The 144179-nt window shown below is 48.3% G+C and overlaps 3 protein-coding genes across 4 annotated transcripts; all 3 read left to right on the top strand.

Annotated features, from left to right (window-relative positions):
* Positions 1-36001: 36001 nt before the first annotated feature.
* On the top strand, positions 36002-69826 carry LOC147097288 (uncharacterized). The gene is made up of 10 exons (XM_085972114.1): positions 36002-36104; positions 41963-42083; positions 48215-48622; positions 49059-49541; positions 61487-61612; positions 61723-61744; positions 61842-61876; positions 61971-62157; positions 67668-67702; positions 67863-69826. Exons 2-10 carry the CDS (start codon positions 42029-42031, stop codon positions 68111-68113), a joined length of 1602 nt encoding a protein of 533 aa, XP_085828240.1. The 5' UTR covers positions 36002-36104; positions 41963-42028; the 3' UTR covers positions 68114-69826.
* Positions 69827-85239: 15413 nt separating this feature from the next.
* On the top strand, positions 85240-115621 carry LOC147097287 (uncharacterized). 2 transcript variants are annotated; one of them, XM_085972113.1, is made up of 11 exons: positions 85240-85403; positions 90910-91314; positions 91751-92218; positions 92384-92488; positions 97090-97215; positions 97326-97347; positions 97445-97479; positions 97574-97760; positions 99550-99584; positions 99745-100028; positions 115548-115621. In XM_085972113.1, the coding sequence occupies exons 1-10, from the start codon at positions 85349-85351 to the stop codon at positions 99993-99995; spliced, it is 1689 nt and encodes a 562-aa protein (XP_085828239.1). In that variant the 5' UTR covers positions 85240-85348; the 3' UTR covers positions 99996-100028; positions 115548-115621. The 2 variants fall into 2 exon arrangements, with proteins under 2 accessions (XP_085828239.1, XP_085828238.1); XM_085972112.1 differs by lacking the exon at positions 115548-115621 and having other exon boundaries at positions 85241-85403; positions 99745-101823.
* On the top strand, positions 112139-120020 carry LOC147097286 (uncharacterized). The gene is made up of 6 exons (XM_085971991.1): positions 112139-112148; positions 115548-115955; positions 116392-116874; positions 117119-117235; positions 119384-119418; positions 119579-120020. Exons 1-5 carry the CDS (start codon positions 112139-112141, stop codon positions 119413-119415), a joined length of 1050 nt encoding a protein of 349 aa, XP_085828117.1. The 3' UTR covers positions 119416-119418; positions 119579-120020.
* Positions 120021-144179: the final 24159 nt, after the last annotated feature.

Below are 144179 nucleotides of genomic sequence, written 5' to 3'. Positions count from 1 at the left end.
GGGTGAAGCGCACAGGGCGTGGCCGGGGGTTGAAAACCGAGCGGTGTCAAGGAAAAACAAACAGAGAGAGAGAGAGGGTAAAGCAGCAGCCGGGTTCAGGACCGAGCGACGGCAACGGGAAAGGCGCACAGGAGAACGCGCAGAGCACAGCCAGGGCTCAAGGGCTGAACCACATCTGCGGGGAGAAGAAGGGAGAGCGCGGGAGACGCCATTGAGCCGCGGAGAAGAAGGGAGAGCGTGGGAGACGCCATTTTTAGAAGCCGCAGCGGAGAAGAAGGGCGAGCGCGGGAAGGAAGGAAAGCACGGGAGACGCCATTTTGTGCCAGCGGAGAAGAAGGGAGAGCGTGGGAGACGCCATTTTAGACAGTTAAATCACACCCAGGGATGGCGAAGAGTGGCAGTATCACGGCGTTCGACAATGAAGTCGAAGATTGGAACGCATTGAGGTGTACTGCAGGGCAAATGAAGTGCCAGATGCTAGGAAAGCACTGGTTTTGTTAAATTCCATGGGTGCAATAACTTATGGCTTACTGCAAAACCTGATAACCCCAGAGAAGCCCGTGGATAAGAATTTCGAAAGCATAGTAGAAATCCTACAGGACCACTTAAGCCCCACACCGCTGCTGATAGCAGAAAGATTTAAGTTCCACAAAAGGAACCAGCATAAAGACGAAAGTAATGCTGAGTACTTAACGGAACTGTGTAAGCTATCGAAACACTGCCAGTTTGGAGCGGGACTATCAGATACGTTAAGGGACAAGTTTGTGTGTGGGCTTCAAAGTGAAGGAACCCAGAAACGGCTTCTATCAGAAAAGGATCTTACGCTGGACAAGGCTTTCAGCATGGCAGCATCACATGAAGCAGCCGCACGGGGTGCTGCAGAGATACAATGGAGACCGCAAGAATATGGCACCAATGAAATGTCATATGGAGCAGGGAAGTGTTATCGCTGCGGCAGAACAACACACGACCAGAAGGATTGTTGGTTCAAGGACCAAGTGTGCAGACAGTGCGGAAAAACAGGACACATAGCAAGAGTCTGCAGGTCAGGGAAGAAAACCAACAGCAAGAAATCTCCACAGGAGAAGTACAAAAAGGTACATAAGGTGATGGACAGTAGTTCAGACGAACAGGGAAGTGATACAGACTCCGGAAGCAAGGAGCTGGGTTGTCTGAAACTACATAAGGTAACCAAAATGGAGGATCACCAGACTATCTGGGTCACACTCAAGATAGACGGAGTCCAAGTGAAAATGGAATTGGACACTGGATCAGCCCTAAGAGTCATAAACCAAAGGGACTACAAGCAGCTATTTTCACATATACCCTTGGAAGCTACAGAGATTGTCTTGAAGACGTACACGGGGCAAAAAGTCTACCCCAAAGGAAAAATAAGGGTGAAAGTGATATACAAAGGCCAGGAAATACCTAAAATGGACCTATATGTATTGCCAGATGGAGGACCACCACTACTAGGACGTGAATGGATCCGGAAGATACAATTAGATTGGCATTCCAAACAGGCACTGAAGGTTGAGGCCAAAAAGGATGACGACATCACACCTGGACGACTGTCAAAAATGCTAACTGTTCCAGGAGGGACTCGGAACACTAAAAGGCATAACAGCAACGATTAAAATAGAGGAAAATGCAAGTCCAAAGTTTTTTAAGGCCAGACCGGTGCCTTATGCGATCCGACCAGCAGTCGAAGCAGAGCTGGAAGGGTTGAAACGTTCAGGGGTACTGTCCAAAGTAGACTGGAGCGAGTGGGCTACACCCATCGTCCCTGTAATGAAGAGGTTGTTGAGTAATACGCCTGGGGAACCAAAGAAGGTCCGCATCTGTGGGGATTTTAAGGTGACAGTGAACCCAGTCCTTCACACGGTACAATATCCGCTTCCACGGATTGAGGATATTTTCGCCTCGCTATCTGAAGGTAAACGCTTCACCAAAATTGATCTGGCCCAGGCGTACTTGCAAATGGAGGTAGAAGAAGCCTCGAAACAATACCTCACGATCAACACTCATAAAGGTCTCTATCAATACAACTGACTGGTGTTCGGGGTAGCATCGGCTCCGGCTATTTGGCAAAGGGCAATGGATCAAGTCCTGCAAGGGATTCCAGGGACCCAGTGTTATTTGGACGACATCCTGGTCACGGGCGAAAATGACAGTGATCACCTCGCCAACCTGGAGAAGGTGCTCACTAGATTAAAGGAATATGGGCTATGAGCTAATCGCCACAAGTGCGAGTTTTTCCAGAAGCAGATCTCGTATTGTGGCCACATTATTGATGAAGAGGGGTTACATAAGTCCCCTGAAAAGATTGAGGCAGTCGTCAAGGCTCCAGCACCGGAAAATGTGTCACAACTGAGGTCGTTCCTTGGGCTGGTAAACTACTACCATAAGTTCTTACCAAATTTGTCTACAGTAGTACACCCACTGAATACCCTACTGCAAACGGGGGTACTATGGAAGTGGAATGACGAATGTAAACGAGCTTTCCAGAAGTGCAAAGATTTGATCACATCAAAAGAGGTGTTGGCCCATTTCAACCCAGCACTACCAATCCGGTTGGCATGTGATGCATCACCCTATGGTATTGGAGCGGTGTTGTCGCACAAATTCCCAGACGGGTTGGAGAGGCCAGTAGCCTTTGCGTCTCGGTCACTAACCTCAGCCGAGCGCAACTACGCCCAGATCGACAGGGAGGCCCTCAGCATAGTATGGGGAGTAAAAAAATTCAACCACTATCTGCATGGGCAGAAGTTCACCTTGCTGACTGACCACCAACCACTTGTCTCCATCTTTAATCCAAAGAAGGGCGTTCCGGTGATGACTGCACAACGGTTACAAAGATGGTCCCTTTTTCTAGGGGCGAACCAATATGAAATAGAACATAAAGGCACGAAACAGCATGGAAACGCTGATGGGCTATCACGCTTGCCCCTGCCTACTGTGGAGGAAGCACCAGCAGTGGACCCTATCAAGATATTTTATCCGTCAATAATTGAACGATTGCCAGTAACTAACGCGGATATAGAGAAGGAGACCCTCAATGATCCGACACTGTCTCCGGTATATGATTTGACGGTGAGGGGATGGCCAACACATGGCGACTCACTGTTGCCAGCATTCTCATCCAGAAGAGAACAGCTGTCAGTATGCCAGGGGACAGTGATGTGTGGATCCCGAGTGGTAATTCCACCCAAGTTAAGGGAGAGAGTGCTAAATGAGCTTCACGAAGGTCATCTGGGAGGGGTGAAAATGAAAAGCCTTGCTAGGGCTTATGTGTGGTGGCCGGGGATTGATCAACAAATCGAGGACCTAACTAAGAGCTGCTCAGGATGCCAGAAGGTTCAAAATGCACCACCACATGCCCCTCTACACCCATGGGAGTGGCCCTCCTCTCCATGGCAATGGGTGCATATTGATTTTGCTGGTCCATTCATGGACTCAATGTTCTTAATAGCAGTGTATGCGCACTCGAAATGGCCGGAGGTGATAAAAAATGTCCTCAACCACTACAGAGAAAACGATTGCAGTCCTACGGACCATATTTGCCAGGAACGGCTTGCCAGAGCAGATTTGCTCTGATAATGGACCACAGTTTGTGTCCGAAGAGTTTCGGAAATTTATGAGAAGGAATGGGGTAAGGCATTACACATCCGCCCCGTATCATCCAGCCACAAATGGATTGGCTGAGAGGTTCGTACAAACCTTTAAAAAGGCGATAAAGGCCATGTGCGATGATGAAATTCCACTACAGCATAAGGTGGACAATTTCCTGTTAGCCTACAGAAATGCGACACATGCAGTTACCAACCAGACCCCGGCCATGATGTTCTTTAACCGAAGGTTGAGATCTCGTCTGGATTTGCTCAGACCAAATGTGCAAAGGCATGTTGAGGATAAACAATTCCAGCACATCAATGAGAAGCCGACAAGGAGCTTCAATGTAGGACAACCAGTCTTGGCCCGTGACTACCGAACAGAGAAATGGCAACCCGGAAGGATATGCACACGGCAGGGGCCATTAATGTACACAGTGGATGTCGGGGAGAACATTGTGAGACGCCACGTCGACCAGATCTTAGCGTCACAGGAACGAGTCAACCCCATGTCTCGCGTACCTGGGGATGAACCCGACATACCGGTAGCATCTACCTCAGAAACAGTAGCAGTGGAAACCGATGAAAGGGGGCCAGAATCACCTCCGCACCAAGAACAAGAACCTCAGGAAAGGCGCTATCCAGAAAGTGTAAAGTCTGTGGGTTATATGGTGAATTAATACACAGACTACAAGAGTAACTTTAACAGGACTTTACTATTCGAAGGTCAGGGCGAATCTGCCCAATAAATCCTTACACAGCACTTATATACCGGTGTGGTCACTCCCGGTATTACAGTATACAGCAGCCAAGATAAAGTAGTGCAACACCTAAAATAGTTCTCTTAAAGGTGGACGGTTACATACAATAGTTCTCTTAAAGGTAGAACGGTTACATACACTACAATCCTCCCTTTTTAGCTTACAACATACTTATTCCCCATTAAACATAACATATATCCAACTTCATGTAAAAACAGTTCACAGATGTAGTCTCTGTGGAAACAGTTCACAGATTCAGTCTCTGCGGGAAACAGTTCACAGATTCAGTCTCTGCGGGAAACAGTTCACAGATTCAGTCTCGGTGTAGTCGGTTCACGTTGCTGGAGTGACTCATCCAATAGTCCTTCACTGGACTTAACAGCTTGAACTTCCGTCACTTCTGAACCAGCATTGTTGACTTCTAAAAGCTTGAGTACCTTGGGAAGTTTTTCTACTTCCAAACTGATTTGGCTCCGTACGGAGAGACCACGTGCGTGACCTGGTAGAGGTGATAATGGTTCCGATGGTCATCATCTTCTGCTTCGTCTTTTCCTTTTCTGCTTCTTGGAGACTCTCTGGGCTCCACTGTCAGCTGCCAGCTGCATGCACCGTTCCTCCTTCTCGTCCTCCTTTTTCCATAGTAGCGCCACCATCTCCCGATGTTCCTTAGACTTTAGGTGATTCTTCATGGTTTCTGCACTTTGGGAGTTTTCATCACAAGCTGGGCAGAGCAGGTCATCGTAATATTCGGTGTCGTCCAACAGGTCATGGTAATATTCGGTGTCGTCCTGAGCTAGGCCAGCGAGAGGGTCTTCTATTTCCTCCATACCCAGCTGGACGTTAGCCAGCTTTTGTTCCAAATCCAGACATCTTTCCTGAAGAGACTTCTTCATGCGTTCAGTTTCATCGAGCTTTTTCTGGGCTTCCTGCAAGTCTTTTACTACTGACCTCATTCGTGATTTCAATACTTCAACTTCATTGGGAGATTGATTGATTGTATTATTCAATCCCTCTACTGGAGCAGCTGTTTCAGCATTCTGTTGTTCAACATTGACGTGAATCAGCGTACTTTTGGCATCCAAGGTTTGCTCTGCTGCCATCTTCTCAGTCTGTGTTGCAACCTCAGCTATTCCAATAACTTTTGGGAGCTCCAAACCCCTCTCCTTTGAAGATTTAGACTCATGTCCAAATTGTTCCCATTTCAGAGTCTTGTCCCTCAGCATATGAAGGAGTTGGCTGACCGTTGACTCTTCTGACCTCATCCGTTTCCCAGTAGCTGCAGGGCTGTTTATAACCTTGCCCTGGGGCTCCTTTGCTGTTTCTACTTCGCCATCATCCGCAGCCTCCACCATTCGAATTTCCACAAATGAATCGTCCGGTGATGCTGCACCCAACTTCGGTAGGAGTTCGGAATTCATGGCAACCAACTCAGCCTTTTCTGCCTGCAATCTGCTAACAAGCGCCTTCAGTTGCTGAACATCTTGCTCCACCAGATTAGAGCACGCACCTTCAGAAACCGAATCAGCTTTGATTCGTTTGGCCTCCTTGCGCAGACGGTTTGTGTGCTCCTGCTCCCTTTTCTCCCTCAGCTGTTTCTGTTGTCTTTCCAGATTCTCCCACTCTGTGTCAAAGAACGTTTTCATTGCTTTTATCTCTTGCTCGAGACGGCAACTCAATTGTTCTAATTGCTGTTGTAATTTGAAATGGAGTTGAGTTCGAGCCCGGTGTTCCTCAGACTTGTGCATGTCTGTAAACTGGACAGACTCAGAATTCTCTGCCAAACTATGTTGTTGTTGTTCAGTGGAATTCTGTTCTGAAACTTTGTTCTCCTTTGAAGCATCAGTATTTATGCACTCCTTCGTTTTTCCAACCTTAGTCAGCAAGTCCATTTTAGACTTGTCTTTCGCACCTGGGCTGGTCTTGTCGTCATCCGTTTCAGAGTCTGAGCTGATTGTCTTCACCGAGTTCTCACTCGTTATTGCTTTTAGGTAGTGCCATTCCATGTTTATTTCCCTGATCCACTCCCGTCCCAGAAGTGGTGGACCTCCCTCAGGTAGTACATATAAGTCCATTCCTTGGTGTTCTTTGCCCCTGTCTCTCACCTTGACTTGTATCTTTCCCATGGGGTATACTTTATGCCCCGTGTATGTCTGCAATACGATCTTGGTATCTCTCAAGGGTATATGTGAGAATAGCCGGTTGTAATCCCTTCGATTTATGACTGATAGGGCTGATCCTGTGTCCAATTCCATTTTCACTTGGACTCCGGCTACTTTTAGCGTGACCCAGATAGTTTGTAGGTCAGCTTCCTTACTCACATTGTAAATTCTCAGACTACCCAGTTCCTGGCCGTTCGGGTCTGAATCCGAATTCTGTTCATCTGAACTCTTCTCAGCCACCTTGTGTACCTTGCTGTACTTTTCCTGCGGTGACTTTTTTCTGTTGTTGGTCTTCTTTCCTGACCGGCATACTTTAGCTATGTGACCAAGCTTGCCACATTTTCTACATTCCTCGTTTTTAAACCAGCATTGGTTCTGGTCGTGTGTTGTCTTCCCACAACGATAACATTTTGTTGTACCCGAAGTCATTTGATCCACGCTGAGTACCGCTGCCTTCAGCTGCATTTCCGCAGTGCCTCTCGCGGCTGCTTCGTGTGATGCTACAATAAGGACAGCCTTGTCAAGTGTAAGATCGTTCTCTTCGAGCAGTCGCTTTTGTGTTCCTTCCTTCGACAACCCGCACACGAACTTGTCTCTCAATGCCTCTGTCAGATTTTCCCCAAACTGGCAGTATTTCGCTAGTCTACGCAGTTCGACCAAGTATTCCGCGTTGCTTTCCTCTTTCCGTTGCGTTCTCGCATAAAATTTGAATCGTTCCGCCAACATCAGCGGTGTGGGGTTCAAATGATCCTTCAGGACAGCAACAATATCAGCGAAAGTCTGATCCGCCGGTTTAGCTGGTGATAGAAGATGCTTCAATAGCCCGTATGTCTTCGCCCCCATTGCGTTTAATAAGGTGAGAGTTTTATCATCATCTGCTATTTTATTGGCCTCACAATATATCTCGATGCGTTCTACGTACGTGGCCCAATCTTCCACCTCGGAATCGAAGTTGTTGATGTTACCATGCTTAGGCATCTTCGCTATCTTTTTGAGAAACCACAACGAATTTGTTCGTTACTTTTTTTTTTCCAAAAATGGCGGTTTCCCGCGCTTGTCTTCTTCCCCGCCCACTTTCAAAATGGCGGTTTCCCGCTTCTGTCTTCTTCCCCGCCTACTGGCGGCTTCCCGCGTTTCTTCCCCTGGCGGGAGGGGTAAGCTTTCCTTCGGGCGACGACCGCTGGCTTTCGGAGTTTGCAGCCTGCGCGCCGGCTTCACTGCGTTCCTTGTTCCTTTTTCTCGGCCGGCAACCGGCGCTGGGGACAACCCGTTGGCGGTGAACAGTTCCAGCCGCTGGGCGGAATCTCGCTCGGTCCCGTTCCCCCTTCACTCGGGCTCTGTCTCTCCCTCAGCGGCTTCCAATCGCGCCTCCCAGCCCTCTCGCAGTCCGGTCCTTTCCTCCCCCGGCTGCGGCTGAGTTCTCCGCGGTTTTATTTATTTTTATATCTTCCCGCGCCTTACGATCCCGGTCGCAGCGCCTCGTGGCCTCGGTAGCTGCCCGGCCTTTTTCGCCGGTCGCGGTCTAGCTGTTTCACGACGCTGTTGCGTCTCCCAGCCCGCTTGTAGCCCGGTCTCTCACACCGGCTGCGTTCCCGCTTGTAGCCCGGTCTCTCACGCCGGCTGCGTTCCCGCTTGTACCGCGGCTTCCGTGCCCTATGCTGCCCCAGTCTCAGCGCCTCTGGGCCCGACTTCTGTCCGGCTCCTTTCCCCCGACCGTGGTCGAGTTCACCGCCCTTATCCTCCGTTTCTTTTTATTTTCCCCCTACTCACAGTCAACGTGGCCGACTTGCTTCTCTTGGCTGATCGGCTCACTCACCGCCGTGGCAGAAGGGACAATAACAGCCTGTTGCTGATGGAAGGCTTCGTGTCTGAATCCTTCCTTCTTCCTTGCTCTGCAGACTCGAGTCTTCTCTCAGCAGAACGACGAGGGCGGGTGCCTCTTCTCGACGCTCGTTAACTGCTTCGGGTGTGTCGCTGCCGCAGGGTAAGATCGAACCCGTCGCCACTGTAAAGTCTGTGGGTTATATGGTGAATTAATACACAGACTACAAGAGTAACTTTAACAGGACTTTACTATTCGAAGGTCAGGGCGAATCTGCCCAATAAATCCTTACACAGCACTTATATACCGGTGTGGTCACTCCCGGTATTACAGTATACAGCAGCCAAGATAAAGTAGTGCAACACCTAAAATAGTTCTCTTAAAGGTGGACGGTTACATACAATAGTTCTCTTAAAGGTAGAACGGTTACATACACTACAGAAAGGATCAGGAAGCCGCCCCAAAGACTGAATCTATAAATGGACTATTTCTGTTTAATGTGCATGTTAAAGTGTTAATTGTTATTTGCATATTATGGGTACTGCTAATCTAAAAGGGGAGGAATTGTAGTGTATGTACCTTTAAGAGAGAACTACTTTTACAGCTCCTGTATACTGTAGTACCGGCAGTGACCACACCTGTATATAAGCTTTGAGCATGCCTCTGTACTCCCAGTCTTGAGACTACCCTACTCCAGTAAACATCTGTTGATTGTTAAGTTACAGCCTCCGTGTAGTTATTGGGAAACATCCTACTTTAAGAATCACGGATCTAACAGTGCTCCTGGAGGGGAGCCTTGGGAGAGCAGAATGAACAGGCGGGCGCAGCAGTTAGTGTGTTTGATATGTGGCCTTCCTGATTCTTTTGGGTCATTGAAATTAATAAGCGGGAAATTGATAGGGCCACGAAACAGGCACCTTCAGACCCGATTGACCTGCCCACCTGGGAGCAAGGCCCCTGTTCTGAGAGCGCTAACGGGTAACATTTACCACTAAATATTTAAAATGCCGAGGTAGTTGTAAGCAAGCTATGGAGCATAGAACTGAAGGGCACCGGTTTGAAATGAATGGGCCTCCAGTGAGATTAGAAATTGAGAAAGAAAGGCTTGGTGAGACCACACCTTGAGTATTGTGTGCAGTTTTGGTCGCCTTATCTGAGGAAGGATGTTCTTGTCATGGAGGGAGTGCAGTGAAGATTCACCAGGCTGATACCTGGGATGGCAGGAATGACGTATGAGGAGAGATTGAATCGATTAGGCTTATATTCACTAGAGTTTAGAAGAATGAGAGGGGATCTCATTGAAACTTATAAAATTCTAACAGGACTAGACAGACTAGATGCAGGAAGGATGTTCCCGATGGTGGGGGAGTCCAGAACCAGGGGTCACAGTCTAAGGATAAGGGGTAAGCCATTTAGGACTGAGATGAGGAGGAATTTCTTCACCCAGAGAGTGGTGAACCTGTGGAATTCTCTACCACAGAAGGCAGTAGAGGCCAGTTCATTAAATATATTCAAGAAGGAATTGGATATATTTCTTAAGGCTAAAGGGATCAAGGGATATGGGGAGAAAGCAGGGATTGGGTACTGAATTTGGATGATCAGCCATGATCTGATTAAATGGCGGAACAGGCTCGAGGGGCCGAATGGCCTACTCCTGCTCCTATGCTTCTATGTTTAATGACCTCAGGACATCCCAAAGTGCTTTACAGCCAATCTCTCTACTTTTGAATTATAGTCGTTGTTGTAAGGTAGGAAACTTGTGCACAGCAAGCTCCCACAAACAGCAATGTGATAGTGACCAGGTAATCTGTTTCATTGATGTTGTTTGAAGGTTAAATATCGGCGAGGACACTGGGGATAACTCTCCTGCTCTTCTTTGGAAAAAGTGCCACGGGATCTTTTACGTCCACCTGAGAGGGTAGACAGGGCCTTGGTTTAACATCTCATCCGAAAGACGGCACCTCCGACAGCGCAGAGCTCCTTCAGTACTGCACAGGAGTGTCAACTTAGATTTTATTCTCAAGTCTCTGGAGTGGGACTTGAACCCAGAACCTTCTGACTCAGTGGCGAGAATGCTACCCACTGAACCATTTTGCCTCCACATGGTTGTAGAATTTTGAACAGAGTCCCAGCAAAAGTCTTGTTTCTGTGTCAGTCAACTCCTTCCAACAGCAGCCAGATAAATAGCTGTTTGGGTACAGGTTTGGAGCCAGGTGACTCACCCTGATTTTGATTCAGGAGGTTAGGTTTTGGAAGCAATTTTCGTGATTGAAAGCTGAATAGAAAATGTCTGCTTTTTGCCTCCAAATTAACATTCTCATCGTTGTGTTTAAATCCCTTCATGGTCTCGCCCCTACCTAAACCCCTCCGCTTGTCCACCTCCATCTCCTCCTTTAAGACCCTCCTTAAAACTCACCTCTTAAACCGAGCTTTTGGTTCCCCCAGCCATTTCAAATACCTCCTTCATTGGCTGGGTATCCATCTTTTTGAATCACTCCTCCATGAAGTGCCTTGGGACGTTCTTCTATATATAAATGCAAGTTGTTGTTATTGGTGTCCTTCCAGTGATGGCAACCATAGCCCCTCCCACACTGGCCTCGGTTGGTACCACACACGCTACTGAGTCAGCTCTGCCATATCTCTGGCTGCGCGTGCCTTTGCCCCTCTCTCATTTCCTGGCGGTGTTAAGTGTGCCCGCTCATACATCAAAAAGCACAGAAGAAGGCCTGTTCCGGCTCTTTTAAAGAGCTATCCAATTAGTCTCACTCCTCCTGCTCTTTCCCTACAACCCTGCAAATTTTCCTCTTCATATCCAATTCCCTTTTGACAGTTACTATTGAATTTCAGCCAGTGCATTCCAGCTCATAACAACTCACTGCGTAAAGAAATTGTCCTCATTTCCCCCCTGCTGCTTTTGCCAATTCTCTTCAATCTGTGTCCTCTGGTTACCAACCCTCCTGCCAGTGCAAACAGTTTCTCCCTATCTACTCTACAAATTCCACATATAATTTTGAACACTCCACATAACTGAATTCCCTCAGCCCTTGTACCATTCCAGTGAATCTCCTCCGCACTCTCTCCAAGGCCTTGGCATCATTCCTGAAGTGTAGTGTTGCCAACTCTCCAGGATTGCCCTGGAGTCTCCAGGAATTATTTTTATTCGTTCATGGGATGTGGGCGTCGCTGGATGGCCAACAATTATTGCCCATCCCTAACTGCCCTGGTGAAGGCAGAAGGTGATGGTTGAAGGTTGTTTTTGTGACTGGAAGCCTGTGCCCAGTGGGGTACCGCAGGGATCGGTGCTGTGTCCCTTGCTGTTTGTGGTCTACATTAATGATTTGGATGTGAATGTGAAAGGTATGATCAGTAAGTTCGCAGATGACACGAAAATTGGTGGGGTGGTAAATAGCGAGGAGGGTAGCCTCAGTCTGCAGGACGATATAGATGGGTTGGTCAGATGGGCAGAACAGTGGCAAATGGAATTTAACCCTGAAAAGTGTGAGGTGATGCATTTTGGAGGGACTAACAAGGCAAGAGAATACACAATGAATGGTAAAACCCTAGGAAAGACAGAGGATCAGAGGGACCTTGGTGTGCATGTACATAGATCCCTGAAGGCAGCAGAACAGGTGGATAAGGTGGTTAAAAAGGCATATGGGATACTTGCCTTCATTAGCCGAGGCATAGAATATAAGAGCAGGGAGGTTATGATGGAGCTGTACAAAACGCTGGTTAGGCCACAGCTGGAATACTGTGTGCAGTTCTGGTCGCCACACTATAGGAAGGATGTGATTGCTTTGGAGAGGGTGCAGAGGAGATTCACCATGGAGCGCTTCAGCTATGAAGAAAGACTGGACAGGCTGGGGTTGTTTTCCTTGGAGCAGAGAAGGCTAAGGGTGGACCTGATTGAGGTGTACAAAATTATGAGGGGCATAGATAGGGTAGATAGAAAGGAACTTTTTCCCTTAGTAGAGATGGGTCAATAACAAGGGGGCATAGATTCAAGGTAAGGGGCAGGAGGTTTAGAGGGGATTTGAGGATGAACTTTTTCACCCAGTGGGTGGTTGGAATCTGGAACTCACTGCCTGAAAGGGTGGTAGAGGCAGGAACCCTCACAACATTCAAGAAGCATTTGGATGAGCATTGAAATGCCATAGCATACAAGGCTACGGACCAAATGCTGGAATATGGGATTAGATTAGACAGGGCCTGATGGCCGGTGCGGATGCGATGGGCCGAAGGGCCTCTTTCTGTGCTGTATAACTCTATGACTCTATGACTATGACTCTAAGATGGTGGTGAGTCGCCTTCTTGAACCGCTGCAATCCGTGTGGTGAAGGTACTCCCACACAGTGCTGTTTAGGGAGGGAGTTCCAGGATTTTGACCCAGCGCTGATGAAGGAACGGCGATATACTTCCAAGTCAGGATGGTGTGTGACTTGGAGGGGAACTTGGAGGTGGTGGTGTTCCCATGCGCCTGCTGCCCTTGTCCTTCTAGATGGTAGAGGTCGCGGGTTTGGGAGGTGCTGCCGAAGAAGCCTTGGCGAGTTGCTGCAGTGCATCTTGTAGATGGTACACACTGCAGCCACGGTACGCCAGTGGTGGAGGGAATGGATGTTTAAGGTGGTGAATGAGGTGCCAATCAAGCAGGCTGCTTTGTCCTGGATGGTGTCGATCTTCTTGAGTGTTGCTGGAGCTGCATTCATCCAGGCAAGTGGAGAGTATTCCATCACACTCCTTACTTGCACCTTGTAGATGGTGGAAAGGCTTTGGGGAGTCAGGAGGTGAGACAGTCGCTGCAGAATACTCAGCCTCTGACTTGCTCTTGTAGTCACAGTATTTATTTGTGGCTGGTCCAGTTAAGTTTCTGGTCAATGGTGATGTCCAGGACGTTGATGGTGGGGGATTCGGCGATGGTAATGCTGGTGAATGTCAAGGGGCGATGGTTAGACTCTCTCTTAGAAACATAGAAACATAGAAGATAGGAGCAGGAGTAGGCCATTCGGCCCCTTGAGCCTGCTCCGTCATTCAATGCGATCATGGCTGATCATCCAAATTCAGTACCCGGTCCCTGCTTTCTCCCCATACCCCTTGATCCCTTTAGCCTTGAGAAATATATCCAACTCCTTCTTTAATATATTTAATGAATTGGCCTCTACTGCCTTCTGTGGTAGAGAATTCCACAGGTTCACCACTCTCTGGGTGAAGAAATTCCTCCTCATTTCTGTCCTAAATGGCCTACCCCTTATCCTTAGACTGTGACCCCTGGTTCTGGACTCCCCGACCATCGGGAACATCCTTCCAGCATCTAGTCTGTCCAGACCTGACAGAATTTTATAAGTTTCGATGAGATCCCCTCTCATTCTTCTAAACTCCAGCGAGTACAAGCCCAATCGTTCCAATCTCTCCTCATACGTCATTCCTGCCATCCCAGGTATCAGCCTGGTGAATCTTCGCTGAACTCCTTCCATGGCAAGAACATCCTTCCTCAGATAAGGCGACCAAAACTGCACACAATACTCATGATGTGGTCTCACCAAGGCCCTGTACAACTGCAGCAGGACATCCTTGTTCCTGTACTCAAACCCTCTCACTACGAAGGCCAACATACCATTTGCCTTCTTAACCGCCTGCTGCACCTGCATACTTACCTTCAGCGAATGGTGCACAAGGACACCCAGGCCTCGTTGCACTTCCCCTTCTCCCAATCTATTGCCATTCAGATAATAATCTGCCTTCCTGTTTTTGCTACCAAAGTGGATAACCTCACATTTATCCACGTTATATTGCATCTGCCATGCTTCTGCCCAATCACCCAACCTGTCCAAATCATCCTGGAGTTTCTCGGCATCCTCCTCACAGCACACACGCCCACCCAGCTTTGTGTCGTCTGCAAATTTGGAGATATTACATCTAGTTCCCTTGTCTAGATCATTAATATATATTGTGAATAGCTGGGGTCCAAGGACTGATCCCTGCGGTACCCCACTAGTCACTGCCTGCCACTCGGAAAAAGACCCATTTATTCCAACTCTTTGCTTTCTGTCTGCCAACCAGTTCTCTATCCAAGTCAGTACCTTGCCCCCAATCCCATGTGCCTTAACTTTACATGCTCTTGTTGGAGTTAGTCATTGCCTGACATGTTTGTGGCGTGAATGTTACTTGCCACTTATCAGCCCAAGCCTGAATGTTGTCCAGGTCTTGCTGCATGCGGGCATGGACTGCTTCATTGTCTGAGGAGTTGCAAATGGAACTGAACACTGTGCAATCATCAGCGAACATTCCCACTTCTCACCTTATAATGGAGGGAAGGTCATTAATGAAGCAGCTGAAGATGGTTGGGCCTAAAGAACTCCTGAGGAACACCTGCAGTGATGTCCTGGGTCTGAGATGAGTGGCCTCCCACGACCACAACCATCTTCCTTAGTGCTAGGTATGACTCCAGCCAGTGTGGAGTTTTCCCCCGATTCCTATTGACTTCAGTTTTACTAGGGCTCCTTGATGCCACACTCGGTCAAATGCTGCCTTGATGTCAAGGGCAGACACTCTCACCTCACCTCTGGATTTCAGCTCTTTTGTCCATGTTTGGACCAAGGCTGTAATGATGTCTGGAGCCGAGTGGTCCTGGCGGGACCCAAACTGAGCTTCAATGAGCAGGTTATTGGTGAGTAAATGCTGCTTGATAGCACTGTTGGCGACACCGTCCGTCACTTTGCTGGAGATTGAGAGTAGACTGATGGGGCGGTAATTGGCCGGATTGGATTTGTCCTGCCTTTTGTGGACAGGACATACCTGGGCAGTTTTACACATTGTCGGGTAGATGCCAGTGTTGTAGCTGTACTGGAACAGCTTGGCTAGAGGCGCGACTAGTTCTGGAGCACAAGTCTTCAGCATGACAGCCGGGATGTTGTCGGGGCCCATAGCTTTTTGCTGTATCCAGTGCGCTCAGCAGTTTCTTGATATCACGTGGAGTGAATCGAATTGGCTGAAGACCGGCTTCTGTGGTGGTGGGGACCTCGGGAGGAGATTCATCTCCTGGACACTGCTGTCAGCAACTTGGGGAAAATCATAGGAGCATTAAAAAAAATTGTGTTTTTTCCATTTTCTCTTAAAAATTTGGTTTGTTATAAAAATATTAAAGATGGGAAAAAAAGCTGTTTGACTGGGTGGGCGCTTGAAGCTGGAAGATCATGTGATGAAACCTGAAGGAATACATCCAACCAGAGTTGGCAACCCTACTTAAGTGTGGTGCCCAGAACTGGACACAGTACTCCAACTGAGGCCTAATCAGTGATTTCTAAAGGTTTAGCATAACTTCCTTGCTTTTGTACTCTATGCCTCTATTAATAAGGCCTGTATGCTTTTTTTAACAGCCTTCTCAACTAAACTCTTTCACCAGCTCGGCATTTCCCAATATGGCGTTGCACAGGCCAAAGAGGAGAACGTTTTTTAAAATCCTTCCACCAGCAATTTTGGAAGATCCCCGGGTAGAGGCCAGGTTGTCCCTGCTTCCAGTTGTAAATGTCCCCCCAGGCCAGAAATTTGGCCAGGGTCAAAGGTAGCATCTCTGTGGTGAGTGGAGGCCCTAACCATCGGAGAGCAGCCAGAGAGTCCCCAACTCTTCTTTCTGCAGCCAACGTTGTCAACATTGATTTTCCCCCTTTCAGTCCGGCCTGCAGCCGCAGCACACACACAAATTCCTTTTCCTATCGGGCAAACGCCCAATCCCAATCGGTAGGCCTGCCCAGTGCCCGCCCACAACATGCTAATGACCTGATATTTGGGCCGGTTCAGGTGTATTTCCAAAAGCCCACCGCCCAACCTACACCTAGTTAGGGGAGGGGGAATCGGCCCAACTACCTTTACAGGAAGCCTGAATGTGAGCTTTAATTGAGGCTGTGAATTGCCCTCCGCGGGCCTCCTAGTTACGTAACTATCTGGTCAACTTCAGCTGCTCTGCTTTAACCACACCAAGGGGTCTTCCAAAAGTGAATGATTTTAGAGGTAATCACTGAAAGAAAAATTAAATAAAGTGAAGCTATAGGCTGAGAGGAAACATAAATTAATTAATCGGGACAAGGGTTGGAGCCAGTTTTTGGAATGATGCTGTCCTGAGGTTTCATAGGAACATTAGGAACCGAAGTAGGTCATTCAGCCCCTCGAGCCTGCTACGCCATTCAATTAGATCGTGGCTGATCTGTACCTCAACTCCATTGACCTACCTTTGCTCCATATCCCTTGACACCCTTACCTAACAAAAATCTATCAATCTCATTCTTAAAAGCTCAAACTGACCCCCGCATCCACAGCCTTTTTGGGGAGAGGGTGCCAGATTTCTACTACCCTTTGTGTGAAAAAGTACTTCCTGATTTTGTTCCTGAATGGGCCTAGCTCCAATTTCAAGATTATGTCCCCTTGTTCTTGAAACATAGAAACATAGAAGATAGGAGCAAGAGTAGGCCATTCGGCCCCTCGAGCCTGCTCCGCCATTCAATGAGATCATGGCTGATCATCTAAATTCAGCACCCTGTCCCTGCTTTCTCCCCATATCCCTTGATCCCTTTAGCCTTAAGAAATATATCTAACTCCTTCTTGAATATATTTAATGAATTGGCCTCAACTGCCTTGTGTGGTAGTGAATTCCACAGGTTCACCACACTCTGGGTGAAGAAATTCCTCCTCATCTCTGTCCTAAATGGCTTACCCCTTATCCTTAGACTGTGACCCCTGGTTCTGGACTCTCCCGCCATTGGGAACATTCATCCTGCATCTAGTCTGTCTAGTCCTGTTAGAATTTTATAAGTTTCAATGAGATCCCCTCTCATTCTTCTAAACTCTAGCCAATATAAGCCTAATCGACCCAATTTCTCCTCATACGTCATTCCTGCCATCCCAGGTATCAGTCTGGTGAATCTTCGCTACACTCTCTCCATGGCAAGAACATCCTTCCTCAGATAAGGTGACCAAAACTGCACACAATACTCAAGGTGTGGTCTCACCAAGGCCCTGTACAACTGCAGCAAGACATCCTTGCTCCTGTACTCGAATCATCTCGCTATGAAGGCCAACATACCATTTGCCTTCTTAACCGCCTGCTGCACCTGCATGCTTACCTTCAGCGACTGGTGCATAAGGACACCCAGGTCTCATTGCACTTCCCCTTTTCCCAATCTATTGCCATTCAGATAATAATCTGTCCTCCTGTTTTTGCCACCAAAGTGGATAACCTCGTATTTATCCATATTATACTGCATTTGCCATGCATCTGCCCAATCACCCAACCTGTCCAAATCATACTGGAGTTTCTCTGCCTCCTCCTCACAGCACACATGCTCACCCAGCTTTGTGTCGTCTGCAAATTTGGAGATATTGCATCTAGTTCCCTCATCTAGATCATTTATATATATTGTGAATAGCTGGGGTCCTAGCACCGATCCCTGCGGTACCCCACTAGTCACTGCCTGCCACTCGGAAAAAGACCCGTTTATTCCAACTCTTTGCTTCCTGTCTGCCAACCAGTTCTCTATCCAAAACAGTACCTTACCCCCAATCCCATGTGCTTTAACTTTGCACGCTAATCTCTTATGCGGGACCTTATCGAAAGCCTTCTGAAAGTCCAAATACACCACATCCACTGGTTCTCCCTTATCTATTCTACCAGTTACATCCTCAAAAAATTCCAGTAGATTAGTGAAGCATGATTTACCTTCTGTTGACTTTGTCCGATCCTGTCACTGTTTTCCAAGTGCTCTGCTATTACATCTTTTATAATGGACTCTAGCATTTTCCCCACTACCGATGTGAGACTTACTGGTCTATAATTCCCCATTTTCTCTCCACCACCTTTTTTAAATAGTGGGGTTACATTAGCTATCCTCCAATCCATGGGAACTGTTCCAGAGTCTATAGAATTTTGGAAGATGACCAGCAATGCATCTACTACTTCTAGGGCCACTTCCTTAAGTACCCTAGGATGTAGATTATCAGGCCCTGGGGATTTATCGACCTTCAATCCCGTCGATTTCCCTAACACCATTTCCCTACAAATACTGATTTCATTCAATTTCTCCCTCTCATTAAACCCTATGTTCCCCGACATCTCTGGAAGGTTATTTGTGTCCTCCTTTGTGAAAACAGAACCAAAATATGTATTTAATTGGTCTACCATTTCTTTGTTGCCCATTATAAATTCTACTGATTTTGACTGCAAGGGACCTACACTTGACTTCACCAATCTTTTTCTCTTCACATATCTAAAGCTTTTACTGTCAGTTTTTATGTTCCCTACAAGCTTACTCTCATACTCTGTTTTCCCCCTCCTAATTAATCCCTTTGTCCTCCTTTGCTGAACCCTAAACTGCTCCCAATCCTCAGGTTTGCTGCTTTATCTGGCCAAATTATATGTCCTCTCCTTGGATCTTATGCTATCCCTAATTTCCCTTGTTAGCCACAGTTGAGACACCTTTTTTGTTTTATTTTTATGCCAAACAGGGATGAACAAATTCTGTAGTTCATCCATGCGATCTTTAAATGTTTGCCATTGCCTATCCACCGTCAACCCTTTAAGTAACGTTCCCCAATCCATCCTAGCCAACTCGTGCCTCATCTGAGGAAATAGTTTCTCTGTATCTAGCCTGTCGAATTCTTTTTACATTTTAAACACAAATCAGCACCAGCTAAGTAACATGCAAGATACAGTTCAGTTACAGTGAGCAGGAATAAACTCATACGTATCACACTTACTGCCAGAATCATGGAATATCAATCAGGCCTGGCCCAGTAACTGGGACACTGAGGAGAGGTATGTCTCTCTATCTTGACTGAAACCCAATTTGTTCACAGACAGCAAACTTGTACAATATGACAGACTCATTAACGGGCGGTTGAAATCCAGATGATTTAAGCTTTCTCATATAACAGTTTGATTAATAACCTTGCTGGGACACAGCTGGGTAATTGATACCGTCAGGTACCCATCCAGACACTGACAGAAATAATTAATGAAAAGCACAGATGGGTAATGAATTACAAATCAGACACACCACAGTCACAGGCTCCTCCCGCTCCAAGAGGAAGCGTCTTCCCCCCTGAATGAAGTTATTAAATGGAATTTTAAAAAAGCAAAATACTGCAGATGCTGGAAATCTGAAATAAAACAGAAAATGTTGGTAACACTGTAGTAATTTTAACCCCCAAAAACGGGTCGGGTGGGAGACTAAAATGTTAAAAGTCTTAAACATGAACCGAACCCGCCCACTTCTGGTTTTAACGGAGGCGGAATGAGGGGCGGGCGACCATTCTGCTCTCCCCGCGCGATCACCGACCCCCAATCTTCCCCGCGATCACTGAACCCCCCCTCCCGCGATCACCTACCTCAATCCCCGATCTCCCGTGTACTCCAACTCTCCCTCAACACCCCATCCGTGCCCACCCGTTCTCCGACTCCCCTGCTCTCTGCCCGACACCCTACAATCTCCGACCACCCCGTGATCCCAGCCACGCTCTACCCACCCCCGCCAGCCCCCCCCCACCCCGCGATCTCTACCCCTAACCACCACTAAACCTACTTGCTCTGGGCTGTGGACTTGTGCCGCAGGATTTCCCAGCCCGACAGGGAGCTGAGCCTGACAATCAGGCTGGCGTCCAGGCAGGGGATCTGTTTAATAAAAACACGCACGCTGTGGAGTTAAAACTTCACTGCGTTTGACCATAACTCCGAAACCCCGCCGCAGTGAATATCGGGGCCAATGTTTCAGTTCTGATGAAAGGCCATTGATTTGAAACGTTAACTCCGTTTCTCTCTCCACAGATGCTGCCTCAACTGCTGAGTATGTCCAGCATTTTCTGTTTTGATTAAATGGAATACTGTCTTTGTAAAAAGTATTTGGCAAATCTTTAATTTTATAACCACAAAACGTGAGAACATAAAGTACATTGTGGCCCTTGGGTATGACAAGAAAATGAAAATATAGTTCTCCCTCCAAGAAAATGCTTGTCAAGCAAATGAACCTTTTAACTAATTAAAGCACATCTCAGGCTGCCTCTTTCTGTAGTTACATTATTTGTTCTCAGTGTGTGGGGAACACAGGCAAGATTACCTTCATCACCAATCCCTCTTTGCACTAAGTACCAAAGTGTCAGCTGTGGCTCTGGTAGCAATCTCGTATCTGAGTCAGAAGGTTGTTGGGTCATAAACTGTGGCAAATGGATTTCAATGTCGCAAATGTGAGGCCATTCGCTTTGGACCTAAAAAGGATAGAACAGAGTACTTTCTAAATGGTAAAAACCTAGGGGTCCATGTACAGAGATCATTAAAATGTCATGAACAGAAAATAACCCAAAAGGCTAAAGGAATGCTGGCCTTTATATCTAGAGAACTAGAATACAAGGGGCTAGCAGTCATGCTACAGCTAAACAATGCACTGGTTAGGCCACATCTGGAGGACTATGTTCAGTTCTGGGCACCACACCTTGGTTTAATGTTTCATCCGAAAGACGGCACCTCCAACAGTGCAGTGCTCCCTCAGTACTGCACTGGGAGCGTTAGCCTAGACTATGTGTTCAGCTCTCTGGAGTGGGACCAACAACCTTCTGACTCAGAGGTGAGAGTGCTACCCACTGAGCCATGGCTCAACAAAGAGAGGCCAGTAGTTGGCAAACCCTGGTCATGGGTCTGAGTTTCCTCATAATCAGGCGCCCTTCTCTTTTTAATATTGTTTGAATTTCCAGGTATGTTCTCTTCAATCTAAGGGAGACTCTTGCTAAGGGACAAATTGACTGAATGTTTCATTCATCCTCTTGTTTTTACAGCAAACCAGTCGAAGACACTGAATGAAGAGGCATGCAGCCTTATACCCACAGTGAAGTGTGTTGTGATTGTGTCAGGAACCCTGACCATAGTCATCCTCTGGCTTCTGAGGTTTCTAAAGGTTCGACTGTGCAAGGAGAGGCACACGAGCATCTGACGGGGTGAGTTTCATTGTCTTTGCCTCTCTCGCCTGTCAGCCTTGGTTCAGTGGATAGCACTCTCACACTCCAGTGCAGTACTGCAGGAGTGCCACACTGTCGGAGGTGCCGTCTTTCTGATGAGACATTAAACCCAGGCCCCGTCTACCCTCTCAGGTGGACGTAAAAGACCCCGTGGCAATATTTCGAAGAGGAGCAGGGGAGTTCAGGCAACTTTACCAAAAACAGATTATCTGGTCATTAACACATTGCTGTTTGTGGGACCTTGCTATGCGCAGATTGGCTGCCACGTTTCCTACATTACACCAATGACTACACTTCAAAAGTACTTCATTGGCTGTGAAGCACTTTGGGACATTCTGAGGTCATGAAAGGCGCTATATAAATGCAAGTCTTCCTTTCTTTAAGAGGAAAACCTGCTCTATGGTGTGTCAAACGTTTATTACCTCATTTAAATATTGGAGTGATGCAAAGAAAGCTAATCTTACAGCACAGAAGGAGTCCATTCGACCCATCATGCCTGTGCCAGATCTCTGAAAGAGCTACCCACTCCCATGCTCTTTCCCTATAGCCCTGCAAATTTCTCCTTTTCAAGTATATATCCAATTCCCTTTTGAATTTTCTATTGAATCTGCTGGAAAACAGCCTAGTAAATGTCAGTAACTTTCCACATTCTGTGTTTGTATATCTGCAGGTCATCCTCAATCACAACTCAGCAGTCCCATGTTACACCCACTCGTGGACTGGCCCTTCCTCATCTCTGTCGCAGTGTTAATGAGAAAGAAGCTGTGTTAATGACTCTGTTTGTGTGATTCAGAGGAACACTGAAGAACGTGCACTTCACGTGGACACCATTAATGAAGAAGAGATTACACAAGATTCTACTCGCACGGAAAGCAGCTTCGCGACTTTCTAGATATTGATGTTTATTTAGAAGGCACACAACAGGGATTGGCCCTTTCAGCTCTGTTCACCATTGGGGCACTGTGTGCGGGAGATCGGACTCCAGCGGTGGTCCAAGTCACTAAAGCCCCATTGGATATGATGTTCATTCTCTGCAGGCTCTGGAGGGGACAGTACAAACCTCCTGGCTCACACAGGGCTTTGCCCCACATTGCTACACTTCAGTGCTGGCACTAAGTGGGGAGCTTGGCAACGGCTCTAAGTGTAGAGGCTATCTTCCGACAGGATACAGGAGAAAGGTGATCACTCCACCACTTCTGACCTTCACACTCTCTCTCTCTCCTTCTCTCCCTCCTTTTCTCCTTTCGTAACTGTTCTTGTCCTTATTTTATCAATGATACCATAGTAAAAGAAAGAAAGGACTTGCATTTATATAGTGCCTTTCACAACCTCAGGTTACAGCCAATTAAAGAACTTTTGAAGTGGAGTCATTGAAATGTAGTGCCCTTCTGAATTTTCCGCCCTTGTCCGTTCTCCGCACTACATGCCCGTTCTGTGAAATCAAGACTCATTGCACAATCTAACTTATTCTGCCCCAGGATCTCGAAGTGTGGAACTCCTTACATCCCTCAGTCTCCAGAGCAACACTCATCTCCATAACAATCACTGCATTTCACAGTAACTCTCTGGTGAAGGCCTTTGGGAAGTTTTGATGTGATAAGGCACAATATAATTGCAAATATTGTTATTAAAGGCCTTCCTTCCTCTTGCTACTTTTAGGCTTTTAAAGCCCAGACGTTGCATTATCCAATCACTGCTTCCTGATGTACTTTAACTTCCCTTCTACTTTTTCAACCTTGACCTTTCAATTCAGTTCTCAATTAAATAAAATAAAAATACTCTCAAATCCTTGCATTCTGGCACCTCCCCACCCCAAACAACCTGTCCCACCCACCCCTCCCCACCACACACACCCAACCCCATCCCACCCCACCCCACCCCACACACACACCCACCTCACCCACCCCACCCCACACACCCCACCCACCCAACCCCACACACCCCATCCCACCCCACACCCCACCCCACACACCCAACCCCATCCCACCCCACACACACACCCACCTCACCCACCCCACCCCACACACCCCACCCACCCAACCCCACACACCCCATCCCACCCCACACCCCACCCCACACACCCAACCCCATCCCACCCCACACACACACCCACCTCACCCACCCCACCCCACCCCACACCCCACCCCACACACCCACCTCACCCACCCCGCACACCCAAACCCACACACCCACCCCACCCCACACACCCATCCCACACACCCCACCCCACACACCCAACCAACCCCACCCCACCCCACCCCACCTCACCCACCCCACACACCCCACCCCACCCCACCCCACACACCCACCTCACCCACCCCACACACCCAACCCCACCCCACCCCACCCCACACACCCATCCCACCCCACCCCATCCCACCCCACCCCACCCCACACACCCACCCCACCCCACACACCCACTTCACCCTACCCCACTGTCGAAGAAGCCTTGGCGAGTTGCTGCAGTGCATCTTGTAGATGGTACACACTGCAGCCACGGTACGCCGGTGGTGGAGGGAGTGAATGTTTAAGATGGTGGATGGGGTACCAGTCAAGCGGGCTGCTTTGCCCTGGATGGTGTCAAGCTTCTTGAGTGTTGTTGGAGCTGCACTCATCCAGGCAAGTGGAGAGTATTCCATCACAATCCTGACTTGTGCCTTGTAGATGGTGGAAAGACTTTGTGGAGCCAGGAGCGAAAGGTCTTTCGAATGCTCGTGGCGCAGGAAGCTGAATCCTGAAATTCAGAGGTAGTTAGGTTGGAGTGAGTGAGGGGAGCAGAGAAATGGAGACGGCCGATGTCACGTCGGCAGTTAGCAATGAAAAGATCTAGAGAGGGTAGAAGGCCAGAGGGAGGGATCCAAGTAGAACGAGAATTTAGAAAGCGGGAGAAAGGATCAGCCGTGTGGGGGGAAGACTCCTGGCCAAAGAAGTGGGCACGGAGACGAAGGCGACGGAAGAAGAGCTCAGCATCGTGCCGAGCTCGAAATTCATTCAGGTGGGGGCGTAAGGGGATGAAGCTCAGGCCTTTGTTGAGGACTGAACGTTCGGGGTCTGAACTTGCAGCACTCCATTCTCTCCGATCCAACCCTAACATTATCATTAAACCTGCTGATAAGGGTGGTGCTGTTGTTGTTTGGCGAACCGACCTCTACCGTGCGGAAGCTGAACGCCAACTCTCCAACACCTCCTCCTACCTCCGCCTGGACCATGACCCCACTAGCAAACATCAAGCCATTGTTTCCAAGTGTGTCACTGACCTCATTTCCTCTGGAGATCATCCCTCCATGGCCGCCAACCTCATAGCCCCCCAACCCCGCACAGCCCGCTTCTACCTCCTTCCCAAGATCCACAAACAGGACTGCGCCGGTAGACCCATCGTTTCAGCCTGTTCTTGCCCCACGGAACTTATCTCTTCCTATCTCGACTCTATTTTTTCTCCCCTTGTCCAGTCTCTTCCCACCTACATTCGCAACTCTTCCGACGCCCTCCGTCACTTTAACAGTTTCCAGTTTCCTGGCCCCAACCGTCTCCTTTTCACCATGGACGTCCAATCCCTCTACACCTCCATCCCCCACCAGGACGGCCTTTGGGCGCTCTGTTTCTTCCTTGAACAGAGGCCCAACCAGTCCCCATCCACCACCACCCTCCTCCACCTGGCTGAACTTGTTCTCACATTGAACAACTTCTCCTTTGACTCCACTCACTTCCTCCAAATTAAAGGTGTTGCTATGAGAACCCGCATGGGCCCTAGCTATGCCTGCCTGTTCATGGGACATGTGGAACATTCTTTGCTCCAGTCCTACTCAGGTCCCCTCCCTCACCTCTTTTTCCGGTACATCGATGACTGTATTGGTGCCGTTTCCTGCTCTCGCCCTGAACTGGATAAGTTCATTCACTTTACTTCCAATTTCCACCCTGCCCTCACCTTCACATGGTCCATCTCCGACTCTTCCCTTCCCTTCCTTGACTTCTCCGTCTCCATTTCTGGCGATCGGCTTTCAACAAACATCCACTACAAGCCCACCGACTCCCACAGCTACCTGGACTACACTTCCTCCCACCCCGCTTCCTGTAAGGACTCTATTCCATTCTCCCAGTTTCTCCGTCTCCGCCGCGTCTGTTCTGACGATGACACCTTCCATACTAGTGCTTCTGACATGTCTTCCTTTTTCCTCAACCGAGGATTCCCCTCTACCGTGGTTGACACGGCCCTTGACCGTGTCCGTTCTATTTCCCGCACTTCTGCTCTCACCCCTGCCCCTCCCTCCCAGAACCACGATAGGGTTCCCCTTGTCCTCACCTTACACCCCACCAGCCTCCACATTCAACGGATCATCCTCCGCCATTTCCGCCACCTCCAACGTGATCCCACCACCAAACACATCTTCCCCTCACCTCCCCTTTCAGCATTCCGAAGGGACCGCTCCCTCCGCGACACCCTGGTACACTTCTCAATCACCCCCAACAGCCCTGCTCCTTCACCTGGCACCTTCCCGTGCAAGCGCAGGAGATGCAACACATGCCCTTTTACCTCCTCCCTTCCCACTGTCCAGGGCCCCAAACACCCCTTCCAGGTGAAACAGTGATTTACTTGTACTTCTTGCAATTTAATATACTGTATTCGCTGCTCACGATGCGGTCTCCTCTACATTGGGGAGACCAAACGCAGATTGGGTGACCGCTTTGCGGAACACCTCCGTTCAGTCCGTACGGGTGACCCTGAGCTTCCGGTCGCCTGTCACTTTAATTCACCGCTTGTGGTAAACCACTGTTTGTATTCCTGTTTGTCCTGTTTGTATTCCACTGTGTACATGCCTGGACATGCCTCGGCTGACTCCTCCCACAGGTCCTAGTATAAAGGTGACTGCTCCCCAGCCCTTTGTGTCCTGGACCGGTCGACCACGCGAGGCAGACCTCCATTCTGTTGTTAATAAAAGCCTTTAGTTACTCTTCTAACTCTCAGTCTTTTATGAGTAATTGATAGCGCATCACCGCTTCACTCCCACTCTGATCTCTCTGTCCTCGGGCTATTGCATTGTTCCAATGAAGCTCAACGTAAGCTCGAGGAACAGCACCTCATCTTTCGATTGGGCACTTTGCAGCCTGCCGGACTCAACATTGAGTTCAACAATTTCAGATAATTATCCCTGCCCCCATTTTTCATGCAGTATGATTTTTGCCATTCCCATTTGCAACATTTTATCTTTCCTACCTCTTACAAAGGTACAGGATGTTTTTTCTATTTCTTCCTCCCCTCCTAAACCCCCCCTCCCTGTCTCTGCACCTGCTTAATATCTGTTACATCTCCAGCTTTTTCCAGTTCTGATGAAGGGTCCCAGACCTGAAACGTTAACTCTGTTTCTCTCTCCACGGATGCTGCCTGGCCTGCTGAGTTTTTCCAGCATTTTCTGTTGTTATTTCAGATTTCCAGCATCCGCAGTATTTTGCAATTATATTGCTCATGAACTACTTTGACTGAAAAACAAAAGGCAGCTAAACATCTTTAAATAGATTCACTGCCTCTGTGCTCTTGACAATTGCAATTCTCACTCCGAGTATTTCCCTGGTGCTGGCAGTTCATTGCTGTTCAAACATCTGCTGGGACACATACGTCACTAAGCAAATACAACAAGAGGTCATTCAACTGGGAAGACTGATGTGTTGCTTATTCCAGTACGGCATGTTGGAGAGACCCTGCTTTCTCTTGTCACTAACAAAGCCCTCGGTTAGTGCGGTAGCTGAGGTCTGTAGACTATTATAAACACTGTAATGTTGCAGGTTTCAGCTGTGGCTTAGTGGTAGCACTTTTGCCTCTGAGTCAGAAGGTTGTGGGTTCAAGCCACACTCCAGAGACTCAAGCACAAAATCTAGGCTGACACTGCTGAGGTAGTGCAGTCTTTTGGATGAGACATTAAACCAAGGCCCTCTCAGATGGACTTAAAAGATCCCACAGCACTATTTTGAAGGAGAACAGGGGAGTTCTCCCCGGTGTCCTGGCCAATATTTATATCTCGACCAACATTAACTAACAGATGATCTGGTCATTATCACATTGCTGTTTGTGGGAGCTTGCTGTGTGCAAATCGGCTGCCGTGTTTCCTACATTACAACAGTAACTGTAAAGTCTGTGGGTTATATGGGGAATTAATACACAGACTACAAGAGTAACTTTAACAGGACTTTACTATTCGAAGGTCAGGGCGAATCTGCCCAATAAATCCTTACACAGCACTTATATACCGGTGTGGTCACCACCGGTATTACAGTATACAGTAGCCAAGATAAAGTAGTGCAACCCTTAAAATAGTTCTCTTAAAGGTGGAACGTTACATACACTACAATCCTCCCTTTTTAGGTTAACAATATATACATATTCCCATTAATATAACATCTTAACATATATACAACTTTATGTGAAACAGTTCACAGATTCAGTCTCTCTGGAGGCTTCCGGACTCTGCCCGGATAACGCCTCGGTGGTGTAGTCGTTTTCGGTGGTGTAGTAGGTTCTTCTGGCAAGGTCGATTCGGCTTGAAGGACCGTTTCAGGTTCATCGGATTCCAGTATTACCGGATCGGAGGTAGATGCTCTGGGTATCTCTGCTTCAACATTAGACGTATAGAGTTGTGGAGTAGGTTGGGCCTTTGTGGATGATTCTATGATCTGGTCAACATGGCGCCTTATTATGCTTTCACCAATGTCCACGGTATACATCAACGGTCCTAGCCTTTTTCCAATAGTTCCCGGCTGCCATTTCTCGGTACGGTAGTCCCGGGCCAAAACTTGTTGACCTATCTGAAAGGATCTAGTTGGCCTTTCATTCATGCCTTGAAATTGCCGGCTCTCTACATCCCTTCTGACGTTTGGCTTAATCAAATCCAGCCGGCATCTTATTCTTCTATTGAAAAACATCATGGCGGGAGTTTGGTTTGTGACCGCATGTGTTGCATTCCTGTATGCCAACAAGAAGTTATCTACCTTATGTTGTAGATTTATGTCTTCATTACCCATGGCCTTTATGGCCTTCTTGAAGGTCTGGACAAACCTTTCAGCTAATCCATTGGTGGCGGGATGGTATGGGGCGGACGTATAGTGCTTGACCCCATTGCTTTTTAAGAGCTTCCTGAATTCTTCGGACACAAATTGCGGTCCATTATCAGAACAGATCTGTTCCGGCAGCCCATTCCTGGCAAATATGGTCCTTAATACTGTGATGGTTTTTTCCGTGGTGGTGGAGGACATTTTTATTACCTCCGGCCACTTGGAGTGTGCATCCACCGCGATTAAAAACATTGAGTCCATAAATGGACCAGCAAAGTCGATATGTACCCTTTGCCATGGAGATGAGGGCCACTCCCATGGATGCAGAGGAGCTTGTGGTGGCGCGTTTTGGACCTTCTGGCATCCTAGACAGCTCTTGGTTATTTCTTCGATGTCTCCATCAATACCTGGCCACCACACAAACGCTCTGGCTAGGTTCTTCATTTTCACTCCACCCAGATGCCCCTCGTGAAGCTCCTTTAGTACTTTCTGCTGGAGTTTGGGTGGAATCACCACTCTAGATCCACACATCAAGGTTCCTCGGCACACTGACAGCTGTTCTCTTCTGTGCGAAAATGCTGGCAGCATTGGTTCGCCATGTACTGGCCATCCCTCCACCGTTAAATCGTAGACTCGTGAGAGAGTCGGGTCATTTCTTGTTTCCTTTTCGATCATGGAATTTGTTACTGGTAGACATTCCATTATGGTTGAGTGGAACATCTCCACTGGGTCCACTGTAGTCGCCTCTTCTTCCACTGGCAACGGTAGGCGCGATAACCCATCAGCATTTCCATGCTGTTTGGACCTTTTGTATTCGATGTCATATTGGTGTGCCCCTAGTAGAACGGACCACCTCTGTAGCCTTTGTGCTGTCATAGTGGAAACGGCCTTGTTAGGGTTGAATATGGACACCAACGGCTGGTGGTCTGTCAGCAATGTAAACTTCTTGCCCTGCAGGTAATGATTGAATTTCTTTACTCCCCACACAAGGCTGAGAGCCTCCCTATCTATCTGAGCATAATTTCGCTCAGCGGAGGTCAATGATCGGGACGCAAATGCGACTGGCCTTTCCGAGCCATTTGGTAACGTGTGAGAGTACAGCTCCAATACCATAAGGGGAAGCATCACAAGCTAGACGAAGAGGTAGCGTTGGGTTGAAGTGAGCCAACACTTCCTCAGAGGTAATCAACGCCTTGCTTCTGCGAAAGGCCTTCTTACAGTCCTCGCTCCACTTCCATGGTACTTCTTTCCGCAACAGAGCATTCAGCGGATGCAGCACCGTGGATAGATTTGGCAGAAACTTATGGTAATAATTAATCAACCCCAGAAACGACCTCAACTGTGATACATTTTCCGGAGCAGGGGCCTTCACGACCGCTTCGATCTTGTCAGGTGACTTGTGCAGCCGCTCTTGGTCAATGACATGACCGCAGTACGAGATCCGTTTCTGGAAGAACTCACATTTCTGGCGATTAACTTGAAGGCCATATTCCTTCAACCTGGTGAGCACCAGTTTCAAATTTGTGAGGTGTTCCTCCTCGTCTTCTCCCGTAATCAGGATATCGTCCAAGTAACACTGAGTGCTTGGAATACCCTGTAAGACCTGCTCCATGGCCCTCTGCCAAATTGCTGGAGCCGAAGCTACTCCAAAAACCAGTCTATTATATCGATACAAGCCTCTGTGCGTGTTGATTGTGAGATACTGGCGTGACTCTTCCTCGACCTCCATCTGTAAATATGCTTGTGCCAGGTCTATCTTGGTGAAGTGTTTCCCGCCAGACAATGAAGCAAAGATATCCTCAATCCGCGGAAGCGGGTATTGTACCGTGTGAAGCACCGGATTAACTGTGATCTTGAAGTCTCCGCAGATGCGGACCTTCCCCGGTCCCCCTGGCTTGCTACTTGATGAAGACTTCATGACGGGAACAATGGGCGTGGCCCACTCACTCCAGTCCACCTTCGACAGTACCCCTGCACGTTCAAGCTCTTCCAGTTCTGCCTCCACAGCAGGTCGTATCGCGTAAGGTACCGATCTGGCTTTGAAAAATTTTGGGCTTGCATGTTCTGCAATCTTGATTTTTGCCTTAATTCCTCTCAGTGTTCCCAGTCCCTGCTGGAATACCTCTTTAGCCTCGTCCAATATTCTGGACAACCGTTCAGGTTTGACATCTTTCTTTCCGAAATCTACCGTCATTGTGTTTAGTGAGTGCCAGTCTATCTTTATTTTCCTGATCCACTCCCGTCCCAGAAGTGGTGGACCTCCCTCGGGTAGTACATATAAGTCCATTCCTTGGTGATCTTTGCCCTTGTGTCTCACCTTGACTTTTATCTTTCCGATGGGGTATACTTTATGCCCCGTGTATGTCTGCAATACTATCTCCGTATCCGTAGGGGAATATGTTTGAATAACTTTTTGTAATCTTGTTTATTCATGACCGTCAACGCCGATCCGGTGTCCACTTCCACCTTCACTTGGACTTTTGCAATCTGCAGTGTGACCCAGATAATTTGTCGGTCAGCTTCTTTACTCACATTGTGAATCCTCAGACTACCCAGTTCCTTGCTGTTGGGGTCTGAATCCGAATTCAGTTCATCTGGACTCTTCACAGTCACCTTATGTACCTTTCTGTACTTCTTCTGCGGTGACTTATTGTTGCTGGTCTTCTTTCCTGACCGGCATACTTTAGCTATGTGACCAAGTTTGCCACATTTTCTACATTCCTGGTTTTTAAACCAGCATTGGTTCTGGTCGTGTGTTGTCTTCCCACAACGGTAACATTTCGTTGTACCCGAAGTCATTTCATCCACACTGAGTACCGCTGTCTTCAGCTGCATTTCCGCCGTGCCTCTCGCTGCGGCTTCATGCGATGCTGCAATAAGGACAGCCTTATCAAGTGTAAGATCGTTCTCTTCGAGCAGTCGCTTTTGTGTTCCTTCCTTCGACATCCCGCACACGAACTTGTCTCTCAGTGCCTCTGTCAGATTTACCCCAAACTGACAGTCTTTTGCTAGCCTACGCAGTTCAACCAGGTACTCCGCGTTGCTTTCCTCCTTTAGTTGCGTTCTCCCGTAAAATTTAGTTCGTTCCGCTAACATCAGCGGTGTGGGGTTCACATGATCCTTCAGGACAGCAACAATATTGGTGAAAGACTGATCCGCCGGTTTAGCTGGTGATAGAAGATGCTTCAATAACCCGTATGTCTTCGCACCCATTGAGTTTAGTAAGGTTAGAGCTTTATCATAATTTGCTATCTTATTGACCTTACAATATATCGCGATGCGTTCTACATACGTGGTCCAATCTTCCACATCAGAATCGAATTCGTTGATGTTGCCACGCTTAGGCATCTTCACAATCTTCCTGAGAAACAACAACGAAATTTTTCTTTAACTTTTTTTTTTCCAAAAATGGCGGTTTCCCGCGCTTGTCTTCTTCCCCCGCCCACTTTCAAAATGGTGGTTTCCCGCTCCTGTCTTCTTCTCCGCCTACTGGCGGGAGGGGTAAGCTTTTCCCTCGGGCGACGACCGCTGGCTTTCGGGGTTCGCAGCCTGCGCGCCGGCTTCAGTGCGTTCTTTGTTCCCTTTTCTCGGCAGGGCAACCGGCGCTGGGGACAACCCGTTGACGGCGAACAGTTCCAGCCGCTGGCTGAATCTCCTCGGTCTCCCTCGCTCGGCTCTGTCTCCCCCACTCGCTCGGGCTCTGTCTCTCCCTCAGCGGCTTCCAATCGCACCTCCCAGCCCTCTCGCAGTCCGGTCCTTTCCTCCCCCGGCTGCGGCTGAGTTCTCCGCGGTTTCTTATTTTTATTTCTTCCCGCGCCTTACGATCCCGGTCGCAGCGCCTCGCGGCCTCGGTAGCTGCCCGGCCTTTCGCCGGTCGCGGTCGAGCTGTCTCACGACGCTGTTGCGTCTCCCAGCCCGCTTGTAGCCCGGTCTCTCACACCGGCTGCGTTCCCGCTGGTAGCCCGGTCTCTCACACCGGCTGCATTCCCGCTTGCACCGCGGCTTCCGTGCCCCACGCTGCCCCAGTCTCCGCGCCTCTGGGCCCGACTTCTGTCCGGCTCCTTTCCCCCCCGACCGTGGTCGAGTTCACCGCCCTTCCTCCGTTCTTTTTTTTAATTTTCCCCCTACTCACAGTCAACGTGGCCGACTTGCTTCTCGTGGCTGATCGGCTCACTCACCACCGTGGCAGAAGGGACGATCACTGCCTGTTGCCGATGGAAGGCTTCGTGTCTGAATTCTTCCTTCTTCCTTGCTCTGCAGACTCGAGTCTTCTCTCAGCAGAATGACGAGGGCGGGTGCCTCCTCTCGACGCTCGTTAACTGCTTCGGATGTATCGTTGCCGCAGGGTAAGATCGAACTCGTCGCCACTGTAAAGTCTGTGGGTTATATGGGGAATTAATACACAGACTACAAGAGTAACTTTAACAGGACTTTACTATTCGAAGGTCAGGGCGAATCTGCCCAATAAATCCTTACACAGCACTTATATACCGGTGTGGTCACCACCGGTATTACAGTATACAGTAGCCAAGATAAAGTAGTGCAACCCTTAAAATAGTTCTATTAAAGGTGGAACGTTACATACACTACAGTAACTACACTTCAAAAGTGTTTCATTGGCTGTAAAGCGTTTTGGGATGCAGAGGTTGCGAAATGTGCTGTATAAGTCTTTCTTTCTTAAACATAACAAAAAAGTTAAATGTAATACACAAACCAGAGTTCGACAGTGATCACTGCAGTATTAATATTTATCACCACTCAATATACAGGGTAGCAAAGATATGACATTAGACTTTAAATTATTTTTAGGTTGGGGTAGACTCACAATTATATGGGACAGATTGACCTGTTGATTATATTTAAAATTGCAGTTATATATCCTACCAGATGATGGTGCTATTGCTTCCCTCCCTTTCCCCAGTCAGAAATCACCCCCCCCCCCCCCCCTGGTCTGTGTTATTTGTGCAGTATCTAAGAAATAATGTCCAATTGTAGGAACGTGGGTTCCTAACTAAAAGACTGAGTTCTACTCAGGCGATCAAACAAAACGAACTTTAATTAAACAAACAGGTTTTAACAAGAAACTGCAGGATAACATCGAATGTAGGTCTGCTCTCTTCGGAGGCTCCACGAGGACTGCTCCACGGTCCCGTGGCTGACGTCATGACGTCATCATGTTTTTCCCGCCAGTGGGGGATCACGTGATGAACGGCGTGACGTCATCACGTTTTAACCGCGCTGTTAAAGTAACCACACTCTGTACAGTTAAACAGCATAAATAAAGATACAGACTCAGGCTGTAGCTAACATGTTGTTAAAGGAATTATATACAAACGATCTGAGTCCTTTGGTGGCTCCGCCACACAATCATGTTTGCAAATAAATGACCATCTTCTTGCTGATATTAAATGTAATACAGGTACACTATCCCTTATCCGAAAGCCTTGGGACCAGCTGAGTTTCGGTTTTCGGAATTTTTCGGATTTCAGAAGGTATTATTATAAGACTGGGAAATTTGTATTTAATATAAATTGTAAAAGTTCAGGCTACCTCTTGCGACTGTTCCGTGTCTCATTCCCCTTCCTGCTTCTCTGGAAAGCTGGATATCGGCTGACTCCTACTAAGCTGGCCCGCAAATCAGGTCGGGGGTCGGTTGGGGGGGGGAGAAAAGAATATCGGACGGGCCGCGGTTCAGGTCGGGGGGGGGTCCGGGGGGGGGGGTCGGGGTCGGGGGGGGGTCGAGTCCGGGGGTCGGGGGGGGGTCGGGGTCGGGGGGGAGGAAAGAATATCGGACGGGTCGGGGGTCGGGTCGGGTCGGGTCGGGGGGGGGAGAAAAGAATATCGGACGGGCCGCTGTATTGTTGGGTTCACTCTCCCAGTACCTCCTTCACACTGCCCGGCTTGGCCTGCAATCTCCTACCCAGGAGGGAACTCTGTGACCCTCTGCCCTGCTCAGCGTAAGTCGTGCGCCACTCTGGTCATGTCGTGCGCACGACTTACGTTGAACAAAAAACTTTCGGATTTTAGAGGTTTTCGGTTTTCGGAAGTTCGGATAAAGGATAGTCTACCTGTATTAGAGACAATAAAATTAAACAGCAACAAGATAAAATGGCTGCAAGCTTCCCTACATTACAACAGTGACAACTTTTTGAAAAGTATTTCATTGGCTGTAAAGTGCTTTGAGATGTCCCGAGGATGTGAAAGGTGCTATATAAATGCAAGTTCTTTCTTTCTAACCCTGTAAATTGTTCATAGTCTGTGGCTACTTGCATTTCAGAAGGTTTGGTTATCAACAATACAGTTCAATGGCTCATTCACCCTCACGGTGCAGATTCCGGTGTTTACCCTCTACACCCTTAGATCACCTGCACGGTTTGATCCACATCCTGAATCCCAGCTGCACTCTGACAGGATGGTTGTACATGAGGGAGGAGGAGAGGGCAAGTGATGGTTAGCGTCCCACATCTAAGTAACACAGCAGGCAAGTGGGCAAGTCTGGAATAGGCCAGCTGGGTTGGAGGATCCGCCACTAAGCTCCCTCCCAAAGGGAAAAGGGCCTTGTTGGGGGAGCCTAGGAACTCAGAAAGGGGACCGGGGTCAATTGCCCACGCCCCATACCTTCAGTACAAGGGACTGATGGGCCCAGCACCCTCCTTGGAATGTACTTGTTACTGTGGAAACTCGCTTCACATTACACCACTGGCGGCCGTGCCTTCAGCTGCCTGGGCCCTAAGCTCTGGAATTCCCTCCCTAAACCTCTCCGCCTCTCTTTCCTCCTTTAAGACGCTCCTTAAAACCTACTTCTTTGACTAAGCACCTGTCCTAATATCTCCTTATGTGGCTCAGTGTCAAATTTTGTTTGATAACATTCCTGTGCAGCACCGTGTGACGTTTTACTTTGTTAAAGACGCTATATAAATACACGTTGTTGTTGTTGTTATATCCCTGTGTAACCCCGCACGTGTGTCCCAGGTACAGTTGTCTACATACGTTGGCGCAGCCTACCCTAGTCTGCCACCAGCCACGCGCTTCTGCACACCTCAGGTTGTTCACAGTCCAACCTCCTTGGAGCCTAAGAGCAAGGGGCAGCCTCCGTCTGATATGCCCCCGTCTCACAGACTCCATCAGTGGGTGAGCAGGACTAAGGGGCCCGTCGGGGATGTGCGAAGCTGGTCTGGCAACGGCCCGGGTTTTAACACCAGCGGGTTGAAATGTCCCGCTCTCCGGGGGAGTCGTGGTGACTGAAGGTGGGTGTGGGGGGCGGGGGGTGGGGGGCGGCTCTTGGGGAACAGAAACGTGGGGTGAGCTGACTAAACCCAGGTAATCAGGCAGCCACTGGTGAATACCAGCAACCAGGGAGCTTTTGCCGAAAGGTGCCACCTGGTTCTTGCCCATAATAACAACAGAAAATGCTGGAAAAGCTCAGCAGGCCAGGGCAGCATTCATCGACCTGAAACGTTAACTCTGTTTCTCTCTCCACGGATGTTGCCGGGCCTGCTGAGTTTTTCCAGCGTTTTCTGTTGTTATTTCGGATTTCCAGCATCCGCAGTATTTTGCTATGGTTCTTGCCCATGTTTGTGACGGTATTTATTTTTCTGAACTCATCTGTTTCAGGAAAGTTTCGACCCAGATGGAGCCTCGGCCACCGGGAGGGCAAAAAGGGTCAGAAGACCCTGCGCGGTGCGGACACAACGAGCAAGGCTCCTGCCAGGATTGCAAGGTGACGCCCTCGGGATATTGCCCCAGAATTTGCATCGATCACCAGCCGCACTTTTAAAGTCAACAATTATAAGAAAAAAATCCCTAACCTGATTGTCTACTGGTTACTGGCGCTTTAGACATGTGATGCTTCCATCAGGCCTAAAAATGATCAGAGAATCACACAGCACAGAAGTGTTTGTGCGTGCCAGCTATTTGAGTGAGCTCTCCAATTAGTCCCGCTGCCCTGCTCTTTCCGCATAGCCCTGCAAATTTTTCCTTTTCAAGTATTTATTCAATTCCCTTTTGAAAGTTACTATTGAATCTGCTTCCACCCTGTCAGGCAGCGCATTCCAGATTATAACAACTCGCTGCGTAAAAAAATATTCTTCCTAATTTCCTCTCTGGTTCATTTGCCAATTATCTTAAATTTCTGTTCTCTGGTTCCCAATCCTCCTGCTCGTGGAAACAGTTTCTCCTTATTTACTCTGTCTAAACCCCACGTAATTTTGAACCCCTTTATTACATCTCCCCTTAAATCTCTGCTCTAAGGAAAACAACCCCAGCTGCTCCAGTCTCTCCGTGTAACTCAAGTCCCTCATTTTAGGAAATCTCCTCTGCACCCTGTCCAAGGCCTCTTCATACATTTAATTCCAATGTTATTAATGGTGGTTCAGGGTTCATGAGGGAAGGGGCGGGGCTGCTGACACCAGACAGCTGGGAGCTGGGAGGAGACTGGCCTTGTGCCCTGTGCTGCCTTTGTGCTGTTATAACCCGCTTGCTCCGTGGTCCGGGTCTGATTAAAAGCTGCTCACAGCACCATCTGCTGGTGAACGACTCCTACAAAGAAAAAGCAAGCAAAAAGGAGGGAGCAGAGTACAGAACAAGAATGTGGCTACCACACTACCACAAGGAATAAGTGAGGCAAATAGCATAGATGCATTTAAGGGGAAGCTAGATAAACACATGAGGGAGGAAAGAAAAGAAGGATAAGTTGATGGGATTAGTTGAGGAAGGGTGGGAGGAGGGTCGTGTGGAGCATAAACACCAGAATGAACCTGTTGGGCCGAATGGTCTGTTTCCGTGCTGTAAATACTCTGTAACAAGTATCGCGAGCCCCCTTCCCCCTGGGTCGCTGGCCAAGCCTCGTGCAGTCCCAGCACGCCTCCTTTGGTAGAATGTGAATGGAACATTATGCCCACGACTTTCCGATGTGCACTGACTGCGTGCGAGGCCCTGACAGCAATCTGGGGCCTTGCAAAATTTAGCCTGGCTAAAATAAAATGGTGTGCATACGGCGCAGACTGGGACCAGTGAACGAAGGCAACAGAAAGACATTTCAACTCGGGCCCGCATAGGAAGGCAATCTGGCAAATCCTGAGGGAAAGGTTCAGTTTATTCAAAGAGTTGAGCACCACAGGTGAGCTGCTGAGTTTAGGTGAAGTGGATTCGGACCCATAAATAAAATGGAGGAAGAAGCAGAGGCCTTTCTGTTCATTTCAGCTGACAGGGCGAGCACTAGGAAGTAGATTTTACAAGTCGACACTTCTGGCACCGAGCTGCATGTGATGGGACTCCATGCATGGGGATCAGCGCACTCTGTGTGGAGCGCGCTGACTCACATGCCCGACAGCCCCTTTCTGGCCGGGATATCCAGGATCGAATCATCTGCCTGCGGTACCAGTGACCAAAACCCCAATTTCCCTTACAACATTTGTCCCACACCTTACCTTCCCTCTGTTACTGACCATTACAGCGTTAAAAGTTACACTTCTCGTTCTCTCATTGGCCACAATGCTGAAATAAAAGCCACCAAAAAGCAAACTTTTCAATCCAACTTTATCCAGGAGCTGGTGGCTGAGAGTGTGAAATCGAGTGATAGTGTTTCTTCTTCTTCTGCTTCACTCTCCTCTCCCTCTTCTTGGTGAACCACTGGCTGGTTAGGCTGCATTTCTTGGGTGTCTAAAGTGTGGAAAGCACAAGGGTGAATTTGTGGTGAGGGGAGGGCAGGAAAGCAAGAGGTGCATGCTTACACCATGCGTGGCTTGTACATCAGAAGATCTCGTGGGAGGAGGGGAAAGTGGGATGTGAGAAGGAGGATAATGTATGAGAATACCGGCATCTTGTATTCTTTCAGCCCCGCCGCTGGCCAAGGGCTGAGACATGCTCCTGCCAAGAATGGCCAGCACCATCTCCTCCAAGGGGGTGAGGTGAAGCTAGGAATGTGAGGTGTGCCTCGTGTTTGGTAGAGATTGTTGGTAAGTGAGTGATGGGAGGGGGGAGTCATGCATTGAGCAGTGTGTGAGGCAAGTGGTGCTGTTGGTAGGAGACGGCTTTTGAAGATGCATTCACTGCCCTTGGCCACTCGTTTGAGGTCATGAAACTTCTTTGGGCACTGGAGCCAGGTCCTGGGGGCGACACTGCTGGCAGTGACAGCCTCGGCAATCTGGTCCCACATCCTTCTTTCTGGAGGGCCTTTCCTGGCCCCCTGTGAAACATATAGAAACATAGAAACATAGAAGATAGGAGCAGGAGTAGGCCATTCGGCCCCTCGAGCCTGTTCTGCCATTTAATGAGATCATGGCTGATCATCCAAATTCAGTGCCCTGTCCCTGCCTTCTCTCCATATCCCTTGATCCCTTTAGCCTTAAGAAATATATCTAACTCCTTCTTGAATATATTTAATGAATTGGCCTCAACTGCCTTCTGTGGTAGAGAATTCCACAGGTTCACCACTCTCTGGGTGAAGAAATTCCACCTCATCTCAGTCCTAAATGGCTTACCCCTTATCCTTAGACTGTGACCCCTGGTTCTGGACTCCCCCACCATCGGGAACATCCTTCCTGCATCTAGTCTGTCCATCCTTGCTCCTGTACTCGAATCCTCTTGCTATGAAGGCCAACATACCATTTGCCTTCTTAACCGCCTGCTGCACCCGCATGCTTACCTTCAGTGACTGGTGCACAAGGACAACCAGGTCTCGTTGCACTTCCCCTTCTCCCAATGTATTGCCGTTCAGATAATAATCTGCCTTCCTGTTTTTGCCACCAAAGTGGATAACCTTCCATTTATCCACGTTATACTGCATCTGCCATGCATCTGCCCAATCACCCAACCTGTCCAAATCATACTGGAGTTTCTCTGCATCCTCCTCACAGCACACACGCCCACCCAGCTTTGTGTCATCTGCAAATTTGGAGATATTACATCTAGTTCCCTCGTCTAGATCATTAATATATATTGTGAATAACTGGGGTCCTAGCACCGAGCCCTGCGGTACCCTACTAGTCACTGCCTGCCACTCGGAAAAAGACCCGTTTATTCCAACTCTTTGCTTCCTGTCTGCCAACTAGCTCTCTATCCAAGTCAGTACCTTACCCCAATCCCATGTGCTTTAACTTTGCACGCTAATCTCTTAATGCGGGACCTTATCGAAAGCCTTCTGAAAGTCCAAATACACCACATCCACTGGTTCTCCCTTATCTATTCTACCAGTTACATCCTCAAAAAATTCCAGTAGATTAGTCAAGCATGATTTACCTTTTATAAATCCATGTTGACTTTGTCCGATCCTGTCACTGTTTTCCAAGTGCTCTGCTATTACATCTTTTATAATGGACTCTAGCATCTTCCCCACTACCGATGTCAAGCTTACCGGTCTATAATTCCCTGTTTTCTCTCTACCACCTTTTTTAAATAGTGGGGTTACATTAGCTACCCTCCAATCCATGGGTACTGTTCCAGAGTCTATAGAATTTTGGAAGATGACCAGCAATGCATCTACTATTTCTCGGGCCACTTCCTTAAGTACCCTAGGATGTAGATTATCAGGCCCTGGGGATTTATCGGCCTTCAATCCCGTCAATTTCCCTAACACCATTTCCCTACAAATACTGATTTCTTTCAGTTCCCCTCATTAGACCCTATGTTGCCCGACATCTCTGGGAGGTTATTTATGTCCTCCTTTGTGAAGACAAAACCAAACTATGTATTTAATTGGTCTGCCATTTCTTTGCTCCCCATTATAAATTCCCCCTGATTCTGACTGCAAGGGACCTACGCTTGACTTCACCAATCTTTTTCTCTTCACATATCTATGGGTAGAGGACCTCTCTTCCACTGTTGACCCCCTGCACAAAGCTGGAGTGCTGCATGCGAGACCCTGGGTGCCCTTTCCCTGGCCTGTTGCACCAATCGTGTTAGTGCTGAAGCAGTTTTGCCATTTTTTACGTACCAAACGCAGTTCAGCTTTCAGAGCTGCAGACTGCCTATTTTTGAATGATTTTTAATTTATTTTTCAGAATGCAGTTTGCCTTTAAGGGCTCGAGACTGCTTTCAAAAATAACAGCCTTGCTTTAGGAGAATGCAGCCTCGCTCCAGGGACACTACAGCGACATGACATGGGGCCCCCTGCTGAGCGCACAGCCTGAAGCAGCGCGTTCGTCGCTAGGTTGTGCGCTGAAATCATTCAAATCAGCAGGCAGCATCAAAGTAACATGCTGTCTGTGATTTTTAATTGAGCAAGAGGTTAGTTATGATGAAGGAAGTTATGATGAACCTTTATAAAACACTGGTCCGACCTCAACTGGAGTATTGTGTCCAATTCTGGGCACCGCACTTTCGGAAGGATGTGAAGGCCTTAGAGAGGGTGCAGAAAAGATTTACAAGAATGGTTCCAGGGATGAGGGACTTCAGTTATGTGGATAGACTGGAGAAGCTGGGGTTGTTCTCCTTGGAGCAGAGAAGGTTGAGAGGAGATTTGATAGAGGTGTTCAAAATCATGAGGGGTCTGGACAGAGTAGATAGAGAGAAACTGTTCCCATTAGCGGAAGGATTGAGAACCAGAGGACACAGATTTAAGGTGATTGGCAAAAGAACCAAAGGCGATACGAGGAAAAACTTTTTTACGCAGCAAGTGGTTAAGATCTGGAATGTACTGCCGGAAAGGGTTGTGGAGGCAGACTCAATTGTGGCTTTCAAAAGGGGATTGGATAAGTACCTGAAGGAAAAAAAATTGTAGGGCTACGGGGAAAGAGCGGGGGAATGGGACTGGCTGAAGTGCTCTTGCAGAGAGCCGGCACGGGCTCAAGGGATCGAATGGCCTTCTGAGCTGTAACCATTCTATGATTCTATGAGAGCAAATCTCGCCCCGCGGTACCACTGCCCGTTTTCAGGCCTTATCGAATGTCTAGGCCTCTATCTGGTATTGCTCACTGACCCTTAAATAAACGAGGGAACCCACTTTGTTCCTTTCCAATTTCATTCTGTTTCCATGGTTTCAGGAACACCCAGATGCACTTACCTTACGGAACAAATGCTTCATGCATGGCGAAAGACTGAATATTATTCTAAGCAAATTCTCCGGGGGGGAGGGGGGCAAGGGAGGGGGGCAAGGGAGGGTAAACCCCATGGTGTAATGCTGGTTTTACACCCTGCTCAATATTACTCTACACTGACTTCAATGGAGGGTAAAATCAGCTGGGGTGCAAGATCAATATTGCATCCGATCCCGACACTTTTCCGGTGGGTGGGTTAACGTAAAAACTCTCCCTATGTTTCAGTAAGTGTTTCACAATCTTTCCTGCTCTGGGTCTTGTTCACTGTTTTAAGTGGGCAGTGGAAAATGACACGGCTGCCGAGTGTGTTACTCACTATCACTGTGGTGCACAGTGACACATTCATAGTGTACACTTTGTATTTCGGAGCCTCTCACCTCTCCAGACACTTCTGTGGTCGGAGGGTTGAACAAACAGCCCAATCGCTGTCCCCAGGCCCATTGATACAATGTCAGTGCATACATATCATCTGAGTTGATCAAACAGGAAGCTGCTTTCCTCTACCACCATCGTTAAAAGTTACACTTCCCTTTTTCTCTCACAGCTCAGAATGTGATGGTGAATCTGCCACCCAGCTTCTGAAGAGCAAAAAACGAGCTAGGAATGTGAAATGGCGCTCGGTGCTTTGTTTGTGAGTCTATTCCTGCTGTTCCAACATGTTACAGGTAAGGATTAATACTTTCAGTTAATCTTCAACAAATTTCTTATCTGGAAATATCAGTTTCTTTCTGTATCTCAACGGAGAAATATATAAGGATTTTTTAAAATTCGTTCCTGGGATGTAGGCATTGCTGGCAAGGCCAGCATTTATTGCCCATCCCTAATTGAGCTTGAGAAGGTGGCGGTGAGCCACCTTCTTGAACCACTGCAGTCCGTGTGGTGAAGGTGCTCCCACAGTGCTGTTAGGAAGGGAGTTCCAGGATTTTGACCCAGCAACGATGAAGGAACTATTTCTAAGTCAGGATGGTGTGTGACTTGGAGGGGAACTTGGAGGTGGTGGTGTTCCCATGCGCCTGCTGCCCTTGTCCCTCTAGATGGTAGAGGTCGCGAGTTTGGGAGGTGCTCTCGAAGAAGCTTTGGCGAGTTGCTGCAGTGCATCTTGTAGATGGTGCACACTGCAGCCACGGTACGCCGGTGGTGGTGGAAGCGAATGTTTAAGGTGGTGGATGAGGCGCCAATCAAGCGGGCTTCTTTGTCCTGGATGGTGTTGATCTTCTTGAGTGTTGTTGGAGCTGCACTCATCCAGGCAACACATTCCTTACTTGTGCCTTGTAGATGTTGAAAAGGCTTCGGGGAGTCAGGAGGTGAGACACTCGCCGCAGAATACCCAGCCTCTGACCTGCTCTTGTAGCCACAGTATTTATGTGGTTCATCCAGTTGAGTTTCTGGTCAGTGGTGACCCTCAGGATGTTGATGGGGGGGGGATTCGACGATGGTAATGTCGTTGAATGTCAAGGGGTGGTGGTTAGACTCTCTCTTGCTGGAGAAAGTCATTGCCTGGCATTTGTGTGGCGCGAATGTTACCTGCCACTTATCAGCCGAAGCTTGAATGTCGTCCAGGTCTTGCTGCACGTGGGCATGGACTGTTTCATTATCTGAGGAGTTGTGAACGGAACTGAACACTGTGCAGTCATTACCGATCATCCCCATTTCTGACCTTATGTTGGAGGGAAGGTCATTGATGAAGCAGCTGAAGATGGCTAGGCCTAGGACACTGCCCTGAGGAACTCCTGCAGCGATGTCCTGGGGCTGAGATGATTGACCTTCAACCACCACAGCCATCTTCCTTTGTGCTAGGTATGACTCCAGCCAGTGGAGTGTTTTCCCCCCGATTCCCACTGACTTCAGTTTTACTAGGACTCCTGCCACACTCGGTCAAATGCTGCCTTGATGTCAAGGGCAGTCACTCTCACCTCACCTCTAGAATTCAGCTCCTTTGTCCATGTTTGAACCAAGGCTGTAATGAAGTCAGGAGCCGAGTGGTCTTGGCGGAACCCTAACTGGGCATCAGTGAGCAGGTTATTGGTGAGCAAGTGCTGCTTGATAGCACTGTCGATGACACCTTCCATCACTTAGCTGATGATTGAGAGTAGACTGATGGGGCGGGAATTGGCCGGATTGGATTTGTCCTGCTCTTTGTGGACAGGACATATCTGGCCAGTTTTCCACATTGTCGTATAGATGCCAGTGTTGTAGCTGTACTGGATCAGACTGGGCTGGGTGTGCCGTTCAGAGAATCATAGAATCATAGAAAGTTACAGCACGGAAGGAGGCCATTTCGGCCCATCGTGTCCGTGCCGGCCAATAAAGAGCTATCCAGCCTAATCCCGCTTCCCAGCTCTTGGTCCGTAGCCCTGCAGGTTAGAGCATCCCAAGTGCACATCCAAGTACTTTTTAAATGTGGTTCGGGTTCCTGCTTCTACCACCCTTTCAGGCAGTGAGTTCCAGACCCCCACAACCCTCTGGGTGAAGAAATTTCCCCTCAAATCCCCTCTAAACCTTCCACCAATTACTTTAAATCTGTGCCCCCTGGTTTTTGACCCCTCTGCTAAGGGAAATATGTCCTTTCTATCCACTTTATCTATGCCCCTCATAATTTTATACACCTCAATAAGGTCTCCCCTCAGCCTCCTCTGTTCCAAGGAAAACAGACCCAGCCTATCCAGTCTTTCCTCATAGCTAAGATTCTCTACTCCCGGCAACATCCTTGTAAATCTCTTCTGTACCCTCTCTAGTGCAATCACATCTTTCCTGTAATGTGGTGACCAGAACTGCACGCAGTACTCTAGCTGAGGCCTAACTAGTGTTTTATACAGTTGAAGCATAACCCCCCCTGCTCTTGTATTCAATGCCACGGCTAATAAAGGCAAGCATTCCGTATGCCTTCTTAACCACCTTATCTACCTGGCCTGCTACCTTCAGGTATCTGTGGACATGCACTCCAAGGTCCCTTTGTTCCTCTACACTACTCAGTGTCCTATCATTTAATGTATATTCCCTTTCCTTGTTAGCCCTCCACAAATGCATTACCTCACACTTCTCCGGATTGAATTCCATTTGCCACTGTTCTGCCCACCTGACCAATTTATTGATATCTTCCTGTAGTCTACAGCTTCCTTCTTCAGTATCAACCACACAGCCGATTTTAGTATCATCTGCAAACTTCTTAATCATACCCCCTACATTCAAGTCTAGATCATTGATATATACCACAAAAAGCAAGGGACCTAGTACTGAGCCCTGTGGAACCCCACTGGAAATGGCCTTCCAGTCACAAAAACACCCATCAACCATTACCCTCTGCTTCCTGTCTCCGAGCCAGTTTTGAATCCACCTTGACACTTTGCCCTGGATCCCATGGGCTTTTAACTTTGTGACCAGTCTGCCATGTGGAACCTTATCAAAAGCCTTGCTAAAATCCATATACACTACATCAAACGCACTACCCTCATCTACCCTCCTTGTTACCTCCTCAAAAAATTCAGTCAAGTTTGTCAGACACGACCTTCCCTTAACAAATCCGTGCTGACTATCCTTGATTAATCCGTATCTTTCTAAATGAAGATTTATCCTGTCCTTCAGAATAATTTTCCCACCACCGAGGTTAGGCTGACTGGCCTATTCTTTTTCCCATTTTAAACAAGGGTACCACATTAGCAGTCCTCCAGTCCTCTGGCACCACACCTGTAGCCAGAGAGGATTGAAAAATGATGGTCAGGGCCTCTGCTAGTTCCACTTTTGCTTCGCTTCCGTGTCCGAAGTCGCTGCAGAGGTTGATGCCGGGTGGTCCCTCCGGTTTTATTCCTATTATTGTTTTCTGTAGCGGTTTGTTACAACTGAGTGGCTTGCTAGGCCATTTGATAGGGCAGTTAAGAGTCAACCACATTGCTGTGGGTCTGGAGTCAGATATAGGGCAGACCGGGTAAGGGTGGCAGATTTCCTTCCCTAAAGGACATTAGAGGGATATAAATCAGTGCTGTTTCCGTGTGGATGTTTAATGTGCTCATATCACAGTCCTTGCTGGGCCATTTTAATGGGTTTAATCATTGGGCCTCAGTTTAAAATTCGCACTGAGAGTGAGGAAACAGGTTAGGAAAAAAATCTTTACACGGAGAGTTGTTTTGCCACATTGAACCACAGTTGGCATCATGAGAAAAAGGACCTGAATTTAGAGAGAGCGCTTAAAGTGCGAAAGGTCTTGTGGTGTTTTGCAAATGTAGAAGTGCAGGGAAGGACGGGAACTTGAGGTAGGAGGGGAGTGAGTGGAAGTGGCCAAATGCTCGGTTGGGGAGGTAGATTTTAAGGAAGCTTTTGCAGATGCCAGTTTTGTTTCTGATCAATGATGGCCCTCCCCCAGGATGTTTATGGTGGACGTTTCGACGATGGTAATGCCATTGCATGTCAAGAGGAGATGGTTAGACTCTCTCCTGTTGGCTATGGCCATTGCCTGGAACTTGTGTGGTGCAAATGTTACTTGCCAAGCCTGGATACTGTCCTTCATATGGCATGTTGGCCTTCATTGCAAGAGGATTTGAGTACAGGAGCAAGTCTTACTACAGTTATACAGGGCCTTGGTGAGACCACACCTGGAGTACTGTGTGCAGTTTTGATCTCCTTATCTAAGAAAGGATATACTTGCCATAGAGGGAGTGCAGCGAAGGTTCACCAGACTGATTCCTGGGATGGCAGGACTGTCGTACGAAGAGAGATTGGGCCGACTAGGCCTGTATTCACTAGTGTTTAGAAGAATGAGAGGGGATCTCGTGGAAAAGTATAAAATTCTGACAGGGCTAGACAGACTGGATGCAGGGAGGATGTTTTCCCTGGCTGGGGGGGTGGGGGTCTAGAACGAAGGGTCACAGTCTCAGGATACAGGGTAGGATATTTAGGACTGAGATGAGGAGAAATTTCTTCACTCAGAGGGTGGTGAACCTGTGGAATTCTCTACCAGAGACAGCTGTGGAGGCCAAGTCACTGAATATATTTAAGAAGGAAATAGATAGATTTCTAGACACAAAAGGCATCAAGGGGTATGGGGAGAGAGCGGGAATATGGTATTGAGATAGAGGATCAGCCATGATCATATTGAATGGCGGAGCAGACTCATAGGGCTGAATGGCCTACTCCTGCTCCAATTTTTCTATGTTTCAATGTTTGTCCAGGTGTTGCTGCATGCGGGCACGGACTGCTTCATTATCTGAGGAATTGTGAATGGAGCTGAACACTGTGCAATCATCAGGGAACATCCCCACTTCTGTCCTCATGATAGAGGGAAGGGCATTGATGAAGCAGCTGAAGATAGTTGGGCCTAGGACACTGCCCTAAGATGGTATTGGGGAGTTTTGAATTCAATGCCTGGGGGAGGTCAGTGAGGACAGGCGTGATTGGTGAGTAGGATACTGTGTGGGACAGGATGTGGGTGGCTGAGTTGGAGTTCAGAAGGTTGATGAGGAAAGGATTGGAGATGTCAGTGGTCGAGGAGATGAAGTTGTGGAGAAGAGTTCCAGCAGCACTAGGAATGGAGGTAGGCAATCTTTGGCAGGGGAAGTCACGACATCTGGTGGTGGGCTGGATATGGGTTTGAGGTTTAGCTCAGGGTCAAATAGGGTCAGTGTGTACTGGAGCTGAACGGGATGGCTTGGCCTTTCCCAACTTTGAACTGAGGAGAGTCCTGGTTTTTCCCGAACCCGATGCCAGATAAGAAATCGGACAGTCCAGCACTGAGGGCATTGATGGAGAGGTGAAGTGAGGTATCAACTTGGCCAAATTTGGAAGCTGACTCCTTGACAACGTTCCTGAGAGATATCACGTATGTGTGGAATATAGAATAGGGCAAGGATGGAGCCTTGGGTGGACGAGGGGCGACCATTGGACACGGGAGAAGAGTGATTCCTGAGGATGTGCTGGCTACACTGCGACAGATAGGACTGGATGTATTTGCAGGCAGTGCCACAAAGGTGGGCCATTGGCGAGGCATTTGCGGAGGTTGACTGTGTCAAGGGCCTTGGAGCTGCTGAGGAGGTTGAGGAAGGATAACGCACTGTGATTGTAATCACACAGGATATTGTTAGTCATTTTGACAAGGCTAGTCTTGGTGATGAGTGTCACTGAATACATAGAGATTGTCAACAAGCATTAATGAAACAATTTGGAAGAAGTAATTAGACAAAAAAGTAATTGGTAACTTCAAGTAGATATGCTAATTTACAGCACAGAAACAGAAAATGCTGGAAACACTCGGCAGGCCAGGCAGAATCCGTGGAGAGAGAAACAGAGCCAACGTTTCAGGTCTGGGACCCTTCATCAGAACTGGAAAAAGTTAGAGATGCAACAGATTTTAACCAGGTGCAGGGGCAGGGAAGTGGGGTGGGGAGAAAAGAACAAAAGGGACGGTCTGTGATGGGGTGGAAGGCAGGAGAGATTAAATGTTGCAAATGGGGTCGGCAGAATCATCAACAGCTGCCGCCTGAAAAAGTAGGGGCCGAGGTTATGGTCTGAAATTGTTGAACTCGATATTGAGTCCAGAAGGCTGTAAAGTGCCTAATCAAAAGATGAGGTGCTGTTCCTCGAGCTCACATTGAGCTTTGTTGGAACAGTGTAGAAGGCCAAGAATGCAGAGGGATGCTAATTTACAGACTGTGGCAAAGAATTCTATGAAAGGAACAATAAACTGGCCTATTACCAAGTGTGTGATTCCTTCATTTACTGTGAGAGGCTTGTGTCAGATTGAGTGTTTAATGATCTTTCCTGTGTGGAATGTTACTTATCTCTATCCGATTCTGCCCTTTCCCTGCAGGATCCACTTATCTCCTCTTCCGAGGACCAGGAGATGTCACCACTCTGCAATGCCACGTGCCCACTGGTGCTGGGAATAAAGTAACCTTGTGCAGCTCCACTGATCTCGGAGCAGAAATAGACAAAATAACATGTGAGAATAAAGAGAAGGAAATGCAATTTTGTGAAAACGTCAGTCCTAATTGGAGAAACAGGCCCAGTAAAACAGAGTGTAGAAAATGCAAATTAAATGAAGAACAAACGGAGTCTCAGTCTCTGACATTCCATGTGAAGACGTTTAACTCGAGGGTATTTACCTGCTCGGCTCAGGATTCCAGAGGAAGAAGATCATCGAACTGTCTGTCCTGGCTCACACTGTCAGGAGAGGGATGTGAAAACCACGATTTGTTCTTTGTGATAATCCAGAGTGGTACGTGTACTGGGGTAATATCGGGGGAGGGATCGGGGAGGGATGGGGGGTTATCGGGGAAGTATCGGGGAGGGGTTAGGGAAGTTATTGCCGGGACTTTAGGGGAGATCTAAGGTGAGGTGTTAGAGGAGATATTAGGGAGGCGTTGGGGAGATATTAGAGGAGGTTTTTGGGCAGAGAGCTGTCATTGGGAAAACTTTAGAAGCTTTATTAAGATGAAATTACCATGTATGTAGATAAAGAGAAAATAGTGAAAAGTAGCTGGCACGGATTTCAAAGAGGATGATTGAGGTTGAAAAACCGTCGAGAAGATAATAGACATGGTAGATGGAGGAATGCGGGGATGTACTGTACATGGACTTTAGGAAATCCTTTGACAAAGTACCGCACTGAAGATTATTATATTAATAAATGTTCTTGTCAATGTTGTTTATAGATTCAGATGAAATATTTTCTGCTGAAGAGATCTCCTGGTCGCTGACAGTGTCAGAGGGAGAGAATGTGACTTTACCCTGCCAGTTTGAGAATAGAAAAACCCTCTTCTTCACTCTGTTTTGGATCAGATCTGGGAACATCAGCGAGTGTCTGCACTCTGTTCACACTGAGGGTTATGAGGCACATTCTAACACACGCTGCTGTGTGGATAGAAAGTCATCACAAAGAATCTCTAACCAAAGCTCAGACAATCCTACTGTTAGATGCCAGTCTCACAACCTTACTATTCACTCAGCGAATGTGGTGGACACTGGGAGGTATCTCTGTGCTGTCCACGGTCAATATTCAGGGAAACCTGTCTGGAAGATTGTAGCAAACATCTCCCTTACTGTGACAGAGGCAAGTGCAGAGACTTCAGACACGCCCACCTCAACATCTGGAATCTGCTCAGTGACCAGCAGCATAACTCGTACAAATACTCAAAGTAAGTGATACAATTTAGAAACAATGCGACTCATTTAATATAAATAATTCTATATATCTATATATACTCCCCCCGTCTCTCGCTCTCTCTCTTCCCCCCAGTCGCTCTCTCTCTTCCCCCCAGTCACTCTCTCTGTTCCCCCCAGTCGCTCTCTCTGTTCCCCCCAGTCGCTCTCTCTCTTCCCCCCAGTCGCTCTCTCTCTTCCCCCCAGTCGCTCTCTCTCTTCCCCCCAACTCGCTCTCTCTTCCCCCCAGTCGCTCTCTCTCTTCCCCCCAGTCGCTCTCTCTCTTCCCCCCCAGTCGCTCTCTCTCTTCCCCCCCAGTCGCTCTCTCTCTCTCTTCCAACAACAACATGTCCTCAAAAAAGCCTCGGCACCGCCGGGCACCCCCAGCTAGTCTATATATATAAAAGAGCTCTTCTGTCTGTCTGTCCGTTCTCTATATGTTCGAAAGTTATAGAGCGTACCTACACGCGCGTCACGTCAAAAGAAAGCTTACGATTACGGACCGGTCATAGGCGTATTTACTTTTCCGTCAGACAAAAATCGTGCCCACGGTATCCAAAAAACGTTCAAAATTCCGCTAATTAAATGGGAAAAGTTCTGCTCATTTGCTCATTAGCATTGAGTGACGTGAAGGTTGACCAATCGTGCGGTCGAGCGACCTGACAGTTGACCGACGGTTGACCAATTGCTGCGTCACGGGGGCGGGTTCATTGTGCGTGCGGGCGGGCCATCCTTCAGTTGAGTGTTGAGTGACTTGATGATTGACCAATCCTACAGTTCAGTGACCTGACGGACGACCAATCGGTGCGTGTGTGGGCGGGCCTTATCGTTCTGAACCGAGGTGAGTGGCCGCCATCTTGATTCTTCACGATTTTTCTCCCACACTTTCTGTGTGTTAGGGAACTAAGGAAAATAACAATTTATTTGAGTTTTAAATTGTATTTAGCAACAGTAGGAAATGAAGTGATGCCCTGCCCTTCGGCCGGAGGCGCGCCTACTTTGACGGCCGTTTCGAGCAGCTGTGCCGGTGCCGGGCACGGCCTAGCAGCCCGGGAAGCCTGGGCCTTGAGTTGCGGGCCGTGCCGGGAGCCGCCGCGCACAAAACTTCCCCGCGGCGTCAACAGCCCCGCCCCAGAGCCCGACCCAAAGCCACCAGGTCACCGGCCGCAGCGGGCCGTGCCGGGAGCTGCCGCGCACAAAACTTCCCCGTGGCATCAACAGCCCCGCCCCAGAGCCCGACCCAAAGCCACCCGGTCACCGGACGCGGCGGGCCGTGCCGGGAGCTGCCGCACACAAAACCTCCCCGCGGCGTCAACAGCCCCGCCCCAGAGCCCGACCCAAAGCCATCAGGTGAGCGGCCGCGGCGGCCCAGTCTCTCTCTCTCTCTCACTCTCTCAATCTCTCTCTCTCACACTCCCAATCTCTCTCTTTCTCTCACACTCCCAATCTCTCTCTCTCACACTCCCAATCTCTCTCTCTCTCACACTCCCAATCTCTCTCTCTCTCACACTCCCAATCTCTCTCTCTCACTCCCAATCTCTCTCTCTCTCACACTCCCAATCTCTCTCTCTCTCACACTCCCAATCTCTCTCTCTCTCACACTCCCAATCTCTCTCTCACACACTCCCAATCTCTCTCTCTCTCACACTCCCAATCTCTCTCTCTCTCACACTCCCAATCTCTCTCTCTCACTTCCAATCTCTCTCTCTCTCACACTCCCAATCTCTCTCTCTCTCACACTCCCAATCTCTCTCTCTCACTCCCAATCTCGCTCTCTCTCACACTCCCAATCTCTCTCTCTCTCTCACACACCCAATCTCTCTCTCTCTCTCACACTCCCAATCTCTCTCTCTCTCACGCTCCCAATCTCTCTCTCTCACTCCCAATCTCTCTCTCTCTCACACTCCCAATCTCTCTCTCTCTCACACTCCCAATCTCTCTCTCTCACACTCCCAATCTCTCTCTCACACACTCCCAATCTCTCTCTCTCTCACACTCCCAATCTCTCTCTCTCTCACACTCCCAATCTCCCTCTCTCTCACACTCCCAATCTCTCTCTCTCACTCCCAATCAATTTCAATTTCAATTCAATTCAAATGCTTTATTGGCATGAAAGTTTATAGGGAACCATATTGCCAAAGCTTACATAACAAAAAGTACAGTTTTCCAACATTCTGTAGGTGTCAAACAATTTTGACCTTCGTTGGGTACATACAATATTAGTTTAAACAGTATTAATTTAAAGTCGTTGAACATCGTTGGGTAAATTCAGTATTAATTTTAAACAGTCCTCAGGTTGTGACATGTTGTTACATATTTGGCACCAAGGTATGGTCTGTCTCCTTCTCCCAGGACTAATCTTAATTTTGACAGGTCATCCAATTCTTTGAAATCTGGGGTTGTTTGGCTGAGCTTGTCAAATAATATGTTTCTTGTTGTGTTGAATTTTTCGCATTTTAGGAGGAAATGCATCTCTGTCTCAACCTCACCGGCCAGACATTGATCACATATTCTATTCTCTCTAGGCTGCCAGGATTTCTTGTATCTTCCTTTTTCAATTGCCAGTTGGTGGTCGCTTAGTCTGTACCTGGTGAGGGTCTGTCTCTGTTTTGTGTCTCTGATGGTCGAGAGATAGTCTGCCAGTTTATATTCTCTCTCTCTCTCTCTCTCACACTCCCAATCTCTCTCTCTCTCACACTCCCAATCTCTCTCTCTCACACTCCCAATCTCTCTCTCTCTCACACTCCCAATCTCTCTCTCTCACACTCCCAATCTCTCTCTCTCACACTCCCAATCTCTCTCTCTCTCACACTCCCAAACTCTCTCTCACACTCCCAATCTCTCTCTCTCACACTCCCAATCTCTCTCTCACACTCCCAATCTCTCTCTCTCACACTCCCAATCTCTCTCTCTCTCACACTCCCAATCTCTCTCTCTCACACTCCCAATCTCTCTCTCTCACACTCCCAATCTCTCTCACACACTCCCAGTCTCTCTCTCTCTCTCACACTCCCAATCTCTCTCTCTCACACTCCCAATCTCTCTCTCTCACACTCCCAATCTCTCTCACACACTCCCAGTCTCTCTCTCTCTCACACTCCCAATCTCTCTCTCTCACACTCCCAATCTCTCTCTCTCATACTCCCAATCTCTCTCTCTCTCTCACTCCCAATCTCTCTCTCTCTCTCACTCCCAATCTCTCTGTCTCTCACACTCCCAATCTCTCTCTCTCACACTCCCAATCTCTCTCTCTCACACTCCCAATCTCTCTCTCTCACACTCCCAATATCTCTCTCTCTCACACTCCCAATCTCTCTCTCTCTCACACTCCCAATCTCTCTCTCTCACACTCCCAATCTCTCTCTCTCTCACACTCCCAATCTCTCTCTCTCTCACACTCCCAATCTCTCTCTCTCACACTCCCAATCTCTCTCTCTCTCACACTCCCAATCTCTCTCTCTCACACTCCCAATCTCTCTCTCTCTCACACTCCCAATCTCTCTCTCTCTCACACTCCCAGTCTCTCTCTCTCTCATACACTCCCAGTCTCTCTCTCTCTCACACTCCCAGTCTCTCTCTCTCTCACACTCCCAATATCTCTCTCACACTCCCAATCTCTCTCTCACACTCCCAATCTCTCTCTCTCACACTCCCAGTCTCTCTCTCTCACACTCCCAATCTCTCTCTCTCACACTCCCAATCTCTCTCTCTCTCACACTCCCAATCTCTCGCTCTCACACTCCCAATCTTTCTCTCACACTTCCAATCTCTCTCTCTCACTCCCAATCTCTGTCTCACACTCCCAGTCTCTCTCTCTCTCTCACTCCCAGTCTCTCTCTCTCTCACACTCCCAATCTCTCTCTCTCTCACGCTCCCAATCTCTCTCACACTCCCAATCTCTCTCTCTCTCTCACACTCCCAATCTCTCTCTCTCTCACACTCCCAAACACTCTCTCTCTCACACTCCCAGTCTCTCTCTCTCTCTCACACTCCCAATCTCTCTCTCTCACTCCCAGTCGCTCTCTCTCACACTCCCAATCTCTCTCTCTCTCACACTCCCAATCTCTCTCTCTCTCACACTCCCAATCTCTCTCTCTCACACTCCCAGTCTCTCTCTCCCTCACACTCCCAGTCTCTCTCTCTCTCACACTCCCAGTCTCTCTCTCTCTCTCTCTCACTCCCAATCTCTCTCTCTCTCACTACTAATCTCTCTCTCACACTCCAAATCTCTCTCTCTCTCACACTCCCAGTCTCTCTCTCTCTCTCTCATGCTCCCAGTCTCTCTCTCTCACTCCCAGTCTCTCTCTCTCTCTCTCTCACGCTCCCAGTCTCTCTCTCTCACACTCCCAGTCTCTCTCTCTCTCTCTCTCTCACACTCCCAGTCTCTCTCACTCTCACACACTCTCTCTCTCTCTCTCTCACTCCCAGTCTCTCTCGCACTCCCAGTCTCTCTCTCTCTCTCTCTCACACACTCCCACTCTCTCTCTCTCTCTCTCACACCCCCACTCCCTCTCTCTCTCTCACACACTCCCCGTCTCTCTCTCTCACACTCTCAGTCTCTCTCTTTCTCTCACACTCCCAGTCTCTCTCTCTCACACTCCCAGTCTCTCTCTCCCTCTCTCACACTCCCAGTCTCTCTCTCTCTCACACACTCCCAGTCTCTCTCTCACACACTCCCAGTCTCTCTGTCTCTCTCTCTCTCTGCACACACGCCCACTCTCTCTCTCTCTCTCTCTCTCACACACTCCCACTCTCTCTCTCTTTCTCACACACTCCACTCTCTCTCTCTCTCTCTCACACACACACTCCCACTCTCTCTCTCTCTCTCACACACACTCCCACTCTCTCTCTCTCGCTCTCTCTCACACACTCCCACTCTCTCTCTCACACACTCCCAGTCTCTCTCTCTCTCTCTCTCACACTCCCAGTCTCTCTCTCTCTCACACACTCCCAGTCTCTCTCTCTCTCACACTCCCAGTCTCTCTCTCTCTCACACACTCCCACTCTCTCTCTCTCTCTCTCTCACACACTCCCTCTCTCTCTCTCTCTCTCACACTCCCACTCTCTCTCTCTCACACACTCCCAGTCTCTCTCTCTCTCTCACACTCCCAGTCTCTCTCTCTCTCACACACTCCCAGTCTCTCTCTCTCTCTCACACACACTCCCAGTCTCACTGTCTCTCTCTCACACACTCCCACTCTCTCTCTCTCTCTCTCACACACACTCCCACTCTCTCTCTCACACACACTCCCACTCTCTCTCTCTCTCTCTCACAGACACTCCCACTCTCTCTCTCTCTCTCTCTCACACACTCTCTCTCTCTCTCTCACACACTCCCACTCTCTCTCTCTCACACTCCCACTCTCTCTCTCTCTCTCTCTCACACACTCCCACTCTCTCTCTCTCTCACACTCCCACTCTCCCTCTCTCTCACACACTCCCACTCTCTCTCTCTCTCTCTCTCTCACACTTCCAGTCTCTCTCTCTCTCTCTCTCTCACTCCCAGTCTCTCTCTCTCTCTCACACTCCCAGTCTCTCTCTCTCACATTCCCAGTCTCTCTCTCTCTCTCTCTCACTCCCAATCTCTCTCTCTCTCTCTCACTCCCAGTCTCTCTCTCTCTCACTCCCAGTCTCCCTCTCTCTCTCTCACACTCCCAGTCTCTCTCTCTCTCTCTCTCTCACACTCCCAGTCTCTCTCTCTCTCTCCCACTCCCAGTCTCTCTCTCTCTCTCTCTCTCACTCCCAGTCTCTCTCTCTCTCACTCCCAGTCTCTCTCTCTCTCTCTCACACTCCCAGTCTCTCTCTCTCTCTCTCTCTCTCACACTCCCAGTCTCTCTCTCTCTCTCTCTCTCTCACTCCCAGTCTCTCTCTCTCTATCTCTCTCTCACTCCCAGTCTCTCTCTCACACACTCCCAGTCTCTCTCTCTCACACACTCCCAGTCTCTCTCTCTCTCACTCCCAGTCTCTCTCTCTCTCTCACACACTCCCACTCTCTCTATCTCTCTGTCACACACTCCCACTCTCTCTCTCTCTCACACACTCCCACTCTCTCTCTCTCTCTCTCTCTCACACTCCCTCTCTCTCTCTCACACACTCCCACTCTCTCTCTCACACTCCCTCTCTCTCTCTCACACTCCCAGTCTCTTTCTCTCTCTCTCTCACACTCCCAGTCTCTCTCTCTCTCTCTCACACTCCCAGTCTCTCTCTCTCTCACACACACACTCCCACTCTCTCACACTCCCAGACTCTCTCTCTCTCACACTCCCAGTCTCTCTCTCTCTCTCTCACTCCCAGTCTCTCTCTCTCTCACACACTTCCAGTCTCTCTCCCTCTCTCTCACACTCCCAGTCTCTCTCTCTCTTCCCCCCAATCTCTCTCTCTTTCTCTTCTCCCCCCAATCTCTCTCTCTCTCTTCTCCCCCAGTCTCTCTCTCTCTCACTCCCAGTCTCTCTCTCTCTATCTCTCTCTCACTCCCAGTCTCTCTCTCACACACTCCCAGTCTCTCTCTCTCACACACTCCCAGTCTCTCTCTCTCTCACTCCCAGTCTCTCTCTCTCTCTCACACACTCCCACTCTCTCTATCTCTCTGTCACACACTCCCACTCTCTCTCTCTCTCACACACACTCCCACTCTCTCTCTCTCTCTCTCTCACACTCCCTCTCTCTCTCTCACACACTCCCACTCTCTCTCTCACACTCCCTCTCTCTCTCTCACACTCCCAGTCTCTCTCTCTCTCTCTCTCACACTCCCAGTCTCTCTCTCTCTCTCTCTCACACTCCCAGTCTCTCTCTCTCTCTCACACACACTCCCACTCTCTCACACTCCCAGACTCTCTCTCTCTCACACTCCCAGTCTCTCTCTCTCTCTCTCTCTCTCACTCCCAGTCTCTCTCTCTCTCACACACTTCCAGTCTCTCTCCCTCTCTCTCACACTCCCAGTCTCTCTCTCTCTTCCCCCCAATCTCTCTCTCTTTCTCTTCTCCCCCCAATCTCTCTCTCTCTCTTCTCCCCCAGTCTCTCTCTCTCTCTCTCTCCCCCAGTCTCTCTCTCTCTCAGCCCGTCTCTCTCTCTCTCCTTCCCCCCTCTCTCTCCTTCCCCCCTCTCTCTCTCCTTCCCCCTCTCTCCTTCCCCCTCTCTCTCCTTCCCCCTCTCTCTCCTTCCCTCTCTCTCTTTCCCTCTCTCTCTCCTTCCCTCTCTCTCGCTCTCTCTCTCCTTCCCTCTCTCTCTCTCCTTCCCTCTCTCTCTCTCCTTCCCTCTCTCTCTCCTTCCCTCTCTCTCTCTCTCCTTCCCTCTCTCTCCTTCCCTTTCTCTCTCTCCTTCCCTCTCTCTCTCCTTCCCCCTCTCTCTCTCTCCTTCCATCTCTCTCTCTCTCCTTCCATCTCTCTCTCTCTCCTTCCATCTCTCTCTCTCTCTCTCCTTCCATCTCTCTCTCTCTCCTTCTCTCCCTCTCTCTCTCTCTCCTTCCCTCTCTCTCTCTCCTTCCCTCTCTCTCTCTCTCCTTCCATCTCTCTCTCCTTCCATCTCTCTCTCTCTCTCCTTCCCTCTCTCTCTTCCCCCCAGTCGCTCCCTCTCTCTCTTCCAACAACAACATGCCCTCAAAAAAGCCTCGGCACCGCCGGGCACCCCCAGCTAGTCTATATATATAATTGCTCTTCTGTCTGTCTGTACTCTATACACTCGAAAGTTATAGCGCATACCTACACGCGTGTTACATCAAAAGAATGCTTACGATTCCGGAACAGTCATAAGCATATTTACTTTTCGGTGAGATAAAAATTGTGCCGACGGTATCCAAAAAATGTTCAAAATTCTGCTCATTATCCCCTCATTAGCATTGAGTGATGTGACGGTTGACCAATCGTACAGTCGAGCGACCTGACGGTCGACCAATCGCTGCGTCACGGGGGCGGGTTCATTGCGTGTGCGGGCGGGCCATCCTACAGTTGAGTGACGTGATGATTGACCAATCCTACAGTTCAGTGACCTGATGGTTGACCAATCGGTGCGTCACATTGCGTGTGTGGGCGGGCCTAATCCTTCTGACCGGAGGTGAGTGGCCGTCATCTTGATTCCTAACTTTATTTATTTTTGCCACTTTCTGTGTGTTAGGGAACTAAGGAAAAGAACAATTTATTTCAGTTTTAAATTGTATTTAGGAACAGTTAGAAATGAAGTGATCCCCTGCCCTTCGCCCGGAGGCTCGCCTACTTTGACGGCCATTTTGAGCGGCTGTGCCGGCGCCGGGTGCGGCCTAGCAGCCCGGGAAGCCTGGGCCTTGAGTTGAGTGGATTCCTGGCGCGATGCCGCAGCCCCCTGGGCCCGAGGCGGACGCCGATCGATTTGTTTTAGTCGCCAGTTTAGAGAATGCCCGGAACCTGCTGAAGGCCGTTCATTTCCGTGACCAGGTCACCGTCTTCGCCTTGGCCAACAGCATCAGGGTTCGGCTCAGTTTGTGGTTGCGGCCCGGGGACTCACTCTGGCTTTCACCCCTTTGGCCCGCTCCCGGGGCTCCCCGCGGCGTCAACCGCGCCGCCTGAGAGCCGGACCCAAAGCCACCAGGTGACCGGCCGCGGCGGTCCGTGCCGGGAGCCGCCGCGCACAAAACTTCCCCACGGCGTCAACAGCCCTGCCCCAGAACCCGACCCAAAGCCACCAGGTGAGCAGCCGCGGCGGCCCAGTCTCTCTCTCTCTCTCATACTCCCAATCTCCCTCTCTCTCACACTCCAGTCTCTCTCTCTTACACTCCCAATCTCTCTCTCTCACTCCCAATCTCTCTCTCTCTCTCACACTCCCAGTCTCTCTCTCTCTCACACTCCCAATCTCTCTCACACTCCCAATCTCTCTCTCTCTCTCACACTCCCAGTCTCTCTCTCTCTCTCTCTCACACTCCCAGTCTCTCTCTCTCTCTCTCTCTCTCAAACTCCCACTCTCTCTCTCTCTCTCACACACTCCCAGTCTCTCTCTCTTCTCTCTCACACTCCCAGTCTCTCTCTCTCTCACACTCCCAGTCTCTCTCTCACACTCCCAGTCTCTCTCTCTCTCTCTCACACACTCCCACTCTCTCTCTCTCTCTCACACTCCCAGTCTTTCTCTCTCTCTCTCTCACACTCCCAGTCTCTCTCTCTCTCTCTCTCTCACTCCCAGTCTCTCTCTCTCTCTCTCACCCCAGTTTCTCTCTCTCTCTCTCACTCCCAGTCTCTCTCATCTCTCACACTCCCAATCTCTCTCCCTCACACACTCCCAGTCTCTCTCTCACTCACACACTCCCAGTCTCTCTCTCACTCCCAGTCTCTCTCTCTCTCTCTCTCACGCACTCCCACTCTCTCTCTCTCTCTCCCCCCAGTCGCTCCCACTCTCTCTTCCCCCCAGTCGCTCCCTCTCTCTCTTCCCCCCAGTCGCTCCCTCTCTCTCTTCCACCCAGTTGCTCCCTCTCTCTCTTCCAACAACAACATGCCCTCAAAAAAGCCTCGGCACTGCTGGGCACCCCCAGCTAGTATATAATATAAATAATTCTTTCACAAAATGTCTCAGGCTCCTCCATCACCATCCCTTAGTATGTCCTGTCCCTCAGGCAAGACAGACCCATCAGAGATGACAGCACAGTGGTATACAGTCGAAAGGGAGTAGCCCTTTGAGTCCTCAACATTGACTCCCTGACCCCAAGAGGTCTCATGGCATCAGATCAAACATGGGCAAGGAAACCTCCTGCTGATTACCACCTACCGCCCTCCCTCAGCTGATGAATCAGTACTCCTCCACATTGAACAACACTTGGAAGAAGCACTGAGGGTAGCAAGGGCACAGAATGTACTCTGGGTGGGCGACTTCAATATCCATCACCAAGTGGCTCGGTAGCACCACTACTGACTGAGCTGGCCAAGACCTGAACGACATAGCTGTCAGCGGCGGGTGGTGAAAGAACCAACACGAGGGAAAAACATACTTGACCTCGTCCTCACCAATCTACCTGTCACAGATGCATCTCTCCATGGAGGCTCCATGAACATCCCCATTTCAATGATGTCAGGGCCCAGCACGTAAGTAGTGCAAAAGGCTAGGCTGAAGCGTTTGCAACCATCTTCAGCCAGAAATGGCGAGTGGATGATTCATCTCGGCCTCCTCCTGTGGTCCCCACCATCACAGAAGCCAGTCTTCAGCCAATTTGATGCACTCCATGTGATATCAAGAAACGGCTGAGCGCACTGGATACAGCAAAGGCTATGGGCCCCGACAACATCCCGGCTGTCGTGCTGAAGATTTCTGCTCCAGAACTAGCCACACTTCTAGCCAAGCTGTTCCAGTACAGCTACAACACTGGCATCTACCCAACAAAGTGGAAAATTGCCCGGGTATGTCCTGTCTTCAAAAAGCAGTACAAATCCAAAACAGTCAATTCCCCCCCCCATCAGTCTACTCTCAATCATCAGCAAAGTGATGGAATATGTTGTCGACAGTACTATTAAGCAGCACTGCTCACTGATGCCCAGTTTAGGTTCAACAAGGACCACTTGGCTCCAGACCTCATTACAACCTTGGTCCAAACATGGACAAAAGCTGAATTCCAGAGGGGAGGTAAGAGTGACTGCCCTTGACATTAAGGCAGCATTTGACCAAGTGTGGCATCAAGGAGCCCTAGTAAAACTGAAGTCAATGGGAATCAGGGGGAAAACTCTCCACTGGCTGGAGTCATACCTAGCACAAAGGAAGGTGGTTATGGTTGTTGGAGGCCAATCATCTCAGCCCCAGGACATCATTGCAGGAGTTCCACAGGGCAGTGTCCTAGGCCCAACCATCTTCAGCTGCTTCATCAATGACCTTCCCTCCATCATAAGGTTTAGAAGTGGGGATGTTCGCTGATGACTGCAGTGTTCAATTCCATTCGCAACCCCTCAGATAATGAAGCAGCCCTTGCCCACATGCAGCAAGACCTGAACAACACTCAGGCTTGGGCTGATAAGTGGCAAGTAACATTCGTGCCACATAAGTGCCAGGCAATGACCATCTCCAACAAGAAAGAGTCTAACCACCTTCCCTTAACATTCAACGGCATTACCATTGCCGAATCCCCCACCATCAACATCCTGGGGGTCACCATTGACCAGAAACGTAACTTGAACAGTCACATAAATACTGTGGCTACAAGAGCAGGTCAGAGGCTGGGTATTCTGCAGCAAGTGCCTCACCTCCTGACTCCCCAAAGCCTATCTACAAAGCACAAGTAAGGAGTGTGATGGAATACTCTCCACTTGCCTGGATGAGTGCAGCTCCAACAACACTCAAGAAGCTCAACACCATCCAGGACAAAGCAGCCCGCTTGATTGGCACCCCATCCCCCACCTTAAACATTCACTCCCTCCACCAACGGCATACTGTGGCTGCAGTGTGCACCCTCTACAAGATGCACTGCAGCAACTCGCCAAGGCTTCTTCGACAGCACCTCCCAAACCCGCGACCTCTTCCACCTAGAAGGACAAGGGCAGCAGGTGCATGGAAACACCACCACCTCCAAGTTCACCTCCAGGTCACACACCAGCCTGACCTGGAAATACATCGCCGTTCTTTCATCGTCGCTGGGTCAAAATCCTGGAACTCCCTCCCTAACAGCACTGTGGGAGTACCTTCACCACACGGACTGCAGCGGTTCAAGAAGGCGGCTCACCACCACCTTCTCAAGGGCAATTAGGGATGGGCAATAAATGTTGGCCTTGTCAATAACGCCCACATCCCATGAATGAATAAAAAAAATTTAAGCTGATAGATTCCAGATAAGTTGTCCAGTTTGTACCTGTTATAAGTTGGTTCAATTTCCTTTCTTTGCCATTGCACTATTCCAGATTCTAACTGAAAATGTCTGTTCCTCAGCCCAGGTAACCAGTGTGATCAGCTCTACATATATCACGGGATTGCACAGACTGAACTTAATGTTGCTTCTCCTCTGCAGGTCCAGACACTGTCACACCTGTGAAAGTAACCATAGCGTGTGCGGTTGTGATCATTTGCATTGTTGGGGTACTTTGCATTGTTGGGGCACTTTGCATAATCCGAAGGAAACGACAATCTGCCAAAGGTAAGCAAGAGCTTTAAAATGTTTGATCTAAATCTAGAAAATTGTAAGTGCAGACTCCTTACAAAGATTTTTAAATTTATCTTTCCAATCTTATGGCATGTGTTGTGAAGGATCCTCAGCACCAGGACCCAGGTAGGGATGGGATTCGTTCAGTTTTCGGGCAGACTTTCTGTATAGTTTTCCTCATTTAATGGAACATTTACAGGTTGCTTTTCTTTACTAACTGTAGGGCCGGTGATGTGCAGCTGACACAGGTGGCTGAATGTAAGTGACTAGAATTACTGCCCAACTCTTCCGAGCCTGTCCCTTTGAGAGCTGAAACTAAAAGCACACATCGTCTACCCGTCCTTCTGTCTAGGTTTCCCGTACTCTGTGGTTCCCAGAAGGGATCAGAGCGATGACAACGAGCATGTTGCGTACTCGGTGACGAGAGTTCCAACGCCATCGAGCCAGCCAAGGCCTGGTGAAGGAATGGAGAGCACTGGCCCAAAGTCTGACTCTACAGAGCATATGTACTGTTTGATCGAAGAGTCAGTGGTTAAAGGGTAAGCAGAGTGACAGCTGTCGGCCCCGGCAACGTTCAACACTGACCACGGGTTTTGGGATGGAGGGTTCGGAGATTGTTAATGTAATGAAGGTGAGGGGAGCCCACTCTGCAAATGGGTCACTTTTCCACTGCGGCCACACAGTATCATTTGGAGCACTCCAGATTAGGGGCAGTGTAAAGCTCCCTTGGGACTGTCCCAACAATGCTCCTCAACTCCAAACTCAGGAGGGCGCTCAGACATTTCACTTCTCACACCTCATGGTCTGTTTGAGTGAAAGTGCCAATTTAGGGGTAGTTTTGTACTGTGGCTCACACGCACTACAAACTGGATCGAGATGACCAAATTCATTTCATCAAGGACCCTTAGCGAGAAAGAGAGAGAGAGAGAAAGAGACAGAGAAAGACAAAGAGACAGAGACAGACAGAGACTGCGACAGAGACAGACAGAGATAGAGACCAGGGAGATATAGAAAGAGGACTTTTATTCCTAGTAATCTGGACTTGGCAGATCCTAAAATATTAAAGGGCCGTACTAATCTATTCCACCACCCAGCATAAAACATTTCTAGGTTTTGCAGCCAATCTCACAACCGAACAGTTCTAAGTCAGGTATAGAATGGCTAGAGGCCGTGTAAAGCACTCTGCCCTCTGCCCTCTGACCTGATAGTGCTCCTTTATCCCAACATCAGAATAGCTCCTTTCACTGTGCCCGTGTGAAGTTATTTTTTTAAAACTTTCTCAGGACAATATTTCGGCTTATCTGACCATAATGATCAATTTAGTCCAAATATTTTACTGAATGATGCGCAGTTTTAGGCAAGGAACTGGATTGGGACTGTGAAAACTCATTGCAGAGAGGACTGCTCACACAGCAAAGACAGTGAGAGAGACAAAGAGAGAGAGAGAGGGAGACAAAGAGAGATAGAGATAGGGAGAGAGAGACAGAGAGTGACAGAGATACAGAGACAGAGAGACAGACAGAGAGCAACACAGAGAAAGAGACAGGGAGAGAGACAGACAGACAGAGAGTGACACAGAGAAAGAGAGAGAGAGACAGGGAGAGAGAGTCAGGGAGAGAGACAGTGAGACAGACATAGAGACAGGGAGGGAATGACAGACACAGAGAGACAGAGACAGAGAGAATGGAGAGAGACAGAGAGACAGCAAAAGAGAAGTGAGATAGACAGTGTGATGAAATATTCCATTCATCACTGCCTGTGACTGTGGTCGGTTTCAGTTTCATTTCCCTTCCCCCAGTTCCGTTTCCTCACCATTGTATTGTATATTGGAATGTGTTGTGTGTAGGGCTCCGCCCATACCTGGCCCCTATGTAAGCAAGCTCAGTCTGGCCTCATATCCAGTACTGCAGCCCTCCGGATGGAAGATACCTCTCTCCACTACGTGTTACCTTCTAAGTTAATAAAAGCCTTGTTTTCTTTCGCTAACATCGAGTCTCGGAATTATTGAGGCACATCAATTTTATTAACTTATTTTTCAACACAATGGATCAACTCCTGAAACACGAACGTTTGGATTTGGATCAGCATGCTCCGGAAGCATCAGCACGCTTCGGACACTGGTTTATGTGTATGGAATTCTTCCTGGACAATTCCGCAGCCGTCAAAGACGCTACGGACGCTGCGAGTATGAAACTCGGAATTCTGCGGAATTGGGTAAGCCACCGGATTTACCCCCTCATCCAAGACGCCGACACGTACCTGGCCGCCTGCGACATCTTAAAGGCGCATTACCAGCAGCCTACGAATGAGGTGTATGCTAGGCATCTGCTCGCTACTCGCGCACAGCGACCTGGGGAATCGGTGGAGGAGTTCCTAGGCACCCTGAAAATGCTTGGCAAAGACTGCAAGTGCCGAGATGTAAAAGCCGCAGTGTACACTGACGAGCTTGTTCGCGATGCCTTTATCACAGGCCTCAGCTCCACTTACATCCGGCAAAGACTGCTGGAAAAAACGGGATTGGACCTGAAACAGGCTGCGGACACCGCGCGATCCCTGGATGTGGCCCAGAGAAACTCGGACGCCTACTCTTCAGCCCGCGCCGTCCACGCCGCCACGTGTGCACCAAGGGCGCCGCCATCTTGGAAGGCATCTTCCCTGCCCGGCAGCCCGACACCGTCGGGGCCCCGCTCTCCCCCCAGAAGCCCTACGACAGCCGCGACGCATCGGGGACTCAACTGCTACTTCTGCGGGCAGCCAAAGCACACCAGAAACCTGTGCCCGGCGAAAGGCACCACCTGCTTTAAGTGCGGTAAGAAGGGGCACTTCGGGAAGGTGTGCAGAGGGAACCCCGCCGGAAAACCAACCGCCGGAAAACCCGCCACCGCCGCGTGCGCGCTGTGGGAGCGGCCATCTTGGACGCCAGCTTGCCCGACCTCGTGGGGTCCGCCATCTTATGAGCAGACAGCGTGGACGCCATCTTGTCTCGATCAGGGCCCTACAGTGGCATCGGTCACAGTGGACCAGACCAGGCCGCACCCGCTATCCAAATCAATGGTGGACATCGAGGTAAACGGGTGCAGGGTTAAATGTTTAATTGACAGTGGAAGCACGGAGAGCTTTATCCACCCTGAACTGGCACAACAACTCTCCCTAAAGGTGGTCCCTACTCAGGGTACCATCTCTATGGCTGATAAAACCCAGACATCGACCATTCTGGGTTACTGCACGGTACAATTGTCCGTTAACGGAACTGGGGGAAGGGAAATGAAACTGAAACCGACCACAGTCACAGGCAGTGATGAATGGAATATTTCATCACATTCACTCCTTCTATAGATTTAGTCTGTTCGGGGGTTTGATAGTCCTCTGCGACCGACGTGGCTGTTGCGGTGCCGCGGGTGTCGGCTGGCGGCACCCCCGGCAGAGACCGCGCCCCCTACGGGAGCTGCCCCTGCCCAACACTCCCAAAGCCCTGAAAAGGTGCCTGGGGTTATTTTCTTATTATTCCCAATGGGTCCTCAACTACTCCGACAAAGCCCGCCCCCTCTTGAAAGCATCCTCTTTTCCGCTCTCTGCTGAGGCCCACGCCGCCTTCAAAAGCATTAAGCAGGATATTGAGCGGGCCACGCTACAGGCAGTGGATGAGAACACCCCATTTCAAGTGGAAAGTGATGCGTCTGACTTCGCCTTGGCGGCCACCCTCAACCAGGCGGGGCGGCCCGTAGCTTTCTTCTCGAGGACCCTCCAATGGCCCAAGATCAGACACTCCTCCGTGGAAAAGGAGGCCCAAGCCATCGTGGAGGCAGTGCGCCACTGGCGCCACTACCTAGCCGGCAAACACTTCACCCTACTTACCGACCAGCGGTCGGTAGCGTTTATGCTCAATAATAAACAGAGGGGGAAGATTAAAAATGATAAGATTCTTAGGTGGCGGATCGAGCTCTCCACCTTCGAGTATGACATAATTTACCGGCCAGGGGCCCTTAACGAATCCCCTGACGCCCTCTCACGAGGGATGTGTGCCAGCGCCACCGGGGATCGGCTACAGACCCTCCACAACGACCTCTGCCACCCAGGGGTCACGCGGCTGTTCCACTTCATAAAGTCCCGTAACTTACCCTACTCGATTGAGGAAGTTCGGTCTCTGACCAGGAACTGCCGCACTTGCACTGAGTGCAAGCCTCGGTTCTACCGCCCAGATAGAGCCCACTTAATCAAAGCTACACGGCCCTTTGAGCGGCTCAGCTTAGATTTCAAGGGCCCCCTCCCGTCCGTCGACCGCAATGTTTACTTCCTGAACATTGTGGACGAATACTCCCGTTTCCCATTCGCCTTCCCCTGCCCAGACATGACCAGCGCCACGGTCATTAAATGCCTCAACAGCCTGTTCTGCCTGTTCGGTATGCCGAGCTACATCCATACGGATAGGGGGGCGTCCTTCATGAGTGAAGAGCTACGCCAGTACATGCTGTCCAGGGGGATCGCCACGAGCCATACCACCAGCTACAACCCCCGGGGTAACGGCCAAGTGGAGCGAGAGAACGGGACAGTATGGAAAGCAGTCACTCTAGCTCTAAGGACCAAGGGCCTCCCTATCTCCCGCTGGCAGGAAGTCCTCTCGGATGTGCTCCATTCGATACGGTCGCTATTGTGTACTGCCACTAATGCCACGCCTCATGAACGAATGTTTGTCTTTCCCCGGAAATCCACCTCAGGCGTATCCATGCCGTCATGGCTCTCCACCCCAGGTCCGGTATTCGTGCGAAGGCATGTGAGGGGCCACAAGACGGACCCTCTCGTGGAGCCAGTGTACCTACTCCACGCCAACCCCCAATACGCATATGTCCGGCACGCCGACGGAAGGGAGGACACCGTGTCCATAAAAGACGTCGCCCCAGCCGGTAACGACAACAACCACGGCGATAGCAGCGACAACGATCGCAGCAACTCTTACCCACCCACTACTCTTTCATCACCCCCGGAAGAACATCGATCAACGGCACCCCCACCAACTACCCCTTCAACAACCCTGGCGGCACCCCCGGCAGAGACCCAGGAGGCTACTGGGGACACCCAGCCGACACCCGCGGCACCGCAACAGCCACGTCGGTCGCAGAGGACTATCAAACCCCCGAACAGACTAAATCTATAGAAGGGGTGAATGTGATGAAATATTCCATTCATCACTGCCTGTGACTGTGGTCGGTTTCAGTTTCATTTCCCTTCCCCCAGTTCCGTTTCCTCACCATTGTATTGTATATTGGAATGTGTTGTGTGTAGGGCTCCGCCCATACCTGGCCCCTATGTAAGCAAGCTCAGTCTGGCCTCATATCCAGTACTGCAGCCCTCCGGATGGAAGATACCTCTCTCCACTACGTGTTACCTTCTAAGTTAATAAAAGCCTTGTTTTCTTTCGCTAACATCGAGTCTCGGAATTATTGAGGCACATCAGACAGACAGAGAGAGAGACAAGGAGACAGGCAGAGAGAGACAATGAGAGAGAGACAGACAGAGAGAGACAGGGAGAGAGACAGACATAGAGACAGGGAAGAGACCAGACAGAGAGCCAGAGAGAATGGAGAGAGACAGAGACAGCGAGAGACAGTGAGATAGACAAACAGAGAGAGAGACAGGGAGACAGGCAGAGAGAGACAATGAGAGAGAGACAGACAGAGAGAGAAAGAGAGAGAGACAGGGAGAGAGACAGACATAGAGACAGGGAAGAGACACAGACAGAGAGAATGGAGAGAGACAGAGACAGCGAGAGACAGTGAGATAGACAGACAGAGAGAGACAGGGAGATAGGCAGAGAGAGACAGTGAGAGAGAGAGAGAGACAAAGAAAGAGAAAAAGACAGAGAGAAAGAGAGTCGGAGAGACAATCAGAGAGTCAGAGAGAGAAAATGAATGAGAGAATTTCAGTCTGAGCTGGACTCAAATCCAGGCCCTGGGGAGAAAGTGACCTAATCTAGTCTCCACTTACAACGGTTTAATATTGTTTGAATCTTATGTTATTCATTATTCACATGTTTACTTTTCTGTTTTCCTAGTGATGGAGGCAAAACTGAAATCCAGGGAGTAAAATGTAAGTAGTTGCAATCTTTCAGTATAATCCTCTCAGTCAACACTGTGTCTGTTCTAAAGCTCCTGTACCTTTATCTCAAGTAACGAGACAGTCCGCTTTCATTATCTGTCCCCCACTGGAAGTGAACCCATCAAACGAGATCTCCTCTCTTAATATCTAGGCGGAGACCACACGGACCATGGACGGCAGGTTGAAACCTCTTCAGCTACTGAACTCAAACCAGACGGCCAATCACAGCCCAAAGAGGACAGTAAGGAGGATCCCGTTGCTTTGTCCAATGAGCAGATTTATTCTTTGATAAGCTGCCCGGTAGACACGGTGACACAGTCCCAGCTGGAGGAAGATGATCCACAACCTGGCCTGTTAAAAATGGAAGAAAATCCTATTTATGCTAAAATGGAGGAAACTTGAGCATAACCGAGTAACAGGAGAAAGGCAACGGATAACTTGTTTAAACTCATAGTGGTACAAGATTTTTTAAATATCTGTATTTTACACTCGTGGTCAGCACTGGGTATTGAACACTTTCCCACTGCAGACACCCGGGGTGGGGGGGAATTGGGCATCGTTGCATCCTTTTTCTGGGCGGATAATGGGTCCAATTTAGGGGGCCAACCCTCCATGTCCGAATAGCGTCAGAAACACGTCTGACGCCTTATTGGTTCGGGCACTGTAGAGGCGTCCCTGGCGATCGCCTGAAACAGGCGTTAGGTTCCTTGAATATGCTAATGAGGGGCCTACCGCTTGTTCTAGGACCCAAGCCGGAGACTGGCTTTTCCTGAACGCTGCCGGCCTTGGGCCTGCTGAATTCAGGGTGACCAGGTCTCCACGCGGCCTCACCAGGCCTAACCAGGGGTCCTTAAAGAGACCGTTGGAGGCCGCCACCAAAAGACTAAGTTTTAAAACAAATCCTTACCTGAATGTGAATCAGGAGGAAGCAGGCGTGCTCCTCCCGGCCCCACATTAAAACCGTCAGCCACCACCAGACACCGCTCGTGTGCCCCCCTCCCATTTGCCTTATCCCCCTGTTCCCCCCCCATCCCGGAATCACCTCAGGTCCCAGTCGGCCAATGTTGCTCCCTCCTCCTGTGACCGGTGAGCTGCCTCTGGGGCCGTGACTGGAGCCTGCAGCTTGCTACTGATAAACTAATGAGGCCGGGTGTCCAATGCGCCGTGTTCCTGCCGCCGGCCTCATTGGGTGTGTGCGGTGTGTGCTGCACCTGGAGCCAATTCCTAGGCCCCAGTGTCAGTGTCGAGCAGGCCCAGGTCTGGTACAGCATGGGTTTGGTGCAGAGCCAACTTTTCCCGCAGCACCTGACCTTGTGACCTCTCTGGGTCAGAGTGGCAGTCCGTGCTAAGCTGGTGCCAGTTTGAGCACGATACCCTTTCACTTTTTTTCTCTGGCATCTGGCTTTGAATGCAGTCCAGAATGCCTGGATGACAGTCTCCGCTCTCCACTGCTTGCAGCATAGCGACGCGCAATGTGTTTGGCCCAGTCCAGCCCAGCCCAGTTCTCACACATGGCCTCACAGCACAGCACTCAATTGCCAGTGTGAGTCGGGCGGGGGTGGGGAAGCTGTAGCGACGGCTGGTGTGAGAAACAGAAAATCACACAGGTGTCGTTGTTGGAGCAGGATACAGGGAGCCATGCTAAACGTGGGACCATGTAGAGATGATGTTACGGATTCACACTCGCGCTGTGAAATCTCAGACAAGCTGAGAATGCGTATCCAGAAATTTGAATGGCACTCCAGAGACCTGAGCACATAATCTAGGCTGACACTCCAGTGCAGTACTGAGGGAGTGCTGCACTGTCGGAGGTGACGTCTTTCAGATGAAACGTTAATCCCACGGCACTATTTCGAAGAAGAGCAGGGGAGCTATCCCCGGTGTCCTGGCCAATATCGATTCGTAATTGTAGTGTATGTAACTGTTCTACCTTTAAGAGAACTATTGTATGTAACCGTCCACCTTTAAGAGAACTATTTTAGGTGTGGCACTACTTTATCCTGGCTGCTGTATACTGTAATACCGACGGTGACCACACCGGTATATAAGTGCTGTGGCAGAATTTATTGGGCAGATTCGCCCTGACCTTCGAATAGTAAAGTCCTGTTTAAGTTACTCTTGTAGTCTGTGTATTACTTCGCTATACAACCCACAGACTTTACAGTGGCGACGAGTTCGATCTTACCCTGCGGCAACAATACTTCTGAAGAAGTAAACGAGCGTCGAAAAGAGGCACCCGCCCTCGTCGTTTTGCTGAGAGAAAACTCGAGTCTGCAGACCAAGAAAGGAGGAAGATTTCAAACACGAAGTCTTCCATCAGCAACAGGCACCGATTGTCCCTTCTGCCACGGTGGTGAGTGAGCCGATCAACACGAGAAGCAAGTCGGCCACGGTGACTGTGAGTAAAGGGAAAATAGAAACAAATAAACGGAGGATAAGGGCGGTGCACTCGACCACGGTCGAGGGGAAAAGGAGCCGGACAGAAGTCGGGCCCAGAGGCGCTGAGACTGGGGCAGCGTGGAGCAGAAGCCGCGGTACAAGCGGGCTGGGGAGCGTCGTGAGACGACTAGACAGCGACGGCGAAAAAGGCCGGACAAATACCGCGACCACGAGGCGCTGCGACCGGGACCGTAAGGCGCGGGAAGATATAAACATAAATAAGCCACGGAGAAATCAGCCAGAGCCGGGGAGGAAAGCACCGGACTGCGAGAAGCTGGGAGGCGCGATTGGGGTGAAAAAGGCCAGACAGTGACTGAGGCCACGAAGCGCTGCGACTGGATCGTAAGGCGCGGGAAGAGATAAAAATAAATAAACCGCGGAGAACGCAGCCGCAGCCGGGGAGGAAGCACCAGACTGCGAGAGGCTGGGAGGAGCGATTGGGTGAAAGAGGTCGGACAGTGACCGAGGCCACGAAGCGCTGCGACCGGGATCGTAAGGCGCGGGAAGAGATAAAATAAATAAATCGCGGAGAACTCAGCCGCAGCCGGGGAGGGAAGCACCGGACTGCGAGAGGGCTGGGAGGCGCGATTGAGAGCCGCGCGAGCGGGAGAGACAGAGCCCGAGCGAGAGCCGCGCGAACGGGAGAGACAGAGCCCAAGAGAGAGCGAGCGAGAGCCGCGCGAGCGGGAGAGACAGAGCCCGAGGAAGACTGAGCGAGATCCAGCCCAGCGGCTGAAACTGTTCGCCGTCAACGGGCTGTACCCAGCACCGGAGAGACAGAGCCCGAGCGAGGGAGACTGAGCGAGATCCAGCCAGCGGCTGAGACCGTTCGCCGTCAACGGGTTGTACCCAGAGCCGGTTGCCCGGCCGAGAGAAGGGAACGCGCTGAAGCCGAAGCGCAGGCTGCGAACCCCGAAAGCCAGCGGCCGTCGCCCTAGGGAAAAGCTTACCCCTCCCGCCAGGGGAAGAAAAGCGGGAACCGCCATCTTGAAAGTGGGCGGGGAAAGAAGAGAAGTGCGGGAAACCGCGGGAAGCCGCCAGTAGGCGGAGAAAAAGACAGAAGCGGGAACCGCCATTTTGAAAGGGGCGGGGAAAGAAGATAAGCGCGGGGAAACCGCCATCTTGAAAAAATTTTTAAAAAAAAAAGAGTTAAAGAAATATTTCGTTGTTGTTTATCAGGGAGGTGAAGATGCCTAAGCGTGGTAACATCAACGATTTCGATTCCGAGGTAGAAGATTGGGCCACGTATGTAGAACGCATTGAGATATATTGTGAGGCCAATAAAATAGAGGATGATGATAAAGCTATAACCTTGCTAAACTCGATGGGGGCGAAGACATACGGGCTATTGAAGCATCTTCTAGCACCAGTTAAACCGGCGGATCAAACCTTCGATAATATTGTTGCTGTTCTGAAGGATCACTTGAACCCCACACCGCTGATGTTGGCGGAACGATTCAAATTTTATGCGAGAATGCAACGGAAAGAGGAAAGCAACGCGGAATACTTGGTCGAACTGCGTAGGCTAGCGAAATACTGCCAGTTTGGAGGAAATCTGACAGAGGCATTGCGAGACAAGTTCGTGTGCGGGTTGTCGAAGGAAGGAACGCAAAAGCGACTGCTCGAAGAGAACGGCCTTACACTGGATAGGGCTGTCCTTATTGCAGCATCGCACGAAGCCGCAGTGAAAGGAACTGCGGAAATGCAGCTGAAGGCAGCGGTCCTCAGTGTGGATCAAATTACTTCGGGTGCAACGAAATGTTATCGTTGTGGGAAGACAACACACGACCAGAACCAATGCTGGTTTAAAAACCAGGACTGTAGGAAATGTGGCAAACTGGGTCACATAGCCAAAGTATGCCGGTCAGGGAAGACCAACAACCAAAAAAAAAAGCCATCACAGGAAAAGTACAACAAAGTACACAAGGTGGTTGAGAAGAGTTCAGATGAACAGAATTCGGATTCAGACCCAAGCGCCAAGGAACTGGGTAGTCTGAGAATTCATAATGTGAGTAAGGAAGCTGACCTACAAACTATCTGGGTCATGCTAAAAATAGCTGGAGTCCAAGTGAGAATGGAATTGGACACTGGATCAGCCCTATCAGTCATAAATCGAAGGGATTACAACCGGCTATTCTCACACATACCCTTGAGAGATACCAAGTTCGTATTGCAGACATACACGGGGCATAAAGTATACCCCATGGGAAAGATAAGAGTCAAGGTGAGAGACAGGGGCAAAGAACACCCCGGAATGGACTTATACGTACTACCTGAGGGAGGACCACCACTTCTAGGACGGGAGTGGATCAAGAAAATAGACATGGAATGGCACTACCTCAAAGCAATAACGAGTGAGGACTCGGGGCAGACAATCAGCTCAGACTCTGAAACGGATGACGATAAGACCAGCCCAAGCATGAAAGACAAGTCTAAAATGAACTTGCTGACTAAGGTTGGTAGAACGAATGTGGGCCTAAAGGCTTATGCTCCAGAGGAGAACAAAGTTTCAGAACAGAATTCCTCTGAACAACAACAACATAGCTTGACAGAGAATTCTGAGTCTGTTCAAGTTACAGACATATATATTACTGAGGAACATCGAGCTCGAACGCAAACTTATTTCAGATTACGACAGCAATTAGAACAATTGAATTGCCGTCTCGAGCAAGAGATGAAAGCAATGAAAAAGTTCTATGATACCGAATGGGAGAATCTGGAAAGACAACAGAAGCAGCTGGGGAAGAAAAGGGAGCAGGAGCACACAAACCGTCTGCACGAGGAGGCCAAACGAATCAAAGCTGATTCGGCTTCTGAAGGGGCGTGCTCCAATCCGGTGGAACAAGATGTGCCGCAACTGAAGGCGCTGGTTAGCAGGTTGCAGGCAGAAAAAGCTGAGTTGGTCGACATGACTTCCGAGCTCCTACTGAAGTTGGGTGCAGCATCATCGGACGATTCATTTGTGGAAATTCGAATGATGGGGGCTGCGGATGATGGCGAAATAGAAGCAGCAAAGGAGCCCCAGGACAAGGTTCTAAACAGCCCTGCAGCGAATGGAAAAGGGATGAGGACAGAAGAGTTAACAGTCAGCCAACTCCTCCAGGGCAAGGTTATAAACAGCCCTGTAGTTAATGGAAAAGGGATGATGGCAGAAGAGTTAACAGTTAGCCAACTCATTCATATGCTGAGGGATAAAACTCTAAAATGGAAAAAACTTAAATACGAGCCTCAATCTTCAAAGGGAAGGGAGCTCTCAAAAGTCATTGGAAGAGCTGAGGTGGCAACCCAGACTGAGAAGTCTGCAGCAGAACAGCCCTTGGATGCCAAAAGTACGCTGACGCACGGCAATGTAGGACAACAGAATACTGAAACAGTTACTTCAGTAGAGGGATTGAATAGTCCGATCAATCAATCTCCGAATGAAGTTGAAGTATTGAAATCACAAATGAGGTCATTAGTAAAAGACTTGCAGGAAGCCCAGAAAAAGCGGGATGAATCTGAACGCATGATGAAGTCTCTTCAGGACAGATGTCGGGATTTGGAACAAAAGTCGGCTAACGTCCAGCTGGGTAAGGAGGAAATAGAAGACCCTCTCGCGGGCCTAGCTCAGGACGACACCGAATATTACCATGATCTGTTGAGTGACACTGAATATTACGAGGACCTGGTCTGCCCAGCTTGTGCCGAGAACTCCCAAAGTGCCGAAATCAGGATGAATCACTTAAAGTCTAAGGAACATAGGGAGATGGTGGCGTTACAGCTGGCAGCTGACAATGGAGCCCCGAGAGTCTCCAAGAAGCAAAAAAGGAAAAGACGAAGCAGGAGATGATAACCATCTGAACCATTATTACCTCTACCCGATCACACACGTGGTCCCCCGAACGGAGCCAAATCAGTTGGAAAGTAGGAAAATTTCCCAAGGCAATCCAACTGTTTTTTGTTTGTTTTAAAAAGTCAGCAATGCTGGTTCAGAAGTGATGGAAGTAAAGCTGTTAAGTCTAGGGAAGGACTATGGGATGAGTCCCTCTAGCAAGGTGACCCGACTACACCACGGAGGCGTGGTCCGGACCGAGTCAAGAAGATCAGAGACTGAATCTGTGAACTGTGTCCCGCAGAGACTGAATCTGTGAACTGTTTCCGCAGAGACTGCCTCTGTGAACTGTTGTAACATGAAGTTGGATATGTTATGATGTTATGTTAATGGGGAATAAGTATGTTGTAAGCTAAAAAGGGAGGATTGTAGTGTATGTAACTGTTCTACCTTTAAGAGAACTATTGTATGTAACCGTCCACCTTTAAGAGAACTATTTTAGGTGTGGCACTACTTTATCCTGGCTGCTGTATACTGTAATACCGACGGTGACCACACCGGTATATAAGTGCTGTGGCAGAATTTATTGGGCAGATTCGCCCTGACCTTCGAATAGTAAAGTCCTGTTTAAGTTACTCTTGTAGTCTGTGTATTACTTCGCTATACAACCCACAGACTTTACAGTGGCGACGAGTTCGATCTTACCCTGCGGCAACAATACTTCTGAAGAAGTAAACGAGCGTCGAAAAGAGGCACCCGCCCTCGTCGTTTTGCTGAGAGAAAACTCGAGTCTGCAGACCAAGAAAGGAGGAAGATTTCAAACACGAAGTCTTCCATCAGCAACAGGCACCGATTGTCCCTTCTGCCACGGTGGTGAGTGAGCCGATCAACACGAGAAGCAAGTCGGCCACGGTGACTGTGAGTAAAGGGAAAATAGAAACAAATAAACGGAGGATAAGGGCGGTGCACTCGACCACGGTCGAGGGGAAAAGGAGCCGGACAGAAGTCGGGCCCAGAGGCGCTGAGACTGGGGCAGCGTGGAGCAGAAGCCGCGGTACAAGCGGGCTGGGGAGCGTCGTGAGACGACTAGACAGCGACGGCGAAAAAGGCCGGACAAATACCGCGACCACGAGGCGCTGCGACCGGGACCGTAAGGCGCGGGAAGATATAAACATAAATAAGCCACGGAGAAATCAGCCAGAGCCGGGGAGGAAAGCACCGGACTGCGAGAAGCTGGGAGGCGCGATTGGGGTGAAAAAGGCCAGACAGTGACTGAGGCCACGAAGCGCTGCGACTGGATCGTAAGGCGCGGGAAGAGATAAAAATAAATAAACCGCGGAGAACGCAGCCGCAGCCGGGGAGGAAGCACCAGACTGCGAGAGGCTGGGAGGAGCGATTGGGTGAAAGAGGTCGGACAGTGACCGAGGCCACGAAGCGCTGCGACCGGGATCGTAAGGCGCGGGAAGAGATAAAATAAATAAATCGCGGAGAACTCAGCCGCAGCCGGGGAGGGAAGCACCGGACTGCGAGAGGGCTGGGAGGCGCGATTGAGAGCCGCGCGAGCGGGAGAGACAGAGCCCGAGCGAGAGCCGCGCGAACGGGAGAGACAGAGCCCAAGAGAGAGCGAGCGAGAGCCGCGCGAGCGGGAGAGACAGAGCCCGAGGAAGACTGAGCGAGATCCAGCCCAGCGGCTGAAACTGTTCGCCGTCAACGGGCTGTACCCAGCACCGGAGAGACAGAGCCCGAGCGAGGGAGACTGAGCGAGATCCAGCCAGCGGCTGAGACCGTTCGCCGTCAACGGGTTGTACCCAGAGCCGGTTGCCCGGCCGAGAGAAGGGAATGCGCTGAAGCCGAAGCGCAGGCTGCGAACCCCGAAAGCCAGCGGCCGTCGCCCTAGGGAAAAGCTTACCCCTCCCGCCAGGGGAAGAAAAGCGGGAACCGCCATCTTGAAAGTGGGCGGGGAAAGAAGAGAAGTGCGGGAAACCGCGGGAAGCCGCCAGTAGGCGGAGAAAAAGACAGAAGCGGGAACCGCCATTTTGAAAGGGGCGGGGAAAGAAGATAAGCGCGGGGAAACCGCCATCTTGAAAATTTTTTAAAAAAAAAAAGAGTTAAAGAAATATTTCGTTGTTGTTTATCAGGGAGGTGAAGATGCCTAAGCGTGGTAACATCAACGATTTCGATTCCGAGGTAGAAGATTGGGCCACGTATGTAGAACGCATTGAGATATATTGTGAGGCCAATAAAATAGAGGATGATGATAAAGCTATAACCTTGCTAAACTCGATGGGGGCGAAGACATACGGGCTATTGAAGCATCTTCTAGCACCAGTTAAACCGGCGGATCAAACCTTCGATAATATTGTTGCTGTTCTGAAGGATCACTTGAACCCCACACCGCTGATGTTGGCGGAACGATTCAAATTTTATGCGAGAATGCAACGGAAAGAGGAAAGCAACGCGGAATACTTGGTCGAACTGCGTAGGCTAGCGAAATACTGCCAGTTTGGAGGAAATCTGACAGAGGCATTGCGAGACAAGTTCGTGTGCGGGTTGTCGAAGGAAGGAACGCAAAAGCGACTGCTCGAAGAGAACGGCCTTACACTGGATAGGGCTGTCCTTATTGCAGCATCGCACGAAGCCGCAGTGAAAGGAACTGCGGAAATGCAGCTGAAGGCAGCGGTCCTCAGTGTGGATCAAATTACTTCGGGTGCAACGAAATGTTATCGTTGTGGGAAGACAACACACGACCAGAACCAATGCTGGTTTAAAAACCAGGACTGTAGGAAATGTGGCAAACTGGGTCACATAGCCAAAGTATGCCGGTCAGGGAAGACCAACAACCAAAAAAAAAAGCCATCACAGGAAAAGTACAACAAAGTACACAAGGTGGTTGAGAAGAGTTCAGATGAACAGAATTCGGATTCAGACCCAAGCGCCAAGGAACTGGGTAGTCTGAGAATTCATAATGTGAGTAAGGAAGCTGACCTACAAACTATCTGGGTCATGCTAAAAATAGCTGGAGTCCAAGTGAGAATGGAATTGGACACTGGATCAGCCCTATCAGTCATAAATCGAAGGGATTACAACCGGCTATTCTCACACATACCCTTGAGAGATACCAAGTTCGTATTGCAGACATACACGGGGCATAAAGTATACCCCATGGGAAAGATAAGAGTCAAGGTGAGAGACAGGGGCAAAGAACACCCCGGAATGGACTTATACGTACTACCTGAGGGAGGACCACCACTTCTAGGACGGGAGTGGATCAAGAAAATAGACATGGAATGGCACTACCTCAAAGCAATAACGAGTGAGGACTCGGGGCAGACAATCAGCTCAGACTCTGAAACGGATGACGATAAGACCAGCCCAAGCATGAAAGACAAGTCTAAAATGAACTTGCTGACTAAGGTTGGTAGAACGAATGTGGGCCTAAAGGCTTATGCTCCAGAGGAGAACAAAGTTTCAGAACAGAATTCCTCTGAACAACAACAACATAGCTTGACAGAGAATTCTGAGTCTGTTCAAGTTACAGACATATATATTACTGAGGAACATCGAGCTCGAACGCAAACTTATTTCAGATTACGACAGCAATTAGAACAATTGAATTGCCGTCTCGAGCAAGAGATGAAAGCAATGAAAAAGTTCTATGATACCGAATGGGAGAATCTGGAAAGACAACAGAAGCAGCTGGGGAAGAAAAGGGAGCAGGAGCACACAAACCGTCTGCACGAGGAGGCCAAACGAATCAAAGCTGATTCGGCTTCTGAAGGGGCGTGCTCCAATCCGGTGGAACAAGATGTGCCGCAACTGAAGGCGCTGGTTAGCAGGTTGCAGGCAGAAAAAGCTGAGTTGGTCGACATGACTTCCGAGCTCCTACTGAAGTTGGGTGCAGCATCATCGGACGATTCATTTGTGGAAATTCGAATGATGGGGGCTGCGGATGATGGCGAAATAGAAGCAGCAAAGGAGCCCCAGGACAAGGTTCTAAACAGCCCTGCAGCGAATGGAAAAGGGATGAGGACAGAAGAGTTAACAGTCAGCCAACTCCTCCAGGGCAAGGTTATAAACAGCCCTGTAGTTAATGGAAAAGGGATGATGGCAGAAGAGTTAACAGTTAGCCAACTCATTCATATGCTGAGGGATAAAACTCTAAAATGGAAAAAACTTAAATACGAGCCTCAATCTTCAAAGGGAAGGGAGCTCTCAAAAGTCATTGGAAGAGCTGAGGTGGCAACCCAGACTGAGAAGTCTGCAGCAGAACAGCCCTTGGATGCCAAAAGTACGCTGACGCACGGCAATGTAGGACAACAGAATACTGAAACAGTTACTTCAGTAGAGGGATTGAATAGTCCGATCAATCAATCTCCGAATGAAGTTGAAGTATTGAAATCACAAATGAGGTCATTAGTAAAAGACTTGCAGGAAGCCCAGAAAAAGCGGGATGAATCTGAACGCATGATGAAGTCTCTTCAGGACAGATGTCGGGATTTGGAACAAAAGTCGGCTAACGTCCAGCTGGGTAAGGAGGAAATAGAAGACCCTCTCGCGGGCCTAGCTCAGGACGACACCGAATATTACCATGATCTGTTGAGTGACACTGAATATTACGAGGACCTGGTCTGCCCAGCTTGTGCCGAGAACTCCCAAAGTGCCGAAATCAGGATGAATCACTTAAAGTCTAAGGAACATAGGGAGATGGTGGCGTTACAGCTGGCAGCTGACAATGGAGCCCCGAGAGTCTCCAAGAAGCAAAAAAGGAAAAGACGAAGCAGGAGATGATAACCATCTGAACCATTATTACCTCTACCCGATCACACACGTGGTCCCCCGAACGGAGCCAAATCAGTTGGAAAGTAGGAAAATTTCCCAAGGCAATCCAACTGTTTTTTGTTTGTTTTAAAAAGTCAGCAATGCTGGTTCAGAAGTGATGGAAGTAAAGCTGTTAAGTCTAGGGAAGGACTATGGGATGAGTCCCTCTAGCAAGGTGACCCGACTACACCACGGAGGCGTGGTCCGGACCGAGTCAAGAAGATCAGAGACTGAATCTGTGAACTGTGTCCCGCAGAGACTGAATCTGTGAACTGTTTCCGCAGAGACTGCCTCTGTGAACTGTTGTAACATGAAGTTGGATATGTTATGATGTTATGTTAATGGGGAATAAGTATGTTGTAAGCTAAAAAGGGAGGATTGTAGTGTATGTAACTGTTCTACCTTTAAGAGAACTATTGTATGTAACCGTCCACCTTTAAGAGAACTATTTTAGGTGTGGCACTACTTTATCCTGGCTGCTGTATACTGTAATACCGACGGTGACCACACCGGTATATAAGTGCTGTGGCAGAATTTATTGGGCAGATTCGCCCTGACCTTCGAATAGTAAAGTCCTGTTTAAGTTACTCTTGTAGTCTGTGTATTACTTCGCCATACAACCCACAGACTTTACAGTAATGAGTTTCACGTTACTGGCGAAGAGCAATTTCACCCCCTTGGACTCTGTTTAGATAGAATAACGCATCGCTGGTGTGTGAGACACAAAATGGAACCTGTGCGATTGAAAGTCATTCAATAAACACTGTTTAAAAATTATAACTAAACAACGAGCTGTGTTATCTGTCCAGCAGGAATTTTATGCCAAACCAATTGAATGAATGAACTGATCTCAGTGAGGACACTACAATCAGACTCGGGGGGAGTGGGAGGAGGGAGCGTGGGGAGTGGGGATTAGGAGTAGTTGGGAGTGGGGTGGGGGAGTGGGGGCAATGGGCTGTGGAGAGGGGGCGGAGGGGGACGCAGAACCCAATTTATGAGGACGCTGAGGTGAAAATTCACGATTGTGTAAGGGAAAGTTTGGTACAAATTGTCTGCCCCCAGCCGATCTCTGAATAATATTTTGAAAAGCATCAGCAGTGTAACTACATTGAAATTAAAAGTTGTATTTTAATGTTGGAAATGTTAATGCATGGCTCAGTTAGATAAAAGGACTTTCACGCTAGATTCACCAATCCCACACTCCTTGTGGGCAGCCATGCTCAATCAGGGGTTAGCACTGTGGCCCTCTGCTAAATTGTGTCTCCTTCGAGCAGAGCTCACTGCTGGCGGGGTGCGGGGAGGGGATAGAGTCAGTGAATTTACCCTCACAACCCTGGCATTTGGTTCATTGTCCAGCCCTTGGCTTCAGCACCTAACTCTGGAACAATGGGTGTTATTTACAATATGAACACCACACACAACAAGGACTGGTGTGAAGTGAATCCAAATGAACTCAGTACGAAAGCCTCCTCAATACAAAGTGCCAGGAAGTGTGCAATTGTTGCGAAATTCGAACTGATGACGGGCAATGATGCAAGTGTAAAAGGCTTGGCTATTTACAGCTTGTTGGTGTCAAAGTGGGTGTGAGATTCAGCCGGATATACAAATGGATTCAGTCTTTGGGTTTTCCTGCTGGTTAATAATTTGACATATTTATACTGTGCGATCTGCAGTAACAGTTCTCAGATATTTCTAGGCTGGTGGGACTTTTCTTTGGGTGGAAGAACTGCAACTAATAAATCTCGAGTTAGAAATATATTTATCACATTCAGGGGACTTCCTCTTTTTCATTTGTTCCTCTGGTTCAAGCTTCCCAAGACAAAAGATGACAAAGAGGAACTGGTGGAAAAACTGAACTGTTCTCAACATGTCCGTCCTAGAGAGGTGTTAGGAAAATTTGGAGTCTGAGCTAAAGAAGGAGATAATAGAAGGGGTGACCAAAAGCTTGATCAAAGGAGTGGATTTTAAGGCACAAAGGAAGATGGTTGTGGCTTTTTGAGGCCAATGACCTCAGCCCCAGGGGTCATCGCTTCAGGTACTCCTAGTCCCAACGATCTTCAGCTGCTTCATCATTGACCTTCCCTCCATCATCATGTCAGAAGTGGGGATGTTTGCTGATGTTTTCAGTGTTCAGCTCCTTTTGTAATTCCTCAGATAATGAACCAGTCAATGTCCGCATGCAGCAAGATCTGGACAACATCCAGGCCTGGGCTGATAACTGGCAAGGAGCATTTGCAACACCTATGTGCCAGACAATGACCATCTCCAACAAGAGAGAGTCTAACAACCTCCCCTTGACATTCAATTGCATTTAACATCCCTGAATCCCCCACCATCAACATCCTGGGGGGTCACAATTGACCAGAAGCGTAGCTGGACCAGCCACATATAATCCCTGGCTACTAGAGCAGGTCATATTCTGTGTATTCTGTGGCAAGTGGCTCACCTCCTGACTCCCCAAAGTCTCTCCACCACCTACAAGGCACAAGGCTTGATGGAATACTCTCCACTTGCCTGGATGAGTGCAGCTGCAACAACACTCAAGAAGCTCGACACCATCCAAGACAAAGCAGCCCGCTTATTTGGCACCCCATCCACCGCCTTAAACATTCACTCCCTCCACCATCGGTACAACGTGGCTGCAGTGTGTACCATCTACAAGATGCACTGCAGCAACTCGCCAAGGCTTCTTCGACAGCACGTCCCAAACCCGCAACCTCCCCCACTTAAGAAGGACAAGGGCAGCATGACACACCACCACCCCCAATTTCCCCTCCAAGTCACACACCATCCTGACTTGGACATAAATCGGCAGCTCCTTCATTGTCGCTGGTCAAGGAGAGGGCCTATCACCATCTCAAGGGCAACTAGGGATGGGCAATAAATTCCGCAATTGCCCTTGATGCCCACATACTGAAAAATGAGTTAAAAAAAATATGGAACCCTGTGGATACAGCAATCCAGACTCTACTTGGCGGTAAGTCAAGATACCAGAACAAGGTGCTTCAGCTAAAACTGGTGAAAATCAATTTGAACACAGACGTTGCGAAGAATGTCTTCACACAAAGACTGACCACCACTTGGACTGTTGTTGCTGGTAAGGAAGTGGGGAGGGACACCTTCGGTTTATTCAAGATCCACTAAGATCCTGGAAATAAGCGGCAGGACTGGCGACAGTACTTAAACAGAGCGGAGCCTGAGGACAGCGCAGACCTGGAAAGATAGCACGTTTCAGGAGGTGGTCACGCCGCAGAGTAAGAGTGTGCAGGCAGAGAGGGAATGGGTGACCGTCAGACAGACAAGGAGGACCAGGCAGGTAGCGCAGGAGTCCCCTGAGTCCATCTTACTCTCTAACTGGTATACTGGTGAGGGTGGTAGTTCCTCTGGGGAGTACAGCCAGAGCCAAGTGCACGGCACCACAGGTGGCTCAGCTGTACAGAGGCAATAGTGGTAGGGGATTCAATAGTTGGGGAAACGGCTTGGCGTTTCTGCGGCCGCAGATGTGGTTCCAGGATGGTATGTTGCCTCCCTGGTGCCAGGGTCAAGGGTGTCACTGAGTGGATGCAGAAAATTCTATGAGGGGAGGGGGAGCAGCCAGAGGTCGTGGTCCATATTGGTATCAACGACATCGGTAGAAAGAGGGATGAGGTCCTGCAGGCAGATTTTAGGGAGCTAGGAAAGAGATTAAAAAGCAGGACCTCAAAGGTAGTAATCCCCTGATTACTCCCGGTGCCACAAGCTACTGAGTATAGAAATAGGAGAATAGAGCAGATGACTGCGTGGCTGGAGAAATGGTGTGGGAGGTAGGGCTTTAGATTCATTGGCCATTGGGACTGTTTCTGGGTGAGGTGGGACCAGTACAGGCCAGACGGGTTGCACCTCAAAAGAGCCGGAACCAATATCCTCGCGGGGTGGGGCGGAGAGGTTGCTAGTGCTGTTGGGGAGGTTTTGAACTAATTTTGCAGGGGGATGGGAACCAGGATGTTTCATTCGAAGGGAGAAACAAAGCGCACAAAGGATTGAGAGAGAAAGGTAGCACTAGATAAGAAATAGGTATTAGGTGGCATCAGACACTATGCGAATATAAGAAGGTCTAAGAGAGGTTTGCAGTGCATGTGTGTAAATGCACGAAGCACGGTGAATAAGGTTGGGGAGTTGCAGGAGCAAATAGCCACATGGGAATATGATGTCATGGCGATACTGGAGACCTGGCTCAAAAAAGGGCTGAGGTACTAAACGAATACTTTGCATCTGTCTTCACCAAGGAAGAAGATGCTGCCAAAGTCATAGTGAAAGAGGAGGTAGTAGAGATACTGGATGGGATAAAAATTGATAAAGAGGAGGTACTAGAAAGGTCGGCTGTATTTAAAGTAGATAAGTCACCAGGACCGGATGGGATGCATCCTAGGATACTGAGGGAAGTTAAGGTGAAAATTACGGAGGTACTGGCCATAATCTTCCAATCCTCCTTAGATACAGGAGTGGTGCCAGAGGACTGGAGAATTACAAATGTTACACCCTTGTTCAAAAAAGGGTGTAAGGATAAACCCAGCAACTACAGGCCAGTCAGTTTAACCTCAGTAGTGGGTGTTATAAATCTCATCATCATCAAGAAACTACTCATGAAATAACACTGGACAGCCAGCTGGTGGCGCCGTCCAAGGAGTATAAATACTCGGGCGTGGGCCCAGTTTGCCAGGGACATTTTGTAAGACAAGGAACTAATGAAGTACAACTAGACCTCCATGTTCTGAAACAAGTTGATTAAAGCCTTGCTTTATGCTCAAACGAAGTGCGTCAGTGGGGAAGCTTTTAGAAACGATAATCAGGGACAAAATTAACAGTCACTTGGACAAGTGTGGAGTAATTAAGGAAAGGCAGCATGGATTTGTTAAAGGCAAATCGTGTTGAACTAACTTAATCGAGTTTTTTGATGAGGTAACAGAGAGGGTTGATGAGGGCAATGCGGTTGACGTGGTGAACATGGACTTCCAAAAGGAGTTTGATAAAGTGCCACATAATAGGCTTGTCAGCAAAGTTGAAGCTTATGGAATAAAAGGGACAGTGGCAGCATGGATACGGGATTGGCTCAGTGACAGGAAACAGAGAGTCGTGGTGAAGAGTTGTTTTGGGATGAGAGGAAGATATACAGTGGTGTTCCCCAGGGGTCGGTGCTAGCACCTCTGCTTTTCTTGATATATATTAATGACTTGGACATGGGTGTACAGGGCACAATTTCAAATTTGCACAAAACTTGGAAGTATAGTGAACAGTGAGGAGGATAGGGATAAGACTTCAAAAATACATAGACAGGCTGGTGAAATGGGTGGACACGTGGCAGATGAAATTTAACGCGGAAAAGTGCGAAGTGATATATTTTGGTAGGAAGAACGAGGAGAGGCAATATAAACTAGAGGAAACAATCCTAAAGGGGATGCATGAAAAGAGGGACCTGGGGTGATATGTGCACAAATCGTTGAAGATGGCAGGGCAGGTTGAGAAAGTGGTTAAAAAAGCTTACGGGATCCTGGGCTTCATAAATAGAGGCATGGAGTACAAAAGCAAGGAAGTTATGATGAACCTTTATAAAGCATTGGTTCAGCCTCAACTGGAGTATTGTGTCCAATTCTGGGCACCGCACTTTAGGAAGGCCTTCGAGAGGGTGCAGAAAAGATTTACGAGAATGGTTCCAGGATGAAGGGCTTCAGTTACGTGGATAGACTGGAGAAGCTGGGGTTGTTCTCTTTGGAGCAGAGAAGATTGAAAGGAGATTTGATAGAGGTGTTGAAAATCATGAGGGGTCTGGACAGAGTAGATAGAGACAAACTGTTCCCATTGGCGGAAGGGTCGAGAAACAGAGGACACAGATTTAAGGTGATTGGCAGAAGAACCAAACGCGACATGAGGAAAAACTTTTTTATGCAGCGAGTGGTTAGGATCTGGAATGCACTGCCTGAAAGGATGGTGGAGGCAGACTCAATCGTGGCTTTCAAAAGGGAATTGGATAAGTACCTGAAGGAAAACAATTGCAGGGCCACGGGGAAAGAGCGGGGGAGTGGGACTAGCTGAAGTGCTCTTGCAGAGAGCCGGCATGGATAGGGGAGGAGCTAACGCTCTCATCTGTATTGATGTTGTGATCTTGTAACCCAACATCCAAACTGTCCCCCATGTTAATCCTCTCCGAGAGTGGGAGTGACCCAATGTTACTGTTGACTAAAAGCTCTTGTGCTCCAGACGGTTATTATCTACATCGTACTAGGGGGCTGTTAACATGTCTGCCGAGTGTGTTACTCACTATCACTGTGGTGCACAGTGACACATTCATAGTGTACACTTTGTATTTCGGAGCCTCTCACCTCTCCAGACACTTCTGTGGTTGGAGGGTTGAACAAACAGCCCAATCGCTGTCCCCGGGCCCATTAATACAATGTCAGTGATCAAACAGGAAGCTGCTTTCCTCTACCAAAATCGTTAAAAGTTGCACTTCTCTTTTTCTCTCACAGATCAGAATGTGGTGGTGAATCAGCCACCCAGCTTCTGAAGATCAAAAAACGAGCTAGGAATGTGAAATGGCGCTTGGTGCTTTGTTTGTGGGGCTTTTCCTTCTGTTCCGACATGTTACAGGTAAGGATTAATACCTTCAGTTAATCTTCAGCATAGGATAAGGATTTAAAACTCTGGTGTTCTTGTGTATATGTTTAATGTGCTCGCATCACAGTCCTTGCTGCGGCATTTTAACATGGTTTAATCATGGGTCATCAGTTTAAAAATAGCACTGAGACAGTGAGGAGAGAGGTTAGGAGAAATGTCTTTACACAGAGGGTTGTTGGAGCAAGGAATGCTTTACCACAGCGAATGTTGAGGCAGAGAGCGTTGGATCTTATCAACGGTATAATACACTAGTTAGGCCTCAGCTAGAGTACTGCGTGCAGTTCTGGTCACCACATTACAGGAAAGATGTGATTGCACTAGAGAGGGTACAGAGGAGATTTACAAGGATGTTGCCGGTGTTATGTTCATTAATAAATAGACATTCTTATTATGAACACAGCTAGCTTCTAGCTAGTCATTTATTCAGTACACGTTCTCTAGGTACAGTATCTGTAGAGATGCTGCATGTGTGCTCCTGTGTGCAGGCTGCAATCTTGACTGTTGCCTTCTGGGTAGCCTCATGCCTCATGGGTAATGTAGTCTTAATATCTATACAGCTGGGTGGTGTAGTCTTGTATACATACAGCTATATACGGCTCCACCTAGTGTCCACTATAGAATGACATGCTATTGATCACTACATCCCCCTTTCTTTGAGGTTTAACAAAATCAATATCCATCAACTTTTAAGAAAACAATAAAGATAATATCAGTAACACTTTTGTTAGTGCTCTATAAACATAAACATTTTCAAAACAGTCAACACATTTTCAAAGCTTTACATTGTACTCAAAGATTAAGTCTATCAGGCTTTTTTACTTCACGTGTGGATCTTCTCAACACGGGTAAGTCTGATGTGTCTTCATGAGATTGTTCTGACGGTGAATGACAAGATGCAGTTGCGGCATTGTCATCAATCTGCTCTTGTATAGATCGAGGTCTGCTTGCGATCTTTGCTTGGAGAGGGTTTCAGTGTTTCCTTCACTCTTCATGCCATAACTCTCAATGTAGTCAATGCACTCTCGAAAAACTGCTGGCAGCTGGATCCCATCATACAGCATAGTCCTCTCAGCAGCCTCGGCTAATGGAACACCAAAGATTGGCCTGAGGGAAGAAGGAGTATCCACCGGAACTGCTTCCTGCTCTGGTGCAGGCTTCTTCTTTTTCTTTTTCTCTTTCCACTGCTTAACAACATCTGCTGCAGTTATATCTTTGGACTTTTTCTCCTTGTGTTTTTCCTCTTTGTGCTTTTCTTCCTTTGGCTTCTCTTTGACCTTAAAGTCTTTTTCTTTCTTCTTGGAGAAACTAGGCTTTTTGAAGACATGGATACCCTTTGGCCTTTTCATCCTTGATGGGCTCTCTGCTTCATCACCTGAGTCATCTGGTCTGCTTATGGCACAGTTTATACAGTAGACTCTCTTGACCAGTTCTAAGTCTTCACAAGCTTTGTCACCTAGTATCGAATCAAGTCTTTCAGCCACAACAGAAAACATGAGATGATGCACTTTGTCTTTGACTGTCACTTTAAGTCTGCATACACCTAAGCTATCTATTTTCTGTCCATTATAGTTCTTCAGTAGTACTGACTTTTTCTGTATTTTGGGCTTTTCTTTCATATTGTTAATGTCACTCATACTGATTAAGTTTGCTTTTGCCCCAGTGTCTAGTTTCAAGGTAACTAATGCTCCATTTACCTGCAGTGGGATCATCCATTTGTCCACTTTTACTGCATTGACTTTATGTTCAGCATTGTCCATTTCTGAGGGCTGCACATTTTCTGTATCTTTTTTGATATCGTCACATGACACCATTCTGACAAAAAATGTCTCACTTAACTCAGTGTCCTCAATTACATTAACTCGTTGCCCTTTCTTAGTTTGTACTTTTGAAAAGCATTGTTTGGCAAAGTGATTCTTTCCATTACACTTTGTGCACATTTTTCCAAATGCTGGGCATTGTCTTAACTGGTGTTTGTAACCACAGCGTTTACAATTAAAAATTTCATCCTCCGATTGCTTTTCATTTCTGTCCTGCCCACGTTTCTTCCCCTTGTAGGACACAGCACCGACAGCAGCATTATCACTCATTACAATCGCATCATTATTGATTTCACTGAAAGTCTTCGCGTGCTTTCGAGCTAGCTCGCTGGCTTGGCATATTTTCACCGCATTTTCCAAATTTAGTTCGGTTTCTCTCAACAGACGTTCCCTGACTTCTTTATCATGAATACCAAACACAATCTGGTCATGAATCATGGATGCTTTGAGCTCAGAGAAATTACATGTCTGTGCTTTCAGTTTCAGATCAGTTATAAAGCTATCAAAAGTCTCATTTTGTCGCTGTGTCCGAGAACGGAAGATGTATCTTTCATACGTCTCATTCTTTTTGGGAGAGCAATGAGCATCAAATTTTTTTAGCACATCTTCTAATTTTTCTCTGTTCTCTGCTGGATTAAATACAAATGTATTAAATACCTCTATCGCCTGTGGGCCTGCAACCGTAAGCAGCAATGCTATCTTCCTTGCATCTGGCTTCGTACCGAATCCGATGGCTGCAATGTAGAGTTCGAATTGTTGTTTAAAAATCCGCCAATTGTAGTCGACATTTCCCTCGAGATTCAAACGCTCTGGTGGCTTCAACTTCTCCATGTCGCTTTTCACAATTTTCAGCAGATCTTCACCACCCTGGTACCATGTTATGTTCATTAATAAATAGACATTCTTATTTTGAACACAGCTAGCTTCTAGCTAGTCATTTATTCAGTACACGTTCTCTAGGTACAGTATCTGTAGAGATGCTGCATGTGTGCTCCTGTGTGCAGGCTGCCAACTTGACTGTTGCCTTCTGGGTAGCCTCGTGCCTCATGGGTAATGTAGTCTTAATATCTATACAGCTGGGTAGTGTAGTCTTGTATACATACAGCTATATACAGCTCTACGGCTCCACCTAGTGTCCACTATAGAATGACATGCTATTGACCACTACAGCCGGGAGTAGAGAATCTTAGCTATGTGGAAAGACTGGATAGACTGGGTTTGTTTTCCTTGGAACAGAGGAGGCTGAGGGGAGACCTTATTGAGGTGTATAAAATTATGAGGGGGCCTAGATAAAGTGGATAGAAAGGACCTATTTCCCTTAGCAGAGGGGTCAAAAACCAGGGGGCACAGATTTAAAATAATTGGTGGAAGGTTTAGAGGGGATTTGAGGGGAAATTTCTTCACCCAGAGGGTTGTGGAGGTCTGGAACTCACTGCCTGAAGGGGTGATAGAGGCAGAAACCCTAACCACATTTAAAAAGTACTTCGATGTGCACTTGGGATGCTCTAACCTGCAGGGCTACGGACCAAGAGCTGGGAAGTGGGATTAGGCCGGAGTGCTCTTTGTTGGCCGGCGCAGACACAATGGGCCGAAATGGCCTGCTTCTGTGGCGTAACTTTCTATGATTCTATCTTTTAAGTGAGAATTGGATAAACATTTGAAGCTGCGAAAGATACAGGAGGACTGTGGGGAGAGCGAGGCCGTGAGCTGATTCTAGCAAAGAGCCACAAGAATTTGCAAGAGCTGATAACTGGTGACTCAAACGCGTTAATGTTCAGTGTTTTATGCCAATCAAACCCCTTCGAATCCAAATACTGATTACACTCTGCCACTTTTTGTACTTCCCCCTCACTCCGACTATGTGACAATTTGCACATTTCTGCATTGAAAAACAACTCCATATACGGAGAGTCTAATTGAACTGAGTCCTTATCGATAACTTTAGCTAACAGCTGGTTTCCTAACTAACGAGCTCTTTTTCCATTCGTCTAACGAGATTGGTATAACTCTACTTCATTACCTTATAAATAGTTCGGCTCTTGTTGCATATAATTGCTCTCCATCAAGTGATACTTTTAATTATAAATATCTCTTTGGTCTGCACCATTCAGCTTCAGCTAATTCCCTCCGCCTACAGAAACCCCAACTAAAAAGATAATATTTACCCACATGTTTTCCTTTTACAGGTCTAACTAATGTCCTCACACCTATTATCAGTTATTATAATCTCCCTGAAAGTTAGGAACCAGTATTCAATGCCACGTCTTAAATTAAGTTCCCTCATTAAGTGGATGATTACTTCATATTTATTTTATCTTTCTTCGGGATGTGGGTGTCACTGGCAATTCCGGCATTTATTGCCCAATCTCTAGTTGCCATTGAGAAGGTCAATTGGGGTTGGCCTTTCGTCTGCACTCCAAATGGTGAAGGTGCTCCACAATGCTGTCAGGTAGGCAATTCTAGGATTTTGACCCAGCGACAATGAAGGAACAGCATTACATTTCCAAGTCAGAATGTTGTGCAACTTTGAAGGAAACTTGGAGGTGATGGTGTTCCCAAGCATCTGCTGCCCTTGTGCTTATAGGTGGTGAAGGTCGGGGGTTTGGGAGATACTGCCATAAAAGCCTTGGCGAGATACTATCACGTAGATGGTACACACTGCAGACATGGTGTGCCAGTGGTGGAGGGAGTGAATGTTTAAGGGGACGGATAGGGAGCCGATCAAGTGGACTGCTTTGTCCTGGATGATGTTGAGCTTCCTGAGTGTTTTTGGAGCTGCACTCATCCACGTAAGTGGGGAGTATTTCACCACTCTCCTGACTTGTGCCTTATGGGTGGTGGAAAGGCTTTGGGGAGTCAGGTGAGCCACTTGCCACAGAATACCCAGCCTCTGACCTGCCCTAGTATCCACAGTATTTATGTGGTTGTTGCAGCCAAGGTTCTGGTCAATGGTGACCCCAGGATGTTACTGGTGGGAGAGTCGATGATGGTACTGCCATCAAATGTCAAGGGCAGGTGGTTAGGCTCTCTCTTGTTGGAGATGGTCATTACGTTGTGTGACTGTTACTTATCACTTATCAGCCCAAGCCTGGATGTTGTCCAGGTTTTGCTGCATGCAGGCATGGACTGCTTCATTATCTGAGGAATTGGAAATGGAGCTGAACACTGTGTAATCATCAGTGCACAGTCCCACGTGTCACCTCATGATGGAGGGAAGGTCATTGATGAAGCAGCTGAAGATGGTTGGGCCTAGGACACTGCCCTAAGGGACTTCTGCAGCGATGTCCTGGAGCTGAGATGATTGACTTCCAATAACCTCAACCTATGTACTATGTATGACTGTAGTCAGTCTTAGTGAATGGGTGGGGGTCTCTATTCAGGCTATGATGGGGATGGGGGTGAGGTCTCGATCAGAATGTGTTATGGTGGGGGTGGGGGGGGGTCTTTATCCAGGCCTGTGTGATGGAGGCAGGGAGAGGGGGTGGTGTGGACTCGATTCAGACTGTGTAATGGGAGGGCAGTCGATCACAATGTGTAAAGGGGGTGGTGGGGGTCTATCTCGGCTCATTTACTGTGAGAGGCTTGTGTCAGATTGAGTGTTTAATGATCTTTCCTGTGTGGAATGTTACTTATCTCTATCCGATTCTGCCCTTTCCCTGCAGGATCCACTTATCTCTTCTCCCGAGGACCAGGAGATGTCACCACTCTGCAGTGCCACATGCCCACTGGTGCTGGGAATAAAGTAACCTTGTGCAGCTCCACTGATCTCGGAGCAGAAATGGACAAAATAACATGTAAGAATAAAAAGAAGGAAATGCAATTTTGTGAAAACGTCAGTCCTAATTGGAGAAACAGGCCCAGTAAACCAGAGTGTAGAAAATGCAAATTAAATGAAGAACAAACGGAGTCTCTGACATTCCATGTTGTGAAGACAATTAACTCGAGGGTATTTACCTGCTCGGCTCAGGATTCCAGAGGAAGAAGATCATCGAACTGTCTGTCTTGGCTCACACTGTCAGGAGAGGGATGTGAAAACCACGACTTGTTCTTTGTGATAATCCAGAGTGGTACGTGTACTGGGGCAATATCGGGGGAGGGATCGGGGAGGGATGGTGGGTTATCGGGGAAGTATCGGGGAGGGGTTAGGGAAGTTATTGCCGGGACTTTAGGGGAGATCTAAGGTGAGGTGTTAGAGGAGATATTAGGGAGGCGTTGGGGAGATATTAGAGGAGGTTTTAGGGCAGATAGCTGTCTTTGGGAAAACTTTAGTGTCTTTATTAAGATGAAATTACCATGTATGTAGATAAAGAGAAAATAGTGAAAAGTAGCTGGCACGGATTTCAAAGAGGATGATTGAGGTTGAAAAACCGTCGAGAAGGTAATAGACATGGTAGATGGAGGAATGCGGGGATGTACTGTACATGGACTTTAGGAAATCCTTTGACAAAGTACCGCACTGAAGATTATTATATTAATAAATGTTCTTGTCAATGTTGTTTATAGGTTCAGATGAAGAAATCTCCTGGTCGCTGACAGTGTCAGAGGGAGAGAATGTGACTTTACCCTGCCAGTTTGAGAATAGAGAAACCCTCTCCTTCACTCTGTTTTGGATCAGATCTGGGAACGTCAACGAGTGTCTGCACTCTGTTCACATTGAGCGTTATGCGGCACATTCTAACACACGCTGCTGTGTGGATAGAAGGTCGTCACAAAGAATCTCTACCCAAAGCTCAGACAATCCTACTGTTAGATGCCAGTCTCACAACCTTACTATTCACTCAGCGAATGTGGTGGACACTGGGAGGTATCTCTGTGCTGTCAACGGTCAATATTCAGGGAAACCTGTCTGGAAGATTGTAGCAAACATCTCCCTTACTGTGACAGAGGCAAGTGCAGAGACTTCAGACACCCCCACCTCAACATCTGGAATCACCTCAGTGACCAGCAGCATAACTTGTACAAATACTCAAAGTAAGTGATACAATCTAGAATATGATGTGAATCGTTTAATATCAATAATTCAAACTGAGAGATTCCAGATCAGTTGTACAGTTTGTAGCCGTTAAAAGTTGCTTTGATTTACTTCCTTCGCCATTGCACTATTCCAGATTCTAACCAGAAATGTCTGTTCCTCAGCCCAGGTAAATAGTGTAATGAGCAGTGGTAAACCTTCAGACACCCCCACCTCAACATCTGGAATCTCCTCAGTGACCAGCAGCATAACTCGTACAAATACTCAAAGTAAGTGATACAATTTAGAAACAATGCGACTCATTTAATATAAATAATTCTATATATCTATACATATATAATTGCTCTTCTGTCTGTCTGTCTGTCTGTACTCTATACACTCGAAAGTTTTAGAGCGTACCTACACGCGTGTTACATCAAAAGAAAGCTTACGATTCCGGAACGGTCATAAGCATATTTACTTTTCGGTGAGACAAAAATTGTGCCGACGGTATCCAAAAATTTTTCAAAATTCCGCTCATTATCCCCTTATTAGCATTGAGTGAGGTGAAGGTTGACCAATCGTACTGTCGAGCGACCTGACGGTCGATCAATCGCTGCATCACGGGGGCGGGTTCATTGCGTGTGCGGGCGGGCCATCCTACAGTTGAGTGACATGATGATTGACCAATCCTACAGTTCAGTGACCTGATGGTTGACCAATCGGTGCGTCACATTGCGTGTGTGGGCGGGCCTAATCCTTCTGACCGGAGGTGAGTGGCCGTCATCTTGATTCCTAACTTTATTTATTTTTGCCACTTTCTGTGTGTTAGGGAACTAAGGAAAAGAACAATTTATTTCAGTTTTAAATTGTATTTAGGAACAGTTAGAAATGAAGTGATCCCCTGCACTTCGCCCGGAGGCTCGCCTACTTTGACGGCCATTTCGAGCGGCTGTGCCGGCACCGGGCGCGGCCTAGTAGCCCGGGAAGCCTGGGCCTTGAGTTGAGCGGATTCCCGGCGCGATGCCGCTGCCCCCTGGGCCTGAGGCGGACGCCAATCAATTTGTTTTAGTCGCCAGTTTAGACAATGCCCGGAACCTGCTGAAGGCCGTTCATTTCCGCGACCAGGTCACCATCTTCGCCTCGGCCAACGGCATCAGGGTTCGGCTCAGTTTGCGGCTGCGGCCTGGGGACTCACTCGGGCTTTCACCCCTTGGGCCCGCTCCCGGGGCTCCCCGCGGCGTCAACCGCGCCGCCCGAGAGCCGGACCCAAAGCCACCAGGTGACCGGCCGTGGCAGTCCGTGCCGGGAGCCGCCGCGCATAAAACTTCCCCACGGCGTCAACAGCCCCGCCCCAGAACCCGACCCAAAGTCACCAGGTGAGCAGCCACGGCAGCCCAGTCTCTCTCTCTCACACTCCCAATCTCTCTCTCTCTCACACTCCCAGTCTCTCTCTCTCTCACACTCCCAATCTCTCTCTCTCACTCCCAATCTATCTCTCACACTCCCAGTCTCTCTCTCTCTCTCTCACACTCCCAATCTCTCTCACACTCCCAATCTCTCTCTCTCACACTCCCAGTCTCTCTCTCTCTCTCTCACACTCCCAGTCTCTCTCTCACACTCCCAGTCTCTCTCTCTCTCTCTTTCTCTCTCTCTCTCTCTCACACACACTCCCACTCTCTCTCTCTCTCTCACACTCCCAGTCTCTCTCTCTCTCTCTCACACTCCCAGTCTCTCTCTCTCTCTCACACTCCCAGTCTCTCTCTCTCACACTCCCAGTCTCTCTCTCTCTCACACACTCCCACTCTCTCTCTCTCTCACACTCCCAGTCTTTCTCTCTCTCACACACACTCACAGTCTCTCTCTCTCTCTCTCTCTCACTCCCAGTCTCTCTCTCTCTCTCTCACTCCCAGTCTTTCTCTCTCTCTCTCACTCCCAGTCTCTCTCTATCTCACACTGCCAATCCCTCTCTCTCACACACTCCCAGTCTCTCTGTCTCTCTCACTCACACACTCCCAGTTTCTCTCTCTCTCACTCCCAGTCTCTCTCTCTCTCTCTCTCTCTCACACACTCCCACTCTCTCTCTCTCTCTCTCTCTTCCCCCCAGTCGCTCCCTCTCTCTCTTCCACCAGTCGCTCCCTCTCTCTCTTCCCCCCAGTCGCTCCCTCTCTCTCTTCCCCCCAGTCGCTCTCTCTCTCTCTCTTCCCCCCAGTCGCTCCCTCTCTCTCTTCCCCCCAGTCGCTCCCTCTCTCTCTTCCCCCCGGTCGCTCCCTCTCTCTCTTTCCCCCAGTCACTCCCTCTCTCTCTTCCCCCCAGTCGCTCCCTCTCTCTCTTGCCCCCAGTCGCTCCCTCTCTCCCTTGCCCCCAGTCACTCCCTCTCTCTCTTCCAACAACAACATGCCCTCAAAAAAGCCTCGGCACCGCCGGGCACCCCCAGCAAGTATATAATATAAATAAGTCTTTCACAAAATGTCTCAGGCTCCTCCATCACCATCCCTAAGTATGTCCTGCCCCTCAGGCAAGACAGACCCATCAGAGGCGACAGCACAGTGGTATACAGTTGAAAGGGAGAGGCCCTTTGAGTCCTCAACATTGACTCCCTGACCCCAAGAGGTCTCATGGCATCAGATCAAACATGGGCAAGGAAACCTCCTGCTGATTACCACCTACCGCCCTCCCTCAGCTGATGAATCAGTACTCCTCCACATTGAACAACACTTGGAAGAAGCACTGAGGGTAGCAAGGTCACAGAATGTACTCTGGGTGGGCGACTTCAATATCCATCACCAAGTGGCTCGGTAGCACCACTACTGACTGAGCTGGCCAAGACCTGAACGACATAGCTGTCAGCGGCGGGTGGTGAAAGAACCAACACGAGGGAAAAACATACTTGACCTCGTCCTCACCAATCTACCTGTCGCAGATGCATCTCTCCATGGAGGCTCCATGAACATCCCCATTTCAATGATGTCAGAGCCCAGCACGTAAGTGCAAAAGGCTAGGCTGAAGTGTTTGCAACCATCTTCAGCCAGAAATGGTGAGTGGATGATTCATCTTGGCCTCCTCCTGTGGTCCCCACCATCACAGAAGCCAGTCTTCAGCCAATTTGATTCACTCCATGTGATATCAAGAAACGGCTGAGCGCACTGGATACAGCAAAGGCTATGGGCCCCGACAACATCCCGGCTGTCGTGCTGAAGATTTGTGCTCCAGAACTAGCCACACTTCTAGCCAAGCTGTTCCAGTACAGCTACAACACTGGCATCTACCCAACAAAGTGGAAAATTGCCCGGGTATGTCCTGTCTTCAAAAAGCAGTACAAATCCAAAACAGTCAATTCCCCCCCCATCAGTCTACTCTCAATCATCAGCAAAGTGATGGAATATGTTGTCGACAGTACTATTAAGCAGCACTGCTCACTGATGCCCAGTTTAGGTTCAACAAGGACCACTTGGCTCCAGACCTCATTACAACCTTGGTCCAAACATGGACAAAAGCTGAATTCCAGAGGGGAGGTAAGAGTGACTGCCCTTGACATTAAGGCAGCATTTGACCAAGTGTGGCATCAAGGAGCCCTAGTAAAACTGAAGTCAATGGGAATCGGGGGGAAAACTCTCCACTGGCTGGAGTCATACCTAGCACAAAGGAAGGTGGTTATGGTTGTTGGAGGCCAATCACCTCAGCCCCAGGACATCATTGCAGGAGTTCCACAGGGCAGTGTCCTAGGCCCAACCATCTTCAGCTGCTTCATCAATGACCTTCCCTCCATCATAAGGTTTAGAAGTGGGGATGTTCGCTGATGACTGCAGTGTTCAATTCCATTCGCAACCCCTCAGATAATGAAGCAGCCCTTGCCCACATGCAGCAAGACCTGAACAACACTCAGGCTTGGGCTGATAAGTGGCAAGTAACATTCGTGCCACATAAGTGCCAGGCAATGACCATCTCCAACAAGAAAGAGTCTAACCACCTTCCCTTAACATTCAACGGCATTACCATTGCCGAATCCCCCACCATCAACATCCTGGGGGTCACCATTGACCAGAAACATAACTTGAACAGCCACATAAATACTGTGGCTACAAGAGCAGGTCAGAAGCTGGGTATTCTGCAGCAAGTGTCTCACCTCCTGACTCCCCAAAGCCTTTCTACCATCTACAAAGCACAAGTAAGGAGTGTGATGGAATACTCTCCACTTGCCTGGATGAGTGCAGCTCCAACAACACACAAGAAGCTCGACACCATCCAGGACAAAGCAGCCCGCTTGATTGGCACCCCATCCCCCACCTTAAACATTCACTCCCTCCACCACCGGCGTACCGTGGCTGCAGTGTGCACCCTCTACAAGATGCACTGCAGCAACTCGCCAAGGCTTCTTCGACAGCACCTCCGAAACCCGCGACCTCTTCCACCTAGAAGGACAAGGGCAGCAGGTGCATGGAAACACCACCACCTCCAAGTTCCCCTCCAATTCACACACCAGCCTGACCTGGAAATACATCGCCGTTCTTTCATCGTCGCTGGGTCAAAATCCTGGAACTCCCTCCCTAACAGCACTGTGGGAGTACCTTCACCACACGGACTGCAGCGGTTCAAGAAGGTGGCTCACCACCACCTTCTCAAGGGCAATTAGGGATGGGCAATAAATGTTGGCCTTGTCAATGACGCCCACATCCCATGAATGAATAAAAAAAATTTAAGCTGATAGATTCCAAATAAGTTGTCCAGTTTGTATCTGTTATAAGTTGGTTCAATTTCCTTTCTTCGCCATTGCACTATTCCAGATTCTAACTGAAAATGTCTGTTCCTCAGCCCAGGTAACCAGTGTGATCAGCTCTACATATATCATGGGATTGCACAGACTGAACTTAATGTTGCTTCTCCTCTGCAGGTCCAGACACTGTCACACCTGTGAAAGTAACCATAGCGTGTGCGGTTGTGATCATTTGCATTGTTGGGGTACTTTGCATTGTTGGGGCACTTTGCATAATCCGAAGGAAACGACAATCTGCCAAAGGTAAGCAAGAGCTCTAAAATGTTTGATCTAAATCTAGAAAATTGTAAGTGCAGACTCCTTACAAAGATTTTTAAATTTATCTTTCCAATCTTATGGCATGTGTTGTGAAGGATCCTCAGCACCAGGACCCAGGTAGGGATGGGATTCATTCAGTTTTCGGGCAGACTTTCTGTATAGTTTTCCTCATTTAATGGAACATTTACAGGTTGCTTTTCTTTACTAACTGTAGGGCCGGTGATGTGCAGCTGACACAGGTGGCTGAATGTAAGTGACTAGAATTACTGCCCAACTCTTCCGAGCCTGTCCCTTTGAGAGCTGAAACTAAAAGCACACATCGTCTACCCGTCCTTCTGTCTAGGTTTCCCGTACTCTGTGGTTCCCAGAAGGGATCAGAGCGGTGACAACGAGCATGTTGCGTACTCGGTGACGAGAGTTCCAACGCCATCGAGCCAGCCAAGGCCTGGTGAAGGAATGGAGAGCACTGGCCCAAAGTCTGACTCTACAGAGCATATGTACTGTTTGATCGAAGAGTCAGTGGTCAAAGGGTAAGCAGAGTGACAGCTGTCGGCCCCGGCAACGTTCAACACTGACCACGGGTTTTGGGATGGAGGGTTCGGAGATTGTTAATGTGATGAAGGTGAGGGGAGCCCACTCTGCAAATGGGTCACTTTTCCACTGCGGCCACACAGTATCATTTGGAGCACTCCAGATTAGGGGCAGTGTAAAGCTCCCTTGGGACTGTCCCAACAATGCTCCTCAACTCCAAACTCAGGAGGGCGCTCGGACATTTCACTTCTCACACCTCATGGTCTGTTTGAGTGAAAGTGCCAATTTAGGGGTAGTTTTGTACTGTGGCTCACACGCACTACAAACTGGATCGAGATGACCAAATTCATTTCATCAAGGACCCTTAGCGAGAAAGAGAGAGAGAGAGAAAGAGACAGAGACAGAGAAAGACAAAGAGACAGAGACAGACAGAGACTGCGACAGAGACAGACAGAGATAGAGACCAGGGAGATATAGAAAGAGGACTTTTATTCCTAGTAATCTAGACTTGGCAGATCCTAAAATATTAAAGGGCCGTACTAATCTATTCCACCACCCAGCATAAAACATTTCTAGGTTTTGCAGCCAATCTCACAACCGAACAGTTCTAAGTCAGGTATAGAATGGCTCGAGGCCGTGTAAAGCACTCTGCCCTCTGCCCTCTGACCTGATAGTGCTCCTTTATCCCAACATCAGAATAGCTCCTTTCACTGTGCCCATGTGAAGTTATTTTTTTTAAACTTTCTGAGGACAATATTTCGGCTTATCTGACCATAATGATCAATTTAGTCCAAATATTTTACTGAATGATGCGCAGTTTTAGGCAAGGAACTGGATTGGGACTGTGAAAACTCATTGCAGAGAGGACTGCTCACACAGCAAAGACAGTGAGAGAGACAAAAAGAGAGAGAGAGGGAGACAAAGAGAGATAGAGATAGGGAGAGAGAGACAGAGAGTGACAGAGATACAGAGACAGAGAGACAGACAGAGAGCAACACAGAGAAAGAGACAGGGAGAGAGACAGACAGACAGAGAGTGACACAGAGAAAGAGAGAGAGAGACAGGGAGAGAGAGTCAGGGAGAGAGACAGTGAGACAGACATAGAGACAGGGAGGGAATGACAGACACAGAGAGACAGAGACAGAGAGAATGGAGAGAGACAGAGAGACAGCAAAAGAGAAGTGAGATAGACAGACAGAGAGAGAGACAAGGAGACAGGCAGAGAGAGACAATGAGAGAGAGACAGACAGAGAGAGACAGGGAGAGAGACAGACATAGAGACAGGGAAGAGACACAGACAGAGAGACAGAGAGAATGGAGAGAGACAGAGACAGCGAGAGACAGTGAGAGACAAACAGAGAGAGAGACAGGGAGACAGGCAGAGAGAGACAATGAGAGAGAGACAGACAGAGAGAGAAAGAGAGAGAGACAGGGAGAGAGACAGACATAGAGACAGGGAAGAGACACAGACAGAGAGAATGGAGAGAGACAGAGACAGCGAGAGACAGTGAGATAGACAGACAGAGAGAGACAGGGAGATAGGCAGAGAGAGACAGTGGGAGAGAGAGAGAGACAAAGAAAGAGAAAAAGACAGAGAGAAAGAGAGTCAGAGAGACAATCAGAGAGTCAGAGAGAGAGAAAATGAATGAGAGAATTTCAGTCTGAGCTGGACTCAAATCCAGGCCCTGGGGAGAAAGTGACCTAATCTAGTCTCCACTTACAACGGTTTAATATTGTTTGAATCTAATGTTACTTATTATTTACATGTTTACTTTTCTGTTTTCCTAGTGATGGAGGCAAAACTGAAATCCAGGGAGTAAAATGTAAGTAGTTGCAATCTTTCAGTATAATCCTCTCAGTCAACACTGTGTCTGTTCTAAAGCTCCTGTACCTTTATCTCAAGTAACGAGACAGTCCGCTTTCATTATCTGTCCCCCACTGGAAGTGAACCCATCAAACGAGATCTCCTCTGTTAATATCTAGGCGGAGACCACACGGGCCTTGGACGGCAGGTTGAAACCTCTTCAGCTACTGAACTCAAACCAGACGGCCAATCACAGCCCAAAGAGGACAGTAAGGAGGATCCCGTTGCTTTGTCCAATGAGCAGATTTATTCTTTGATAAGCTGCCCGGTAGACGCGGTGACACAGTCCCATCTGGAGGAAGATGATCCACGACCTGGCCCGTTAAAAATGGAAGAAAATCCTATTTATGCTAAAATGGAGGAAACTTGAGCATAAGTTGAGCATAAGTCCAAAGATGTGCAGGTTAGGTTGATTTGGCTATGATAAATTGACCCTTAATGTTAGGGGATTAAATACATGGGTTACGGGGATAGGGTGGGATATGTGTCGGTGCAGGCTCGATGGGCCGAAATGGCCTCTATCTGCACTGTAGATTCTGTGATTCTGTGAACCGAGTAACAGGAGAAAGGCAACGGATAACTTGTTTAAACTCATAGTGGTACAAGATTTTTTAAATATCTGTATTTTACACTCGTGGTCAGCACTGGGTATTGAACACTTTCCCACTGCAGACACCCGGGGTGGGGGGGAATTGGGCATCGTTGCACCCTTTTTCTGGGTGGATAATGGGTCCAAGTTAGGGGGCCAACCCTCCATGTCCGAATAGCGTCAGAAACACGTCTGACGCCTTATTGGTTCGGGCACTGTAGAGGCGTCCCTGGCGATCGCCTGAAACAGGCGTTAGGTTCCTTGAATATGCTAATGAGGGGCCTACCGCTTGTTCTAGGACCCAAGCCGGAGACTGGCTTTTCCTGAACGCTGCCGGCCTTGGGCCTGCTGAATTCAGGGTGACCAGGTCTCCACGCGGCCTCACCAGGCCTAACCAGGGGTCCTTAAAGAGACCGTTGGAGGCCGCCACCAAAAGAGTACGTTTTAAAACAAATCCTTACCTGAGTGTGAATCAGGAGGAAGTAGGCGTGCTCTTCCCGGCCCCACATTAAAACCGTCAGCCACCACCAGACACCGCTCGTGTGCCCCCCTCCCATTTGCCTTATCCCCCTGTTCCCCCCCCCCCACCCCGGAATCACCTCAGGTCCCAGTCGGCCAATCTTGCTCCCTCCTCCTGTGACCGGTGAGCTGCCTCTGGGGCCGTGACTGGAGCCTGCAGCTTGCTACTGATAAACTAATGAGGCCGGGTGTCCAATGCGCCGTGTTCCTGCCGCCGGCCTCATTGGGTGTGTGCGGTGTGTGCTGCACCTGGAGCCAATTCCTAGGCCCCAGTGTCAGTGTCGAGCAGGCCCAGGTCTGGTACAGCACGGGTTTGGTGCAGAGCCAACTTTTCCCGCAGCACCTGACCTTGTGACCTCTCTGGGTCAGAGTGGCAGTCCGTGCTAAGCTGGTGCCAGTTTGAGCACGATAACCTTTCACTTTTTTTCTCTGGCATCTGGCTTTGAATGCAGTCCAGAATGCCTGGATGACAGTCTCCGTTCTCCACTGCTTGCAGCATAGCGACACGCAATGTGTTTGGCCCAGTCCAGCCCAGCCCAGCCCTCACACATGGCCTCACAGCACAGCACTCAATTGCCAGTGTGAGTCGGGCGGGGGTGGGGAAGCTGTAGCGACGGCTGGTGTGAGAAACAGAAAATCACACAGGTGTCGTTGTTGGAGCAGGATACAGGGAGCCATGCTAAACGTGGGACCATGTAGAGATGATGTTACGGATTCACACTCGCGCTGTGAAATCTCAGACAAGCTGAGAATGCGTATCCAGAAATTTGAATGGCACTCCAGAGACCTGAGCACATAATCTAGGCTGACACTCCAGTACAGTACTGAGGGAGTGCTGCACTGTCGGAGGTGACGTCTTTCAGATGAAACGTTAATCCCACGGCACTATTTCGAAGAAGAGCAGGGGAGCTATCCCCGGTGTCCTGGCCAATATCGATTCGTAATGAGTTTCACGTTACTGGCGAAGAGCAATTTCACCCCCTTGGACTCTGTTTAGATAGAATAACGCATTGCTGGTGTGTGAGACACAAAATGGAACTTGTGCGATTGAAAGTCATTCAATAAACACTGTTTAAAAATTATAACTAAACGACGAGCTGTGTTATCTGTCCAGCAGGAATTTTATGCCAAACCAATTGAATGAATGAACTGATCTCAGTGAGGACACTACAATCAGACTCGGGGGGAAGTGGGAGGAGGGAGCGTGGGGAGTGGGGATTAGGAGTAGTGGGGAGTGGGGTGGGGGGTGTGGGGGCAATGGGCTGTGGAGAGGGGGCGGAGGGGGACGCAGAACCCAATTTATGAGGACGCTGAGGTGAAAATTCACGATTGTGTAAGGGAAAGTTTGGTACAAATTGTCTGCCCCCAGCCGATCTCTGAATAGTATTTTGAAAAGCATCAGCAGTGTAACTACATTGAAATTAGAAGGTTGTATTTTAATATTGGAACTGTTAATGCATGGCTCAGTAAGATAAAAGGAATTTCACGCGAGATTCACCAATCCCACACTCCTTGTGGGCAGCCATGCTCAATCAGGGGTTAGCACTGTGGCCCTCTGCTAAATTGTGTCTCCTTCAAGCAGAGCTCACTGCTGGCGGGGTGCGGGGAGGGGATAGAGTCAGTGAATTTACCCTCATAACCCTGGCATTTGGCTCATTGTCCAGCCCTTGGCTTCAGCACCTAACTCTGGAACAATGGGTGTTATTTACAATATGAACACCACACACAACAAAGGACTGGTGTGAAGTGAATCCAAATGAACTCAGTACGAAAGCCTCCTCAATACAAAGTGCCAGGAAATGTGCAATTGTTGCGAAATTCGAACTGATGACGGGCAGTGATGCAAGTGTAAAAGGCTTGGCTATTTACAGCTTGTTGGTGTCAAAGTGGGTGTGAGATTCAGCCGGATATACAAATGGATTCAGTCTTTGGGTTTTCCTGCTGGTTAATAATTTGACATATTTATACTGTGCGATCTGCAGTAACAGTTCTCAGATATTTCTAGGCTGGTGGGACTTTTCTTTGGGTGGAAGAACTGCAACTAATAAATCTCGAGTTAGAAATATATTTATCACATTCAGGGGACTTCCTCTTTTTCATTTGTTCCTCTGGTTCAAGCTTCCCAAGACAAAAGATGACAAAGAGGAACTGGTGGAAAAACCGAACTGTTCTCAACATGTCCGTCCTAGAGAGGTGTTAGGAAAATTTGGAGTCTGAGCTAAAGAAGGAGATAATAGAAGGGGTGACCAAAAGCTTGATCAAAGGGGTGGATTTTAAGGCACAAAGGAAGATGGTTGTGGCTTTTTGAGGCCAATGACCTCAGCCCCAGGGGTCATCGCTTCAGGTACTCCTAGTCCCAACGATCTTCAGCTGCTTCATCATTGACCTTCCCTCCATCATCATGTCAGAAATGGGGATGTTTGCTGATGTTTTCAGTGTTCAGCTCCTTTTGTAATTCCTCAGATAATGAACCAGTCAATGTCCGCATGCAGCAAGATCTGGACAACATCCAGGCCTGGGCTGATAACTGGCAAGGAGCATTTGCACCACCTATGTGCCAGACAATGACCATCTCCAACAAGAGAGAGTCTAACAACCTCCCCTTGACATTCAATGGCATTTGACATCCCTGAATCCCCCACCATCAACATCCTGGGGGGTCACAATTGAACAGAAGCGTAGCTGGACCAGCCACATATAATCCCTGGCTACTAGAGCAGGTCATATTCTGTGTATTCTGTGGCAAGTGGCTCACCTCCTGACTCCCCAAAGTCTCTCCACCACCTACAAGGTACAAGGCTTGATGGAATACTCTCCACTTGCCTGGATGAGTGCAGCTGCAACAACATTCAAGAAGCTCGACACCATCCAAGACAAAGCAGCCTGCTTATTTGGCACCCCATCCACCACCTTAAACATTCACTCCCTCCACCATCGGCACAACGTGGCTGCAGTGTGTAACATCTACAAGATGCACTGCAGCAACTCGCCAAGGCTTCTTCGACAGCACCTCCCAAACCCGCAACCTCCCCCACTTAAGAAGGACAAGGGCAGCATGACACACCACCACCTCCAAGTTCCCCTCCAAGTCACACACCATCCTGACTTGGACATAAATCGGCAGTTCCTTCATTGTCGCCGGTCAAGGAGAGGGCCTATCACCATCTCAAGGGCAACTAGGGATGGGCAATAAATTCTGCACTTGCCCTTGATGCCCACATACTGAAAAATGAGTTAAAAAAAATATGGAACCCTGTGGATACAGCAATCCAGACTCGACTTGGCGGTAAGTCAAGATACCAGAACAAGGTGTTTCAGCTAAAACTGGTGAAAATCAATTTGAACACAGACGTTGCGAAGAATGTCTTCACACAAAGACTGACCACCACTTGGACTGTTGTTGCTGGTAAGGGAGTGGGGAGGGACACCTTCGGTTTATTCAAGATCCAGTTAGATCCTGGAAATAAGCGGCAGGACCGGCGACAGTACTTAAACAGAGCGGAGCCTGAGGACAGCGCAGACCTGGAAAGATAGCACGTTTCAGGAGGTGGTCACGCCGCAGAGTAAGAGTGTGCAGGCAGAGAGGGAATGGGTGACCGTCAGACAGACAAGGAGGACCAGGCAGGCAGCGCAGGAGTCCCCTGGGTCCATCTCACTCTCTAACTGGTATACTGGTGAGGGTGGTAGTTCCTCTGGGGAGTACAGCCAGAGCCAAGTCCACGGCACCACAGGTGGCTCAGCTGTACAGAGGCAATAGTGGTAGGGGATTCAATAGTTGGGGAAACGGCTTGGCGTTTCTGCGGCCGCAGATGTTGTTCCAGGATGGTATGTTGCCTCCCTGATGCCAGGGTCAAGGGTGTCACTGAGTGGATGCCGAAAATTCTATGAGGGGAGGGGGAGCAGCCATAGGTCATGGTCCATATTGGTATCAACGACATAGGTAGAAAGAGGGATGAGGTCCTGCAGGCAGATTTTAGGGAGCTAGGAAAGCGATTAAAAAGCAGGACCTCAAAGTTAGTAATCCCCTGATTACTCCCAGTGCCACAAGCTACTGAGTATAGAAATAGGAGAATAGAGCAGATGACTGCGTGGCTGGAGAAATGGTGTGGGAGGGAGGGCTTTAGATTCATTGGACATTGGGACTGGTTCTGGGGGAGGTGGGACCAGTACAGGCCAGACGGGTTGCACCTCCAAAGACATGGGACTAATATCCTCGCGGGGTGGGGCGGAGAGGTTGCTAATGCTGTTGGGGAGGGTTTGAACTAATTTTGCAGGGGGATGGGAACCAGGATGTTTCATTCGAAGGGAGAAACAAAGTGCACAAAGGATTGAGAGAGACAGGTGTTAAGTCTGTGTGTTATATTGAGAATTACTACACAGACCACAAGAGTAAACTTTAACAGGTCTTTACTAGTTGAAGGTCAGGGCGGAACTGCCCAATAAATCCTTACACAGCACTTATATACCGGTGTGGTCACCACCGGTATTACAGTATACAGCAGCCAAGATAAAGTAGTGCAACTCTTAAAATAGTTCTCTTAAAGGTGGAACGGTTCTCTTAAAGGTGGAACGGTTACATACACTACAATCCTCCCTTTTTAGCTTAACAGTATATATTTCCCATTAAACATAACATCATAACCTATATACACAACTTCATGTAAAAACAGTTCACAGATTCAGTCTCTGAGGCGGCGCCTCCTGCGCCTCCTGACTCGGTCCGGATAACGCCTCGGTGGTGTAGTAGTTTTCGGTGGCGTAGTAGGTTTTCGTTGCTGGGCTGACTCATCTAATAGTCCTTCACTGGACTTAACAGCTTGAATTTTCGTAACTTCAGAACCAGCATTGTTGACTTCTAAAGGCTCGAGTACCTTGGGAAGTTTTTCTGCGTCCAGACTGATTTGGCTCAGTTCGGAGGGACCACGTGCGTGACCTGGTAGGGGTGATAATGGTTCAGATGAGTCAACATCTTCATCATCCTGGGACAACTCACATGAATATACTAGATTGCTGTCCTCCTCAGTATCTACGTCCTCCAAATGTTTTATTATTTCTATTTTTTGAGCTTCAACTGTGAGTGTGGCTGTGGTCTGTGCATTACTTGATTTGCAGCTATATTCACCAGAGTCTTTGGGTATGAGATTTGTAATTGTAAGTTCTATCACATTCTTATTTTGTTTAAATTTGTATCGGTCAGAAGATTCGATTAAGCTCTGGTCTTTGTACCATCTGACCATCTTGGGAGTAGGTGTAAACTCACAGCTCAAAGTAGCAGAATGCTTCTCTTCCACTGTAATGTTCTGTAGTTCTTTGACTACCTTTGACGGAGGCTCTTTAATAGTCAGCCTCGCCTTAGATTTTGATTTCCCTGCGATAAACTGCAGCAAGCCGGTCATCTTACAAATTGTTTTCTTCAGAGTGAGACGATGAATAGTGCCACAATGCTCAATGTCCACATCTTCAGAAGCATGAAGAATTTCACCATTTAGTATCCATTTTGGAGGCTTCACGTCAGCAACTGAAAGCTCACACTCAAGAATGGCGTCACTTGGCTCTGTCACTTCCACATCACATATGGGTTTAATGATGGCAATTGATTGCTCTTCTACATATAACTTTGCTGTGCTTTGGTCATCTATGGCATCGCACATGTAGTTGCCTTCATCTTCAAAAGCGACATTATTAATAACGAGCTTCCTGTACACATCTTCACTCACAATCTCATATTTATTACTGGGATGAATCTCTTTGTCTTTGTAATACCACTTGACAGCAGCATTTGGCCTGGAAACCTTGCATTCGAAAATGACACGATGTTTCTCCATGCCAATCTTCTCTCTTAAGGGTTTCACAATTTTAACTGGCAATTCTTTAATTCGAAGCAAAGCTCTGGAAGTAGCGCTTTCAGCAACAAACTTGATCTCTGCAGCATCTTCAGGTTTTGCCTCTGCCACCAATTCCCTGAGTGGCTTAGTACTGCTGACACTGCTCACAAAAGGGTGCTCTTTCTTCTTAGCTTTCAACTGATCGATGAATTCAACATATTCCCTTTCTTGCTCAGCTTTGATTCGTTTGGCCTCATCGCGCAGACGGTTTGTGTGTTCCTGTTCCATTTTCTCAATCAGCTGCTTCTGCTGTCTTTCCAGATTCTCCCACTCTGTGTCAAAGAACTTTTTCTTTGCATTCATCTCTTGCTCAAAATGGCGAATCATTTGTTCTAATTGCTGTTGTAGTTTGAAATTGAGTTGAGTTCGAGCCCGGTGTTCCTCAGAAATGTGCATGTCTGTAGACTGGACAGACTCAGAATTCTCTGTCAAACTATGTTGTTGTTGTTCAGTGGGATTCTGTTCTGATACTTTGTTCTCTCCTGAAGCATTTATACACTCCTTCGTTTTTCCATCATTAGTCTGCAAGTCCATTTTAGACTTGTCTTTTGCACATGGGCTGGTCTTACCATCATCAGTTCCAGGGTCTGAGCTGATTGTCTTCACCGAGTTCTCACTCTCTGCTTTGTCACTGTCACTGCTGCATATGCCCTCATCCAATATCCTGGACAATCGTGCAGGTTTGACATCTTTTCTTTTTCCGGAATCTCCCGTTATTGCTTTTAGGGGGTGCCAGTCCATCTTTATTTTCCTGATCCACTCCCGTCCCAGAAGTGGTGGACCTCCCTCAGGTAGTACATATATGACCATTCCTTGGTGTTCTTTGCCCTTGTGTACCACCTTGACTTTTATCCTTCCGATGGGGTATACTCTTTGCCCCGTGTATGTCTTTAATACTATCTCCGTATCCCGTAGGGGAATATGTGTGAATAACCTTTTATAATCTTGCTTATTCATGACCGTCAACACCGATCCGGTGTCCAATTCCATCTTCACTTGGACTCCTGCTATCTGCAGGGTAACCCAGATAGTTTGTCGGTCAGCTTCCTTACTCACATTGTGAATTCTCAGACTACCCAGTTCCTTGCTGTTGGAGTCTGAATCCGAATTCTGTTCATCCGAACTCTTCTCAGCCACCTTGTGTACCTTGCTGCACTTTTCCTGCGGTGACTTTTTGTTGCTGGTCTTCTTTCCTGACCGGCATACTTTAGCTATGTGACCAAGCTTGCCACATTTTCTACATTCCTGGTTTTTAAACCAGCATTGGTTCTGATCGTGTGTTGTCGTCCCACAACAATAACATTTCGTTGTACCCAAAGCCATTTGATCTACGCTGAGTACCGCTGCCTTCAGCTGCATTTCCGCAGTGCCTCTCGCTGCGGCTTCGTGCGATGCTGCAATAGAGACAGCCTTATCAAGTGTAAGATCATTCTCTTCAAGTACCCGCTTTTGTGTTCCTTCTTTCGACAATCTGCACACGAATTTGTCTCTCAGTGCCTCTGTCAGTCCTTCCCCAAACTGACAGTATTTCGCTAGCTTACGCAGTTCAATTAAGTACTCCGCGTTGCTTTCCTCTTTCAGTTGCGTTCTCGCATAAAATTTAAATCGTTCCGCTAACATCAGCGGTGTGGGGTTCAAATGATCGTTCAGGACAGCAACAATATTAGCGAAAGTCTGATCCGCCGGTTTAGCTGGTGATAGAAGATGCTTCAATAGCCCGTATGTCTTCGCACCCATTGAGTTTAGTAAGGTTAATGCTTTATCTTCATTTGATATTTTATTTGCCTTACAATATATCTCTATGCGTTCTACATACGTGGCCCAATCTTCAACATCAGGATCGAAATCGTTGATGTTACCACACTTAGGCATCTTCGCAACCTTCTTGAGAAACACAAAAAGAAATTTTTCTTTTATATTTTTTTTTTTAAATGGCGGTTTCCCGCGCTCGCCTTCTTCCCCCGCCTACGAAAATGGCGGCTTCCCGCATTTTGCCTTCTTCCCCCGCCTACAAAAATGGCGGCTTCCCGCGTTTGCCTTTCTCCCCCGCTGGCTGTAATGGCGATTGCCGTATTGCTGCGTTCGCCCTTCCCAGCGGTTTTCAGATCGTGCCTCCCAGCCCCTCTTGCAGTCCGGTCCTTTCCCCCGGCTGCGGCTGAGTTCTCCGCGGTTTTAAAAAATTTTTTTTTTATTTTCTCCCGCGCCTTACGATCGTCCCGGTCGCTGCGCCTCATGGCCTCGGTAGCTGCCTGGCCTTTTTCACCGGTCGCGGTCGAGCTCTCTCTCGACGCTGTTGCGTCTCCCAGCCCGCTTGTAGCCCAGTCTCTCACACCGGCTGCGTTCCCGCTTGTAGCCCGGTCTCTCACACTGGCTGCATTCCCCCTTGTAGCCCGGTCTCTCACCCCGGCTGCGTTTGCATTCACCGCGGCTTCCGTGCCTTACGCTGCCCCAGTCTCAGCGCCTCTGGCCCTGACTTCTGTCCGGCTCTTTTCCCCGGCCGTGGTCGAGTTCTCTGCCCTTATATCCTCCGTTTTTTTATTTTCTCCCCTACTCACAGTCAACGTGGCCGACTTGCTGCTCGTCGCTGATCGGCTTACCCACCACCGTGATAGAAGGGATGATCACTGCCTGTTGCTGATGGAAGGCTTCGTGTCAGAATTCTTCCTTTGCTCTGCAGACCCGAGTCTTTCTCAGCAGAATGATGAGGGCGGATGCCTCTTCTCGACGCCCGTTAAACTGCCTTGGATGTATCTCTGCCGCAGGGTAAGATCGTACTCGTCGCCACTGTTAAGTCTGTGTGTTATATTGAGAATTACTACACAGACCACAAGAGTAAACTTTAACAGGTCTTTACTAGTTGAAGGTCAGGGCGGAACTGCCCAATAAATCCTTACACAGCACTTATATACCGGTGTGGTCACCACCGGTATTACAGTATACAGCAGCCAAGATAAAGTAGTGCAACTCTTAAAATAGTTCTCTTAAAGGTGGAACGGTTCTCTTAAAGGTGGAACGGTTCTCTTAAAGGTGGAACGGTTACATACACTACAACAGGTAGCACTAGATAAGAAATAGTAAGGTATTAGGTGGCATCAGACACTATGAGAATATAAGAAGGTCTAAGAGAGGTTTACAGTGCATGTGTGTAAATGCACGAAGCATGGTGAATAAGGTTGGGGAGTTGCAGGAGCAAATAGCCACATGGGAATATGATACTGGAGACCTGGCTCAAAAAAGGGCTGAGGTACTAAACGAGTACTTTGCATCTGTCTTCACCAAGGAAGAAGATGCTGCCAAAGTCATAGTGAAAGAGGAGGTAGTGGAGATACTGGATAGGATAAAAATTGATAAAGAGGAGGTACTAGAAAGGTCGGCTGTATTTAAAGTAGATCAGTCACCAGGACCGGATGGGATGCATCCTAGGATACTGAGGGAAGTTAAGGTGAAAATTGCGGAGGTACTGGCCATAATCTTCCAATCCTCCTTAGATAGAGGAGTGGTGCCAGAGGACTGGAGAATTACAAATGTTACACCCTTGTTCAAAAAAGGGTGTAAGGATAAACCCAGCAACTACAGGCCAGTCAGTTTAACTTCAGTAGTGGGTGTTATAAATCTCATCATCATCAAGAAACTCCTCATGAAATAACGCTGGACAGCCAGTTGGTGGCACCATCCAAGGAGTATAAATACTCGGGCGTGGGCCCAGCTTTCAGGGACATTTTGTAAGACAAGGAACTAGTGAAGTACAACTAGACCTCCATGTTCTGAAACAAGTTGATTAAAGCCTTGCTTTATACTCAATCCAAGTGTGTCAGTGGGGAAGCTTTTAGAAACGATAATCAGGGACAAAATTAACAGTCACTTGGACAAGTGTGGAGTAATTAAGGAAAGCCAGCATGCATTTGTTAAAGGCAAATCGTGTTGAACTAACTTAATCGAGTTTTTTGATGAGGTAACAGAGAGGGTTGATGAGGGCAATGCGGTTGATGTGGTGTACATGGACTTCCAAAAGGAGTTTGATAAAGTGCCACATAATAGGCTTGTCAGCAAAGTTGAAGCCCGTGGAATAAAAGGGACAGTGGCAGCATGGATACAGAATTGGCGAAGTGACAGGAAACAGAGAGTAGTGGTGAAGAGTTGTTTTTGGGATGAGAGGAAGATATACAGTGGTGTTCCCCAGGGGTCGGTGCTAGCACCTCTGCTTTTCTTGATATATATTAATGACTTAGACATGGGTGTACAGGGCACAATTTCAAATTTGCACAAAACTTGGAAGTATAGTGAACAGTGAGGAGGATAGGGATAAGACTTCAAAAATACATAGATAGGCTGGTGAAATGGGTGAGGTGTATAAAATTATGAGGGGCCTAGATAAAGTGGACAGAAAGGACCTCTTTCCCTTAGCAGAGGGGTCAAAAACCAGGGGAACAGATTTAAAATAATTGGTGGAAGGTTTAGAGGGGATTTGAGGGGAAATTTCTTCACCAAGAGGGTTGTGGGGGTCTGGAACTCACTGCCTGAAGGGGTGATAGAGGCAGAAACCCTAACCACATTTAAAAAGTACTTGGATGTGCACTTGGGATGCTCTAACCTGCAGGGCTACGGACCAAGAGCTGGGAAGTGGGATTAGGCTGGATAGCTCTTTGTTGGCCGGCGCGGACACGATGGGCCGAAATGGCCTGCTTCCGTGGCATAACTTTCTATGATTCTATCTTTTAAGTGAGAATTGGATAAACATTTGAAGCTGCTAAAGATACAGGAGGACTGTGGGGAGAGCAAGGCCGTGAGCTGATTCTAGCAAAGAGCCACAAGAATTTGCAAGAGCTGATAACTGGTGACTCAAACGCGTTAATGTTCAGTGTTTTATGCCAAGCAAACCCCTTCGAATCCAAATACTGATTACACTCTGCCACTTTTTGTACTTCCCCCTCACTCCGACTATGTGACAATTTGCACATTTCTGCATTGAAAAACAACTCCATATACGGAGAGTCTAACTGAACTGAGTCCTTATCGATAACTTTAGCTAACAGCTGGTTTCCTAACTAACGAGCTCTTTTTCCATTTGGCTAACGAGATTGGCATAACTCTACTTCATTACCTTATAAATAGTTCGGCTCTTGTTGCATATAATTGCTCTCCATCAAGTGATACTTTTAATTATAAATATCTCTTTGGTCTGCACCATTCAGCTTCAGCTAATTCCCTCCGCCTACAGAAACCCCAACTAAAAAGATAATATTTACCCACATGTTTTCCTTTTACAGGTCTAACTAATGCCCTCACACCTATTATCAGTTATTATAATCTCCCTGAAAGTTAGGAACCAGTATTCAATGCCACGTCTTAAATTAAGTTCCCTCATTAAGTGGATGATTACTTCATATTTATTTTATCTTTCTTCGGGATGTGGGTGTCACTGGCAATTCCGGCATTTATTGCCCAATCTCTAGTTGCCATTGAGAAGGTCAATTGGGGTTGGCCTTTCTTCTGCACTCCAAATGGTGAAGGTGCTCCACAATGCTGTCAGGTAGGCAATTCTAGGATTTTGACCCAGCGACAATGAAGGAACAGCGATACATTTCCATGTCAGAATTTTGTGCAACTTTTAAGGAAACTTGGAGGTGATGGTGTTCCCAAGCACCTGCTGCCCTTGTGCTTATAGGTGGTGAAGGTCGGGGGTTTGGGAGATACTGCCATAAAAGCCTTGGCGAGATACTATCACGTAGATGGTACACACTGCAGACATGGTGTGCCAGTGGTGGAGGGAGTGAATGTTTAAGGGGACGGATAGGGAGCCGATCAAGTGGACTGCTTTGTCCTGGATGATGTTGAGCTTCCTGAGTGTTTTTGGAGCTGCACTCATCCACGTAAGTGGGGAGTATTTCATCACTCTCCTGACTTGTGCCTTATGGGTGGTGGAAAGGCTTTGGGGAGTCAGGTGAGCCACTTGCCACAGAATACCCAGCCTCTGACCTGCCCTAGTATCCACAGTATTTATGTGGTTGTTGCAGCCAAGGTTCTGGTCAATGGTGACCCCAGGATGTTACTGGTGGGAGAGTCGATGATGGTACTGCCATCAAATGTCAAGGGCAGGTGGTTAGGCTCTCTCTTGTTGGAGATGGTCATTACGTTGTGTGACTGTTACTTATCACTTATCAGCCCAAGCCTGGATGTTGTCATCCGTGGCTAAGTAAAGAAATTAAGGATAGTATTCGACTAAAAACAAGGGCATATAAGGTAGCCAAATCTAGTGGGAGGATAGAGGATTGGGAAAACTTTAATAAAAGACAGCAAAAAATAACAAAAAGATTGATTAAGAAAGGGAAGATAGATTATGAAAGTAAATTAGCAAAAAATATAAAAACAGATGGTAAGAGTTTTTATAGTTATATAAAAAGAAAAAGGGTGGCTAAAGTAAATGTTGGTCCCTTAGAGGATGAGACCGGGAAATTAATGGTGGGAAATATGGAGATGGCAAAAACACTGAATGAATATTTTACATCAGTCTTTACAGTAGAAGACACTAAGAATATCCCAACACTGGACAAACAGGGAGCTAAAGGGGGGGAGGAGCTAAACACGATCAAAATCACTGAGGAAGTGGTACTCGGTAAAATAATGGGACTCAAGGCGGATAAATCACCTGGACCTGATGGCTTACATCCGAGGGTCTTGAGGGAAGTGGCGGTAGGGATTGTGGATGCATTGGTAATAATTTTCCAAAACTCCCTGGACTCGGCAAAGGTCCCGGCAGACTGGAAAACTGCTAATGTAACACCCTTATTTAAAAAGGGCAGTAGACAGAAGGCTGGAAACTATAGACCGGTTAGCCTAACATCTGTGGTAGGTATAATTTTGGAGTCCATTATTAAGGAGACAGTAACAGGACATTTGGATCATAATTTAATAGGACAAAGTCAGCATGGTTTTATGAAGGGGAAGTCATGTTTGACAAATTTGCTGGAGTTCTTTGAGGAAGTAACGTATAGGGTGGATAAAGGGGAACCAGTGGACGTAGTGTATTTAGACTTCCAAAAGGCATTTGACAAGGTGCCACACAAAAGATTATTGCTTAAGATAAAAAATCACGGGATTGGGGGTAATATTCTGGCATGGATAGAGGATTGGCTATCTAACAGAAGGCAGAGAGTTGGGATAAATGGTTCATTCTCAGACTGGCAATCAGTAACTAGTGGTGTTCCGCAGGGGTCAGTGCTGGGTCCCCAACTCTTTACAATCTATATTAACGATTTGGAGGAGGGGGCCGAGTGTAACATATCAAAGTTTGCAGATGATACTAAGATGGGAGGGAAAGTAGTGAGTGAGGAGGACATAAAAAACCTGCAAGGGGACATCGACAGGCTAAGTAAGTGGGCAGAGATTTGGCAGATGGAATACAATACTGGAAAGTGAGAGGTTATGCACTTTGGCAGGAAAAATCGTAGAGCAAGTTATTATCTTAATGGCAAGAAACTGGAAAGTACTGAAGTACAAAGGGATCTGGGGGTCCTGGTGCACGAAGCTCAAAAGGTTAGTATGCAGGTGCAGCAAGTGATTAAGAAGGCCAATGGAATGTTGGCTTTCATTGCTAGGGGGATAGAATATAAAAATAGGGAGGTATTGCTTCAGTTGTACAAGGTATTGGTGAGACCGCACCTGGAATACTGCATACAGTTTTGGTGTCCATACTTAAGAAAGGACATACTTGCTCTCGAGTCAGTACAAAGAAGGTTCACTCGGTTAATCCCGGGGATGAGGGGATGGACATATGAGGAGAGGTTGAGTAGATTGGGACTCTACTCATTGGAGTTCAGAAGAATGAGAGGCGATCTTATTGAAACATATAAGATTGTGAAGGGGTTGGATCGGGTGGATGCGGGGAAGATGTTCCCGATGATGGGTGAAATTAGAACTAGGGGGCATAGTCTTAGAATAAGGGGCTGCTCTTTCAAAACTGAGATGAGGAGGAACTACTTCACTCAGAGGGTGGTAGGTCCATGGAATATGCTGCCCCAAAAAGCTGTAGAAGCTACATCATTACATAAATTTAAAACAGAAATAGACAGTTTCCTAGAAGTAAAGGGAATTAAGGGTTACGGGGAGCGGGCAGGAATTTGGACATGAGTCTAGGTTCGGATCGGTCATGGCCCTGTGGGTAGCGGAGCGGGCCCAGGGGCCGTGTAGCCTGATCCTGCTCCTATTTCGTGTGTCTAATTCTGTTAGATTCAGGAGATGGTTCTGTGATAGTGGATTGGCGGTTAGGATCAGATCAGCCATGATCTTATTGCATGGCGGAGCAGGCTCGAGGGGCCGATTGGCCTACTCCTGCTCCTATTTCTTATGTTCTCATGTTCTTATGTTGTCCAGGTCTTGCTGCATGCAGGCACGGACTGCTTCATTATCTGAGGAATTGGAAATGGAGCTGAACACTGTGTAATCATCAGTGCACAGTCCCACGTGTCACCTCATGATGGAGGGAAGGTCATTGATGAAGCAGCTGAAGATGGTTGGGCCTAGGACACTGCCCTGAGGAACTCCTGCAACGATGTCCTGGAGCTGAGATGATTGACTTCCAATAACCTCACCCTATGTACTATGTATGACTGTAGTCAGGCTCAGTGAATGGGTGGGGGTCTCTATTCAGGCTATGATGGGGATGGGGATGAGGTCTCGATCAGAATGTGTTATGGTGGGGGTGGGTGGGGGTCTTTATCCAGGCCTGTGTGATGGAGGCAGGGAGAGGGGGTGGTGTGGATTCGATTCAGACTGAGTAATGGGAGGGCAGTCGATCACAATGTGTAAAGGGGGTGGTGGGGGTCTATCTCGGCTCATTTACTGTGAGAGGCTTGTGTCAGATTGAGTGTTTAATGATCTTTCCTGTGTGGAATGTTACTTATCTCTATCCGATTCTGCCCTTTCCCTGCAGGATCCACTTATCTCCTCTCCCGAGGACCAGGAGATGTCACCACTCTGCAGTGCCACGTGCCCACTGGTACTGGGAATAAAGTAACCTTGTGCAGCTCCACTGATCTCGGAGCAGAAATGGACAAAATAACATGTGAGAATAAAGAGAAGGAAATGCAATTTTGTGAAAACTTCAGTCCTAATTGGAGAAACAGGCCCAGTAAACCAGAGTGTAGAAAATGCAAATTAAATGAAGAACAAACGGAGTCTCAGTCTCTGACATTCCATGTGAAGACGTTTAACTCGAGGGTATTTACCTGCTCGGCTCAGGATTCCAGAGGAAGAAGATCATCGAACTGTCTGTCTTGGCTCACACTGTCAGGAGAGGGATGTGAAAACCACGACTTGTTCTTTGTGATAATCCAGAGTGGTACGTGTACTGGGGTAATATCGGGGGAGGGATCGGGGAGGGATGGGGGGTTATCGGGGAAGTATCGGGGAGGGGTTAGGGAAGTTATTGCCGGGACTTTAGGGGAGATCTAAGGTGAGGTGTTAGAGGAGATATTAGGGAGGCGTTGGGGAGATATTAGAGGAGGTTTTTGGGCAGAGAGCTGTCATTGGGAAAACTTTAGTGTCTTTATTAAGATGAAATTACCATGTATGTAGATAAAGAGAAAATAGTGAAAAGTAGCTGGCACGGATTTCAAAGAGGATGATTGAGGTTGAAAAACCGTCGAGAAGGTAATAGACATGGTAGATGGAGGAATGCGGGGATGTACTGTACATGGACTTTAGGAAATCCTTTGACAAAGTACCGCACTGAAGATTATTATATTAATAAATGTTCTTGTCAATGTTGTTTATAGATTCAGATGAAATATTTTCTGCTGAAGAGATCTCCTGGTCGCTGACAGTGTCAGAGGGAGAGAATGTGACTTTACCCTGCCAGTTTGAGAATAGAGAAACCCTCTTCTTCACTCTGTTTTGGATCAGATCTGGGAACGTCAACGGGTGTCTGCACTCTGTTCACACTGAGGGTTATGAGGCACATTCTAACACACGCTGCTGTGTGGATAGAAGGTCATCACAAAGAATCTCTAACCAAAGCTCAGACAATCCTACTGTTAGATGCCAGTCTCACCACCTTACTGTTCACTCAGCGAATGTGGTGGACACTGGGAGGTATCTCTGTGCTGTCCACGGTCAATATTCAGGGAAACCTGTCTGGAAGATTGTAGCAAACATCTCCCTTACTGTGACAGAGGCGAGTGCAGAGACTTCAGACACCCCCACCTCAACGTCGGGAATCTCCTCAATGACCAGCAGCATATCTCGTACAAATACTCAAAGTAAGTGATACAATCTAGAATATGATGTGAATCGTTTAATATCAATAATTCAAACTGAGAGATTCCAGATCAGTTGTACAGTTTGTAGCCGTTATAAGTTGCTTTGATTTACTTCCTTCGCCATTGCACTATTCCAGATTCTAACCAGAAATGTCTGTTCCTCAGCCCAGGTAACCAGTGTGGTCAGCTGTACATATAACAGGGGATTGCACAGACTGAACTTAATGTTGCTTCTCCTCTGCAGGTCCTTACACCAGCTGCAGTGACATACGCATGTGTGTTTTGGTTCTGTACTTGGTTGTGCTAGTTTGCATTGATGGGGCACTTTGCATAATCCGAAGGAAGCGACAAGCTGCCAAGGGTAAGCAAGAGCTTTAAAATGTTTGATCTAAATCCGGAAATTATATTTAAGTACAGGCTTATTACAATGATTTTTAAATTCATAGTTCTGATCTTATCACATTTACTGTGACCATAGCGACATAGGAACAGGAGGAGGCCATTCAGCCCCTCGAGCCTGTTCCGCCATTCAATTTGATCATTGCTGATCTGTATCCTAACTCCATTTACCCGTCTTGGTTCCATTTGCCTTAATACCCTAACTGATAAACATCTACCAATCTCAGTTTTGAAATTTTCAATTGACCCTCAGCCTCAACAGCTTTTTGGGGGAGCAAGTTCCAAATTTCCACGACCCTTTGTGTGAAGAAGTGCTTCCTGACATCACCCCTGAAGTGCCTGGCTCTAATTTTAAGGTTAGACTCCCTCACCAGAGGAAATAGTTTCTCTCTATCCACCCTATCAAATCCTTATATTATCTTAAACACCTCAATTAGATCACCTCTTAATCATGTATAGTCGAGGGAATACAAGCCTAGTCTCTGCAACCTGCCCTCGTAATTTAACCCTTTTAACCCCGGTATCACCCCTTCTAAGGCCAGTACGTCCTTCCTGAGGTGCGGTGCCCAGATCTCAACACAGCACTCCAGAGGTGGTCTCACCTAAGCTTTATACAACTGTAGCATAACATCTACCCTTTTGTATTCCAGCAATTTGAGATAAAGCTAACTTTCTATTAGCCTTTTAAATTATTTTTTGTATCTGTCTTCTAGCTTTTTAGTGATTTCTGTACCTGGACCCCTAAATCTCTCGGCTCCTCCACAGTTCCTATCTTCTCACCATTTAGAAAATATTCTGACCTATCTTCGGTCCAAAGTGGATCCCCTCACACTTCCCCACACTGAACCCCATCTGCCAGTTTTGCCAACGCACTTAATCTGTCAACGTCCCTTTACAACACTACTTACTGTGCCACCTAACTCCGTGTTGTCAGCAACCTTGGATATTTGGCTCTCTATTTCTTCATCTAAGACTTTTTTATAAATATAGTGAAAATCTGAGGACCCAGTTCAGATCTCTGGGAGACACTAGTAGTCACATCCTGCCAATTGGAGTATATTGCCCATTGTCCCTACTCTTGGCTTCCAACCTCCTAACCAATTCCCTAGCCTTGTCAATAGGTTGTCATGTGCTTTCATTTTTACTAACAGTCTCTTGTGTGGAACCTTATTGAATGCCTTCTCGAAGTCCATCTAAAATCCATGTACACTCCCTTATCTACCACGTTAGTGATCTCCGCATAAAATTCACCTAGGTTAGTTAGACCTGACATACCCTTTACCAATCCATGCTGGCTCTCTCTGGTCAGCTCATCTTTGTCCAAGTGCTCAGTCGCTCTGTCCCTAGTAACAGATTCTAGTAACTTCCCCACAACAGACGTTGGACGAATAGGTCTATAATTTCCTGGTTTCTCTCTCCCAACCTGCTGAAATAATGGAGTAACACTTGGCAGTATTCCAACCCAAGGGGACAATTCCTGAATCAAGAGAGTTTTGGAAGATCATGACTAGCGTATCTGCAATTTCCTCACCTGCATCTTATAAGTCCCCGGGATGGAAGCCATCAGATCATGGAAATTTGTCAAACTTAAGTCCCATTATTTTCTCCATTACCGTTTTTTAAACTTATATTAAATCTAGTAAGTTCCCCCCGTTATTTATTTTTATGAAGGATCCTCAGCATCGGTAGAGGTAGGGGTGTGATTCACTCAGTTTTCATTCAGACTTTCTGTTTAGTTTTTCTCATTCAATGAAACATTTACCAGTTGCATTTCTTTAATAACTGTAGGGGGCTAATGTGTGGCTGACACAGGAAGCTGAATGTAAATCATTTCCTAAATGACCCTTACAGTCCAGAGTGAGGAGGAGGGATGGAGAGAGTGGTAGAGTGGGAGAGACAGACAGAGAGAGAGAAAGGAGGGAGGGAGAGATAGAGGGCGAGTGAGGGAAAGGGAAAGTGATGGGAGATGGTGAGAGTGAAAATTGAAGAGTAGAGCGAGAGACGGATTCAAATCCAGGGGTTAAAAATAGCAAATCCATTTACAGATGTTTATTATTGTTTGAATCTTATGTTACTGATGCTTCACATGTTTAATTTTCTGTATTCTTAGTGATGGAGGCAAAAGTGAAATTCAGTGAGTAAAATGTAAGTAGTTGCAATCTTTCAGTATAATCCTCTCTGCCAACACTGTGTCTGTTCTAAAGCTCCTGGAGCTTTATCTCAAGTAACGAGACAGTCCGCTTTCATTATCTGTCCCCCACTGGAAGTGAACCCATCAAACGTGATCTCCTCTCTTGATATCTAGGCAGAGACCGCACGGACCACGGACGGCAGGTGTGCAACCGGCCCCCTCGAATGCAAGTGTGTTTTCACAGATTGTAACACTGAGGCTGCTTGAAGCGCAGGATTGTGTGCGGAGAAATCTTCTCCCGGTGTTCCGCTAATGATATTAAACCGCTGGCGGCAGCTCCTTGGCTTTCACAGATTGTTCTGAAGTTTTGTGACGACCGACACAAAACACGGAGTCAGACTCAACGTGAGTTTCCACTCTCACTGACACGGGACGTGGGCGATGGGAACCCACAGTTGAAGAATGTAACGGCTACACGTTCGGGGCCGAAATTGGTCCTCGCTAGTTTCGACTTTGATGGAAATAAATTTCACCCCCTTGGACTCTGTTTAGATAGAACAACGCATCGCTGGTGTGTGATTGAAAGTCATTCAATAAACACTGTATATCTATAAAAGCTTTTACAGTCAGTTTTTATGTTCCCTGAAAGCTTACTCTCATACTCTATTTTCCCCCTCTTAATTAATCCCTTTGTCCTCCTTTGCTGAATCCTAAACTGCTCCCAATCCTCAGGTTTACTGCTTTTTCTGGCCAATTTATATGTCCTCTCCTTGGATAACGCATCGCTGGTGTGTGATTGAAAGTCATTCAATAAACACTGTTTAAAAATGATAACTAAACGACGAGCTGTGTTATCTGTCCAGCAGGATTTTTTTTTGCAAAATTAATTGAATGAATCTCAGTGAGGACACTACACTCAGACTCAGTGCCCCTAGGTTAGAGAGGAGAAAGATCAGCAGGGCTCCCAACACTGATTGGTGCCAGAAGACTTGTCCTGTATTCCCCTGAGTGTAGAGGATAATAATGTTAAAATGATTCAAAGGGTAGATACAGAGAAAGTAGGAAGAACAAAGGGACATAATCTTAAAAGCTTAGACTCGGCCATTTAGGAGTGAAATCGGAACTACTTTTTCATACAAAGGGTAGTAGAAATCTGGAACTCATAGAAACATAGAAGATAGGAGCAGGAGTAGGCCATTTGGCCCCTCGAGCTTACTCTGTGTGGTAAACCACTTTCATCGTTCACTATCGTTACACTATGGTTATCACTGTTTATATCGTTACACTATGGTTATCACTGTTTACACTGTTGTATCACTACACAAGGTCACCTCTTGTCACGCTGTTATACCTGGGCTGACCACAGCTGGCTCCGCCTGCTTGCCCAGGTATAAATGTGGTCGACTGGCTGGTATTCCTCCTTGTTGGACCTGATCACCCACGAGGGTGGGCTCTGTCATTTAGCCAATAAAAACCTATAGTTACTATCTTAACTCGTCGCTTTTCATTGGATGAATTGATAGGTATATCAATTTTATTGGCTAAATTTTGAAATGAGTGGACCGGAGCAGCCAAACGACCAGCCAAACGGCCAGCTACAACAGCCACAGCAGCCGACCTGGCTGCGAGCCCTCCGACCGCCGTACTTGGATCTAAACCCACAGGCAGCGAACTCAGCCCTCGACTTCAAACACTGGCTGAGCTGTTTCGAATCCTACCTGGGAGAATCCGGCGTGCCTCCGGGATCCAAACTAAGAGTTCTGACCGCCCAAGTGAGCTCTAAAGTATTTGAATTCATCCAGGATCTTACTACATACGAGGACGCCCTCAATCTGCTGAAAGAGCAGTACCGGAGCCCGGTAAATTCTATGTATTCCAGACATCTCCTAAGATCCCGCTCGCAACAGCCAGGAGAGTCTGTAGATGAATTTTTACGGGCGCTACAAACACTCGGCAGGGACTGTGACTTTAAAGCTGTAACGGCGGCAGAAAATACTGAAGGGAATATCCGCGATGCCTTCGTGAAAGGCCTTCGGTCCGACTACTCACAGCAAAAACTGCTCGAATCAAAGGACCTCGACCTGAATACAACTGCAGCCCTCGCTCGCTCTCTGGAAGTGGCCCATCGGGACCTCGAGGCGTATTCCAGGTACTGTGCTGCGCGACCCTGGGACTCGGGCCTGACCCCGGCCGCAATACCCCTCGCACCGCCGCCTCTGGGACCTACCTCAGCGTCGGCGTCCCAGAATCGATCAGGACCGCCACCCCCGGTACCGGCTGCGACATCGGAGCCCCGCGATCGGGCCGCCAGCTGCTTCTTCTGTGGCCAGGCGAAACACCCGAGGACGCGCTGCCCTGCAAGAAACGCGACCTGCTCCGATTGCCACAAGAAAGGCCACTTCGCGAAGGCCTGCAGGGGGAGAGCCACAGACGCCAGCAGTGCCTCATGCAAGTTGTGGGGGCGGCCATCTTTCATCAAGGCCACAGATGCCAGTATCCCCTCGTGTGAGTCGTGGGGGCGGCCATCTTTGATCAAGGCCACTGACGCCAGCAGGGCCTCATGTGAGTTGTGGGGGCGGCCATCTTCTCCGCCATTTTATTCAACGTCGTGGGCGCCGCCATTTTGTCCACCCCACTCGTCCGCCACCTTGTCTCCAGACCCGACCACCGCCTCACCCGCAGACTACAGCAGCTCGCTCAGCCATACACTAGCCTCCGTCACACTGGACCAAGCTCGCCCGCATCACCTGTCCAAGTCCATGATGGACATCAAAGTAAACGGCCACGCCACGACCTGCCTGTTCAACAGCGGAAGCACGGAGAGTTTCATCCATCCAGACACGGTGAGCCACTACTCCCTCACTGTCCGGCCAATGCGCAACCGGATCTCGATGGCGTCGAGGTCCCATTCTACAGACATCAGCGGCTACTGTGTTGTGACCCTGTCGGTTAGGGGCACGGAGTATAAAAATGTTAAACTCCTCATCCTGCCCCAGCTCTGCGCTGCCGTCCTACTAGGGCTGGACTTCCAATCCCACCTTCAAAGTGTCACTTTGGCATACGGTGGACCCCTCCCCCCACTCACAGTCGACAACCAGCAGCCTTTAAGCCGCCCACCGCGTACCACCTGCGGCCTATCCACCCTCAAGGTCCCGCCCCCCTCCCTGTTCGCTAACCTCACCCGCGACTGTAAACCCGTCGCCACCAAGAGCAGGCGGTACAGCGCCGGGGACAGAGCTTTTATTAGCTCTGAGGTGCAGCGTCTCCTGAAGGAGGGCATCATCGAGAGGAGCAACAGCCCCTGGCGTGCCCAGGTCGTAGTCGTTAAGACCGGCAATAAAAACCGCCTGGTCATCGACTACAGCCAAACCATAAACCGGTACACCCAGCTGGACGCATACCCACTTCCCCGCATATCTGATATGGTCAATCAGATTGCACAGTACCGGGTATTCTCCACCATCGACCTTAAGTCGGCCTATCACCAATTCCCTATCCGCCCTGAGGACCGCCAGTATACCGCCTTCGAGGCGAATGGCCGCCTCTACCACTTCCTTAGGGTTCCCTTCGGCGTCACCAACGGGGTTTCGGTCTTCCAAAGGGAGATGGACCGGATGGTTGACCAGAACGGGCTGCAGGCCACGTTCCCTTATCTAGATAACGTCACCATCTGCGGCCGCGACCGGCAGGACCACGATGTTAATCTGGAGAAATTCCTCCGTACGGCCGAACGGCTGAACCTCACTTACAATAAGGAGAAATGTGTGTTTAACACCTCGCGTCTTGCCATCCTCGGCTGCGTAGTAGAGAACGGAGTCATCGGCCCCGACCCCGAAAGAATGCGCCCCCTCATGGAGCTTCCCCTCCCCCACTGTCCAAAGGCACTGAAGAGAACCCTGGGGCTCTTCGCTTACTATGCCCAATGGGTGCCGAATTATGCGGACAAAGCCAGACCCCTCATGAAGTCCACCTCCTTCCCCCTGACGGCAGAAGCGTGCGCAGCCTTCTCCCTCATAAAGGGAGACATTGCTAAGGCCACAATGCACGCGGTAGATGAGTCTATCCCTTTCCAAGTGGAGAGCGATGCATCCGACTTCGCCCTAGCTGCAACCCTTAACCAGGCAGGGAGACCTGTGGCCTTCTTCTCAAGGACCCTCCAGGGCCCTGAGAGCCGACACTCTTCGGTCGAGAAGGAGGCCCAGGCGATCGTGGAGGCAGTACGACGCTGGAGGCATTACCTGGCAGGCAAACGATTTACCCTCCTCACCGACCAGCGTTCGGTCGCTTTTATGTTTAATAACAAGCTGAGGGGCAAAATCAAGAACGACAAGATCTTGAGGTGGAGAATCGAGCTCTCCACCTATGATTATGATATCTTGTACCGGCCTGGTAAACTGAACGAACCCCCAGATGCTCTATCACGAAGTACATGCGCCAATGCGCAAATTGATAGACTGCAGACCCTCCACAACGACCTCTGCCACCCCGGGGTCACCAGACTTTACCACTTCATTAAGGCCCGCAACCTGCCGTACTCCATCGAGGAGGTCAGGACCATGACCAGGAACTGCCAAACCTGTGCCGAATGCAAACCGCATTTCTTTAGGCCGGACAGAGCAAGCCTGATCAAGGCCACCCGCCCCTTCGAGTGCTTGAGCATCGATTTTAAGGGGCCCCTCCCGTCCTCTGACCGTAATGTGTACTTCCTCAACATCATTGATGAGTACTCCCGTTTCCCCTTTGCCTTCCCCTGCCCAGACATGACCAGTACCACGGTCATCAAATGCCTGAACGACCTCTTCGCCTTGTTCGGGTTCCCGAACCATATACATAGCGACCGGGGCTCATCCTTCATGAGCGAGGAACTTCGCCAGTTCCTACTAGCGAGAGGCATTGCTGCAAGCAGGACCACCAGCTACAACCCCCGAGGGAACGGCCAGGTGGAAAGAGAGAACGCGACTGTCTGGAAGGCCGTTCTCTTAGCCTTAAAGTCTAAGGGCCTGCCAACCTCTCGCTGGCAGGAAGTCCTCCCGGCAGCGCTGCATTCCATCCGGTCACTGCTTTGCACGGCCATTAACGCCACCCCCCATGAACGAATGTTTGTTTTCCCCAGGAAGTCGACTACGGGAACCTCGCTACCAACATGGCTGACTTCTCCGGGGCCCGTCTTGCTGCGAAAGCACGTGAGGGCCCATAAAATGGACCCCCTGGTCGAGAGGGTGGACCTCCTGCACGCCAACCCCCAGTACGCCTATGTGGCATACCCAGACGGGCGGGAGGACACAGTCTCCTTACGAGACCTTGCACCCTCGGGCACCCCTGAGACACCACCGTTACCCCCCACCACCCCCCCAAATCCAGCCCAGGTAGACGGCATGCCGGAACCCCACGAGCCTTCGCCGACCACGCAGACACCAGCATTAACATCGGATACTGCATCACCGCCACCGCTGCTGCGCCGATCAGAAAGACTTACGAGGCCTCCGGACAGACTGACATACCCGAACTGGTAGTACACTTCACCCCGCCGGACTCAAATCTAAACAAGGGGTGAATGTGGTAAACCACTTTCATCGTTCACTATCGTTACACTATGGTTATCACTGTTTATATCGTTACACTATGGTTATCACTGTTTACACTGTTGTATCACTACACAAGGTCACCTCTTGTCACGCTGTTATACCTGGGCTGACCACAGCTGACTCCGCCCATGGCTCCGCCTGCTTGCCCAGGTATAAAGGTGGTTGACTGGCTGGTATTCCTCCTTGTTGGACCTGATCACCCACGAGGGTGGGCTCTGTCATTTAGCCAATAAAAACCTATAGTTACTATCTTAACCCGTCGCTTTTCATTGGATGAATTGATAGGTATATCACTCCGCCATTCAATGAGATCATGGCTGATCATCTAAACTCAGTACCCTGTCCCTGCCTTCTCCCCAGATCCCTTGATCCCTTTAGCCCTAAGAAATATATCCAACTCCTTCTTGAATATATTTAATGAATTGGCCTCAACTGCCTTCTGTGGGAGAGAATTCCACAGGTTCACCACTCTCTGGGCGAAGAAATTCCTCCTCATTTCTGTCCTAAATGGCCTACCCCTTATCTTTAGACTGTGACCCCTGGTTCTGGACTCCCCCACCATCGGGAACATCCTTCCTGCATCTAGTCTGTCTAGTCCTGTTAGAATTTTATGTTTCAATGAGATCCCCTCTCATTCTTCTAAACTCCAGCGAGTATAAGCCCAATCGACGCAATCTCTCCTCATGCGTCATTCCTGCCATCCCAGGTATCAGCCTGGTGAATCTTCGCTGCACTCCCTCCATGGCAAGAACCTCCTTCCTCAGATAAGGCGACCAAAACTGCACACAATACTCAAGGTGTGGTCTCACCAAGGCCCTGTACAACTGCAGCAAGACATCCTTGTTCTTGTACTCGAACCCTCTCGCTACGAAGGCCAACATACCATTTGCCTTCTTAACCACCTGCTGCACCTGCATGCTTACCTTCAGCGACTGGTGCACAAGGACACCCAGGTCTCGTTGCACTTCCCCTTTTCCCAATCTATTGCCGTCCAAAAGCTTGTGGATGCTGGGGGACAATTGGAGCTTTCAATACTGAGATCGATAGATTTTGTTCGGCGACTGTATCAAGGGATATGGTGCAAAGGCAGGTAGATGGAGTTGAGGTACAAATCAGCCATGATCTAATTGAATGATGGAGCAGGCTCGAAGGGCTGAATGGTCTCCTCCTATTCCTAGGGCTCCTGTTCCACATGTGTGGCTATGGGAGAACAGGATCAGGGCCTCTACTTATGATGGTCTCAAGATCAAACAGCGGGCAAACAGTCACAGCCTAGACTCGCACATGAAGTGTTGTCATTTGGCTCGAGTTCACAGTGAGAGTTAGAGCCTACAAGATAAGAGAGAGAGAGAGAGGCGATAACTGAAGAAAAACCTAATGAAATCAAACCAAATACAGATGCTTTCAAAAGGGGAAGTGAATTGTACTGATTCTCCCATAAACTCTCACGGTCCGAGTGCTTCCTGTTGCTGTGGTGAGCTGCTGGTTAAATGTGGTCATTTGGTGCGGAGCTTTCCCTGATGGGGCATCATGTATTTCTTCTGTTTAGATACTGTGGTGGGGGGAGGGCGCAGGGGGTAGAGGGCAAAGTGGGAGGAGAGAGGGGGGGAGTGGGGATTGTGGGGGAGGGGTTAGGACGCTGAGTTAGAAATTCACGATTGTGAACTCTCAGACAAGTTGAGAATGCGTATCCAGAAATTTGAATGGCACACCAGAGACCTGAGCACATAATTTAGGCTGACACTCCAGTACAGTACTGAGGGAGTGCTGCACTGTCGGAGGTGACGTCTTTCAGATGAGATGTTAAACCAAGACCTGTCTGCTCTCACAGGTGGACGTAAAAGATCCCACGGCACTATTTCGAAGAAGAGCAGGGGAGCTATCCCCGGTGTCCTGGCCAACATCGATTTGTAATGAGTTTCACGTTACTGGCGAAGAGCAATTTCACCCCCTTGGGCTCTGTTTAGATAGAATAACGCATCACTGGTGTGTGAGACACAAAATGGAACCTGTGCGATTGAAAGTCATTCAATAAACACTGTTTAAAAATTATAACTAAACGACGAGCTGTGTTATCTGTCCAGCAGGAATTTTATGCCAAACCAATTGAATGAATGAACTGATCTCAGTGAGGACACTACAATCAGACTCGGGGGGAGTGGGAGGAGGGAGCGTGGGGAGTGGGGATTAGGAGTAGTGGGGAGTGGGGTGGGGGGGCAATGGGCTGTGGAGAGGGGGCGGAGGGGGACGCAGAACCCAATTTATGAGGACGCTGAGGTGAAAATTCACGATTGTGTAAGGGAAAGTTTGGTACAAATTGTCTGCCCCCAGCCGATCTCTGAATAGTATTTTGAAAAGCATCAAACAGTGTAATTACATTGAAATTAGAAGTTTATATTTTAATGTTGGAAATGTTAAACAATGCATGGCTCAGTAAGATAAAAGGACTTCCACAATTCACCAGTCCCACACTACTTGTCATACAGTCATAACGGCACAGAAGGAGGCTGTTCAGCCCATCGAGTCCATGCCGGCTCTCTGTAGAGCAATCCAGTCAGTCCCATTCCCCCGCTCTATCCCCGTAGCCCTGCAAGTTTATTTCCCTCAATTGCCTATCCAGTCTCCCCTTGAAAACATCAAGTGTCTCTGCTTCCGTCGGCAGCGAATTCCAGGTCATCACCACTTGCTGCGTAAAAAGGTTTTTCCTCACATCCCCCCCTGTATCTCTTGCCCAAAAACCTTCAATCTGTGGCCCCTAGTCCTTGTACCATCAACTAGTGGGAACAGCCTTTCCCTGTCTAGCCTATCCAAACTCGTCATAATCTTGTACACCTCTATCAAATCACCCCTCAACCTCCTTTGCTGTAATGGAAACAAATCCAGCTTCTCCAACCTGTCCTTGTAGCTAAGATCCCCCATCCCCGGAACCATTCTGGTAAATCTCCTCTGCACCCTCTCAAGGGCCTTCATATCCAGACGCAATACTCCAGTTGTGGCCTAACCAGCGCTTTATAAAGATTCAGCATAACTTTTCTAATTTGGTGCTCTACCTCTATTTATGAAGCCCAAGATCCCATATGCTTTGCTAACCACTCTCTCAATATGTCCTGCCACCTTCAGAGACATATGCACATTAACTCCCAGGTCCCTCTGTCCCTGCACACTCTTTAAAACTGTGCCATTAAGTGTATATTGCCTCTCCCTGTTCCTTCTGCTAAAATGCATCACCTCACACTTCTCTGTATTAAATTCCATCTGCCACTTGTCTGCCCATTCTACTAGCCTTTCTATGTCCTGTTGCAGTCGATTGATATCATCATCACTGTTTGCCACACCCCCAAGTTTGGTGTCATCTAAAATTTAGAAATTCTACTCTGTATTCCAATATCCAGGTCATTTATATATATCAAAAAAAGCAGTGGCCCCAGCACTGACCCTTGGGGAACACCACTGTCTACCATCCTCCAGTCTGAAAAACAGTCATTTACCACAACTTGCTGTTTTCTGTCCTTAAGCCAATTCCTTATCTAAGCTGCCACTGACCCACCTATTCCATGAGCCTCAATTTTGTTAACCAGCCTTCTATGTGTTACTTTGTCAAACGCCTTCCTAAAATCCATGTAGACAACATCCATTGCATTCACTTCATCAATCCTCTCTTACTTCATCAAACAATTCAATTAGTCAAACACGATCTGCCTTTTGCAAATCTGTGTTGGCTCTCCTTAATTAGCTTAAACCTTTCCAAATGTCCGTTAATTTTTTGCTTGATTATTGTTTCTAAAACTTTACCCACCACTGATGTTAAACTGACTGGCTTGTAGTTACTAGGATTGTCCTTACACACTTTCTTGAACAATGGTGTCACATTTGACACTTTCCAATCCTCAGGCACCTCCCCCGCATCTAGGGAAGATTGGAAAATTATGGCAAGCCCTCCCGCAATTCCCTTAGCAACCTGGGATGCAAGCCATCTGGACCAGGTGACTTGTCCACTCTAAGCATACCCAGCCTTTCTAGTACATCCTGTCTATCAATTTTCACCCCTTCCATTGCTTCTCCCTTTTCCACTTCTACTGATATTTTGTCAGCATCCACCTCCTTAGTAAACACCGATACAAAGTACTCATTGAATATTCTAACCTTGCCCTGCACCTCTAAGCATATATCACCTTCTTTGTCTCTAATAGGCCCCACCCCGCCTCTTACTACCGGCTTACTGTTTACATGCCGGTAGCCATGCTCAAACAGGGGTCAGGGGTTAGCACTGTGGCTCTCTGATAAATTGTGTCTCCTTCGAGCAGAGCTCACTGCTGGCGGGGTGCGGGGAGGGGATAGAGTCGGTGAATTTACCCTCATAACCCTGGCATTTGGCTCATTGTCCAGCCCTTGGCTCCAGCACCTAACTCTGGAACAATGGGTGTTATTTACAATATGAACACCACACACAACAAGGACTGGTGTGAAGTGAATCCAAATGAACTCAGTACGAAAGCCTCCTCAATACAAAGTGCCAGGAAGTGTGCGATGATTGTGAAATTTGAACTGATGATGGGCAATGATGCAAGTGTAAAAGGCTTGGCTATTTACAGCTTGTTGGTGTCGAAGTGGGTGAGAGATTCAGCCGGATATACAAATGAATTCAGTCTTCGGGTTTTCCTGCTGGTTAATAATTTGATGCATTTTTACCGTGCGATTTTTTTTTTCGTTCATACGATGTGGGCGTCGCTGGCAAGGTCGGCATTTATTGCCCATCCCTAGTTGCCCTTGAGAAGGTGGTGGTGAATCGCCTTCTTGAGCCGCTGCAGTCCATGTGGTGAAGGTACTCCCACAGTGCTGTTAGGTAGGGAGTTCCAGGATTTTGACCCAGCGACGATGAAGGATCGGCAATATACTTCTAAGTCAGGATGGTGTGTGACTTGGAGGGGAACTTGGAGGTGGTGGTGTTCCCATGCGCCTGCTGCCCTTGTCCTTCTAGGTGGAAGAGGTCGTGGGTTTGGGAGGTGCTACCCAAGAAGCCTTGGTGAGTTGCTGCAGTGCATCTTGTAGATGGTACACACTGCAACCACGGTATGCTGGTGGTGGAGAGAGTGAATGTTTAAGGTGGTGGATGGGGTGCCAATCAAGTGGGCGGCTTTGTCCTGGATGGTGTCAAGCTTCTTGAGTGTTGTTGGAGTTGCACTCATCCAGGCAAGTGGAGAGTATTCCATCACACTCCTTACTTGTGCCTTGTAGATGGTAGAAAAGCTTTGGGGAGTCAGGAGGTGAGACACTCGCCGCAGAATACCTAGCCTCTGACCAGCTCTTGTTGCCACAGTATTTATGTGGCTGGTCCAGTTAAGTTTCTGGTCAATGGTGACCCCCCAGGATGTTTATGGTGGGGGATTCAGTGATGGTAATGTCAAGGGGAGGTGGTTATACTCTCGCTTGTTGGGGATAGTCATTGCCTGGCAATTCTGTGGCATGAATGTTACCTGCCACTTATCAGCCCAAGCCTGAACGTTGTCCAGGTCTTGTTGCATGTGGGCATGGACTGCTTCATTATCTGAGGAGTTGTGAATGTCACTGAACACTCTGCAGTCATCAGCGAACATCCCCATTTCTGACCTTATGTTGGAGGGAAGGTCATCGATGAAGCAGCTGAAGAAAGGGAAAATGGAATATGAGCACAAACTAGCGAAAAATATAAAAACAGATTATAAAAGCTTCTATAGGTATGTGAAAAGGAAAAGACTGGCAAAGGTAAAGGTAGGTCCTTTACAGTCAGAGACGGAGAATTTATAATGGGGAATGAGGAAATGGAAGAGAAATTAAATAAATACTTTGTTTCTGTCTTCACGGAGGAAGACACAAAAAACCTTCCAGAAATATGAGAAAACCAAGGGTGTGACGAGAATCACAGAAATCACAGAAACCCCACAATGCAGATAGAGGCCATTTCAGCCCATCGAGCCTGCACCGACACATATCCCACCCGATCCCCATAATCCCTACACCAACACATATCCCACCCTATCCCCGTAACCCCACGTATTTAATCCCCCTAACACTAAGGGTCAATTTATCATAGCCAATCAACCTAACCCGCACATCTTTGGACTGTGGGAGGAAACCGGAGCACCCGGCGGAAACCCACGCAAGCACGGGGAGAATGTGCAAACTCCACACAGACAGTCACCCGAGGCCGGATTCGAACCCAGGTTCCTGGCGCTGTGAGGCAACAGTGCTAACCACTAAATTATTATTAGTAAAAAAACAGTACTAGCAAAATTAATGGGACTAAAAGTCGAAAAATCCCAAGGACCGGATGACCTACATCCTAAGGTTTTGAAAGAAGTGGCCATGGGAATAGTGGACGCATTGGTTGTCATCTTCCAAAATTCTATAGATTCTGGAAGGGTTCCTGCAGATTGGAGGATAGCAAATGTAACCCCGCTATTTAAGAAAGGAGGGAGAGAGAAAACGGGGAACAACAGACCTGTTAGCCTCACATAGTAGTTGGGAAAATGTTGGAATGTATTATAAAGGATGCAATAACTGGGCACTTAGAAACTAATAGTAAGATTGGGCAGAGCCAACATGGATTTATGAAAGGGAAATCCTGTTTGACAAACCTATTGGAGTTCTTTGAGGATGTAACTAGTGGAGTAGACAAAGGGGAACCGGTAGATGTGGTGTATCTGGATTTTCAGAAGGCCTTTGACAAGGTCCCACACAAGAGGTTGGTGAACAAAATTAGGGCATATGGAATTGGGGGCAATATACTAGCATGGACTGAGAATTGGTTAACAGACAGAAAACAAAGAGTAGGGATAAACGGGTCTTTATCAGGATGGCAGGCTGTGACTAGTGGGGTACCGCAAGGATCGGTGCTTGGGCCCCAGCTATTCACAATCTATATCAATGATTTGGATGAGGGGACTAAATGTAACTGTTATGTATTGTGTGTTCTCCTCCCACCTGTGGTGGCGCTGTCACAGGAGATAAATGGTTGGGTGTTCTCTTGGTTAAGTTTAGCTCTCTTTGTTCGCAACTCTCCAGAACTTTCCTTTCCCTTCAAATAAAGCACTTCATGTTTGAATCTCTGAGTTCTGAGTTCTAATTGTGTCTCGGTAAAAAGGTACCGACACAACAAAGTGGCGACGAGGAGCGGATGAATCTGCGTACGTTACAGGTGCAGTGAGTAAACAGAAATTTAAATTTGTAACGTGAGATGGCTACTATATTAGGAAACATCGGTGATTTTGATGAAAATGTGGAGCAATGCAGCGATTATACGGAACGTTTTGACTATTTTGTTTTGGCGAATGCGGTGGCAAACGAAAAGGTCGTGCCTACCTTTTTGAGTGTAATGGGGCCGAAGACTTTCAATTTACTTCGCAGCCTTGTGCAGCCAGATAAGCCAGGAACTAAAACATATAAGCAACTAGTGGAAATTCTTGGAGCACATTTTTCACCAAAACCTCTGGTTATTGCTGAGAGATTTAGATTTCACAAACGGAATCAAGAGGAGGGGGAATCAGTGGCGATGTTTATTGTTGCTTTAAAAAGGTTGTCGGAACACTGCCAGTTCAAGGAGGTGCTGCATGACACCATTAGAGACAGACTTGTGTGTGGTCTGCAAAGTGCAGCCACACAGAAGCACCTTCTTACTGATGACAACCTTACTCTTGAAAAGGCCATTGAAGTTAGTGTCTCCATGGAGATGGCGGAAAAGGAGGCTCACCAGTTGAGTTCAACAGGGAGAGTTCACAAGGTGTTGTCTAAGCCTAAAGGTGCGCGGAACGGCACATGTTACCGTTGTGGGAAAACGGGCCATCACGCTAATGACTGCTGGTGTACGGAGCTGGAATGCCGAAATTGTGGCAAAAAGGGTCACATTGAACCCGCCTGTAGAGATAAAAAAAAAAAGGACAGACAGAGCTGGGAAGCATGGAAGCAAAATGTCTGTATTTGGACAAGAGAGGAAAAAGAGTGTTCATTCAGTGCAGTATGATGGAACAAGCAAAACAGAGGGGAGCAACACCTCTGAGGAGGAAGAGGTGCACATACTGACGGTTGCAGGTGGTTCAAATGGCTACTGGGTGTCACCACTGGTGGAGGGACAATCAGTGCGGATGGAGGTGGACACAGGCGCGGCTGTGTCCCTTGTTTCAGACACTGTCTATAACAAAATGCTAAAGCATCTTACCCTTCAGCCAACAAACATTGTGCTAAAGACGTATACCGGCGAACCTGTGGCCATGAGAGGCACCATTGAGGTGACAGTTAAATTGAACGGACAGACTGCAAAACTGCCACTATATGTGGTAAAGGGAAATTACGCATCGCTACTGGGACGTGCGTGGCTAGAGAAAATCACACTGGACTGGCCTGCAGTCTGCATGATGTCAAAAGGGGAGTCAGGTCTGACTGCAGTGTTAAACAAACATGCAGAACTCTTCAATGGGGAACTTGGGAGCATGAAAAAGATCAGCGTGAGACTGGACATTAAACCTGACAGCAAGCTGAAGTTTCACAAAGCCCGACCTGTACCCTATGCAATTAGGCCAAAAGTTGAGGCTAACTTGGAGGCCTTAGTCGAGAATGGAGTCCTGGAGCCTGTGAGCGTGAGCAAATGGGCCACACCCATTGTTCCTGTCCTGAAAAAGGATGGACCTGTTCGAATCTGCAGGGATTTTAAAGTGACTATTAACCCGATGCTGTCTGCGGGACAGTACCCTCTTCCCCTCATTGATGATCTTTTTACGGGCCTGGCCGGAGGGCAAAAGTTCAGCAAAATAGACTTATGCCAGGCTTATCTACAAATGCATGTGAATGGTGTCCAACACATCAGGTCTGCGCCCTATCATCCCTCTACTAACGGCCAGGCAGAAAGGTTCGTGCAAACTTTGAAGCACGCCTTGAAGGCATCGCAAGGTCAGGGCTCAATCCACCAACGTCTGAACAGCTTCCTGTTGTCCTACAGGAATGAGCCGCGTGCCACAACCAAAACTTCCCCCACTTCGCTCATGATGAAAAGGCAGTTGCGGACAAGTTTTGACTTACTCAAACCTCCAAGGGCAGAGCAGGTTGTCTATCGTCAACAACAAGCTCAAGTTGAAAAGAGAGAGAAAAGAGCCAAGGAGAGACGGTTTCACCCTGGAGAGCACGCCCTAGCTCGAAACTACAATACTGGACCAAAATGGGTCCCTGCTACGGTGATCGTGCAGATGGGCCCTGTGTCTTACACGGTTGAGACTGCTGACGACGTCGTCTGGAGAAGACACACAGATCAACTGTTGCTAGGAGCAGAGACAGCCACAGAGGCTCCAACGGCTGGTTGGCCTGAACTGTTTCCGGATGATACCGCAAACCAGCATCCTTTGCCACAGTGCTCTTCTCCAACACAGGAAGTCAAAGAGACTGTTCCACCTGTGCAAACTCCTGACTTTCGACTAACACAGGCACCTTCTCCATCTAGGCATGTGTCAATGCCTACTGCTGTGGAAGCCAGCGATGACCGCTGGTATCTTGTCAGAGAGCGGCGGCCTCCAAGACGCTTGGATCTGTAGGCTTAGCGACTTACCCACAAGACTGGGGCAGAATAAACTCCAGGGTAAAGTCAGGGTTTGAGGCAGTCTACCTCTACCCTTGGTTAGTTGAGTGCATTGAAAGTAACTTACCTGTTGAGGAATAATGTGGACCTTTCATTTAAGAGGGGAGGAATATGTTATGTATTGTGTGTTCTCCTCCCACCTGTGGTGGCGCTGTCACAGGAGATAAATGGTTGGGTGTTCTCTTGGTTAAGTTTAGCTCTCTTTGTTCGCAACTCTCCAGAACTTTCCTTTCCCTTCGAATAAAGCACTTCATGTTTGAATCTCTGAGTTCTGAGTTCTAATTGTGTCTAGGTAAAAAGGTACCGACACAACAGTAACATTTCCCAATTTGCTGATGACACAAAGCTAGGTGGCAGTGTCAGTATATTCAAAACAGAAGCCGATAGATTTCTGACTAGTAAGGGCATCAAGGGATATGGCGATAGGGCCGGTGAATGGAGTTGAGGCAGAAGATCAGCCATGAGCTCATTGAATGGCGGAGCAGGCTCGAAGAGCCGAATGGCCTACTCCTGCTCCTATTTCTTATGTTCTTATGGTTGGGCCTAGGACACCGCCCTGAGGAACTCCTGCAGCGATGTCCTGGGGCTGTGATGATTGACCTTCAATCACCACAACCATCGTCCTTTGTTCTCGGTATGACTCCAGTCAGTGGAGAGTTTTCACCCTGATTCCCATTGACTTCAGTTTTACTAGGGTTCTTTCATGCCACACTCAGTCAAATGCTGCCTTGATGTCAAGGGCAGTCACTCTCACCTCACCTCTGGAATTCAGCTCATATGTCCATGTTTGGACTAAGGCTGTAATGAGGTCGGGAGCTGAGTGGTCCTGGCGTAACCCAAACTGGGCAGCAGTGAGCAGGTTATTGGTGAGTAAGTGCCGCTTGTTAGCACTGTCGATGACACCTTCCATCACTTTGCTGATGATTGAGAGTAGACTGATGGGGCGGTAATAGGCCAGATTGGAATTCCCCTGCTTTTTGTGGACAGGACATACCTGGGCAGTTTACCACATTGTTGGGTAGATGCCAGTGTTGTACCTGTACTGGAACAGCTTGGCTAGAGGCACGGCTAGTTCTGGAGCACAAGTCTTCAGCATGATAGCCGGAATGTTGTCAGGGCCCATACCCTTTTCTGTATCCAGTGCGCTCAGCCGTTTCTTGATATCACGTGGAGTGAATCAAATTGGCTGAAGACTGGCTTCTGTGATGGTGGGGACCTCAGGAGGAGGCCGATAAGGATCATCCATTCGGCACTTTTGGCTGAAGACGGTTGCAAATGCTTCAGCCTTGTCTTTTGCACTCACATGCTGGGCTCCACCATCATTGAGGATGGGGATATTCATGGAGCCTTCTCCTCCCGTTAGTTGTTTAATGGTCCACCGTCATTCACGACTGGATGTGGCAGGACTGCAGAGCTTTGATCTGACCCATTTATTGTGGGATCACTTAGCCCTGTCTATAACATGCTGCTTCCATTGTTTAGCATGCATATAGTCCTGTGTTGCAGCTTCCCCAGGTTGGCACCTCATTTTTAGGTACGCCTGGTGCTGCTCCTGGCATGCTCTTCTACATTCCTTATTGAACCAGGGTTGGTCCCCTGGCTTGATGGTAATGGTAGAGTGAGGGATATGCCGGGCCATGAGGTTGCAGATTGTGGTCGAATACAATTCTGCTGATGGCCCACGGCACCTCATGGATGCCCAGTTTTCAGCTGCTAGATCTGTTCTGAATCTATCCCATTTAGCACAGTGGTAGTGCCACACAACACGATGGAAGGTGTCCTCAGCGTGAAGACACGACGTCGTCTCCACAATGACTGTGCGGTGGTCACTGCTACCAATACTGTCATCGACAGATGCATCTGCGACAGGTAGATTGGTGAGGACGAGGTCAAGTAAGTTTTTCCCTCGTGTTGGTTCTCTCACCACCTGTCGCAGGCCCAGACTGGCAGTTATGTCCTTCAGGACTCAGCCAGTAGTGGTGCTACCAAGCCACTCTTGATGATGGACACTGAAGTCTCCTACCCAGAGTACATTTCTGTGCCCTTGATACCCTCAGTGCTTCTTCCAAGTGGTGTTCAACATGGCAAACTACTGATTCATTAGCTGAGGGAGGGCGGTAGGTGGTAATCAGCAGGAGGTTTCCTTGCCCATGCTTGGCCTGAAGCCATGAGACTTCATGGGGCCCAGAGTCAATGTTGAGGACTCCCAGGGCCACTCCTTCCCAACTGTATACCACTGCTGCCACCCCTGGTGGGTCTGTCCTGCTGGTGGGACAGGACATACCCAGTGATGGTGATGGAGGAGTCTGGGAACATTAGCTGAAAGGTCTGATTCTGTGAGTATGACTATGTCAGGCTGTTGCTTTACTAGTCTGTGGGGCAGCTCTCCCAATTTTGGTACAAGTCCCCAGATGTTGGTGAGGAGAACTTTGCAGGGTCAACTGGGCTGGGTGTGCCGTTGCCATGTCCGACACCGGTAGTCCATCCAGCTTCTTTCTTATTATTTTGTTTCTCAGCGGTTTGTTACAACTGAGTGTCTCGCTGGGCCATTTCAGAGGCAGTTAAGTCAACCACATTGCTGTGGGTCTGGAGTCACATATAGGCCAGACGGCAGATTTCCTTCTCTAAAGGACATTAGTGAACCAGATGGGTTTCTACGACAATCCGATAGTTTCACTGATACTAGCTTTTTTATTCCAGATTTATTTAATTAATTGAATTTAAATTCCCCAGCTGCCGTATTGGGATTTGAGCTCTGGATCATTAGTCCAGGCCTCCGGGTTACTAGCCTAGTAGCATTACCAGTATGCTACCGTTCCCCTGCAGCAACAGTTCTCAGGTACTGTTTTGCTTTTAAAGTTTGTTGGGATTGGCTCTGTGGGGTCCCATACTACAGAGAAGGTGATGTGGGATGGAGAGGTCGCTGCATGAGAGGGAACATGGCTTGCAGAAATGTGGAAGCATAAGAACATAAGAAATAGGAGCAGGAGTCGGCCATTTGGCCCTTCGAGCCTGCTCCGCCATTTAATGAGATCATGGCTGATCTTCTGCCTCAACAGGGCAGCACGGTGGCGTAGTGATTAGCACTGTTGCCTCACAGCGCCAGGGACCCGGGTTCAAATCCGGCCTCGGGTGACTGTCTGTGTGGAGTTTGCACATTTTCCCCGTGTTTGTGTGGGTTTCCTCCGGGTGCTCCGGTTTCCTCCCACAGTCTAAAGATGTGCGGGTTAGGTTGATTGGCTATGATAAATTGACCCTTAGTGTTAGGGGGATTAAATACGTGGGGTTACGGGGATAGGGTGGGATATGTGTTGGTGTAGGGGTTACAGGGATCGGGTGGGATATGTGTCGGTGCAGGCTCGATGGGCCGAAATGGCCTCTATCTGCACTGTGGGGTTTCTGTGATTCTGTGAACTCCATTCACCAGCCCTATCGCCATATCCCTTGATGCCCTTACTAGTCAGAAATCTATCGACTTCTGTTTTGAATATACCCAATGACTGAGCCTCCACAGCCCTCTGGGGTAGAGAATTCCAAAGATTCACCACCCTCTGTGTGAAGAAATTTCTTCTCATCTCAGTCCTGAATGGCCTACCCTTTATCCTGAGGCTGTGGCCCCTGGTTCTAGACTCCCCAGCCAAGGGAAACATTCTCCCAGCATCCACCCTATCAAGCCCTGTAATAATTTTGTATGCTTCAATGAGATCCCCTCTCATTCTTCTGAATTCAAGAGAATACAGGCCTAGTTTACTCAATCTCTTCTCATAGGACAGTCCCGCCGTCCCAGGAATCAATCTCGTGAACCTTCGTTGCACTCCCTCTATGGCAAGTATAACCTTCCTTAGGTAAGGAGACCAAAATTGTACACAGTACTCCAGGTGTGGTCTCACCAAGGCCCTATATAATTGGAGTAAGACTTCTTTACTGGAGTGGAGCTGTGTCATTGTTTGGTGTGGAATTGAGGGAAGTAGAACGTCATGAGAAGATGCAAAACATTGCTCAACAGTAATTTCTATGCTGGTGGTACCTTTCTGTGGGAGAACTGCAACGAATTAACCTCAAGTTAGATTTCTATTTATCACATTCAGAATTTCCTCTTTTTCAATTGTTTCTCTGACTCACGCTTCCTGAAAATAGAGGAACGGCTACAAAAACTGAACTGTTCCCAACATCTTATCAGTAATTTAAACATCAATTTGTCTAAAATGCAGAATTATCTGAACCTGCTTTTCAAACTTACCTTGTGTGTGTATATATCCCTCCCCATGACAGTCAGTGTAATGTTGAGGGACCACTCCGAGTTGCTACAAGCTGAATGAAGGATTGGGGGTGTTGCCTGTGATGGGCTTAAGGAAATACCACAGCAACTTAATATAGAGCCTTTAACATTGTTAAAACATCCCAAGCTGCTTCTCAGAGGCATAAGCAAAATGGAATCCAAGCTAAGGAAGGATATACTGTACTGGCCTTGGAGGGAGTGCAGCGTAGATTTACTAGAATGATACCTGAACTCCAGGTGTTAAATTACAAGGAGAGATTACACAAACTAGGGTTGTAGTCCCTGGAATTTAGAAGGTTAAGGGGTGATTTGATCGAAGTTTTCCAGATATTAAGGGGAACTGATAGAGTAGATAAAGAGAAGCTATTTCCGCTGGTTGGGGAGTCCAGAACTAGAGGGCATAGTCTTAAAAAATTAGAGCCAGACCTTTCAGGAGTGAAGTTAGGAAACATTTCTACACACAAAGGGTGGTAGAAGTTTGGAACTCTCTTCCACAAACAGCAATTGATGCTGGATCAATTGTTAATTTTAAACCTGATACTGATAGACGCTTGTTAACCAAAGGTATTAAGGGATATGGGGCAAAGGTGGGTGTATGGAGTTAGGTCATCGATCAGCCATGATCTCACTGAAAGGCTTGAGGGGCTAAATGGCCTACTGCTGTTCCTGAAGAAGGGGCTATTAGGAGGGGTGAACGAAAGTTTGGCCAAATAAGTGGTTTTAAGGAGGGTTTTAAAGGAGGAGAGGGAGGTGGAGAGGCGGAGTGGTCTAAGAGAGAAGTCCAGAGTGGGGCCTAGGCAACTGAAGGCATGGCCGCTAATGGGGGAAGAGGAGAAAGGAAGGGAGCTGCAATAGAGGCCAGTGTCAGAGGAATGGAGAGTTCAGGGTTGGAGGTGTAGGGCTGGAAGAGGCTATCGAGGTAGGGAGGCCAATAAGGAATTTAAACACGTTGCTAATCATTGGAAAAATAGGATGACGTTTCATCAGAACTATGTACTCAAAAGTCTTTGGAGTGGGGTTTGACCTCACATCCTTCTGACTGAGACTATCACTGAGCCAAGGCTGGCAGTGTTTTTTCACATGGCAGGACTCCCCAAAGACCAAAGTATCCTTGTTGGCCCCCTATGGGCCCTTCCACACAATCCCATTGTCTTCATAAACTGTCAGAGCTTTCAATGTGTTGACCATCAGAACAAGATAGTACAAATGGATGCCCGATTCCCCACACCAGTCATGGTGTCTTTGGCTTCAGGTCTGAGCTTGTCCTGAAATCTAAAGAACACAAAAATTATGGCCCACAGTCAATGTTCCTCTAATTTTTCCCCCCCCGTGCGGTCCCTTTAAGTTTGCAGCGGCTGGTATCTTCCAGCGGCAACAGCTTGTGAGCGGCCTGCGCGGGACCTCCTGATTGATGCGCGGCCGCGAACCTTAGGGGGAACATTGCCCAGAGCCATTCTCCTTTGTGCCAGTTTGACTCAGTTGGTAGCAGTCATTTTACATAGGAGGTCCCACTCCTGAATTTGAGCATATAATCCAGGCTGACACTTCAGTGCAGTAGTGAGGGAGGGATGTTAAACCAAGACCCCGTCTGCCTCTTCAGAGGAATGTAGAAGATCCCATGCCACAACTTGAAGAGCAGGGAATTGTCCTGACCAACAATCATCCTCACCCACCACCAAAACCGATTAACTCGTCATTCACCCCATTTGCTGTTTGTGGGATCCTGCTGTGCGCAAATTGCATGCCATATTTGCCTACACCTCAAAAAGTAATTCACTACCTGTGAAGTACTTCATGGTATCCTATGGAGGTAGAAGGTGCCACATGATTGTAAGCTCTATCTTCCTGGCATGGTCTAAGTGCTTTGTGTACACACTGGAAGAACTGTACACTGGGGCAGATCTGGCGTTAGATGCTATAGATATTCAGTGGTGTTTTTCCCCTGTACTCCTGGTAGACCGCCCAGCTTATCTTGAGAACCTTTCCAGTTGCTGCCTCCAGCTGATCAGAAGGGGACTGCTACCTTTCCACCTCCCCTACCTTCCAACTCACACCTGAGGAGCTCCTTACCCTCTTTAGCTTCATCTGCTCTTGTGTTTGTTTATAGCTTCCAGCTCTTGCATCACCTTTAGCCCAGTCTGCAAGAGCGGTAGACTGGGATAGAGCTGCCGAGACTTCTTCCATTCCCTCCACCCCCTTTTTCAATCTGCTTTTCCATTTTTAATTAAAAATTAATCTGCGTTTGTAATTACAAGGACAGCGATGGCCTACTGTGGAGTAAGGAGTTCACTTCAGAGAAGGGCTTGTAGAAGCTTTACAGGCTGGTACTCAGCTTCCTCATTTTCTACAAGCTCTCGATACATTGAGAAAGCTTCTTTCCTCTGCCTCTCTTCCCTTGGTCCCTCCTTTTCTTGTCCTCTTGTCTAGTTCTTGCCTCTTTCGGTTTTGTTCAGATTCTCTTTCTTCATTTCTTTCTTTCTCCTTTCATGTCTCTCTCTCTCTCGCTCCTTACTTTCCCTCTCCTCCTTGCTGTTCTCTTCCACTGCTCCTTTATTCTGCTCTCCTACTTTGCTTCCATCCTCATGCATTGCCTTACTGGGCTTTCAATCTAACTTTGCAGCTGTAACCGTGCTGCCACAGTATTGGAGGGAGAAGGACTGGGCAGGGTGCAGATTCTTTGGTGGGAGAGCCAGCACGGAATAAAGAACACATGGGGGGATATTAACCGGACATAGCTGGTGGAAACGTCGTTAAAATGCCCTGAATAACTTACCCATTCTGGAGCTGCGAAGGTCTCGCTGTCCGCAATTTTAACCTGCTCTCCTGAGCAGGTGGTAAGACCACCCATCCAAAGCATGATGTCATCGAGACCCCATTGCAATTTTAACTCAGGCTTCAGTGATGAAACCGTTAGGACTTTCCTGCAAGGCCATCTCAGGACCAGCTGCGGAAGGGGCAAGTATTTTTAATCCCTTTGTGAGGCCAGAAGAATCAGGAGCATATTAAATGAATATTTTAATTTCCCTTGAAGCTTTTAGCCATGTTTATGTTTTTCGAGATGTGAACGCCTCAGGTTTATGGCTTGTAACTAAAAAGAATCTTACATCTTGGCTTTGTCCCGTGTAGGTAGCTCCACGATTATGGGGCACCACGCCACTGCCAGAGCAGCACCTTGGGTAACCCCCGGGTGGAAGTGATGCAGTCACAAGCAATCTGGATTTAACGGCTCTATTCTCGTATTTTACACCGCTGCATCACAATCGTTGCAAATATGGTGGAAAGGTCCTAATGCAACAAAGGTGGGACCAGGAGGAAAGAGATTCTAGTGGGTGCACAGCACCTTGTCAATATGGGGATTTATAAAACTGAAAAAGGGAGTGAATCAAAAAACAAAAAACAAAGCTGGGATCAGAATGGCGGGGGGGAGGGGAGATAATATGGCCGAGACTGACTGGGCTGGGTGTGGAAGTATTTGCGAGCATCGGTGGCAGCAGAAACAGTAACAGGTCATTCACATGGGAACACCACCACTTCCAAGTTCCCTCCAAGTTAAACACCATCCTGACTTGGAAATATATCGCTGTTCCTTCATCGTCGCTGGGTCAAAATCCTGGAACTCCCTCCCTAACAGCACTGTGGGAGTACCTTCACCACACGGACTGCAGCGGTTCAAGGCGGCAACTCACCACCACCTTCTCGAGGGCAACTAGGGATGGGCAATAAATGCCAGCCTTGCCAACGACTCCCACATTCCATGAATGAATTTTAAAAAATGGTGTAACTGCTGTTTGTGTCTGAGAACATGACTATTCACTCTTCAGAGCATTAACCTCAATTTCAGTCAACTTAACATTGGTTACTGAGGCAAACCTCTATAAATATAATGTGGCTTGTTCAGCATCGCCCAAGAACAAGAAACGGAAACGTATGTCCGGGGGGAAATGAACGCCCTCAAGGCTGTTAGGTTCACCCTTTAGCTTCATCAGACAATTGGGGTTTTACCCACCAATCCTAAACCTAAAAAGTAATTGGCTTGTAATCCTTAGTACTGCTCTCTGCAATCTTTCCTCAATAGTGTGTGAATTGGATGCATTCATTTTTTTTCCAAGTTCAAGGAACAGAAAGTTCTCCCATGTTCTGCAATATTTTAAAGTTTCTCATTTTGTGACAAACAAATTTAATACCAATGTGCCACAGTACGAACATCCCACATTAATATCAATGGTTCAAATTAAGACCGACGTCCTAAATTAATATCACTTGGCCAAATTATTACCAATTGTCACATTTTAGGATTTTTGATCATTTTTTTCTACACTGAAGATTGCGTTATGACCATATTTTAAAAGAGTGAATTCTCACAGGTTTAAAAAGCATGGCCACCAGCTGCAGGCATTAAGGAGTGTCTGGTAAAGCCATACGAGACACCTTGACGATGTCAAACCTCACAATGGATGATTTTAACTCAATCTAGTCAGCGGAAACTGGGCCGGAGCAGAGTTAAAATCAAGGTGGCCCCATTCCCGCTCCGCCGCCATCTTCATTGCGACCTTCGGCTCGGCAGCCCATCTGAATCCGGTGGGAGCCTCGGTCCTGTATGCAAATCAGGCTCCCGTAACAGGCGCCAGACCCCAGTGCAATTTCGAGGGAGAACCGAGCAGAATCCACCCAGGTGGAGCGGGGGTAGCGGAGGAGGTAAAGGCCTCAAAAAGGGGAAGCGAAAAGTTATTTTTGTCAGGCCAGGAGGAGCCGTCTGACTAACCTAGCTCAATTTTTTTTGAGGTGGTCACTGGCCTGGTGGATAGGGGAGTGTCTAACGGGACAAAAAGCAAAACATTACAGCTGCTGGAAATGTGAAATAAAAACAGGAGATGCTGGAAACGCTCAGCGGGTCAGGCAGCTTCTGAGCAGATACAGAGTTTCATCAGAACTTTCCCTCCAATTCCGTGTGCATTTATTTTTGCTAATAATCTGTTGCGTGGAACCTTATCAAATGTCTTCTGGAAAGGAAGACATTTGATAAGGTTCCACGCAACAGATTAGCAAAAATAAATGCACACGGAACTGGAGGGAACCCTGTGACATGGGTCGGTAATTGGTTGGGAGGTAGGAAAGGGAGAGAGTGGGGATTAAAAGGGAACATTCTCTGATTGGCAGGATATGGAAAGTGGTGTTTTCCAAAGGTCTGTAACTAGGGCCACAACTTTTCACCAAATACATCAAAGAGTTGGATGAAGGAAGAAAGTGTTACGTACTCGAGTTTGCAAATGACTGTTAGGGGCACACTCATTTGTGTGGTGGGGAACAGGGAGT

Source organism: Somniosus microcephalus, chromosome 32 (genome assembly GCF_052327205.1).
Source record: "Somniosus microcephalus isolate GS21.2 chromosome 32, FLI_Smic_1.0, whole genome shotgun sequence".
Lineage (NCBI taxonomy): Eukaryota > Metazoa > Chordata > Chondrichthyes > Squaliformes > Somniosidae > Somniosus > Somniosus microcephalus.
This window is presented reverse-complemented; position numbering and strand designations above follow the sequence as displayed.

What these genes read in the sequence shown, in the direction of transcription:
- LOC147097288 (XM_085972114.1), top strand. Translation starts at nt 42,029, where the DNA reads ATGGCGCTCGGTGCTTTGTTTGTGAGTCTATTCCTGCTGTTCCAACAT. An exon ending in GAAACGACAATCTGCCAAAG is followed by an intron (nt 61,613 to 61,722) that starts GTAAGCAAGAGC and finishes TGTGTTGTGAAG; the next exon opens with GATCCTCAGCACCAGGACCC. An exon ending in TCCTCAGCACCAGGACCCAG is followed by an intron (nt 61,745 to 61,841) that starts GTAGGGATGGGA and finishes TACTAACTGTAG; the next exon opens with GGCCGGTGATGTGCAGCTGA.
- LOC147097287 (XM_085972113.1), top strand. Translation starts at nt 85,349, where the DNA reads ATGGCGCTTGGTGCTTTGTTTGTGGGGCTTTTCCTTCTGTTCCGACAT. An exon ending in TCTGTTCCGACATGTTACAG is followed by an intron (nt 85,404 to 90,909) that starts GTAAGGATTAAT and finishes CTTTCCCTGCAG; the next exon opens with GATCCACTTATCTCTTCTCC. An exon ending in AACTTGTACAAATACTCAAA is followed by an intron (nt 92,219 to 92,383) that starts GTAAGTGATACA and finishes TCTGTTCCTCAG; the next exon opens with CCCAGGTAAATAGTGTAATG.
- LOC147097286 (XM_085971991.1), top strand. An exon ending in ATCTCGTACAAATACTCAAA is followed by an intron (nt 116,875 to 117,118) that starts GTAAGTGATACA and finishes TCTCCTCTGCAG; the next exon opens with GTCCTTACACCAGCTGCAGT. An exon ending in GAAGCGACAAGCTGCCAAGG is followed by an intron (nt 117,236 to 119,383) that starts GTAAGCAAGAGC and finishes CTGTATTCTTAG; the next exon opens with TGATGGAGGCAAAAGTGAAA.